At 47.8% G+C, this 102,006-nt stretch overlaps 3 protein-coding genes and 1 long non-coding RNA gene across 8 annotated transcripts; 2 read left to right on the forward strand and 2 right to left on the reverse strand.

The window, feature by feature from the left end:
* Positions 1 to 2,673: 2,673 nt before the first annotated feature.
* On the forward strand, positions 2,674 to 36,040 carry CNTN2 (contactin 2). Its single transcript, XM_003587046.6, has 23 exons — positions 2,674 to 2,976; positions 11,626 to 11,778; positions 17,319 to 17,463; positions 17,543 to 17,718; positions 17,874 to 17,969; positions 18,337 to 18,546; positions 18,823 to 18,922; positions 20,430 to 20,605; positions 20,882 to 21,018; positions 21,466 to 21,595; positions 22,979 to 23,129; positions 23,255 to 23,382; positions 23,853 to 24,028; positions 24,558 to 24,678; positions 25,270 to 25,428; positions 26,089 to 26,238; positions 28,362 to 28,432; positions 28,722 to 28,956; positions 29,306 to 29,418; positions 30,451 to 30,637; positions 30,939 to 31,051; positions 31,524 to 31,692; positions 32,044 to 36,040. The coding sequence occupies exons 2-23, from the start codon at positions 11,709 to 11,711 to the stop codon at positions 32,151 to 32,153; spliced, it is 3,123 nt and encodes a 1,040-aa protein (XP_003587094.2). The 5' UTR covers positions 2,674 to 2,976; positions 11,626 to 11,708; the 3' UTR covers positions 32,154 to 36,040.
* A 2,814-nt stretch (positions 36,041 to 38,854) lies between these two features.
* On the reverse strand, positions 38,855 to 41,006 carry TMEM81 (transmembrane protein 81). The gene has a single exon (NM_001075465.2). The coding sequence runs from the start codon at positions 40,850 to 40,852 to the stop codon at positions 40,022 to 40,024; it is 831 nt and encodes a 276-aa protein (NP_001068933.1). The 5' UTR covers positions 40,853 to 41,006; the 3' UTR covers positions 38,855 to 40,021.
* Positions 41,007 to 42,344: 1,338 nt separating this feature from the next.
* Positions 42,345 to 82,679, reverse strand: RBBP5 (RB binding protein 5, histone lysine methyltransferase complex subunit). 4 transcript variants are annotated; one of them, XM_024976172.2, is made up of 14 exons: positions 82,533 to 82,679; positions 67,109 to 67,134; positions 66,124 to 66,296; positions 59,796 to 59,936; positions 58,418 to 58,580; positions 57,179 to 57,288; positions 55,965 to 56,084; positions 55,724 to 55,877; positions 55,557 to 55,628; positions 54,508 to 54,625; positions 53,236 to 53,305; positions 52,635 to 52,864; positions 51,144 to 51,221; positions 42,345 to 44,367 (listed from the first exon to the last, which is right to left on the reverse strand). In XM_024976172.2, exons 1-14 carry the CDS (start codon positions 82,549 to 82,551, stop codon positions 44,342 to 44,344), a joined length of 1,500 nt encoding a protein of 499 aa, XP_024831940.1. In that variant the 5' UTR covers positions 82,552 to 82,679; the 3' UTR covers positions 42,345 to 44,341.
* Positions 82,680 to 82,895: 216 nt separating this feature from the next.
* Positions 82,896 to 89,976, forward strand: LOC112441810 (uncharacterized). Of its 2 annotated transcripts, none has more exons than XR_003029676.2 (2): positions 82,896 to 83,045; positions 83,163 to 89,976. It is a non-coding gene; the product is annotated as an uncharacterized lncRNA (long non-coding RNA). The 2 variants fall into 2 exon arrangements; XR_003029677.2 differs by having other exon boundaries at positions 82,896 to 83,026.
* The last annotated feature ends 12,030 nt before the right edge of the window (positions 89,977 to 102,006 follow it).

Raw genomic sequence — 102,006 nt, forward strand, 5'->3', positions numbered from 1 at the left:
GGAAAGGCCATGTGAGGCTCGGGACTAACACGGGAGGAGAGCCACACTGTCAGGGGCCTGCGTCCTGGCAGAGAGCTCCTCCCCACTGGTCCCCTGGGGCTGACCCGAGGCCCCTCCTTGACCACGGGAGATCCCCTGGTGGGCAGGGAGCAGGTGGTCTGAGCAGGGTTGAGTGGCCCTCAAGATGCCTCCTGGGAGCCCCAACTTGGGGTCACCACATTGTCCGGCAAACAGTGGCCATTTGATTAGCTGCCTGATCATCTTCAGCTCGCCTTCTCTGCCCGTCTGGAAGTCTGCGGAAACCCAAATTGGAGATGAGGTGTCCCGCTCTAGACAACAGGAAGACACACTGCTTAGCCCCAGAAAAAAGAAGTGCCCCTTGTAATCATCTGTGCTGAGGATTCTGGGATCTGACAGGCACCTGTCCCCTGCTCTGTCCACCCCAGAGGGGCCGGAGGCTGGGGGCTGGAGTACGTGGATACTGGAGTCCGACCAGCATTCTCCACTTCTCTTCTTGTTTACTCTGAGCAGGTTCTTCAATCTCTCTGAGCCTCATCTGTAGAGCGAGCATAATAATAATAACACATACCCCCTTGGGTGGACAATTCAGTTAAAGCACTTAGTACAGTTCCTGGCTCGTTGGAGACACTCAAGTCGTTGTTAATAATTTATACAATAATTAATAATAATATAAAATGCCGTTGCCATTATCAATCTAATGGACCCACAAGCAAAACTCAGCCTAGACCCCCAAAGGCTCAGCCCACTCTTTTGTCAGAAACAGAAGCACCTGAGGCAGTGAGGAGCCCCCAAGCCCCCCATATCCCTCCGAGATGAAACTTTGGGAGATACTGCCCCAAATCCAGTCCTGGGCTCAGTTAGCACCCTTGTTTGCACTTACTGTGGCTTCTGGAGCCCAGGGGCAGGGCAGGCAGGTTGCAGAGGGGTCTGAGAACATCTTAGAGCCCCTAGTCACCGGTATCATTGGGATGGGAACCGTGGCCTCCCCAAGGACCCACCCCCCACCACAAAGGCGGCAGCTGTCCTAAAACAGTCATAAAGACAGCAGTGTCAATCTAAAGCAATCCCTCTGCAAACATTTCCAGACCATTGGCCCCTGAGTCAGCCAATGCCCAGTCCGCCTCTCCCAGGGCAGCAGCTGAGCCAACCCCTCTTGGCAGCCGTTTCTGCTTGGAGAGAACTCGGGGCGCTCTCATCAGAGCCTTGGTTGACATGGGTGGGGTCAGAGGGCGGGGCTAACCTCAGAAGCTTGAGGCCAAGTGCCAGCCTCAGGAAGACAGACAGACAAGGACAGCGTGGGCAGAGGCAGAAGGAAGGACATCCCGGAAGGGACTTGCTCAGCAGCAGTCCAAGTTATCCAGGAGATGTGGCTCACAGAGCCTCCATCAAGAACGAGGAAGACTGTCCCCGAGCTGGGAAAGCTACATGCAGGGGCAGCGGAAGGCCCTGGAGGGGGGAGAGTGGATGGGACCCGGGCAGGCATTCTGGCCTCGGAGGCTGAGCTACAGGCCTCCCTCAGACCACACCTCCTCCTCCCTTTCCAGGTCCCTTCTCTGTCGATCCAGGCCCGTCCCAAGCCTCTGTGTCCCCCTCCACTCAAAAATACATGGAGCCACGCTCCAGGCTTGACAGGTATGTCCCCTGAAAGCTCTGATGGCCATGCTCCAGGCTTGACAGGTATGCCCCTTAAAGCTCTGATGTTGGCCTGCCCCCACCAGCTGCTTCAGCATCTGGACCGCTCACTGGTCCCGTCTGTGCGAGCTAGACAGCAGGTGGACCAGGGTCGGGGCACAGTGACAGCCTGCCGGGCCACGGCCGCCACAGACGGCTCGTCCCTCCTCCTCCAGGCCCCAGCCTCCCGGGGCACGCCTGCCCAGCACAGGAGCAGAGGGGGGGAGACGTGTCACTCACCAAGTGAGCACCTAGAATCTCAGAGCCGGCAGGGACCCTGGCCATCTTTAGCCCCTTCAGGTGATCGATGAGGCTCAGGAAGACAACGCACTCAGCCTAGAACATTCAGTCAAACTAGTTGGAGGGCCCAGACTGCCTGCAAAGACCCAGACTCTTAGCCTAGTGGGCTTTTCATGACAACACACTGCGGGTTGGTTGAAAGTGTGAGAAGTGGCTCAAGGTCTACTATATAATTTTAAAATATTTTGCCAATCAATGATATATGAGGTGATCCATTTGCATAAAATAATACTAATAACCCATGTAATTATTTACATTAAATTAATAAACCCGGAGGCATGTAATTTAAATCTGCTAAGGTACATTCACTATCTATTTTAAAATTTCCTCTAATGTTCGGTTATCTTGACCAAGAGCCCACCTTATTCTCTCATAAACAGGGGAAACAATAAAGACGATCAGAGGCAGCCCTCCACCCCACTCGGCCCGCACCTCGTTTCTAATTTGCAGCCCTTCCTCTAAGGGCTACATGGAGTTTGCTTCCATGGGTCTCAGGGCTTGAGGACTAAGCCACTCTTTCGTGCTTCCTCAGCGCACCCTCTCCAGCCCTTCAGCTCGGCGCTGGGCAGGGAGGGCGGGGGCAGAGGCCAGGCGGCGCAGGAGCTGAGCCGCCCGAGCCTCACGGAAGACGCGCACGGCCCTTAAACACGGGAAGCAAATGAGGTGAAGCTGGGCGGCTGGGGAAGGGAGGGGCCGGGGCGCGTCTCCAGCCTGAGACCGAGCCAGCCAGTGAGTGGCGCCGACGAGAGGGAGGAGCACATCTCGGTGCAGAGATGCTGCAGTGAACCGGCGGCACACACGCGCACACACACGCACACGCGCACACGCGCGCCCTCGCCCGCCGCTGCACCAGGACGGCAGCGAGCGCTGGGGCTGAGGGAGCGGAGCGGAGGAGGGCGGCCCGGGGCCGGCAGACCGGCTGGCTCGGCTCCCCGGCGTGAGCGGCGTCCCCCTTCCCCGGCCAACACCCTCCTTACATCCCAGGTAGGTGCCAGCCGCTTTTGTCTCCTCCAGCCCAGGGGCTTCCCGGGGCACCGCTGTGGGCAGGGGCTGGGCGCTCAGTTCCTTTGCGGGGGGCAGGGCACAGAGGCAGAGCAGAAACCCCAGCCGGCTGGCAGGGGCCCGTCTGACTTCTCGCCCCAGCCCCCCAGGGGCAGCCGGGATCGAGACCCCTTCCGCCCTGTCAACATAGGTGGCACCCCGCAGGGCCCTGGCAGGCCAGGCCTGGCCGGGAAGCTGAACCCCAAGAGTGTGTCCAGGAGCTCAAGCCACAGGCTGGCAGCAGTGACTGCCCCCAGAGTGGGCAGAGGCCACAGCCCTGCCCTGTGCCCCTGGCCCAGGGCTTGACTGTCCGTGAGTGAGGCCAGGCCCCCGTGCCCCGGCCTGCCGTGTCCCTGGATGGGAGCAAACCTGACTGGCCGGACGTGGCCTGCCCGTGCAGGGTGACCTCTTTATGAAGTCCTGCTTCTGTTAGACAGAGGGGAGGCTGCGGGAGGTAAAGGGAGACTGGAGCACAAGTTTAGGCAAAGGCCCGTCCAGGGGCCCGGACTTAGGGAGGAGAACCTGGGTCAAGTCACATCCCTTCCGCCCTGCCCACCCTCCCCGTCTCCTCGGGGCCCCCCATCCTCGCCGGTGGCAGTGAAGGAGGCACAGAAGTTTGACTTTCCAGCGGGGGAGGGGATGGGCCGGAAGGGGGAGGGGTGCCACCTCGGGGGTCTTGAAAGAGAAGGCAGTCCTGTCCCACCATGGGGTTCCCCAAGCCAGAGGCGGGGGGCGCAGCCATCACCTCCTCCAGGAGGGGTCCCCACGTCTGGGGCGCGAGGAAGGAGGGGTAAGCTGAGACAGCGCCTGTGTGGAAGGAGAGCGTTCGCACGGGGACAAAGCCACAGACCGGTGGGGGCTGAGCCTGAGTCCTGAGGGAAAAGCTGTCAGTCAAGGTTGTTTAGAGGTTCTGGAGCTGGGAGTGCCCATGGCCCCTGCCCCGGAGAACCTGGACTTGCTCGCCCCCGGGTTTCCTGCTCCTAACTTCCCCCTGCTTTACATCCAGCCCGCAGCGGGTCAGACTCCTCTCACCCTTGCCTTCCGGCCTGACCCCCAAAGCCCCAGCCTCCTTCCCCAGCCCAGCTGGCATCCTGTCCTTCTGCTCGAAGGGAGGCGGGAGGAGGAAGACCCCACGTTAGCCAGGGTGTCGCTGGTCTCATCAAATTCCCGGCAGCCGTCTGGGACTCATCTCCCAGCCTCCACGTCCCTGCTTCCCAGGGGCCCTCAGAGAGACCCGATGGGACCGAGGGCAGCGAGGGTGGGCCGGAGGTGGGGCGGAGACATGCCCGACCCTGGCCTTGGGAGCAGGGAGGTCCACGCCCCACCCGGGGCCCACCATCTAACCCTCTCCAGCCAGGCTGCAGGTCCCCTCGAGGACAGCTTTCACCCAAGGTCAGAGTTCTCTCTCCTTCCCCATGAGATCTACCAGGAGCCCCCAGCCATCAGGAGGGGGTTGAGGTGAGACAGACATGGAGGGGCCGCTGCGCCCACGGCAGCAAAGTCCCCTACGCCCCCTCTCCTTCTGGGCCCCCCCTGAGCGGCAGGGGACGCAGAAGCACACTGCCTGAGCAGAGGGGCCTCGCTTATTCCCCTCTTACTCCCCACCCAGTGTCTACACCCCCAAGCTCTCTCTGCAGGCTCCCTGCCGGTCAAATGCACCCCACACCGTCCCCCCCACCCAGGATTTCACTCCTTATGCAACTCCGCTCCAGCACCTTCTCTGCCAGCAGTTGTTTAAATAGACACGTGTGGGAAGGGCCTCTGAGGCAGTGCGCTCAGCAGGATGGTCTCTGACTGGCTGACCAGACTCGCTCCTCAGGAGCAGTACTAAGAAAGAGGTGCCCCCAAAGTGTCTATCAGGGAAGCTGCACCCTTTGAGAAGGCACAGTGCTCCCGACCCCCAGAGATGTCCTCAGCCAAATGTTTGTGAGAAAGCTTATCTCAGAAACCTAAGGTCAGAACCACAGGGTTGGATTCACAGGGAAAAAAAGAACTAGAGCAACAGATATGCCAATGAAGCAAGAGGGACTGAAGCTAGACTGCAGGAGCGACTTCCTCACCAGGACGATGAGCCATGAGGAGTTGGGGCAGCCTTCTTTCCCATGACTGTGTGAGGGGCGGGGACGTGGGGTCCGGGCCAAGCTGAGAGGCACTCTTGCCTGGAGTAGAAATTGGGCTGGATGACCCTGTAAATTTCTCCCAGTTCCAGGTCATCCTGCAATAAATACAGGCGGGAGTGACTCAGGAATCCATGGGCAGACAGGCATCCTTTTCTCTCCCTCTTCCATGCTGGCCACCTCTCACCCTTCTCGACCTCTCCAGTCTAGACCAAACCCCCTGGGGTTTTGCTAACTTGGAATATTCATGGAAGTTTTTGTGGGTTCCATGCCCTGATGGTAACCATCCTGGAGTGAAGAAGTCCTTCCATGGGTTTAATGAGTTCTCTTGCTATAAACTGAGCCCACGTTTCCTTGTTTACCCAAAGAGGGTGCAAACCACAGCTAAGGTGTGTGATGGTCTCACCCAAAACCGAGCACACTCCATCGCAGGACATGGGCCGACCCAAGGGCACCTCCGCTTCTTTATCTGATGACTCCCACCCCACACTCAGGGCACCCCACCTGGATGAAACCTGCTGGTCTCTTCCAGCCTGCATCCTCTCCATGTCTGCCCGCCTCTTAGACCAAAGGCTTCTCCACCCTGGGTCTGGCGGAAGGGTGGCCCTCGTGCAGCATAGCCCCACAGGTGTGATTAACCGGGGCCCTGGAGTGGACACTAGCCGAAGGGGAGGAGCAAGTTCAAACCCAGCCCGGCCAGGTTTGGTTCTGAACCAGCCTGTCCAGAAACGGGGAAATCTCCTCTCAGCAGATCCTCTCAGAGAAGAGGGGACATGCAAAATTGCTCCACTGATTTATTCCTGATTTGGATCTTCCAAACCAAGTTGGAACAATTGCTCCCACTCCTGATGTCGCAGAAAGGGGCCCTCCTCCAAAGCCCTCTCCTCTTCTGCCCCCAGACCCCACGCTTAGCAGGCAGGCAGGCAGGAACCATGGAGTCTGGGCGCTGCATGCCCCACCTCCAGGTCCCCTCAGAAGCCCGCAGAACTTGCCCCTTCTGTCCACTCCCCACTTTGCAGGGTCTCTTCAGTGGAGAGGGTGGGCACGGGAGGGAAAGACTCCAGGCCTCAGATCAAGGGCCGACTCCGCCAGACCAGGGCCCAACGCTTAGGCAGATCCGCGAGCCTGGGAGTCTCAGGTCTCCCCAGAGGGCACGGTTGTGCCAGGGCAGGGCCTCAGGGCACCAGCTGCAAATACAAAGAGCTTGCAGAGACCAGTAGGGCCCAGGAGGGAGGGAGCACCGGGAGCAGGCCAGGGCAGGACCGCGGCCAGCCTGCCCTGTCCCCAAGCAGTCCCTGTTCCCATGGGGACTGAGGGGTTTCCCCTCCCACCCAACACACCCGGGGACCTGCTCCAGCTCAGGACATCAGCCGCCCACCACTGAGGCCTCTCAGGCACAGTCCTCTACCTGCCAGCTCCCGCCCCACTGGGCACGCAGCCCCACGAGGCCACTGCAGACCCCATCCTCCCAGGGGCATGGAGATGGTTTAGACCTTTCTGGAAGATGGTGGTCACATCCCAGGACCCCTTCATAGGCAATTCCTTTCATAGCCAGAGTCCCCCTCCCATCTTAGACTCCACAGGCAGGAGGTGGGGTGGCTGATGAGAAGTACCTGCTCGGGGAAGCCCACGTGTGTGTCCGAGCCAGGTGCCCTCCTGCACGCACAGAGTCTGGGTGTGACCGTGTGCCCCTGTGTCCTCGTCTGCAACAGCATGCCTGTGGGTGCTTGCCGAGGCCCCCCACACCCGCAGGGGTGAAGGGGGAAGGCACCCGTCCAGGGAGACGGGGAGGGGGGAGTCTATCAGTGTTCCCGATACATGTGAGTGTGGCCCAAATGTTGTGACCGTGTGGAAGCCAGGCTCACAGCCAGGCGTGGTGTCTGTGGGCACACTTGTGTGTCCCTCGGTGTGCTGGTGCCCGCGCTTGAGACTGGTGAGGGTTCTCAGTGACAAGCTCTGATGTTTCTCAAGCACTTACTATGGGCCAGGAATGCTGCTGACCTCACAGGAGTCCCGGGAGGTGGGTACATCCCCATTCTGCAGACAGAGACTGAGGCTCAGAGTTCAGTAACATACAGTAACTGGGGTTATATCGGTTGGTTATCCTAAGGTTACACTGGCTAGTAAGCATGAGACCTGTCAACACCAGACCCCCCCCCGCCGCCACCGCCTTTAAGCAGTGTGCCGGGTGCGGGGAACCCAGGGTGCCCCTGTAATCCCTAGTGGCTTATAAGAAGTCACTGAGTCTCTGCCCTCAACTGGGCTCCTAACTCCTTTTCCTACCCCCATTCATCCCAAACCTGCTCAGATCTCCGTTGTCAGGGGAAAGGAGAGACAGATTCCAGGGCCGGGAACTCAGTACCCTAGGGGAAGCACTTGGTGGAGGGCATCTTTCATCTGCTGATTGGCCCTGAGCAGGGGTCCTCAGCCCGCAGACCCTGGGAGAGTCCAGCTCCCAGCCTCCCAATCCCCAGTGGTCTCCCAGATCCTTTGTCCCCCAGGCCCAGCAACTCAGCCAGCTCCCCTGAACCTCGAGCAGCTATAAACTCCTACGTTCTCTCAGGACGGGTCCCAAATAGTGGCAGCCTGTGCCCGCCTGTGCCAGCCTGTGCCTGCCCACCCCCGTGCCAGGGCAGCTGCCTGGGGCCAGCTCTGGGCCTGGCATAGCTCCACTCCAGCCCGAGCTCCATCCTGGGTGTTCTAGAGTGTGTCACAGGGCTGGTGTGGGAGATGACTGACCCTTGAGGCTTTCGAGCACATCCTCCGGTTGCATTCAGCTGGGCAGGGGCTCTGCAAGTGTGGTGGTGTTGTTCCTGCCCACCCCTAATGCTTAGCACAGTGCCTGGCACACGGTCTTAAATATACAGTGGGGACGGACACAAGACAAGGCTGCATGCCAGTGCCTCCTATCTCTGACCCAGGCTCTGTAGGGGGAGCGGGCGGAGGGAGGGTGTGTGTGTGGCGGCGGGCGGGGGGGGTGTTCACACAAGGCCTTGGCTCAGTGCACATCTGGTTGAGTTGATCAGTCGCCAGTGATCCCAGAGGACAACCCTAGACACGCCCGGTCCCAGCCCTTCCACACCCACGTCTCCTCTGGGGCCACAGGTCTCAGTCCCCAGGGATGCCCAGGGTGCTTGAACCTAGAGGTGACGGATTGAAGCCCGGATTAAATTGAAGGATGAGTAGAGGGATCGTGTTATTCATGATGTGTGATAATCACTTACAGTAAGAGAGATAACCAGGGCTTCCCTGGTGGCTCAGCGGTAAAGAATCCGCCTGCCAGTGCAAGAGATGCAGGTTCAATCCCTGGGCGAGGAAGATCTCCTGGAGAAGGAAATGGCAACCCACTCCAGTATTCTTGCCTGGAAAGTCCCATGGACAGAGGAGTTTGGCGGGCTATAGTCCTTGGGGTCTCAAAGAGTCAGACATGACTTAGCAACTGAAAGAACAGCAAGCAAAAGAGATGGCAGATACTTCTGACCACTGTCATGTGGAGGGGAATGATCCAGGGTGCAGATCACAGAGAAGCAAGGCAGGGCTGGGTCCTCACACCCTGTGCTGGGCGGAGACGTAAGACACACACACTCACACACACGCGGAGGCATATACACAAAGAACAGATACTCCCCCCATACACAGACACACAGATACATGCATACACACAGAGACAGAAGACCAGACCAGACACATACACAGGGACATACGGAACACACAGATGCACACAGACATCACATGCATGCATACACACGCACACCCATCCACTCTCTCCAGCACTGCTGGTGGGCACAGCAGCCCCCTGCCCAAGTCTGCAGACCGGCCTCCGGTCCCTGTCCATCCATCTCTGCGCCGCTCGGGCAGCTCAGGATAAGGGAACGTCTCCCCGAGCCTGCACCCTCACCCTTGTGAGCTCTCAGGACTGGCAGACAGAGGGCAGGCGGCGAACGATGACTGAGCACCTTCTCTGGGCCAGACTCTGGATGGGGCACACTGCCAAAGAGACGTTTTCAAACCGTTCGGAACCGCGGGTCTCTTTGTGTAGAGGGAACCTGGGAGGAAAGTCCAGTGGATACAGCAAATGTAAGGGAGCTGCTCTGGCTGAAGTGGGAAGGGGTCTGCTGCCCCGTCCTCTCTCCGTGCCCCCGCCCCCACCGTCAGCCAAGGCAAGTCCAAACAGCCCGAGGACTGCCCCTGCGGGACGCTCCATACCTCACTGACCACTCCCAACCGCTCTGGGAAGGAAGTGCTATGGTCTCCACTTGGCAGATGAGGACACTGAGGTCCACCAGGGAGGAAGACTCGGCCAAGCTCACAACACTGTTAGGAGACGAAGCCAAGGTCACCGACTCCTGTCTGTGATTCCAAAGCCTGAGGTGGTTTCCAGTGCCCACTGGCTCCCTGTCATGAGAACAGCTTCCTGCATTTGTGACGCTCCAGGGTCCTGCTTCTAGATTCTCCCATGACTGAGCACCCTGCTGACCCTAGCAACCTGAGAGCCTGTGTGAGACTGTGTGTGTGTGAGGTAGTGTGTGTGAGAGTAGGAGGGTGTGTGTGTGTCTGTCTGCCCTGGGGTAACTCTTAAGCAGGACTGAAGCCTGGTCAGCCCACTGTGTGAGTGTGAGTGTGAGCGTCTGACACGACAGCTGTTCTCAGGCAGGTGAGCCTGTTCTGCACCAAGGGCCCTGGGGGAGTGTCCGACACGCTGGAAGCAACGAAACCTTGGGTCGAGGTCTGGAGCGGAAAGGGACAAGAATGGGGAGGGGCAAGCGGTGAGGTGGGTCTGGGCCTACCTGACGTGGGGAGAGGCACGATGCTGGAGTTGGGGCAGGGGAGGGGGTGCACCAGTGTAAACCCACCCCCCACAGAACACCCAGCTCCTCAGCCCACATCGTCCCTGAGCCCTGCGGCCGCTTCTCCCCCCAACCTTCCCAGCTGCTGGGAGGCTGCTGGGGAGGCAGGAAAAGGGTGGTGCTGGCCCATGCTGAGGCTGAAAGAGGTTTGGGAGCCCCTTCTTTGCGGGGAGTGGAGCCCACAGTGAGGCAGAGAGACCCTGAGCTTGCCTGGTCTGCAGGTCCTGCACGGGCCCCAGGCCTCCACTGCCCACCCCGATTCAAGCCAGCATTCCCAGGCCCTCGGTCACCCTGCACTCGGGGGCACCGCTGTCTCAGAGCTGGAGGACACACCAGAGCACCCGCTTTCCACAGGAGGACGCTGAAGCACAGAGCACGTGGGTTTTGGAGCAAGCTAGCAGCGGAGTCCCCAGCCAGGCTGTCTCCCTCAACCTTTGACCCTCTCCTTCTGCTCTTAGCTTCCTGCAAAGCAGGTGGCGGGGCTGAGAGGTGGGACCTGCAGCCGTGAGACCTCTCCCTGCAGCCTGGGGGCCCCGCAACCCAGGCTCACTCTGACCACCGGAAGGAGGCCCCTGAGACACCACACTCCCCCAAACTGCACGGGTTTGCCTGGAGACGGGAGTAGGCGGCCCCGCTCCTGCTCCAGGTTGAGGCCCCCGCCTCTCAGACTGAGGGAAAGAGGCTCTGATTGCTATTGGTGTCCCCAGGGAGCACGTTTTCCAGGTCTTCAGGATTTAACCAAGTCTCTGTTCATCCCGACTTCCCTGGGTAGCTCGGGCGGTAAAGAATCTGCCTGTAAGGCAGGAGAACCATGTTCGATCCCTGGGTTGATCGAACCTGGTTCAATTGATCCCAGATTGGATCCCTGGGTCAATCCCTGGTTGATCCCTGGGTTAATCGAACCTGGTTGTATTGATACCAGGTTGTATCCCTGGATCGATCCATCTCTGGGTCATGAGGATACCCTGGAGAAGGGCAACTCGTCTTGGCAGGCAGGAAGTTTGTCTAGGAGCTGCGTTATCTCTTGCCCAGAGGCCTGTCAGGACCGCTAGTCCATCTGGTTGGGAGCCTTGCTAAGGGGGCCACAGTTATGGCTCCATCATGCACTGCACATAAGGGCGAGAGGGGAGGGCTGAACCAGTGAAACTCCTCCCCACTGCTAGAAAATAAGGCTGGTTCCTGGAGACTAGAGGCAGCTCACAGAGGCCCTCATTACCCTCCAACCCAGCCACTTGGGGAGCGGGACCGGGGAGAGTGGGCCTGAGAAGATGGAGCTGGTTCCTCACACCCGGGCTCAGGCCCCGGCCCCTCCAGCCCTCCAGGAGAGCTGTTCCTGGTGAACAGGCATCGCCTTCTTGCCTCCCGATTAGTCACTGCCTTCACTTCCCGAGCAGCACCACCCAGCGGGCGGCAGGAGGAGGGGAGGGGGCCCGGGGCAGGGCCAGACCCTCAGGGGGCCAGCAGGAGGCACTCAGCCCGGGAAGCGCTGCTGGGCAATAGCCAGGCTCTTCCCCGGGGCCCTGGGGAGGGTGGGAGCGACTCCAGCCTCTTCTCGGGCTGATTGCAGAAGCGTTGCCGGCTGGTGTGCTGCTCAGCTCCGAGGCCTCCCCATCCCTCTGTCCCCCCAGGTCCCTCTCAGCCTCCAGCCGGATGCTCCCTGTGCTGGGCTGAGGCTCGTCTCCGCTGCCCACCCCAACCTGGAGCGCCCACCATGGGGACGCCCCTCGGGAGGAAAGCACACCTGCTGATGCTGGTAGCTGTGGCCCTAGTCTCCACGCCAGGTAAGAGGGCTTGTCCGGGCTCCGGAGGCAGCAGCGATGTGTCGGGATGTTAGGGATGACTAGAGAGAACTGGCTCTGCACTGCTGTAGCACTTCAGCGTGAGGCCATTTCCTTGCGGAATTTTCGTGTCTGTGGATTTTACTTTTCCTGAGATTAGGAGGAGAGGGGACGAGTCTTTGTCTCATTGTAGATGAAAGAAACATGATCCAGAGAGGGTGAATGGCTTGCCCTGGGTCACACAGCAAGACTACGGCACAGCCAGAGCTCCACATTAGTGCAGGGTTGTAGCCCTTAAGGCTGCAAGATGAAATTAAAAATTAGCTGCTTAACTGTCCTAGCCACACTTCAAGGCCTCGTGGCCGTATTGGACGGCACAGATTATAGAATATTTCCATCCTCACATAATGCTCTGTTGGATAGGACCGCTCTAGGGTCCCCTGACCACAAAACTCTGGGAGGGAGGGCTCCTCAGGGCAATGCTGAGCCCTGGCAGATGGACCAAATGTGGAACAGGGTCTGCGCAGAGATGAGGCAGAGCAGAGGGTGCCCAGGAAGCAGGCAGGAGAGGCCCAAGGCAAGGTTCTCAAGCCGGGGATCCCAGGTGGCGGGGCAGGCAGAAGGGGAAGGGGTGGGGCGGAGCAAGCCGCAGGCTCCGAGGCCGGGCTGGCAGAGCCAGAGCGTCTCCAGCAGCCTCTGCCACTCAAGTGCCTGCTGGGACCGCTGCTCGGTCTCTCCTCCCTGACCCCCCAGCCTAGACCCACAGACATGTCCTTTCCCTTTAAAGATCGCCACGGGAGAAAGCGTGCCCATCGTCTGATGTCCTTCTGGAGCCCTAACCGCTTCGGACTCCACCTCCTCGCCCCGCGGTCCCCTGCAGGGCTGCACACCTTAAATTCCTCGTCTGGGCAGGGAGGGACCCCACTGGTATACTGTCAGATGTCTTCATGTTCTGACCGCCTCCCAGCCCTGCACCCAGTTCAGTGAGGCTGCTAGGAAGTAAGAGAGCCTCCCAGGCGCCCAGCCCTGGCCTAGCTCCTGGTGCCGGGGCTCCCAGGCCTGGAGGTGCTGCTGGGCTAGGTAGCCCAGGCTTCAGGGAGCAGGAGACATCTAGCCCAGAGAGAGCAGAGGAGGGGTGCCTGGGCTCCTCCACATTCCAGACCCTCAGGGGCAGCTCAGTCCTGGGCAAACAGCATGGGCAGCCTCCGGAGTCCTTAGACCCTGAGAGGCAGGAAGGCCTGGGGAGGTGGGACCTGGTCGGCCCCCTGGCGGAGCGGCAGAGGGAAGAGTGGAGTGTCCCACAGCTGTTCGTCCCGGAAGGGGCCTCGGCTCTTAGCTGTCTCTGTGCACCCACCGTGGGGACACAGTGTTGGACTCCTGCGCCCCAGTGCAAAGCCGCGCAGTGCGGCTTCCCCTGCACGCTCCCAGCTCCTTCTCTGCTTCCTCCGTGAGGCCCCGAAGCCTGTGCATTGAGGAGCAGGGTTGTCAGGACAGGGAATCAGGAGAGAATCAGAGAGGTTGTCAAACAAGGAGAGCATGGAGGGGGCGGATTTGCCCGGGAGTCTGTGTGTGTGTGTGTGTGTGTGTATGTGTGTGTGTGTGTGCATGCAGACGTGGGTGGATGTGTGTGGAGCCTCATAGGGAGGCATGGGGTGAGTGAGTGTGTGCCTGTGGATGTTTGGGAGGGTGGAGATGTGAGAGAGTTATTGCACGGAGGACATACTGCATTTGAGGGGATGACAAACGTGTATAGAAGTCCTTACACACAGTGCAGTGGCTCGCAACTCTAACTGCCCTTCAGAACGTCCATGCAGCCCCTTTAAAATCTAGATTCTTTGGCCTCCCTCCTAGAGATGCTGATTCAGTACCTTCAGGACGGATCAGCACCTCTGATGCTGCTGTTGGGAAACAGGTCAAGGATCCTGAGCCCTGTGGCTGAGGACGTGGCTCTGGGGGAGGCTGGCCAGGGGCCACACCCCAGATCTGCTCCTTCTCGCTGTGTGATTTGGGGCCAGTTTTTTAACCTCTAAGTCTCAGTTTTCAGATTAGCCAAACAATAAAATGGGGGTACCTATCTTGTAAAGAGGTTACAAAAAAGAAATGTGGAGCATGATATTTGATAAAGAGTAAGCCCTCAAGAGATAGCATCTATTTTGTGATTATTAATGCCTGGATATTATGAACGCCCATTTTGTATATGTATACACATATACAAGTATATGTGGACATTTGTAGCCGTCTGTGCGTGGAACCTGATGTGTGTATAAACGTATATATCTGACTCCTGGAGTAGCTTAGAGAGTCATGTATGTATATATGTGGATGTCTGTGTACACGTGAGGAAGTGAGCGTACATGACAGGTGTGGAAAGTGTGCATGTGTGGATGTTGGGGTGAGGGTGTGTATATGGCCTAGTGCAGGGGGTCAAGCTTGGGATCAAGTGCAGAAGGAAGCCAGTCTTGAAGCATCAGTGTGCCCCGGGCCCACTCAGCCACCCACCCCCACTGTGCAGACAGACTTCCTGGAAGCTGCGATTATGCAGGGCTGTTCCCAGCAGCCTGGCTGCCTCCCCCGCCCGTCTGCACAGTCCCAGCTGGGGCAGGGGTCCCTCCCCTCCACCACCATCATTAACTCGGGATTAAGCTGGGCCATCTCTGAGGCCCGGGGCAGCCATGAGGGAGAGAGACGGCTGGGGGTGGGGGGAGGCAGGGTGCTGTTTCAGGAAGCCCTGCCTCCCCCTCCATTCTGAGAGCTGCTTAGCAGCTGCCATCATTCCCAGGGGTCTGGAACCGGGCCTCAGCTGTGGCATGGGGTCCATCCCCGCCCCTGGACTAAGGCTGACAGCTGGATGAACCAGGAGAGTAGGCGCTAATTAGTTAATGGGGACCCCACCCCACGACCCTCCAAGGAGGCTAAAATCAGCTTCACTGAGGGACAGGAGCCAACTAGGGGTGGCCTGGCTCCTGCCTGACACCACAAAGGCAAGGCATGCCCGGCCACCCGGTCAGCACATTGAGGCGAGTGTGGGACCCTGCCCTTTGCCTCACATCCCCCCACAGGGAGCCCAGACCCGCGCCTGGAAGAGCAAGGCATCTGCTCTGGGAGGGGCCAGGCAGAGAAACGCCCTTTGCATGCGGGATGCCCATCCGCTCAGCAAACCCAGGAACCCAAGGTCCAGACCTGTGTGTGCCCCAGGCTTGCCCTGTGACGATGGGCAAGCCGATCCCCTTTCTGGGCCTCTCTTTCTTGAATTGTCACACGGAAATTTTATAAAAATGCCCCAAAGCCACCTGTACAGCATCCACCCGCCCCGAGCCTTCCTTCCCCTAGTCCGCGCCCCGTGCCTCACTTGGGTCCAGGAGCAGGCACTGAGCGCACAGCCTGTGCCGGGCTGGCCCTGCTGTGGGCCTCGGGAGGGGCGTTCATCTTTCCATTTCCCAGGTGAGGAAGCTGAGGCCAAGGGCCCTGTGACAGCCCACAGAGGCCCGAGCCCCAGCACATTCCCTGGGGACGCGCCCCAGAAGGAGCACAGGCCCAGGGCCACATGTCCTCTCCCTGCTGCTTGGCCTGTGGCTTCCAGGCGTCTCTCCAGGCCCCTCTCACACCCCACAGGCCAGCTCTCCCGTGAGTCCTCCAGCCACTTCCACTCCAAGGGTCCCTGCACGTGAACCTCAACCCCTTTCGCGGTCCTTGCCTCCTTGCACTGTCAGCTTTCTGCCTTCCTTCCTGGACCTCAGGCTCCGTGTGATGGAAGGAGTCACCGTGCTACTCAGTCCCTAGCCCAGCGCTAAGTATACAGCAGGTACTCAGTACCTGCGAGGGAAGGGTGATTGACTGAACTTGACGAGATGGAGTCTGCCTTGTGGTTTAGTCATTAAGTCATGTCCAACTCTTTGCAACTGCATGGACTGCAGCACGCCAGGCTTCCCTGTCCTCACCATCTCCTGGAGTTTGCTCAAACTCACGTCCATTGAGTTGGTGATGCCATCTCACCATCTCAATCTCTACTGCCTCCTTCTCTTGCCTTCAGTCTTTCCCAGCATCAGGCTCTTTCCCAAAAAGTTGGCTCTTTGCATCAGATGGTCAAGTATTGGAGCTTCCAATGAATATTCAAGGTTGATTTCCTTTAGGATAAACTGGTTTGATCTTGCTGTCCAAAGGATTCTCAAGAGCCTTCTCCAGCTTCACAGTTTGAAAGCATCAATTCTTCGGCACTCAGCCATCTTTACGGTCCAACTCTCACATCCATACATGACTACTGGAAAAACCATAGCTTTGACTACATGGACCTTTGTCAGCAAAGTGACGTCTCTGCTTTTTAATACGCTGTCTAGGTTTGTCATGACTTGTCTTCCAAGGAGCAAGCATCTTTTAATTTCATGGCTGCAGTCCCTGTCTGCAGTGATTTTGGAGCCCAAGAAAATCAAGTCTGTCACTGTTTCCGTTGTTTCCCCATCTATTTGCCATGAAGCAATGGGACCGGATGCCATGATCTTAGTTTTTTGAAAGTTGAGGGTTTTTTTAAATTTAAATTTATTTATTTTAATTAGAGGCTAATTACTTTACAGTATTGTATTGGTTTTGCCATACATCAACATGAATCCGCCACGGGTGTACACGTATTCCCACGTGAGTTTTAAGCCAGCATTTTCACTCTCCTCTTTCACTCTCATCAAGAGGCTCTTTAGTTTCTCTTCACTTTCTGCCATGAGGGTGGTATCACCTGAATATCTGAAGTTGTTGATATTTATTTCTCCTGCCAATCTTTATCCCAGCTTGTGATTCATCTGGTGTTTTGTATGATGTACTCTGCATATGAGTTTAATAAGCAGGGTGACAATATACAGCCTTGACGTACCTTTCCCAATTTTGAACCATTGTTCCATGTCCTGTTCTAACTGTTGCTTCTTGACCTGTATACAAGTTTCTCAGGAGACAGGAAAGGTGGTCTGATATTCCCATCTCTTTAAGAATTTTCCAGTTTATTGTGATTCACACAGTCAAAGGCTTTCTCATAGTCAATGAGGCAGATGTTTTTGGAATTCTCTTGCTTTTTCTATGATCCAACAGATGTTGGCATTTTGATCTCTGGTTCCTCTGCCTTTTCTAAATCCAGCTTTTACATCTGGAAGTTCTCAGTTCACGTACTGTTGAAACCTAGCTTGAAGAATTTTGAGCATTACTTTGCTAGCATATGAAATGAGTGCAATGTATAGTAAGCTGAACATTCTTTGGCACTGTCTTTCTTTGGGATGTGAATGAAAAGTGACCTTTTCCAGTCTTGTGGCCACTGCTGAGTTTTCCAAATTTGTGGTCTGCCTAACCTATTGAAATTGAAATTTTAATTAGTTGTAATTAAATAAAATTAAAAATGTGGTTACTCAGCTGCACCAGCCGTATTTCAGGGGCACAGTGGCCAGTGGCTACTGTACTGGACAGTTCAAAAAATGGAACCTTCCCATCACTGCAGAAAGTTCTATCGGAGACCAGGCTCCAGCTGGCCCCGAGGCCCTGAGACCTTTGGTGATGTCCCCCACCTGCAGCTTGGAGCTCGGCTTGGGGATCCCCAGCTACCTTTGGGCCTGTCTTTGAAGAGCAGCCCCTTGGCCTGCTATTCCCAGAGGAGTCCACAGAGGAGAAGGTGACGCTGGCATGCCGCGCGCGGGCCAGCCCTCCGGCCACCTATAGGTGAGGCCCCGCGGTGGTGCCGGGAGGCCCTGGGTGACGGCAGGCTGTCCTCACATCAGTCCCCCCACCCCCACTGCAGGTGGAAGATGAACGGCACCGAGATGAAGTTGGAGCCAGGCTCCCGCCAGCAGCTGGTTGGAGGCAACCTGGTCATCATGAACCCCAGCAAGGCCCAGGATGCTGGCGTCTACCAGTGCCTGGCCTCCAACCCCGTGGGCACTGTCGTCAGCAGAGAGGCTGTCCTCCGCTTCGGCTGTGAGCCCCACGGGGGGCTGAGATGCTGGAGGGGTGGCAAAGAGGGTGCTGGGAGGTGTCCAGAAAGGGCGAGTGACTCCTGCCCCACGGAGGCTGACGGGGCAGGGCCCACAGGCTAGAAGGCCAGCGCCTGAGGGCCTGGTTTCCACCTCCAGTTCTGCAGGAATTCTCCAAGGAGGAGCGAGACCCAGTGAAGACCCACGAAGGCTGGGGGGTGATGCTGCCCTGTAACCCGCCCGCCCACTACCCAGGTGAGCCAGGCCCCGGGCGATGCGGGAGGGTACAGGAGGCGTCCGGCCACTCACAGAAGAGGGAGGAGTAAGCGGTGGTGAGGGGCCCTGGAGTGCTGATCCCTGGGTGCCCAGCTCCAGATGACTCTGTGCCCCCAGCACCCCAGACTGGGAGTGTCCGCCAACCACTGCAGGCTGTCTCCCCAGCAGACCGCACTCCCTGAGAGTGGGGCTAAAGACGCGACTTCCCTCTGGGTCTCCCCCCAGCCCCAGTTCAGGGCCCCGTGGCTCTCAGGACCAGGTCTACAGGTCCCCAGCACACAGCGGGGTCCCAGCAGAGCTGCTCCATTGACCAGCGGCCCAGGTCCCTCACATGCCCCCTTCACAGGCTTATCCTACCGCTGGCTCCTCAATGAGTTCCCCAACTTTATCCCGACGGACGGGCGGCACTTCGTGTCCCAGACCACAGGGAACCTGTACATCGCCCGGACCAACGCCTCAGACCTGGGCAACTACTCTTGCCTGGCCACCAGCCACATGGACTTCTCCACCAAGAGCGTCTTCAGCAAGTTTGCTCAGCTCAACCTGGCCGCAGAAGGTCAGGGTTGGTGCGCAGGGCCGGGGGGAGGGGGCTGAAGGCTCAAGGTCGGTGGGAATGCAGATTTTCCGTCTAAAGCTGTAAAGAGCAGCTCAGAGGGCACAGGGTCCGGGCCTGGACCCCAGGGCCCTCCTGCGGCCCAGCCTCAGAGCCTTGCCCCAGACGCCAATGGGAAAGGAAATCAAGAAACACAGGCTCTGAGCTGCGCTAAGGTCACAGGCATAGGAGCCCTGACCTAGAACATTTGTCTGATGTGCACACTTCCCCTCTCCGCAGACACCAGGCTTTTTGCTCCCAGCATCAAGGCCCGGTTCCCAGCAGAGACCTACGCGCTGGTGGGACAGCAGGTCACCCTGGAGTGCTTCGCCTTCGGGAAGTGAGTAGTGGGGAGGGAGGGCACAGCCCCTCCGAGCCCCCAGGGAGAGGGCAGGGCCAGCTCTCAGTCATCTTGGTGCCCCCGCAGGGTCTAGCAGAATACTGGGCCCTCAGTGGGCACTGAGTCTGTAAGTGAGGCATCGTACATGCCAGGGCCCCGACACATGTCGGCTCACTTGGTCTTCCCAGCCCATGACCGGCTCAGGCAGCTTATGTAGCACCCCAGGCTGGAGGCAGGTAACGTGGTGTGTGGACCCAAGCTGGCCTGCCTTATTCAAACCCCAGCTCTGTCACTTGCTGACACGGAGACCTTGGGTAAATCACTTAACCTCTCTGAGCCTCAGTTTCCCTATTTGTTCAGTTCAGTCGCTCAGTCATGTCCGACTCTTCGCAACCCCATGAACCGTAGCACGCCAGGCCTCCCTGTCCATCACCAACTCCCGGAGTCCACCCAAACCCATTTCCATTGAGTCAGTTATGCCATCTAGCCATCTCATCCTCTGTCATCCCCTTCTCCTCCTGCCCTCAATCTTTCCCAGCATCAGAGTCTTTTCAAATGAGTCATCTCTTCACATCAGGTGGCCAAAGTATTCAAATTTCAGCTTTACCATCAGTCCTTCCAATGAACACCCAGGACTGATCTCCTTTAGAATGGACTGGTTGGATCTCCTTGCAGTCCAAGGGACTCTCAAGAGTCTTCTCCAACACCACAGTTCAAAAGCATCAATTCTTCGGCGCTCAGCTTTCTTTATAATCCAGCTCTCACATTCCCTACTTGTACCTAGCGTTAATAATAGTACCTACCTCCTGGGGTTGTTATGAGGTTTGCATGAACTAATATACATAGAGTGCTTAGAACGGTATCTGGCATTGAATAAGTATTCTATGGATGCTAACAGTTACCTTTTAAGATAGAAAGTTTATAACAGAAATCTTCCCCTCTGGGGAGAACTCACTGGACCAGTGCTAAGCTGCTAGCAGGTGCTGGATAAATGTCCACAGAATGAAAGAAAGAATGTGACTTGACCATTGGTCCTGTCCTCCCTCCTGTATCTCCTGGATTACCCAGGATGCCCCCTGCTTTGTGGAAGGTGATTGGGCTTCCAGAAAACCCATATTTAAAGCACATAAGAGTCACTGATTCCTCAGTCAATTTAGTACACAGATTACTAACAGCTAAATCCCCTTTGAAAAGTAGAGGCCAGGCCGCGCTGGGGAGAAGGGAGAGGGACCGGTAGAGACTCTGGTCTCAGGCCGCCGCTGAGGAGGTGGGGCCCAGGAGAGGCCGCTGCGGGGTCGGAGGAGGGCAAGCCAGCTTCGGGGTGCAGACCCCCGGCGCTCTGAGCCCCCGGGAGCAGCTTCTCCCTGCCGGTCTCTCCGTCTCTCCTAGACCCCCCTTCCCTTCCCTACCTGCCCAGCGTCCCAGGAGGGCCGGGTCGGGGTGAGGGGCCGGAGGCCCCGGGCGTCTGCCCAGCCCCACCCAGCCCTCTGGCTCTGTCTCCCCGCAGCCCCGTCCCCAGGATCAAATGGCGCAAAGTGGACGGCTCCCTGTCCCCGCAGTGGGCCACGGCCGAGCCCACCCTGCAGATCCCCAGCGTGGGCTTCGAGGACGAGGGCACCTACGAGTGTGAGGCGGAGAACACCAAGGGCCGCGACACCGTCCAGGGTCGCATCATCGTGCAGGGTACGGCCGGCCGGCGCCCGCGGCCCCGCCTTCCCAGTCGGTCCCGAGAGGCAGCCCTTGAGCTGCAGAGCGCACGGAACGCGCTACGAAGATTTAAGTCACTAAAAGTTACTGGCAGAGGCGCCAAGTGCCAGTTTTCATGAACTGCTTCTCCCCACCGCCCGCCACCCCCACCCCCCTCCCGGAACCCTCTGCCCTCTGCCGTCCGACGGTCCGGGGACTTAGCCCCGAGGCCCTGCCCGGCTCCGCTGCAGACGCTCCCTTTGGTCTCCATAGCTCAGCCCGAGTGGCTCCGCGTGATCTCAGATCGGGAGGCTGACATCGGTTCCGATCTCCACTGGGCGTGCGCGGCCGCCGGCAAGCCCCGGCCGGCAGTGCGCTGGCTGCGGAACGGGGAGCCTCTGACCTCCCAGGTAAGGGACCTGGGCCGTCCGTCCCCCTGCCACCCAGCGCACTGCGCTCTGCTCCCTGGTCCCCTCCCCCACACCCCCGGGGGCCCTCTGGGCCAGTTAGGGTGCCGGAGGGTAGTTCTAGGTGCTTCTGTACATCCCAGAGCCACGTCCTCCTGGTCAGCTGGAGAGAATCCTGACTGGAGGGTCCCGGGACTTGGGTCCGGGCACACCTCAGCCACAAACGCACCGGTGGGCCTAAGTGGGTCCCTCAGCCCCCTGGCTTCCATGTGCCCACGTGCGTGAGGGCTGGGGAACCTCTGCAGCCTGGGATCCAGGACTGGGAGAGGACCGCACATGGGGGCTTTGTCCAGGCAGCGCCCTCTCCACTGAGCCCCCCGTGAGCACCCACGCGGGCACTGCAGGGGTCCTGATGCCCCTCCCCTGCCCGGGGCGGGCGTTTCTGCACAGGCCCGGGTAGAAGTGCTGGCCGGGGACTTGCGGTTCTCCAAGCTGAGCCTGGAGGACTCTGGCATGTACCAGTGCGTGGCGGAGAACAAGCACGGTACCATCTATGCCAGCGCCGAGCTGGCGGTGCAAGGTAAAGGGCCCAGGGAGAGAGGATGTCCCCAGGGACACCCGGGGGGGGGGGGCGGGTATCCGGGGTCAGGAATTCTGAGCAGCAGCATGTCTACATTCACACACTCACCTGGCAGTTTTCCAACAGCTTCTAAGTAGAACTCAGGGATTGAAGACAGGAGCTGAGGCACTAGACAGAGAGCTCCCAGAGGACAGGGTCTCCGGCTTGACCCACATCTGAAAGTAAATGTCTACTGCTGTAAAAAAAAAAAGTGGCAAAAGTCACTAGAAACCAAATCAACTAGACTTGGGTTTAATGCAGCCCCTTTGCTTATGTGACCTTTGGCAAGTTATTAACCTCTTTGTGGCTCAGTTTCTTGATTAATAAAATCAAGAAATCATCATCCAGCCCTCATACAGGCTGTGGGGTTAAAGGAGATGATAGAGCTAAAGCACAGAGAACCTGCCCATCACATAACAGGTGCCTACAAATGTCAGCTGGTCCAGCAGCCTTAGTTATGTGACTTGAGCTTGCCGTCTGTGTCCTCATCTGTAAATTGGACAGAATGGTACCTATCTCATCAAGTTGTAGTGAGGCTTAACTAAGACTCACTCATTCATTCAACCAGTATTTCTTCAACACCTCCTAAGAAGTCAGTATGAAAGATAAGGTCTCTGCCTTCAAGTATCTTACAATCCAGTGGAGAGGGACAAATAAACAGAAAATCAAATAATTTAAAAGGATAATTTCAGATAGTCATAAAAAATACAGTATAAAGTTTTCTTTTTCCCTGAATGGTGGGGGTAAGGTGGGCCAGTTAGAGGGAATGGTCAGGGAAGACCTCTCTAAGGAAGTCACATTTGGGATGTGAGTCAATCATGTGAGATCTGGGCATTTTGAAGCAAAATCCATGGTAAGTGCAAAGGTCCTGAGGCAGGAAAAACCATGGCATCTTCACGGGACAGAAAAGAAAAAGGAAAAATGGCCCAGGTGATTGGAGCACAGTGAGTGCAGGAAGGAGCAAAATGCAATCAGAGTGGAGATGGCTGTGTGAGCCCTTGGGAGGTGTTGGGCTTCATTCTAAGTGTCTGACTTGTGTGTTTAAAAAGATGTTCCTGGCAGCTGTGTGGAGAAGAGTGTAGAAAGAAAATGCAAAAACAGGAAGACCAAATAAGGGGCTCTTGGTAGTCCAGCGGAGACTTGGTGGTAGTTGAGGTTGTGGGGGGTGAGGAGAAGGGGCTGGGTCCTGGCTGTTTTACAAGTGGTGCTGCTGGGAGTCACTCAAGGATTGGCTGTAGAGGGCCCATCAGATGTTTAGCGTGTAGCCAGGTGACGTCTTAATCAAGCGCAAAGGGGCACTCTTTTGATTCCCCGGGTGACTGCGGGGCTCTCCCCTTCTTCCAGCGCTTGCCCCCGACTTCAGGCTGAACCCCGTAAGGCGTCTGATCCCTGCAGCCCGAGGAGGAGAGGTCGTGATCCCCTGTCAGCCCCGGGCCGCTCCCAAGGCCGTGGTGCTCTGGAGCAAGGGCACTGAGATTTTGGTCAACAGCAGCAGGTACGAGCCCAGCCCCCTCCGCCCCCAGCGATTCCAGCTCCACTCCCTCTCCTTGGATTCCCACCCCCGTTGCAGGACCACAGGGTGTTCCTGGGTCAGCCGGCTGTGCTCCATCCTTGCTGCAGAGTGACTGTGACTCCGGATGGCACCTTGATCATAAGAAACGTCAGTCGGTCCGATGAAGGCAAATACACCTGCTTTGCTGAGAACTTCATGGGGAAAGCCAACAGCACCGGCACCCTGTCTGTGCGAGGTGAGGGCTGTGGTTTGGCTGCGGTCGGGGGCTCGGGCTCCGCAGGGCGCCCTCCCTCCCCACCATCTGGCTCTCGCGTTCCTGTGTTCCTCCCAGCTTCGTTTTTTTTTTTAATTAACTTATTTTAATTAGAGGCTAATTACTTTACAATATTGTAGTGGCTTTCGAATCAGCCTCGGGTGATGGGATGGGGAGGGAGGGAGGTGGGAGGGGGTTCGGGATGGGGGACACATGTTCACCAGTTCCGTTTCGAGGCTACCCCGGGGTTTGGTCTCAGTGGGGACCACCATCCACGATATGCGCCTCCATCCCTCCCACACATTCAGGGGGCTGCTGGCAGGTCAGGGTACTGTTCTCACGCGGCCTGTTCTCTTTTTTCTGGGGTTCAAGGCAAACTCTCTCTCCCTGGCCTGCTGCCCCACCGCAGCCTGCCTCCTCCTGCTGCACTCAGGGGCCCTTTGTCTTGGCAGATGCAACCAAAATCACGCTAGCCCCCTCCAGCGCCGACATCAACTTAGGTGACAACCTGACCCTGCAGTGCCACGCCTCCCACGACCCCACCATGGACCTCACCTTCGTCTGGACCCTGGACGACTTCCCCATTGACTTTGACAAGCCTGGGGGTCATTACCAAAGGGCCAGCGTGGTAAGGCCTGAGGCCAGAGAACTCAGGGCTTCTCCCTCCTTGGTAGACAGGGGACCGAAGATGTCCTTAATCATCACCACCCCAAAGCCTTCCCCCTTCCCCCAGGAATGCTGGCAAGCCCATCCCTGGGTCCATAAACACCCTCCCTTAGACAGGCAGCTCCCTGGGTTCCACCCAAAGTCTGTGCACGCAGGAAAAGGCTAGGGGCAAGCCTGGATTCCCAGCATCCAGCAAGAATGAATTCCCACTGCTATCCTGCTGCCTTTCCCCCAAGGCAGATGATATCATTAACCTGAACCAACATTGACTGTCTTCTCTAAAAACAAGAACAAAAAAAAACCTGCTGTTTAATCCCCAGTGGTACCAAGTAGAAAGTAGCTGATTCCTCCCACGAAGCAGAGAGGAACAGTGAGGTGACGAGGTCTGTGGGCATATCGGAGCAGAGGACCGTGAGCCACACCTCCTGTCCCCTGGCTCACTGCAGAGGAGGGCCCTCTGACCTACCCCGCGCCCTGTCCCTCGTGTGCAGAAGGAGACGGTTGGGGATCTGACCATCCTGAATGCCCAGCTGCGCCACGGCGGGAAGTACACATGCACGGCCCAGACAGTGGTGGACAGCGCGTCTAAGGAGGCCACGGTCCTGGTCCGAGGTAAGGCCAGGCGGTGGTGGACGGTGCGTCTAGGGAGGTACAGGGTTCCCACCCCACCCCCACTATGATGGGCGTCTGACAAGTCTGTTGAGCTGAACTCATCCCGAAGGCCTTTGCAGGTACTGAATGAATAGAATACTCTTCCTCCAAAACCAAAATTATAAAAATCTACTTCTAAACACATTCCAAGCCTGGAGAAATGTCCTGAGGCTGGAGAACGGGGATGGCAATCCACTCCAGTATTCTTACCTGGGGAATTCCATGGACAGAGGAGCCTGGCGGGCGCATTAGGAGGCCATAAGTTCGCAGAGTCGGACACGACTGAGTGACTGACACTTTCACTGGAGTGTCAGAGGCTCATGCTGGGAAATCTGTTCACGCTTCTGTGACTCCTCCAGCCTGGGACACGTCCTTCCTCCGGGAAAGCCCCTGTCACTCAGCCCGTTCCTTGCCCTCCCACCAAGCGTGTGTTTGCTGCGCCCTCTGCTGCTCCCCCCTGGTACTGCAGCGGCCCACGCAGGCCTGAAGGAGATTGGCTCCCATTGGAAGCTTTGCAATTCTGACCCACTTTGCTCTGACGTCTTGGTGTAGGTCCGCCAGGTGCCCCAGGAGGCGTGGTGGTGAGAGACATCAGCGACACCTCTGTCCAGCTCAGCTGGAGCCGTGGCTTTGACAACCACAGCCCCATTGCCAAGTACACCCTGCAAGCTCGCACTCTGCCTTCAGGGAAGTGGAAGCAGGTTCGGACTAGTAAGTGTGAGGTCCTACCTAGGTCAGTACTGGTTAGCCTGGTGGTTCAGATGGTAAAGAATCCACCTGCAATGTGGGACACCTGGGTTCGATCCTGGGTTGGGAAGATCCCCCGGAGGAAGTCATGACAACCCACTCCAGTACTCTTGCCTAGAGAATCCCATGGACAGAGTAGCCTGGTGGGCTACGGTCCATGGGGTTGCAAAGAGTTGAATATGACTGAGCAACCAGCACACATGCACGAGTGCTGGAGGGGGTGGGGTTTAGGGGCCAAGGCTGAGCCTGGAGCTTCCAAGGGGGACAGGTGTAGGCCCCTCTGCCTGGAGGAGCTCCCAGGCCATTAGGGAAGAGGGCCACACAGGGAGCAGGAGAACAGGGCGAGAGTTGGAGGAGGAGGCTCAGTCCGCACCCTTGAAGCCCTGGCAGGACCGTTACTGGTGCGATGAAAGCATTCCTGGGGTACAGAGCGCTCACAGCATCTTACAAAGCTTCCACGGTGGGGAGGTCTGCCTCCTGCTTCCCAGTCACCGATAGAAGAGGCAGTGACTTTTCGTAAACAGCAGGCACCAGTGTGAGAGCTGGGTGTAAGCACGTGATGCGCACCCAGTCCCTGCCCTTTGCATCCGGACCCGTGAGACACTGACTCCCTGTGCCTTGCAGATCCCACCAACATCGAGGGGAACGCCGAGACTGCCCAGGTGCTGGGCCTTACACCCTGGATGGACTACGAGTTCCGGGTCTTAGCCAGCAACATCCTGGGCACTGGGGAGCCCAGTGGACCCTCCAGCAAAATCCAGACCAAGGAAGCAGGTCAGAGCCCTGGGTGAGAAGTAGTGTCAGGGCACAGACACCAGCTCTCCTTAAAGGGTGCTCCAAGCCAACAGCAGTTACATGGAGCTCAACCCTGCTCACCAGACTTCGGACTCTAACAGAACAAATGCGGAAGGAACCTAAGTCAGGGCAAGGCGGCTACGCTGCACAACGCACTGTGCCTTGGTCCACAGGTAGTCGGGGCTGGAAGCCCTCCAGTCCAAACTGTTAACCCAAAGAAACAGGCCAACCTTACCATTGCATGTGAATCTACAATTATCTAAAAGTTTAATTTTTATTTTATTTTTGAAAAATATTTATTTGGCTGCACAGGGTCTTAGTTGTGGGATGTGGGATCTACTTTCCCAACCGGGCATCAAACCCAGGACCCCAGCACTGAGAGATCAAGAGTCTTAGCCACTGGACCGCCACGGGAGCTCCTAAAAGTTTAATTTTTTTAAAAAAATGGAAAAACCAAAGCTGAAGGAAGGAAGGGTCACACTGTCAGAACAGGGACTCGAACCCAGGACCATGGGGTAATGGGCAGCTCTCTTCCTTGGACAGACACGAGCTGCAGGAATCAGGTAGTGAGGAACGTGTGTGCTGTGCGGGGCACTAGGTGAGCAGCCAGCGTCTCTAAGTCCTTCTTTAGATGGTTTCTTTGGCAGCTGAAGGGATGGACAACCTGCCCACACCCCTCCCTTACAGGCAGGTGGGGAAGGAAGAGGTGAAGGTGAAGCCCAGGACCACAGCCCTGGGCTCTCAAGGCCAGCAGCGCGGAGTTGGGACCTGCCTCCCCTTCCCCACCCACCCAGGGCCGCCCCACCGGCTGTGGGACAAAGGTCTGCCTTTTTGTGTCCCTGAAACATGGTTTCCTATGTACCCCAGGCTGACTCTCCAGGCTCCTTATGGAATCAGTCAACATTTTTTAACTGGTACTTCTCCTGAGTAAGAATTCCAGAAGGAGCATTTTCTTTGACTGAACTTGGAGAGTCAAAGGTTGAGAAGTGGTCTCCACCACCGTAGTATCCAGGAGTTGAGCACAAAGCCATGATGCAGAAGAGAGATGGTGAGCTTTCCAATCAGAAGACCTGAGTTCAAATTCAAACTGTGACATTTATTAGCTGTGTGACTTTAAGCAAGTCACTTAACTGCTCTGGGCCTCAACCTTTCCACTCCGAAAAGGGTAATAGGTGTTTAAGTACCCTTTGCAAATGAGAAGGCCCTCAACTCTCATCAGAACCAAGTGATAAGTCTCCATTTGCTGTGTCATCTGCAGAAACATTTGGACCTTCAGCCAAGTTACTCCCTGCCAAGCTTCACAATCTAATTAAATATATTGTTTTAATAGCAGCCTTTTTGAATACTAGAGAAAATTAGGAAATTAAATCTGCCACACACACACACCAAAAAACACCCTGTAACCCAGAAGAAATGTTTTTTGGATTAACTGCACTTCTGGATTATTTATTCCCCTTAAAGAAAACTGGAGTTGGTCTGTTGTTATTGAGTTTACACCAACTAGAGGAATGAGGCTAACGCTCATTTAAAGAGTGTATGCTCTATGTATATGCCAGCCACTGTCTTGTTTAACTCTGTTTTTCTTACAGCCTTTGAGAGAAACGTTATTATCCTTATCTTATGGAGAGGGGAATCAGAGGCTCGGAGAGGTTAAATAACTTGTCCAGAGAAACACAGCTAGTAAGTGGCAGGGGTGCAATTTGATCTCAGATCTACCTGACTCCTGAGCCCACATCCAGAGGGACCCGGCAGACAAAACCAGGGCTCATTGGAATAGTTTCAGAAGAACAGATGTAAACTCTAATTGTTTGGTAGAATTTACCTGTGAAGCCATCTGATCCTGGACGTCTGTTTCTTGGGAGTTTCAAATTACTGATTCCATGTCAGTACTGGTAATTGGTCTGTTCCTATTTCCTTTTTCTTCCTGGTTCTGGTTTGGTCTCGGGAGACTACACATTTCTAAGAGTTTGTCCATTCCTTCCAGGTGGTCCATTCTGTGGGCGTGTAGCCAGGGCCCACTGGAACGAATCCTGACCCTGCGATGCTTCTCAGCGCAGCCGCAGGCCCGTCTCCACTAACTGTCTGTCCCTTGGCCCCGACAGCCCCCTCGGTAGCCCCGTCGGGTCTCAGCGGAGGTGGTGGAGCGCCGGGAGAGCTCACCGTGACCTGGACGGTAAGCAGCGAGGACAGAGGCAGGAACAGGCCTGCGCTGCTCTGGGAGGGCGGTTCCCCCCGACCTGCGGCCCACCCCGCCCCTGGGACTCATCTCCGGAGGGGCGCAGCGTGCAGAGAGGGCCCGACAGGGCCACTGCGGGGTCCTGACTCCGGAGCGAACGCGGGGCCGTGCCCCCTTGCAGGGGGAAGCCGCAGTCCGGGGGCACCCAGTCCCGGGGAAGCCGGGGGCGGAGAACGGGCAGGGCAGGCGGCCGCCGCCCCTCGCCCACGCGCTCTCTCGCCCGCAGCCCATGTCCCGGGAGTACCAGCACGGAGGCGGCTTCGGCTACCTGGTGTCCTTCCGCAGGCAGGGCGGCACCAGCTGGCAGACCGCGAGGGTGCCTGGCGCCGACGCCCAGTACTTCGTCTACAGCAACGACAGCATCCGGCCGTACACGCCCTTTGAAGTCAAGATCCGCAGCTACAACCGCCGCGGGGACGGGCCCGAGAGCCTGGTGGCCGTCGTGTACTCGGCAGAGGAAGGTGGGCCGCCGGGGCCACCAGGCGCCCCTACCCCTGCGGCTTGTCTGCGGGGTGTAGGGTGGGGGAGGGACCCCTCACCCTGGCTGGGCTCCACAGGCGGGGCAGGGGAGACCCCTGGCTGCCTTTCCAGCCCTGGCAGCCTCCGCCCCGCTCAGGCCTGAAGGAGGAAGGCCCTCTGGGAGAGAAGTGGGCCCCCGGGGGTGGGGGGTGCTCTGGGAACCCCCACCAGGCCCCTACCCTACACCTCGGTCTTTTTAAAATCCTGCGCAAGGGCAGTCCCAGTTGGCGGCCGCTCTGCAGGACACAGGGAGGCCCTGGGAATCCACACCCATTCCGTGTTGGTCTCTAGAGCCCAGGGTAGCCCCTCCCAAGGTCTGGGCCAAAGCGGTCTCTTCCTCGGAGATGAACGTGAGCTGGGAACCCGTGCAGCAAGACATGAACGGTATTCTCCTGGGGTACGAGGTGAGTGCCGGCAGGGACTGGGAGAGGAAGGGAGCTTGGGATCAGGCGCAGGGCCACCTCGCAGTTCAGCAGTCTTCCTCCCAGAAGCTCTGCTGCCCTCACCGGGCACACCACATGCAGTCTCTGCAGCACCGCGTTCGCAGCCTCAGCTCAGCCCTCTGGCTGGTGCCTGTGGACAGCCTTGACGTTACTGCCCGGCTGGCCACCTGGACACTGTGGGAGCCCGGAGGAGGAGATCCAGAAGGGGCATGGCCTGCCATGCCAGAGTCCAGCTGTCCTGGGCATGCTCATGGTGGCAGAGAACAGTACAGCCCCCTCTGTGTACCAGCCGATCATCCTGTTCCGGAGGAACTCTGGCCTAGCGGTTTCTGACCCAAGCCTTGAGCCCACTGGGGTCCATGTGGGGGTTCATGGAGAGTGAGACGGAGCAAGAGGAAGGGAAAGAAGGACCAGCAGAAAATGTTGTTGTCTGAGGGGGAACCATCATACTAGTGGTGCTGTAAATCCTAACCCAGTAGAGTCGGCTCTGGGCTTCAGCAAATACGCTAGGTGAGACCACTGGGGAGAGAGCTTCAAACCCTGCCCTGATTTGGAAGAATATCTAGAAGGTCTTGATGTCATGAGGACTATGCCGATGGGTTTGCATTTACTGGGGAGCCATCATAAGCTTGCTGGCGTGGGGGCTGGGGCACTGCTTTGCAAATATGCGTTCCGTGGCCTTGAAGAGTCCCCACAGGACTCCCGAGTTCATTGATTGGGGCTGGGTTTCAGCAGGCCATCTCTCAGTGGAGTCTGTACCTACCCATCTGCTCCCGCATCCAGCCCAGGTACTAAGCTCTCTCCTTGGACTGGGCCCTCCACTGGGGATCAGGAAGGGAGCAGCAAATCACACCGGCTTGTCTCTTTTGTGGGCCTAATGGTCGAGTGTCTAGTCTCTGAGCCTGAGACGGAGGGGCCAGGCAGAGCCGGGGTGGCGCAGCGCTGAGACCCGGGGCGTGTCCACTGACCCCCGGCTACGCCCGCTCCCTTCAGATCCGCTACTGGAAGGCCGGCGCCAAAGCAGCGGCCGCTGAGCGAGTGAGGACGGCAGGGCTGGACACCAGCGCCCTGGTCACGGGCCTGCACGCCAGCACCAAGTACCACGTGACTGTGCGGGCCTACAACCGGGCCGGCACCGGGCCTGCCAGCCCCTCTGCCAACGCCACGACCATGAAGCCGCGTGAGTCTGGCAGCCTGGGTGCGGGAGGGGCGGGGGGCTCTTGGATCACCTTCCTGGACTGACAGGGCTCCAGCCCCCAAGGCCGCTCGTCTAACGGTAAGAAGGGAGCGGGGCTCACAGCCTCCGCGGCGCCACTCTTGTGCAGTCTCTGTTGGAGCTTGTTTCTCAGGCAGTGATAACAGAACGTTCTGGGCACAGATGTGACGGGCAGATTATCTAGAAGTGGCCGGCTGAAAGCAAGGGGGCGCGTGGTGGGGAAACATCAGGAAGACTCCTCCTGACTCTCTCCTCGCTCTGGCAGCTCCACGGCGACCCCCTGGCAACATCTCCTGGACTTTCTCGAGCTCCAGCCTGAGTATCAAGTGGGACCCTGTAGTCCCGCTGGGTAATGAGTCTGCAGTCACGGGCTACAAGGTAAGGAGGGGTGAGCAGGCACTGAACGCTGAGGGACAGCGCATCTGTGTGCCCCGTAAACAAAAGGAGCTTCAGTTCTTATGTCTGAATCAGATGTAAGCAGAGTGTCTGGGACCGTGAGAGGCATGACTACGGGAGGGATTCTCCGGGGAGCGTGCAGTAGAGACTGCATGGAGGAAAGAGGTGTGACTGCGGAAACGCAGGGTTCACGAGGGCGGTGACAGACTGGGTGATGTTTGGGGCTCTTCTGGTCTGAGGAGCCTACAAGATCAGTTCAGCTGCTGGGAACAGGAAAGTGGCTCCAGGGAGGAGCTTATTCAAGAGGCTGGTCCTGGTCAACGGGCAACGGGAGGGGTGAGGGGGCAGGACCTCAAGGTCACAGAGCCACGTGGGCTCCTCCCGTTCTGGGGCCAGGGAAGGGAAGGATCAGTCCTGCTGTCGGGAAACCCCGCTGGCCAACCCCTTCCCACAGATGCTGTACCAGAACGACCTACACCCGACTCCCACACTGCACCTCACCAGCAAGAACTGGATAGAAATCACAGTTCCCGAGGACATCGGCCACGCCCTGGTGCAGATTCGGACCACAGGGCCAGGAGGCGACGGGGTCCCGGCAGAGGTTCACATCGTGCGGAACGGAGGTGCTGTATCCCCCGTCTCCCCCAGGAAGATCAGGGTCCATCCAGACGCAGGGATCATCCCAGCCCAAGCCAGTCCCCAGGGAGACAAAAGGCGGCGTCAGGAACCTCGTTCAGAGTAGCCCTGGACCCACCCTTGCCTCCTCCCTCCTCCCCAAACATCCCTGAGGGCTGAGTGCGCCCCTTGTGAGGGAATAAGAGCAAAGGTCCTCCAAAACCCTGCCCAAGAAGGGCTGAGAGCGCCTCCCCATCCTGAACACAGCACTCTGTGAGTCTCCTTAGGGAAGGTCTGGACTCTGTCCTGGGGGCGGGGCGGGGATGAGCCCCTCCAGCCCATCCACCTGTTGGTTTCAGGCACCAGCATGATGGTGGAGAACTCTGCGGTCTGTCCAGCCCCACATCCAGACGCCGCCCTCACCCACTCCGTGGCAGCGCTGATCCTCTTAGGCTACCTGCAGCTCTGATCTTGGCGCCCTGCCTCCCCGCCACAGCTGGGCACCCACCTTGATGGACAGCCAGCTGGCCCCAGTCCCTTCCCGATGCCAAGGTGGCCCAGCGCTGTGCCTGAGAACGGCTGGTTTCAAACACTGACTGTATTACAGAGCCCTTTTCGTAGGAGGTAGGATATGTCATATTCTGCCACAGGATAGAACCCATGCAAGGATTTTTTTTTAATCGAGAGGCACCAGGCAGTAACTTCCATGATGATACTGAACCCTAGGCCTGGGCCCTCTAGGGTGCCTGCATGGAAGGCAGGAAGAAGGGGGTTAAACGTGTATCTGTGTATCAGCGGAGTTGGCACTCTGGGATCGCATATGGACTCTGGCCCAGATGGCAGAATCCTAAGCCCGGGAACACTGGACAGGAACGGGCTGAAGTGGGACAAAGCGTCAACCGGAGCGTCGCTGTCTAAGGAGCGTCCCAACCTGAAGACCGGGACTCTTCCTTCTCCTCTGACAGGGCAGCGCGGCTGGATCCTGACATTGTCCCTGAGGACTCCCTGGAGGCCCCCGCCACCCGCCCGGACAGCTGAGAACCAGTGTCCTGGTGTCAGCCCGGCAGCCTGAGCCCCACAGCTCTGGGTGGCCATGCTCCCAGCTGCTGGGTGGGAGCTCCGAAGGGCTGAGAGGCTGGGCCTCCTGCTGGAAAGCTGCACCAGACTTGGCCTGAGGCGCAGTCACACCTTAGGTGTCGTCACCCTCTTAGCCGACACTGCCAACCCGACCCTGTCACCCCGAGTGACAGAAGCCACGACAGGTGGCTGGTGACTAAAGGGCTCGTCTTGGGGAGGTCCCCTACCACACCAAGACCCATCCTGCACGGTCCCGCCAGGGTCTGGGCAGGAGGTGGGACAGCCGTCGTGACCCACTGGCTTCGTCCCACAGAACGAGAGCAGGCATCCTGTGTCTGCAGCCAGGCACCTTCTGAGAAGCCCAGAAGATAAATGCGGCCCTGCCCGCTCCCAGGAACGCTCCGGGCCCCCACGCGGCCTCGGGTGCTGCTCTGCATTTCCCCTGAAGACAAGGGGGCGAGTAAATGGGGCCCCCTGGCCTGCTCTTGGGCTGTGGTGCCAGTCCTGGCACATCGGAGCTGGAAGAGGCTTAGACCTCAGTGTGCCCAGGCCCCTCAGCTTGCCCAGGCCGCTGCTCTACCGGGAGGAAGCAGAGGTTGGGAAGAGCAGGGCCTGCCTCCGGTCACATAGCCTGCCAGGGATGGGGCGCAAATGGCCCTCTTCTCCCACCGGTCCCAGGCCCATCGTCTGCCGAGGAAGGGGGCCATGCTGAACGGCCATGACCTGGTTAAGGTGGTCAAGAAGGGCAGAGGGGGCTGTGAAGATCCTGCTCAGGAGGCTCCGGTGGGTGACGGTGGGGTGATCGGCAGGGCTGGCTTCCGCCCACGGTATGTGCAGAGTGCCAGAGGTCCCGTCTTCCTTTGCCTCCTGAGCTGGCTTCTGCTGGGCCCTCAACACGCAGTGCTAGCTTGGAGCCCCCTGCGCCCCTTACTTACCCTTGCTTCAAGAAGAGAGGCCAAAGCAAGGACAGGGATTCCCCAAATCCAGGCAGCAGTGGAGGCATAACCAGGAGATTCCCAAGCCTATGTTGTGACAGGTGGCCCTTCGCGTACGGGAGCAGCAGGACAGGCATCGCGCGGGGGACAGGCCCCCTGAGCCTGGTTTCTGTAGTTTACAGTCAGAGCTCTATTTTGTTATGGTTTTTAAAATTTTTAAGTCCTGCTCTATTGTACTGGGCAGGTTTATGTTGATGTTTACCCACTACAGTTTTTTAACAATGGAAGCTCACATGCCTTCTCTGTGCCACCACAGTACCCACCGCTCTGTCCCTGGCCCGGGGGACTGCCCCCCTGGGCCATCCGATCAAACCCTCCTCACCTGCCCCTGTCCTTCATCCCCATGCGGTGCTGGGGGCTCAGCTCCGTGACCGCTCTGCCACTGCAGAGACCCAAACCCGCCTAGCGCCCAGCCTGGTCCTGCATCGCTGTGAGGTGGCCTGTACCCTGCTCTTGGAAAGGGGAATCTGAAAGGAGGAAACCTCTTTCCAAGGTCTCGTTCTTTCTTCGTTGCCTTAGCTGCGGCAGAAGCAGGACAGGTGTCCAGATGCCGGCCAAGAGGGCTGAGCTGCTTTGGTGCAGGACCTGTGTGGCTGCAGCCACGGCCCTAGGCTTGCTTGAAGCCAGAGACACAACCAAGAGTCTTAGTTCTGAGGGGGGCAGACCAACCCTCTTGGAAACCCAGGAAGGATTTTTTATTAGTAACTAGGAAAACTCAGCCTCAGGAACACCTGAGCCCTGTGTAGGGAGGACCCAGAACTAGACAAAAACAGATGTTCCTGCAGGCTGAGACTTCAGGCTGAGAGCTGATTCAGACCGAATGAGACAGGTGACCTGAGGGCACGCAGGCGTGTAAAACAGAACAGCCTCTTGGGGCGGTGGCTGCACAGGAGCTTGCGTGGAGGCGGAAGGCGAGATGAGGCAACTTCTGAGTCCCTCCCTGCCCGAGGCCGGCCTGCCACCACCTCTGCTTGGATGGGCCGAGGCTCCCTCCTGCTGTGGTCATGCCGAGCCCCGGGCCGGCAAACAAGGGGGAACAGCCACAAGCCAGCGCTTCCCTCTGCAGCTCAGTGGCCAGTGAGTGCCTGAGGACTGAGGGCAGAGCGTGCCTCACGGCCTGGGAGAACCTCTGCTCTGCACACGCTGGGCTCGGCCTGGGGCCCCTGCCCTGGTCCTGGCCCCGCCGTGCTGTTTGCCGCACAGCCCCGATGTGCGCCTCAGCCGGGAGCGCTCTCTCCAGACGCAGCCTCAGGGCCCAGCAGTGTCAGTACCCCGCTGGGCCTCAGATGGCACAGGCGGTGCCAGAGAACAGGAGGGCTGTGGACCAGGGGCTCTTTTCGATAAAATGACAACAGACGCCAGAGAAGACGTCCGCAAGACCTTTCCTAGGGGGCTCTGAGGAATTCTGATGGCTGTGTCTTGGGGTCTAGGTGAGGTGATGACTGGAGGGGATGCTCTAAGTGTCCCTCAGGACTGGCATTCTTGGAATCAGAATCAGTGCGGGGGCCCCTGCACTGCAGGGGAGTGACTGCAGTCATTTGCGGGGGAGGCGCACCCCAGGCATTCTCTGCCCAGCGCACGCCACTGCCTCTTGGCAGTCCTGGGAGTGGTCTGGTCTCCTCTGGGCAAGAGCCCGGGCTGACTCCAGAGTGCCTCACCCCCTCGCGTCTTCCCCGCTGGAGGACTCTGCTCATCCTGGTCTCAGAGTGTGACTGCCTTCTGGCTCCTCTCTATGGAAGGGCAGCAGGGTGCTCACGCCTGGGTCTGCAGCACAGGGTTGGCGCCCTCTTTCCCTGGCTCAGGTCAGACCAGGCTTCATCCTGGAGACAAGCGAGGTGGCCGGAGAGGCCCCTGGAGTGGCACAAGGGGTAAGATGGGCACTTAAGGAGCTTCACGGAGAGCTCCACAGAAAGAGGTGCCCGGGAGCCAGCTGTATGTATAGGCTTTGGGAAGGCAGGACAATAAAGGAAAATGAAGAGGGAAAAGAGATGGGTCAGATAGCTTCCCCCAGTCCTAGGAAGCCTCATGCCTTCAGATGGGGTCCACCCTGCTCTGACCCCCAGACTCCCACTGACACACCCCCTCCGGGGTCTGCACAGCTTAGAAAAGCTTGCAAGGGCAAGGGCTGGGGCTTCATCGGACCACTGTCAACTCGGCTTTTGTTAAAATGGACCCGCTCCCACTGATCTGTTATTACCTGCCTCTCTCACACTTCTTGTAATGGTAGTTATTTATTGACTCTGGTAGCGGGCAGTTCTTAAATAAAGATGGTTTCTCAACCTGGTGAGGCAGCTGCCACCAGCCGTGGGCGTTTTTATCCTCAGACTAAAGCGTATCTCCTTGTCGTGTTCTCTAACGCCAGGCAACCTTCCGCATAGCCAGCTCTAAGGAGGCGGCCCGTGGTGCATGCGGCTGCACCCCGTGCTGCGAGGGGAGAAAAATCAGGCCAAGCAGCCTTAAGGCAGGCTCCACAGAGCAGAGCAGAGCTCCCTGTCAGGCTGGCTCTCCCTGCCAGGCGGGCAGGAAACCGTGTTCGTGTAACGATGCTGTTCTCCGCTCCCCTGCTTTTTAAGGCATGTGAGGTACAACCTTTCCTGCGGCTCAAACATCAAGTGTTCCTATGAACTCTTAAGCTGAAATGGTGTAAAGCAAAGCAATTACTTTTTTTTTTTTTTTTTTTAAGGGAAAACCCTCTTCAGATATCTTTCAGTTAGTGAGAACAGGTACTAATGTAGGTTTCTCATAACTCCAAAGTGGTGGAAAGTGACCTTTCAAAAAGCAGGAGATACCTGTATCGACTCAACAGTACCAAAGTCGTCTCCCTGCAGAGACGGAGTGACCCCCTTCTGGGAAGTGGGTGCCTCCAGCCTTGGCTCGCAGCAGCCTAAAGGATTTGAATTTCTAGCCAACATTTTCCAACTACAACACTATTCTGCATTCAGCATTCTCCACAACATCTATTACACTTCAGACGCAAGACACACGCAGGTGGCTGTGTAAGTGTTCACTCTTTCAGCGCGAAGCAGGTAGGGCCCTGTGCTGATTGCGCCTGACAGCTTCCATCAGGGAAAACAAGGTGAGCGGAGGCCTGCCCCTGGCCTGCTGGGCACAGGGAAGCCGAGGCTGACAGTGAGCCCCCAAAGGGCCACACAGCTTCATTCCTGCTACTTTGCACCCAAAGGGATGCTGGAAGCACTGGCCACTCCGGAGCCCAAATCTGAGTCAGGCAGCATCTCCTTGATCCTTTAGAAACAGACCACATGCACAGAATTCAAAGAACTAAGTTGGGTTTGAGGCTGCACTAATGCATTTAATTGGGTTTTGTTCTCTTCCCAATTCAGTACCCTCACATCCTCAAACTAATGCAGAATGCTCTAAAGCTAGAGCTGTAAGATATTCCATCTCATGTTTGACTACTGGCTTACAATAGAAAGCTGGAGAAGTTATTTAGCTCTTCTTAGGTCTGTCTTTCCATCTGTAAAATGGGAACGCACTGCACCCCTCAACCCTCCTCATCAATGTAATGTTTATGTTTTACGGTCCTCTTTCAAAGCAGAGCAAGCTCTCTCCTGAATGCTTCAGCAAAGTGTCCAGGACTGAGGTGACTGGCTTCATTAGTGACATTCCCCAACTCTGTGCGTGTCTGAGCTTCACAGCTTAGAGCAGTTTGACTCACAGGATCTCACCTGATCCTCACAGTCATGTGCTTCAAGGATGAGGACTGAGAAGGGTGAGTTAGCTTGCTCCGTTACACAGAAAGAGGACCAACCCAGGTCTTCTGAGTAACATCCCACCAGAGGTATAGAATGGGAGAAAGGGTGTGTGGAAAGTTTAAGGTCTTTTCAAAATAAGAGCAATAGTTAAAGACTCCCTATGCATGCGTGTAGGCCAGTGGTTCTCAACCTTTGCTATATACCAGAATTACCTAGAAAACTGAAAAACAAAAATGCTTTTGAACACATGATTTATATGTACATAGGACACACAAACGGCCTAGAAGCAGTGACCTTCCGGTGGCCATAAGCGCATCTGGCACCCACGCCGTGGTTTCTAAACACTGCTTCCCACACTAAAAGGAACCAGAGCCCCTTGGAAATTCAGGTTTGGAGTGCCTCTGAGGCATCTGGCTGTTGCAAGGACATGCTCCAAGTCAAATGGGGCACACCAAAAGGACAAAAGAGCTGGCTTGAAGGGACTCCTGGCCAAAAGTGGGAATAATTTGAACATCAAAAATATGACAACAGTAATGGGTTATATATAATTCACTGAATAAAAAGGAGAATCCACTGAAATCTCAAAAGAATAAAAACAGCGCTTAAGAGAAAAAATGCAGTGCAATAGATAGAAAAACAAATTAAAAAATCCATCATTTTTCAATCCCTAACATGTAATAAGGCAAAGATCATGGATTCCAAAACACCTGTGAATGTTTTTTAGAACCCAGATAATCACAAGGCGTCACCCCACAGATTACAAAAGGAAAACATATACAGGTACACCGCTGCAGAGATCTGGCAGTCACCGCCTTAACCGAATGATCACGCTCACAGTCAACAGTGGTCACCCCGACACTGGGCCTCCCGAGCTCATGCGATAAGTACATACCATTTTTGCCGGGCTCTTGTCAGAAATGTTTCAGATTCATTCCTCAGGAATCGAATCATGAGGAATTAACTGTGGGACATGTATGCAAGACCAATACCTCTGCAATATGAATGTCATGAAAAAAATGTAGGGGATCTGTTGTAAAATAAGACTTAGGAGAAATAATCAAATGTAATACATGAACCTTCACTTGACCCTGGATCAAACTTTAAAAGCTCCAAGAGTTTATAAGTTGGGAGAAATGAGGTATCAACTACACATAAGATTAGGGAGTTGTTCGTGTGATACAGTCGCTGCAGTTACACAGAGGAATGTCCTTATTGAGAGACATAACTGATTAAGGGTGAAAGGTCACTCTGTCCGTGACTCACTTTCAAGTGTTTTATGTAAAATCAGTATGTATTTAGAGAGGAAGAGAATTGGAGCAAACTGTTTGCAATCGGTGAATCCAGTTAAAGCGTCTATGGGTGCCATCCAAACTTTCAACTGTTTTATGGGCTTGAGGTTTTTATTTAAAACAGAATAACAGAGATCCATTGGTCACAATTTACACTGAGTTAGCATCCTCAGGCTGGGACTCAGGAATCTTATTTTTCAAAAGCTTATCTGGGTGACTCGGACATACGGACAGAGAAGATAACCACTGGTCCCAGTCTTGTTTCTGCTACTTCTTCTGTACTGACAGCAAAGGGAAGAAATGCTAATTCTCTCAAACAGAATCAGCTCAGTTGGTGGCCCAAGAGCCATTTCCCTGAGGGTTCCACAAGCCAAGCCAATTACGTCAGACACAGCCTGAATGACCTCTTAAGACTGGATTTCCCGTTGAGGAAGGGAGGTACTAGTCCTCCCTCGCGGGACCCTGACTGCTCTAAGAAACCAACCTGACCTCTCCAGCAACATAAGCTTCAGGACACTGAAGTTGCTAGAAGGATAGGATCAGGGAGCAAGCCAAGAAACCGTTCAGGGGAAATCTACAAGCAGAAAAATCCAATGTTTCGCCAGGAATTCAGTTTGGCCCTGAGCACGGAGGCTTGGCCTGGGAGGTCTGAGGGTGGCCAATGACTTACTAACCTTCAGTGACCGTCTCTTACACACTCCAGTCTGCAGCCGTCATCACCCTTGGCTCTGCCACAAATGGGCTATGTCGCGAACAAAGCAGTTCGTTCAATGTCTGTTCTAAAAACTCCGGTGTGAGTTTAACCCAAAACCAGACTGATTATGGTCGGACAATTTAAACGACTGACAAGAAATTTTACACTAAAGAGCAGAAAAGGTTAGGTCTCCGTATAGTTATTGTGAATTATTTTAATGAAGAGGAAAAAACTGCTTTCACTAGAAAAGCTGTCATATCCTTCTACATGATTATACTCCTCAGAAGGGAGGTCACGGTAGGAGGCATACGAGCTGTAAAGTGCAGAAAATTAATGCAAACGTGGAAGACACAACTCGTCCCAGGAGCAGGGAGATGCCTGCAGTCGGGGTTCCCGGGTACCTGGTGGGCAGGGAAGAGCTGGAAGGGGTCCACCCAGGACACAGTTAGAGACTTGCCCACAGCTACCATCGTGCTGCCTGTCCCACACACTCCGCTCAGTTCTTTGGTAACGGAAGTCTCCCTCTTAGCCAGCCCACAAGCAGCCAGCCAGAACACCCCCCTGAAAACCTAGTCTGGCTTCCTGAGCATCCCGCCCTTTGGCAGCAAGGCCTGTAAGGTCTCAAGGCTGGCACTGCTGTGGATCACGCTCAGCCTGCCGCACAGCACGATGCTCACCAGCACACCACCAGTCACGCCACCGGCAACTCCTATTCCCACAGCTATGGCCACCTTCTTTTTCCACGGTGGGTGCTGAGGCCTGGAATAGTTGTCCAAATTCACTTCCAGGCCTTCGTCCACTAACTTCTGATCCTCAGTAAGGGACTGATGGAAGTTCAGGTTCACCAAATTAGGAGGAAGGACCCTCAGCCCAAAATAGAGCCTCTTGACAAGTCTCAAGTTTTTTAACAGCTGCACATCACACCGGTAGGTCCCAGAGTCATACTCTTGAATGGACTGAAACTTTATAAAGTAGGAACTGGCTCGGAAGGGTTTGAAGACTTCATCATCAGTTGAGATGATTCCCCGAGCAAGTCTCCAGGTGAATCGGAAAGCTCCTTGCCCGATCTCCAGGATGTCTGGACTCAGACAGCTCAGCTTAAATTCCTTCCCTATGAGAAGGGTGAAATGGAGCATCCCACAGAGCCAGTTGGTCAGACACTCCAGGCGCTGAGACTTACACTTCCTTCTCACTCCATCGGGGCCCACCTCACAGACAGTCTCTTCCTTAAAGCCAAGGCCACAGATGACAGTACAGGTTGTGGCGTTGACAGTAACTTTGCCCACAGCTTCCTGCAGTTTCTCAGGGATGGCCAGCGTTTTAGGTGAAGTCGCCACCACAGGTAGACAGAAGGCCAACACCAGGCTCCCAGGGATGAAACTAGTGGCCGAAGTCTTCATGTCTTAGCAGGCATTTCACTACCCTCAGCCAATACCTGAGGTGTTCCAGCTATATCCACCACGACGTCATAACTCAATTCCTTTGACATAAGATAGCCTTCAAAGTCAAAAGATATGATGCATGCATCGTCAATAAAAAACTACAATTAAGGTCTAGTCCTTATTAACAGGTGAGGCCGCAGGCAGACAAAAGGCACAATACTGCTGCTTTACTGTCTGTTTGCTAACGACCACCTTCCCAAAGTCTTCACTCTTTTCACATCTTTTTAATGAATTTAAATCCGCCTCTTGGGAAGACAGATGAAAAGGCTTCAGAAGCTGAAGTGAATTTCCAAATAACCTCAATGCCCACTGAGGCTATACTGTTCCTCACCCTTCCCAAATTGTGGGATCTGAATTCAAACGTTCCAAAATCCCCGTTAAATCTGACCAAATAAGAAATCAAATACTAACTCTAAAAAGAGAGGATTAATTTGAATTAAGCTATCATCACCTTTAAATGCTCCTAAACCTTCTATTAAAAGGATTAAGGACTCTGGACTAAGATGCAAGTGACTTCCTCTTCCTAAATTTGTTTTCTCCTTTGTAAATTAACAACTGCTTGCCTATTTCAGGAAGGTCACTTTGAGCATCGTATGATAAACTGTACATGAGAACACTTTGTAAAGTGTGAAACACTCTTCATGTGTAAGGAATTTTAAAGAGAAATGAAAATTCATGAAGGCAAGGGCCACGAGGTCTTCTAGAATCAATGCTTAGCAAGATAGGCAATATTAAATACAGTTTCTCACTTTTAGGCACTCTTCCTTCCCAAGGTAACAAAAGATATATTCTGGGGGAGAGAATACCTAAATCTCCCTGCCTCTCAGTCTAGTCCCTCCACCCCACGAAACACGGAAGGAGCTCATAATCCGCTTGGGTCAAGGTTGCTAGGAAACAGCTGTGATGTCAGAAAGATTCTCAGTCACATAACAGGGAAGATTCGTAAACAGACACTCAGATTAGAGATGATTAAAATCAAAGACTTAAATATTCTTATTCTTTAGAGACAGTTAAGTAGTCAGTGGATTTCAAAGCTATTTAATTTAGGCAGAAAAAGTGCTCATGAAGAGGAATTTATCTGTAGTTACACTTTAAGAAAGACCCCTGGGAGGCAGGAGGCTCCTCACAAGTGTTTCTGTAAGCTCTGGGATGTCTCCTAGCGCTGCGGCCTCTGCAGTGTAGTCACACACTTACTGAGCAAAAGAATTTGGAGAGAGGTCACTCCTAAATGATCTAACACAAATTTGCTTTGTTTATTTAATATAATATTTTCCAGAGGCAGATATCTAGACTACCAGGCCACCTCTCAGCCCTTCCAGCTCTGTATTTCGATATAGAGAAGATCTATTAATAACATTAACCAAGTAAGCTGTATTTTCTGTTGCACAGAGTGAAGAGGCTGGTGACTTTCAGAAGTGATCAGTTGTCTACAAGCAAACACCTAGACCTGTTCTTTAATAAACATCCGATTTTATTTACAAAGCATTAAAGCTTCAGCAAGAAGTACCCGAGGCTAAGTCTCCTCTCATACAAAACTACAGGACATTAAAAAACGCCGAGGGGAGGGGAGGGTGACAGAAGGGAAAAAAGAATATGCATATATTGTACAAATCGAGAGAATCAAACTGAAACGGACACAAGGTTTCAGGAGCTGCAAACAATTCCAGAAGCATAAATAATTATTAGGAGCTGCTACCAGACACCCTGGCAGGGCTGACGTTGATTTTCTCAGGAGCCAGTTTAGGAGGCGGACAGAGGCTGAACACCCAAATGCTCAGGCAGAGGACACCCGGCTACTTTGCAGAAATAAGGCAGAGGCCGCCTGTATCACACAGTTTGCATACTGCTGCAGTGTACAGTAGAGAGAGAAATGAAATGGAAATAATGTCCGCAAAACAAAAACATGCCTAGTGACCCACCTACCAATCTCAACCGCTGGTCTGATATGAAATAGGAAATGAAATTCACAAAAGGAGCATCTGAGGAAAAGACAGTGGCATCTAAAAATATAGACATTTGGCCACTGGTTCAGGGAGAGCTCTTCAACTACTGAACATTTTGGTTCTAGAGACGGAATGGAAGAGACTCTTGCTGATGTGTTCTACTTTGATTTCTATGCTAAAATCCAAAAAGCAATCAACTTGTTTGGCTACCTATTGAAGCAACCACCAACCAACAGAGATTTCCCAATAAGCACAGTGTTTAACTCTCCTTTGAAAATACCGTGAAAATGATGATCCAGACTGAGCACTTCCAGTTAGCTCAAGCTCTACTCAGAGGGGCTAGAGAGCCTTCTGCACACCTCGTTTCTTCACTCTGGATTTTCAGAGAATTTCAAACACCTGGGGGACACAGCCATCCAATCTGCTAGTTTTTATACAAAGAACAGCAAAAGCAAAAATTAAAAAATTTTAAAAGCTAAGCAACCTTTCACAGAAAGGAAGTGACTGGGAACACGTAGGAAGGAAAAGGAGCGTGGGGAAACACGATGACTGATGGGAAGGACAGATGTCCACAAGCAATGATAAAAAAAAAAGGTTCCTTGATTTTTTATTTGAATTGTGTTGTTGCTGCTTTGATTATGGACGGTTTTATTTAGTCCTTGCATAGATTCCCCCACCCCAGTATAAAATAAGCTTGTTCAGAGACACCCCGGTTTGTTTTTGTCTCTGGAAGCCCGTACAGGTAAAGCAATATAAACTACTAATGATTCTTTGCTGGAGACCAAATGAAACTAGCTATCTTCATAAACCATGATTGAATGAACCAATACTGGAGAGAAACATGCAATGAGAAGAAAACCAAGAAAAACCCTGACCGTCTTACAGCCCAGCTTGAGCAAAATGTTACAGAATGTTAAAAAGAGGGGGCCTTTCCTATCTCTCTCTCAGAAAATCTGAAATCTCCAAGCACTTTCTTTTCTGCCCGTCCTTTGTAACAGACTATGGAAATATAGGAGGCATCTGGTGAGTAGGTAACTTTAAAATGGAAGAAAGAATGTGCAAACCGAAGTTTTTTCTAGGATACAGGCAGCAAAATTTCAGGTAAAAGTAAGTCACTCAAGGACATGCACTGAGGAGCGAAGGCAAGTAGGAGATAGGAAGTGAGAAGCCGAAACGGTGCTGGGTACAGGGAAGACAGACGAGCAGACCAGCAATCTCCTCCAGCAACATAACGAGCATTTTTAAAGAGTCAAAACTCCTGTTTGATGTCTTCACAAATCCTCATTCCTGAGAGTCTATTTGGACTTATGCTTGAAAGGGAAGGGACATATACTCTTCTTCCATAATTCACTTCTTCATTCAAACATAAAATTCACTCCTTCCACCTCCTGGGTGGAAGACAGAGGCCTTTGTTTTAAATTAAAGTCAATCTCAGATGACTGACCACAGTGTCCAGAGGCCACATGATGGCAAAGTAGGGAAGAATGAAGAACTTCAAGGGTCTTCATAACAGTTCTGAGATTGCTCCTCCTGCTAAAGAGATTAGAAATAAAAAGATTTATTTAGTATCAACTTAGACCAGTTACTTTCAAGAACAGAAATACTGAAAGATGCTAAAAGAGGCATTCTAAGCAAACATGAGCTAAGAACTCCCCACCCCTCCACTTTAAGTTGAAACCAACTCCAACTCCCAAGTACCCTTTACCGAAGCAACAAATAATTCAAATCCCAAACCATGCCCCCAGGACTTTTCTCAGTGTTGCCCCCAAAGGGAGAAAAAGGGCAAAATGATCAGACTTCTACACATTTCCAGCTGCTAACTATTCTCCCAGGTGTGAATAATGCTTCATATTTCAAAAAGAGAAGCAAGCAAAGGATAGGAAATTCTAGGGTACTGCATCTTTCAATCTTTCATACATTAGACTAATTCACCACTAAATGATTAACGATGAGCAAAACACCCTTGTTCAAACACCCCTGTTCCCTAAGTGATACCCTCAACTCCTCAGAATGCAGAATATGGTGAAATGCGAATGAAAACCACTGCTGGCATTTCTGTGCACCAGCAACTGATTAATAATAGAACCCTAAATAGTGACATGAACACTTCCCTGGTCACTCCACAGAAGCTGTTCAATCTCTGAAGGACACCCTGAAACGGGCTGCTGTGGAACACTGACTAAGAAGTGGAAAAAGAGGACACGGTGAAGAGAGGCCCTCCCAGTGCTGTCTGCAATGGAGAAGGACGTGCTACTTGAAGGGGAAATGGTTTAAAATAATTGCCCAAGCTATTAAAAAAAAAAAGAGTACCCACTTATAATTTGCTTTTAACCCGATTCTTAAAGTGCAAGCACATATGAAAACTGGCAATAAAAATAAATTCCAATTTGCCTGAGAACAGACTGAAACTCTCCTGGGTGCTACATGTTAAAAATATTTCCAGGCAGGAATACTGGAGTAGGTCGCCATTTCCTTCTCCAAGGGATCTTTCCACATCTGGGATCGAACCCATGTCTTCTGCATTGGCAAGTCGATTGTTAGCATTGAGCCACCTGGGAAGCCCCAGAAGTGTACTTAAGCTTTTCAGATATTTCAACATAAAATGTAATGATTAACCTCTTGATTTGTAAAATAATCTGAGATAAAAGAATCTACTCTACAGGACTTTAAATACTTTAAGGTAGCTTTCATGATCATTCCCACAAGGACTCTGACCAATCTAAGTTTAAAAAGAAGACACAACACTGACATTTTAAGCCTAAATCATGAGAGGAAAAGTGGTGTGCATTTTATAACGGCACTCAAGATGATTAATAAGCTACATTATACGGCTCATCTGAGGTCAGTTAGTGTTTTTTCTTATTGCCCTCTTCCTGTGAACAGACCAGAAACAAAGCTTGTTGAGGCGGCAGGCAACAAACCAGCACCAGAGCAGCACATCTTCGAGGAGGACAAGACACACAGAGCAGCGAAAAGCAGATCTCCAGGTGAGTTAAAATCTGCCCCGAATGTTATTCAGCTGCAACATAATAACAGAAACCTCCAGCGATAGAAAATTAAGAAAAATTCAGCTCATAGTGAACAGCTGCTATTGTTACCTCTCCAAAGCAGCTAAGCCAGGGTAGCCTAGAAAACACTGGATATTAATTTTCAAGCATTACCTTAGTCAGATAGTAAGACCACACAGAATGACAATACCCAACTAGCCATCTAAAAACCTGATCTTAGCAGGAATTCATAGATTAGTCTTTGAGAGACTGATCATGTTTTTAAAGGAAAGGGGCTGGGGGAAAGCCCCTACCAATCATTTAAAACCATCAGACTCACTAAATGAACAGGAAATGGTTCAGAGGCCCAAGGTGCGGGGCCAGAACCAGGAGCGCGGTGGCGCAGGGGAGCCTGAGGGGGCCTGTGGGCCTGAGGTGACAACTCCACTCAGCCTGGCCTCTGCCGCCCTCGAGAAGGAGCACCATCCCACGCCCTTCAGGCCCACCGTCCCACAAGGCCTTTAGACCCCATACGTGACAGACCACAGCTTGTCACCCTTCCTACTGACAGTGCTCACTGTCAAGGAGCCCTACTTCTTGGGCAATCCTTGAGTGGTCACGGGGCAACAGGGACTCTGGTGGTTCTGCTCACATCTCAGTTTTGATCCTGAAGACTGTCCTCTGGAAAGTGTAAGGTAACTAGGGGGAATCTGACAGATGGAGCAATGCTGATACAGACTTTCTGAGCAGTCCCCAGTTCAGAGATTCCCCCGAGCTTCACTGACGGGCCCTACCACAGAAAGTGCGTCGTCATGGATGTGGGCCCACTGGTCCTATCCAATACTGATGAGCTGTTTGACAGGGAAGAATTTTCGAGCCCCAGATTCCAGATGGCTAGATTACTTTTATTGGTGCTCTATTAGTCTTCCAAGTGTCCCCTGAAATGCATAATCTCCTGTTGCAACATGCAACAGACTATAGCAGCTTTGTCAGGACTAATCGGCGCTTACTGAACAGTTTCTTCAGTTAACTGATCAATTATACATAGTAACAAACAGCTGCCATTTATCAACTTGAGCAGTAGCCTACACCTATAATCCTGCCTTCAAACAATTTGGCTCTAGTGCAAAACTAGGGCATTTGTGGGGAAGGAAAGTCCACAAAGCACTGAACATGCAAATACTGTACACCCGTCAGACTGATCTTTGAGGATGGTTCCTCCTCAGCCACTGAGGATCAAGCTTCATTTCTTAATATCTGGTGGAAAACCCACAATGACAGCAGCTGCTGCTTCACTGAAAACCTCCAAGATGTGGAAGAATGTGAGACATGAGTGTTTATTACCTCAAAGGCCCTGGGAAGCCAAGCGAAAATCAACAGCATGTGTTAGCCAGCCTCTGGGCCCTCCAAAATGGTACTGGATGAAGCCCCACCCAAAGAAATCCACACAAAAGACACGATAGGTTGTCTTGAAACGGAGACCTCTGACGGCCCACTACGATACTCAGTGTCAGCACTCTCCCCAAGAGTCACAGTTTTCATGAAGATCCCACACGGCAGCTAGTGGCTAAGGCCCTCTAAGGAAGGGCTGGCACTCAACCACATCACCCCTTTGGGGCTTTTTGACAATCCTGCTCCTCAGCACACTTTGGGGTTTCATCTGGCCATTTCGGAGATCCATATAGGAAAAGGGCAAGGAACCAAGGCAAGAGAACAAGATGGGAAGAAGGAAGTACAGATTATACAGGCAAATATGCAATGTACACAACCATGTCGTTCTTCAGTTGCTTAGTCCTGTCCGACTCTTTACAACCCCACGGACTGCAGCACGCCAGGCTTCCTGTCCTTCACTATCTCCCAGAGTTTGCTCTTGTCCATTGAGTCAATGATGCCATCCTACCATCGCATCCTGTCGTCCCCTTTTTCTCTCGCCCTCAACTGTTCGCGCATCCGGTTCTTTTCCAATGAGTTGGCTCTTCACACCAGGTGGCGAAAGTACTGGAGCTTCAGCTTCAGTCCTTCCAATGAATATTCAGGACTGATTTCCTTCAGCATTGACTGGTTTGATCTCCTTGCCATCCAAGGGACTCTCGAGAGTCTTCTCCAGTACCACAGTTTGAAAGCATCAATTCTTTGGCATGCAGCCTTCTTTATGGTTCAAATCTATATATGATTACTGGAAAAACCATAGCTTTGACTATACACACCTTTGTCTGCAAAGTGATGTCTCTGCTTTTTAATACACTGCCTAGGTTTGTCACAGTTTTTCTTCCAAGGACCAAGTGTCTTAATTTCATGGCTGCATTCACTGTCTGCAGTGCTTCTGGAGCCAAAAAATATAAAGTCTGTCACTGTTTCCATTGTTTCCCATCTGTTTGCTGTGAAGTGACGGCACCAGATGCCATGATCTTAGTTTTTTGAATGTTGAGTTTTAAAAGCCAGTTATTTCACTCTCAAGTGCCCACCAGAGCAAGAAGCAGTTTCCCCCACAGTCAGTCCCTCCCATCAGGTTTCCTGCACAAGTCTCTTAACCTCATTCATCAGAGGGCAGACAGAAGAAACAAGAACTTTAATACCATGGCCCACAGAGAACCACCATCACAGAAAACTAACCAAAATGATCACATGGACCACAGCCTTGTGTAACTCAGTGAAGCTATGAGCCATGCCGTGCAGGGCCACCCAAGACAGGTGGGTCAGGGTGGAGAGTTCTGACAAAACCTGGTCCACTGGAGAAGGGAATGGCAAACCACTTCAGCATTCTTCCCTTGCGAACCCCAAACAGTATGATCATGAAAAGCTGGTAAAATGTTTGCAGTAAAGGCAGTTCTTTTGTCTGTGTTATAAGAAAGCACGTCCTCACTCTGGCCTTGTTATGTACAAGTCTCCCCTAGTCCTTTTAAAGGATGAAGTCATTAAAATAACTGCCTCTATTTAAGGCTGACCAACTGAAGTGCCTAATAACAATAATGTAGAAAATAAAAATCCAGTCTGAAGCACCCTGCTATTTCAAGACACAAGTTTTAGCCTTTAAGGAGGTTTTAACCCTCTTTTAAACTTGTCAGCTGAGTGAGTGGGAATAAACTCCTAACAGGCCTTGATAATGATAACCACTCTGCTAGAAGGAGCTCTGAAATGCTGACATGTACAAACACCATGTATTTTACACCTGCCTCAACATTTCAATGCAGTAGTTTGAGAACTTAAGGGAATAAAAGAACCTGTTCATTTAGGGCTAAGTAAACTTTGCAACATTCTGATTTTCAGTGTTATTTAGATGTTTTTGAAGCATAGCTAAAAAACACCACTGCTCTTATACACTGAGCCATAAAACATAGAGTACTTCATGGGACCTTTGACAAAAGCCCAATTTGGAAAGTGCCAAAAATATTTAGTTACTATTAATGGCCATAAGAAAAATCTGGTTTTTAAAAACTTTAAATGGTTTATTTACCATATACTTAGTATTAAAAGAGCAAATGGTTAATTACATAGATTCTGAAGATGCTGGGAAACTGTGTCAGAGTACTTAAATTAATTCAACATGTTTGCCAACATTTTAAATCATCCTGAAGCAATTTAGCATTTGAGGTCAGGGAAATTGGTTTGAAATTTAAATAGTTTCTTCTGTAGTAACATCAGCTTATGCAAGAAATGGGTTATGGAAGGATCATTTTTTATTTACATTAGTCAATTACTGACCTGAAGTCTTTGTTAGCAATACCCATATAACTTGTTCTAGGGCCTTTTTTAAAATATATAGACATGGCCCTAAATGAACTGAATGCGGAGGTGATAAATCAGCGGAGTAACATAAATACTGTTATTGGGGAAAAAATGCTAGTGCCCTAGTGGTACGGTTTAAGACTGTGAAAATCCAGTGAATTTGAGGGGGAATACTCAGACCGATGAGTCACTGAGCCCGCTCCAGCTTCTTGTAGGAGAGAACTGATGTTCACAATGTGAACTGGCTTAAGGAGCTCTGGTTTGCATTCTAGTGCATATCCTCACATTTGGATGAACACAATTAAAATTTTTAATATGGTGGAAAAATCCCCTCAAATATAATCACTGATACATTGTTAGTCCTGCCTCCGAATTTATAGACCTGGCCACAGAAAACTGAGACTACTATGCTAACTAAAGCAGTGCCTGAAAGAAAAGTTTCCAAAACCCAACAATGTTTCAGTAGAATTAAGTGCTAAATTGATTACTGTTTTCCAAACAAAAGACCCTTTAGCCTAGATTCACAAGTATTTGATAGGAAACTGAAACTGTTCTCCATCCTCCAATAAAAATCCCTCAAACCTAGAAAACTGCGAAAACTTCGCTAAGTATCAAGAAGCTTAGGTATTAAGAAGCTACAAAGTTTGTCTTTTGGATAATCTCTTGTGTTGTTTTAAAAAAATAAAATAAAATAAACCTCATCTTCTTCCTTAACATGACAGTACTACTAACAACTCCATCATTGTTTCTAGAATACTGAGAGAGAGAAAAACACCACCTCTGGGATTTGAACAATTTGAAGAGAGAGAAAAAAGATGATACAGTTAAACAGTCAGGGGCTGTATAAAGAAGCTCATATTTTTGGTTATCTGCCTGGATCTTTGAGACAAAACAAAAAACACAGAGGCAAATATAGATGAAAATATTAATTAAACGAGGGGTTCTTACCCTTTTTGGGGTCATGGATTCTTAAAGGAATCCTGTGAAATGTATAAGCATCTCCCCCACAAAAATATTCACACAAAGTTTTGCACATAAGATCAAGGGAATGGAGAGCCCCTGAAATATAGTTGCAGACCCAAGGTTAAGAGCCACTGAATTAAGCCAAATCTGGTTGGGAAGTAGTTAGGCACAGTAGGACTTTGGGATTAAGAGACAGCTAGACCAGGCATCAACATTTAGAAATTATTCAAGTGTAGCAGGTAGTTAATGCTGTTAAAAAGAATTTTTGAGGGGGAAAAAAAAAGACCAAGGGAATGCAGATCCCTGAAACCTAGTTATGGACCCAAGGTTAACAGCCACTGAATAACGCCAAATCTGGTTGAGCTGCCCTTGGGAGCAGCTTAAAACTCAGAGAATTATCTGCCACTGGGGAAAAGGAGGGAAGGAAGGAAAAAAATGTTGCAGTTAAATGGAGTCAGGGGCTGTACAAAGCAAGGCCACGAAGAAAGCCAGACAGTGCTCCCAATGTGTCCTTACCTGTCAAGGGCTGGCTGAGCTCCGCCTGCACTTTACCCTTCGCTGATCCTTCCAGAGGTAAACCTCTGTCCCCTTTGTAGAGTTTCGGTTTAAATGGAGAATCTTTCTCTTTACCTTTTGATCCTTTAGGCCGGCCTGCTTGCTTCTTCTTGGATTTGCCATCCCCCTTCACACCCAGTAGTGGATGGACTTCTGTAAAAGGACAGATAGGCTTGGAAAGGAATCCACACGTCACCCCAAGCAAGCACACGCATGCCGCCTACCCATGAGCAAAGAGTTTTGCTTGTGTCCCAAGTCCACTAACACAAGAAGAAAAGTTTGTTTTTGTTTATTAATTGTAATACTACAAAAGAGCAGCCATTACATGAGAAATAGTTGCTTGGGCAAAAGGCACACATAGCCTATATGGTTCACACCAAGCTATAGCAGCTCTCTTAAAGCTCAACATTCAGAAAACTAAGATCATGGCATCCGGTCCCATCATTTCATGGGAAATAGATGGGGAAACAGTGTCAGACTTTATTTTTTGGGGCTCCAAAATCACTGCAGATGGTGACTGCAGCCATGAAATTAAAAGATGCTTACTCCTTGGAAAAAAGTTATGACCAGCCTAGATAGCATATTGAAAACCAGAGACATTACTTTGCCAACAAAGGTCCATCTAGTCAAGGATATGGTTTTTCCAGTGGTCATGTATGGATGTGAGAGTTAGACTGTGAAGAAAGCTGAGTGCCGCTTTTGAACTGTGGTGTTGCAGAAGACTCTTGAGAGTCCCTTGGACTGTAAGGAGATCCAACCAGTCCATTCTGAAGGAGATCAGTCCTGGGTGTTCATTGGAAGGAATGATGCTAAAGCTGAAACTCCAATACTTTGGCCACCTCACGCAAAGAGTTGACTCATTGGAAAACACTCTGATGCTGGGAGGGATTGGGGGCAGGAGGAGAAGGGGACGACAGAGGATGAGATGGCCGGATGGCATCGCCGACTCGACGCACATGAGTTTGGGTGAACTCCGGGAGTTGGTGATGGACAGGGAGGCCTGGCATGCTGTGATTCATGGGGTCACAAAGAGTCGGACACAACTGAGCGATTGAACTGACTGACAGCAGCTCTAAATAGAAAAGGGAGATCAAAGACCCACTGATACTTTATCACACAAGTCAGAACAGGAGTGCACATGCACACACTGGCACGTAAAAGCAGAAAGTGAATGGGCTCTGGAACTCAGCAGACCAGGGTAAGAATCCAGGCTCTACCATGTGACTAACAAGGCTTCTAGAATTAAGACTGCCCAGATCTGACCAGTATTATACTTTATCACCTAATGAGAATGTGGGAGGAGAGGTAGAGGAAGCCTGGTACTTAAACAAACTGATCCAGACGTCAGAAGACTTAAAGCGTGTTATCGTAGGAAAAGTACTGAGGGCAGAATCTCCCCCATTTTAAAAGAGAAGTGAAAGCAGATAAAATTGTTACAAAGCTGTAAAACACTACAAAAAAGACTCATGGAAAACTTCCTTTAAGGGAATATCAGCCAGAAAGGATATTACAGGTTGTGCTGGAGAGTGGGTCTATCAGGTGAGAGAGAGGAAATGCGGCCCTTACCATCATTTGGTACTCCTTGCAGTTCAATATTGGTTGTTTTGGGTTTCTTCTTAGGTGGCTGGGACCCGTCTGCTGAAGACTGCCTCTTCTTCTCTGAGCTAGCCCCTTCGTCCATCAGGGAGGTTTGGACTGCATCCGGTGGGGGGCCATAAGGATTTTCTTCTGGGTCTTCTACCTCAGGGGCAATGGGTAAATATAATAGAGCCTTTGAATCTTCCAGTTCTTCATCACTATTTGGAACAGGATCAGAAAAGGGATAGGAAAAAAGAGGAGAAAGTTGCTTAAACCATGAACCCTTCCTCTAGGGCAGAATCATCTAACCATAAGCAACAGGTACGGACCTAAAATTTCACAAAAGCCAAGATGGATAAAAGAAAATCAGACAATATGATAAAATGAGTAGTAAAAATAAATGGCATAAAATTAATTACTTCACTTCCTTAAGATTTTCTATCAAGGGAGAATGGAAGGGACCTCTTGCACATCACAGGAGTTAACTCTTTGAGCCTAAAGGCAGACGGGACTGAGGAACAGTGGGGACTGAGCAGCACACCCAGAGACTGAAGAGGAGGCGCACCCTGAGGCCTGGCCTCCAGCTCACCTGCTACAGAAGGCCGCGATAGGGTCCACGCTGGTGACATCTACTTCCTCGTCCTCTGCGGCATCAGCCCCTGCAGGGCAGAAACACAGTAGGGCTGTGAGAAGAAGTGGAAGACTGCTGCTTACATGCAGCTTAGGATGTTCATAAACTGAAATCCAGGAGAAACAAAGGAGGCAAATCAGGCACACATTTAACTTAGTCGTCTGGCAAATTCGTGCTGAACTTCCACCATATGCTAGACACTGGGGATACAGCACTGCCCCAGAAAGTTGGGAACAGTTTTTTTGTAAAAGCCCCAGTAGTCTAACTGGGGAGACATAGAAACGGATAATTTCAGTTCCACAACGTGAGTGCTACAATAAAGGCATGTGCAATGTGCCAAGGAGATGGGAAGAAGAAACAACTTATGCACAAGTTTGAGAAGCTTTCCATGCAACACAATCCAATAACACCAATACAATCCAAAATATCCTATAGTCCCGACAGTCTTCCTAAGATTCCTGAAGCATACAAGATATCTTATGTCACAGAAGTGAGGACCGGCACCTTCAGGCTGGAGAGAACTAACCTCAACGCCAATTCCTTGATTCCTGGCACCATCAAGAAGCCCAGCAGTCAGTGACAGTGCCAGCAGGGCACATTACGCATTCATACACACAAACCCCGCCAGACGCAAAGCCCTGTGCCCTGTGCTTATACACTAGGGGGCTATAAAGTGAGGTATTTATTCTCAAGGTGTTTCCTATTTAGAAGTTCAGAAGCCAAGAGATGGAAATAACAACGATCATGATCTATTAGAAGAGAACATCTGAATGCTCATTATAACCTAGCCACTATTGTGAGCCCTCTACACGAACTGTTTCATTTATTTCCCACAACCCTAAAAGGCAGAGTTTTTACAGATGAGGAAGTTCAGGTTTAAAGAATAAGTATTCTGTCTAAGGCAGTCTGACTCGAGTCCATGCTATTTACCTCCTGTTACTGACAAAGGAATGACAACACCCAACAGCAGCTCAGCACCCAGCATGTGTGGGTGGCTTTGCTAGGTGCTGTATGCAAATCCTCATTAGAGAGCTGCTCAAGCCCTAGTAATGCCCATATAAGCTCTGAGTCAATGCCTTACAAATAAAGATTCTATTAAAAGTGCAAGCTTAGAGGAAAAAAATTAGACTAAGTGCTGAAATGAATTTTCAGCACAAATTAACAATGAGTACTGAGTTAAAACAATCATTTTTCCTTTGGGAAATACTATCTGCAATTGAGAAATATTACCTGTCTGTTCAGGCTCACTCTTATCTTCATCTTCAATATCAAACTCTGATTCCCTTTCTTCATATTCTACATTTTCATCCAATTCTTTGAAGTCTGGCGCAAATGCACTCCAGTTTTCCTATGCCACAAACAAAATACACTACTTAACCATAGGAGAAAGCAACAGTCTGTAATCTAGACATTAAGGACATAAATGAAAGGCTTGGGCATAAGAGACTCAAAATTCTGAGACCAAATTTTGCAGATAATAAAAATTAGATATCTATAGGTTTTACTATCTTAAGACATTTCCTATCTTAAACATGCCATATTATTAACTGCAATTCTTTCATGAACAACTGTCTTCTTTAAAACATTTTAAGGATTTAAAAAATGATTTTACTTCTTTATTTGGCTGTGCTGGATCCTCACTGCAGCACATGGGCTTTCTCTAGTTGTGGCAAGTGGGGCTACTCTTCACCGCTGTGCATGGCCTTCTCAACGTCCTGGCTTCTCCTGTTGCGGAGCACTGGCTCTAGAGCTCGGGCTCAGAGTTGCGGCACAGGGGCTTAGCTGTCCCACAGCGTGGGGGATCTTCCTGGACCAGGGATCGAACCAGTGGCCCCTGCACTAGCAGGTGGATTCTTAATCACTGGACCACCAGGCACGTCCTTCATCTTTTTAAGATGTAATTCTGAGGTAAAATGTTAAGTTTTCTTATGACTACATGGATTAAAAATATAATTAAAGTTTTCAAAATAAAACCAAATGCAAAACAGAATCTAACTGAGCTGAAAATAGGAAAAGCACAAGAAAGCTCTATCTCAATAAGCAACAGAAAAATATACCAGGAAGTACCCTAGACTTTCTCCCTGAAAGCAGAGCTAGTAAACTGGCTTTGGACCAAGACCCTCCTCGTAAAGCAAAACTAGATGCAGAGAACCACGTGATCAGGTTAGAAGAATCTGTGGAAAAGAAAGTCAATAAAGGAACTTCTGTCTTACTACTTGCAAGGGTCACTGATACAGAAAGAGTATCTAGTTTCAAAGCATAACTAGAAAAGTACTTACTACTTGATTTTGTGCCCAGATAGATACCACTCCACTAGAAATGGACGCTATGATGGGTCGAACAGGATGCCACTAAATTTTAAAGAAGCAAAGAAAAGTCAGTTCTAAGAGTGAATCCAGTTTTCTGTGTTACGTAAGTAACAGCAGCAACCTCTCATCCTACTTACAGCTACATCCAGGAGGAGCTCTCCTCTGGTCCCATGGAGAATCTTTACCAGGTTGCCAATGCTCTTCTCCCAGATGTACAGGGCATGCTGCCGGGCTGACCCTGCCACTATGTACTCCCCATCCCCAGAGAAACAGCATTTCTTCCACGGGGTCCTAAGGACAAAGAAAGTACCCAAGGAGAACCAGAACCGGACCCCAGGTAATGAATGAGCACACATTCATCCGGGTTATGGCACGTACCTGTTCACCAAGTCCTGCAATTTCTGCATGGGTTCAGGCTCTCCATCTCTTCCACAGGTTAAGATTTCTCTACCGTCATAAACTCTGATTATTCGATCCGCTGTGTTAATTAAAAAGCAACTACAGAAACGATAAAAATATCAACACCAGAGGTCAGAAATCTGTTCCTGTTAACACTTTCCATGACTACCAGTTACTAAGAATACCACAAGACAACTAACAAATAAGGAAGAGAATGAGTAAAAATCTAAAATAATGGACCAGACTACTTATATATCTACTTGTCACCTTTCAAGCTAAAATATAATGTGAAGTGAGAAAATGCTTTATATCAGTACTTCCTGTGTAATCCCTGAACCCTATATGTACCAGTATTTGACTAAAATCCAAAACCTATATATTGAAACCAGTTTCCCAAATTTACAAGCTTACAGTTACATATATATAAACACTTCATTCCTCTGGCTTATTTTAGTTACAGTACAATATATTCTTCTTAATGAGTTAATATATCATTTGGATTGCCCAAATTTTTAACACTGGAAGTGTTGGAAATCTGTCTAAAATACAACTTATTTTACCACTTTCTTACAGACTTCACTTTTTCTGAATTCAAGAGAAATTGAACATGAATGTCTTCTAAGTGTGAACAGTGATTTCTATACAAACTAAAGTGACCATCACTTCTCTTACTGACAATTTCTCTTATTGACAACCTATTTTCTTCTTGTTTCTGTTGATATCTACTTCTAGTTGGGTAACCAAACTTACTAGGAAAACATCTGAAAGTAAGAGGATAAATAAGTTTCACGTAAGTAAACTGCATATTCAATTACTATGTGAATTCTGCGGTATCAATTCTGATTACAATATAATAAATAGCTCATCTCTGCCCAGTGCTTACCATGTGCCAGGCATTTTGGTTCTAAGCACAGACCACTCAGACATCTTTTCTGTAAAGCAACTGCCTGTGAAACTCCGGTAAGATGTGTCTGCTGGCTCAATGCAGTAAATTTTACAAACTTAAGAACCAGACAGTAACCGTTTCTACAAATATTTTTTAAATAAACTCTTAAAAAGTTTAAGTATAATACACACAAAAACTATGACTCTCAATGTATTCTGCGTTCTGCTCACTTTTAAGACTGTCTCTAAAGAGACAGGCCACATTCACCTCCCCTTCCGGGCACTCACCTCCCCTTCCGGGTACTCACCTCCCCTTCCGGGCAAACTCTATTGACTTAATGGCTGTGGTATTGCTTGTTCCAGTTGTTACTCTGAAGGAAGCAACAAGATCCTGAGAATCGGTTTTTAGGACCAAAATCTAAAGTTTAACAGAGAAAAAAAGTAAGTAAATATTCTGATAATTTACAGTAATTAGATACGGGTTCTGTTTTTAAAACTGGGCAAAGACTGGGTGAAAACCTAAGTGTCTCTATTCAACTTGCTTTTACCCCTTCAATTAAAGACAATGTCTTAACCTATGTTTAAAAGACAGTGTTTAACATTATCCACAAGAGACAGAAAGTGGAAGCAACCCAAGTATCCATCAACAGATAAACAGAATGTGACATATACATACAATGGAATATTACTTGGATATGAAAAGGAAAGAAATTTTGAAGACATGTGCTACAACATGAATGAATCTTTAAGGACATTATGCTAAGTGAAATAAGCCAGTCACACACAAAAAATACTGGATGAGTTCCAACTTCATAGAAACAGAAAGGAGAATGATGGTTTCCAGGGGCTGAAAGGGAGTAAGGAACAGCAAGTCATTTAATAAGTACAAGGTAAGTGTGAGATGAAAAGAGCTCTGGAGATAAACGACATTGATGACTGCACAATATCGATGTACTTTATACTACTGAGCTGCACGCTTAAGAATGGTTAAGACAGTACGCTGTAAGTGCATTTTACCACAAAAATACCCACAACACTGCCACTCTCTTAAGTAGCCATACTAACTGATATGACCCAGTCAAAAAGGAAAAAAAAAAAATGCAATGGAACTCAAACTCTAAAAAGTTTGAAAAGGATCCTAAAACTTACTTAACCTCTTTTTTTAACCTAACTTCTTACTACACAAAACAGATTAAAGTGGCCTAAATTATACAATATTTTCAGACCAAGATATCAGACATCTTGTTAGCAATATTCCATTGATGATTTTTAAATTTTATAATTTAGTAATGGCCCTTTATTGCTAGCACCCAGTAAAGGCCCTCCATCCTCTTCTAGATCGAATACTCTCTGACCACTCTAAATCCAAAGAACAGAAATTATTAAGGCATGTCAGAACAGGCTGTATTTGCCACAGGCAGGAAGCACACTCAGTCCAAGGACAGAAGAAATTTCAAAGAAAAGAGAACAAGTAAACACGAAATGAGCCAACATGCAGGATGACTGATGCTTACTTATTTCATCAGCTCCTAAGCTTCCAGGCTTACCTTGCCTTTTGCATTTCCTGTATAGATATATTCTCCTCGCCTATCAAAAGATGCAACCACGTTCAAATCGGAGTCATCGTCTACGGGCAGAACGACATGTTTGGAATCTGAAAGGGTCAACATGACAGGAGCAGATTTCATGGGACACACGAGAACCTTGTTCCTGTTTAAAAATATGAATAGCACATTGGCAGTTGCTATGGTATCAGAAAGCTGACTCTCTGCCCTTTTTCCCTAATTCCTATCCACTACCCTCATCAACCTATCCAGCCCAAGGATATTTAAAATAGTTGAAAAAGACTAAACTCTAAATTTCTAATAATAGGGAAATGACTGAGTAAAGTTATGGGATCCTACCTTGACAAAACAAAATGTAATCATTAAAAATAAATATGAAGATGTAGCAAACTGGTAAAATATGCATGAAAATGAAAAAGCAAAACATCAGTTAAAACTATGTAAAAATACATATTTGTGTACAGCTAACACAGACAAATGCTTTGTGAGCTAGTAAGTGCTTTGTGAGCTATGAAGCACTATATAATAAGCTTTAAACTTAATGAGAACTTAACTAAAAGAGAACCTAGAGAAATGAAAATAGTTGTATCTCAGTAACTGAATGGTGGGTAACTCTATATAAACAGGAGAAGGCGATGACACCCCACTCTTGCCTGGAAAATCCCATGGACAGAGGGGCCTGGTAGGCTTCAGTCCATGGGGTCGCGAAGAGTCGGACACAAGTGAGTGACTTCACTTTCATGCACTGGAGAAGGCAATGGCAACCCACTCCAGTGTTCTTGCCTGGAGAATCCCAGGGATGGCAGAGCCTGGTAGGCTGCTGTCTATGGGGTTGCACAGAGTCGGACACAACTAAAGCGACTTAGCAGCAGCAGCTACATAAATATAATTTTTAAAAATATTTTATTTATTTGGCTGTGCTAGGTCTTAGCTGCTGCATGTGGGATCCAGCTTCCCGAACCCAGGACCCCTGGCATTGGGAGGGACACAGTACTAGCCACTGGATTTCCAGGGAAGTTCCTTAAATGTAGTTTTCATAATGAACTATTTCCGGTACCAAAGAAATTCAAATAATTGGGGGAAAACCCCAGGTCAAGAACAGTTATTATACTTATTTCTATCTTTGCCCATTTCAAAGTTTTAATTATTATAGGCCAGTTTTTAATTGTAAACTACCACAACAGTATCTTTGAAATCTATTCAGAACCAACCAAGACAGAGAAATTCATTCATGTAGAAGGGTTTCAAGAGATGTGTGCTTTTGCCTCCTAACACCTTAAACTGAAATTACCATGAGCTTAGAGATAATTTAGACAGAATCAGACCCACCCCAGGAAAGAATAGCTCAAATTAAACATACTGATCTCGTGGATGATACTGGACTTTTAAGATGGGTGAAGGGAATCGAAACCTCTGGTCGCAGTCGCCTGACAGGACATCCCACTGTGACACTATGTTATCAGTGGACGCGCTCACGAGCTTATGACCATCTCGACTCCAGCTGAGAAGGAAAAAAGGGTAACTTAGCACATATTCTAAGTTAAAAATACCATATCACCTTACAGATAAAAATGCATGAGTCACACTTATCGCCCTAACTGTATGGGTCACCAATGTTTCTTCTTCTTCATTTTTTAAACATATACTCAAATCTATAAGCTTTCCTAACACTAAGCAATAAATGTTTTCATGACAAGATATCTTCATATCTAGCAACAGAAGCTCTTAACAGTTCAAGATAACAATTTAGATGGCTCAGTGAAAAAAGAGACTCAAACATTTTAGAAGAGTGTAAAAATCAGCAGGCCCTTAAGTGTTGATTTAACAAAAGCAAGTTTTCTTCCCCTTGAAGGCAGAAGAAGGAGTAGTTGAATTTTCGGAATTTGGCCCTACAGTAGCACCATCAAAGTATAAGCTAAACAATAGAGATAGGTATCTGTTATTTAAAAGAATTAAGAAAGAAATTAATTCCTCCTGCTAAGTATAGTTAAACATCCTGGACATTATACAGAAAACAAAGGTAAAGAAGAGCCAGACTGGCTGGGTACGGTAGGATCTGAGGAACAACACAGCCGTGAGATCCTTAGGTTTTCTCTTTGCCTCATATGTCCTGGGCCAGGTGATGGAGATGTCAGCAACCGAGCAGCGTCAATGGGCACACACACTGAGCACACGCCCTCCCAGAGAGTCAGAGGACAACCAACAGACACTGCCATAGAGATAACACAGGTATTCGAACCTAACAAACATTTCAATGCAGCCATCATTAAAATGCTTCATCACGCAATTACAAACATGCTTGGAACAAATGGGGGAAAAAAGAAATCTCAGCAAAGAAACAGAAGATGACCAAATGGGAATCTAAGAACTGAAAAATATAAAAACTGAAATTAAAAAAAAAAATTCAAAAGACGGGTTCAGCAGCCAGTGGAAAAGAGGAAAAAATCAGTAAACTGGAAGACAGAATATAAAATTCCCAATCTTAACAAAACAGAAAAAAATGCCATGAAAAAAATGAACTGAGCCTCTGGGACCTGTGGGACTATAACAAAAGATCTAATATCTAATATCCATGGCATCAGAGTTCTAAGGAGAAAATAAAGAGAGTAAGGCTTAAAAGTATTTGAAGAAATAATGACTGAAATTTTTTCAAATTTGACAAAAGATATAAAACATACAGATTCAAGAAGCTAAGCAAACCTCAAAGAAGATGAATTCAAAGAAATCCACTCCAAGACACAAATTTCTGAAAACTAATGGCAAAGAAAACAGACCTTGAAAGCAGCAAGAGGAATGACATCTTATTTGTCGGAACAACAATTTACATGACAGCAAATTTTGCATCAGAAACCATGGAGACCCAAAGGCAGTGACATGTTGTCAAGTGCTAGAAGAAAAGACTTGCCGTCCCCAATTCTACATCCAGACAGCAACCTTCAGAAACCAAGAGGTAAATCAAGACCTCTGTCACCGGCAGACCTACCCTAAAAGAATGGCTCATGGAGGTTCTCTAAGCAAAGAAGAAATCTCACATCATCAGGAAAGAAGGAATCTTAGAACATCAGGAAGAAAGAATAATGAAAAGTGTTTAAAAAATTAAATACTTTTTCTCAAGGTCTGATGTTTGAAACAAATATCCTAACGCTGTCTTAGGTAGATATCAATATACATAGAGGAAATGTTTAAGACAATTATATTATAAACAAGGAAGGGAAAGAGAGGTAAAGTTTCTATGCTGCTCTTAAACTAGGGAAACGTCAACGTGAGTAGACTGTGATAAGTTATGTACATATTATGTAATATCTAGCAACCATTAAAAAGCTATACAAGCTAGACAAAGAAAGAAACTCAAAAATAATATAGATAAGTCAAGATGAAACTCTAAAAATAGGTCAGTAACCTACAGAAAGCCAAAAAAAAAAAAAGAAAGAAAACAGAGAAACAAAGAACAAACAAACAGAAAAAGAAACCCTAAATGAGTCTTAATTCAAATTTTGCAATGAATAGGATTTGCTACTTAGGAACTTATAGGAGGTAACACAGTTCCATGGTTAAGAACACAGGCTCAAGTCAGATTTATACTCAAGCCTAGACATTATGACCTTCTAGCTGTGTGGTCTTGGGCAAGTTATATAATCTTTCTGAACTTCAACTTTCTCATTTATAACATGGAAATAATAACAGTATCTGCAGACGAGAGAATTAAAATTAACGCACATAAAACTCTTAGCACTTACTGTGCTCAAAAACCATTATTTATATCAGAGACAAGATAAATGTATTCCCAGACTTGACACTCAACGCAGAGAAAGGCAGGCGTGAGCTGAGGAAGTGCGTGTGGCGGGACTGAGCTCACGTCTGCACACAAAGGACTCAGGCGCCTCTCCCACCACCTCTGGAACACTCCCAGTCCACAAGAGGACCTTTCTGGGAATGCCAACCGAAAAAGGAAGGTGCCTACAAACACTGTAACTTGAGGGTTGATAACAAAGAGGTCAATGGTCCACCCAATTTCAGTGGGTAAAGAGAGGGTAAGAGGGTGAGCCAAGACCCACATACACTGTAGTAAGAAGTCACGAGTAAGTTCTTGAAATTAAACTAACAGGAATATGCGTAAGTACTTTAGAAATGTTAAGACAAATATCAAGAGAAACCAGCCAAAAGAACGGAAGTACTGGGAATGGGAGAAGCTGGGGAACTGGGAGGGAGAAACGAGGGCCTTCTGCAGCACTCCTAGCACTGCAGGGCCTCTCACGACACGGCAGAACGTAGCTGTGACGCCACTGTTCCTTTAGACCCTCCGCACCTGAGTAACTTTTTGTTTTACAGCAGGCTTGTGTTTCTGTTATAGTAGAGGGAATTAACAGTACATTCTTCAGTTCCAAATTCCTTAAGTTCAAGAACGAGGGATTCTCGTACATTCTCACATCTGATAATACTGTTTCTTTCCAAAAGACAGACAGGTCTTGGAGTCTTAAATATCATTTTTTCTACCTATCCCGTGGCCCCCATCCAGTGCTTGAATATCTTCTGCAGCAACTGTAAGAGACAGCAAGACCACGAAGGGCCCGTCCCACTGGTAAGTTCTTCCCTGGGCAGTCCACCCCATCCACAGGCACTCTGCTTGGGAGCTCTTCTCTATTCTAAGCTAACATTTGTTTCCCCATAAATTCCACTCACTATCTACGAGTCCTGCTGCTTCTCCTTAGGTCAATTTCTGTGTGGCATATGTCAGTTCTGTAATAGCTGAAGACAACTATTATACCTATCCGAAACTCCTCTTGGTGAAATGTTCTTAGTCCTTAATATGTACAAATATTATACAACAATTAATACATAAAGTCATACTCTAAGTGAGGCTGGATCAAAGAAAAATGCAAAATGTGTGTAATTACTGACCTTAACTCTCATGTATAAATATATTTAACAAAAATCAGGAACAGTTACGATGCACACATACCAAGTAATACTATACCTATGTACACACACACATATATATCAATACAGAAAAACATCTCCCATATATTAAGTGGAAGACGAAGCTATAAAACAATGTTTCCATTTAAAAAAAATACACATTTACTTGTGTATGTATATTTTTATATATGTGAGAGATACAGATAGATCTTACAGATAAAAGATATATTTCATTCTCTAATTTGGGCTTCCCTGGTGGCTCAGATGGCAAAGAATCTGCCTGCAATGCGGGAAACCTGGGTTCGATTCCTGGGTTGGGAAGATGCCCTGGAGGAGAGCATGGCGACCCACTCCAGTATTCTTGCCTGGGGATACCTCAAGGAGTAGACAAGGGGCTCTCATTTTCTACTCTATATACTCATATATTGTTTGCATGTTTTAAAGTTCTTAATAATCAAGTTCTGTGACAAAAACTCTTCATTAAGATACCCCACTCACCAAACAAGTGCGCGCGTGTCTACTGTACACCAGGTATAACGCTAGAAGCTGGGAACACGGCAGTAAAGTGGCAGCCAAGGTCCACGTGTCCACACCCTTACCATATGCCAGGGCAGACACTCACAAAACAGCTGCGTGCAACAACGCACAGCAGGAGACACACACTGCGATTCACTGCATCTCCCTCAGATCTTACATTAACATCTTCATCCAAGTGGGAGACCTAAGGGCCGTCATCGCGACTTCTCTACTTCACTCACACCCCTTACCTCATCAACGCCTATGCCCTCTAATTTCCACCGTCTCTCACATCTGCACCATCCAGCTGCCCTCCTATCGCATCCGTCCTCACCCTCTCTAACCCAGACCTCTGCACTCCTGTCCTCATTTGCCGTCCTCTTTCCCACACGCTGCTCTAGAGGCCTTCTAAAACGAAAGGCGAGCGTGTCACCTTTCTTCCCACAGAGCTTTAACGGCCGCACGGTACCACCCGGATGAGACTTCAGTGTACAGGGCAGCACCTACCGTGCTCCTCGGAGCGCGGTTTACCTCGGCTGCTGCCCTACCACATCGTCCACAGCACAGTCCAGCGAATCTGAACCGCTGCGGTTCCTCCTGTTCCCATGCTTGTACCAAGCTGACCTGCTTTTGTCTCTGCAGAGCTGCCTGGGATACAACTGGGAAACACCCACTCATCTTACAAGTCTGAGGTTAGAAATCACCCTATCTTTGAAACTTTTTCTGACCGCTATTCTTCTCCAATACAGTTCATCATTTCCTCCTTTGCCTCCACTAAATTTCAAATGTAGTTCTTATGTAGGACCTACAAACCTTTAGTACTCGTTTTTGTCTCCCCCAAACCCTAACTTTTACCCTAAATGCTTAAAACAATATCTGGCACATAATTCACGTTCAATGTTTGCTGAAGAAATGATTGTATGAGAGAAAAACTTTTATGTGCAAAGAGACTGACTAAACACTACATAGCAGAGAAACAAAAAATAATCAAGCAAATTATGGTTTATCTACCAGAAGATACATAGCCATTAAAAAAAGCTTTTAAAGGCTACACAAGCAGGAAAATGTCTGGTGTTAACGAGGAAAAAAGCAAAATATAAAACACGGCACACAAACTTTGCTTTTAAAAAATATATAGTAACAAATCAAAATATTTATAGTAGTTATATCTATGTGGTAAGACTATGGAAGATAGTCTTTCTCCTTTTTATTGCATTTGTATTTTCTTTAATTTTCTAAATATTATTATTTTATAATAAAAAATATGAATAATTTAAGTGGCAGCACTTCTAAAATTAGATTGTGATAATAGCTGCACAACTCTGAAAATATAAAAAAGTGAAATGTGCACTTTAGTTGGGTGGACGTTACAACATGTGAACTATACATATCTTAATAAAGCTGATAAAAATGTATGTATCTACTTAAATCTTTATTGCAAAAGCATAATAATAAAAAAGAAATAAAATGCAAAAGAACTAGAAAGGGCCTAAGAAATTATATAGGCCAGTTCTCTCATTTTACATTTTAGAGAAAAGTTCTGGCCAAAGCTGCTGGTTCATTAGTGGCCAATCCTAGACTGGGATTCAGGCCTCCTCGCAAACAAGTGCTTTATAATACCACAGCTGCTTATATTTAGGCCAAAGGAAGTATGTTAGCTTAATAAATCTAGACCGGATAAGGGGTTTTTGATCCCAAGCTCATTTAAAAGAAGTGTTGCCCCAAAATAAAATGTTCGGAAAGAAACAGTCCCTGAGAGTAAGAATAAAATCAAAGGGAATTTATTTAATATCAGATTTCAGGTCAATATTTTTGATAAAAAGCCTTAATAACTACAATTCAATGAAGGAACAGGCATGTTTGTGATCACTACAACTGCTGTAATTTAGGAACAGGACAAGGCTGGACACCTGAACTTTCAAGCTTCCCTCCTAACCAAGATTTCTTTATTCTAATGAAAAGGTCAGTATCACAAATAAGACCTGCAATCTGCTGCAATCTGCAAATGTCTCATTTCAGTACTGCGGGATTCTCAGACAGCCTGACACTGATCCATATTGCAATGAATTTCTCCCCACAAGTGTTCAACATCAGCATGAGCAACCTTTCTACAAGCTATGAGAAATTATGTTACTAATGGCCAAAGACTCAGAACTTTAAATATTAAAATTTATCTAGTTAGACTGGCAATTATACAGTTACAATTCATCCCAATTTAATTCATATTTAATACATTAAACTTTAAAACGCCTTACCATAAAGAACAGACCGGATGAATGTGTGCACTAATTATTTTAGCAATGCCTCTCGTCAAGAAATCCCAGATGACGATTCGACCGTCATTGCAGCCGACTGCAAGCAGCGTGCCCCACCTGTTAAAGGTGCAAGTCAGGGCCATGCTGATACAATCCAAAGTTCCATCAGCTTCCTAAAAATTGAAATGAAGGTGAGAAACAGACAGTAATACCCAGAGATCCAAATCATTTCTTTAAAGTTTCTCTAACATCTATGATACTTCTTTTGAATTTAAACTATGATACACACCAAAATAATCTATGTGTGTTCTTTTATTAAACTAACCAAAATAGAGAAATATTTATAAAAACTAAAAGAGAATTTTTACAAACAGATGTGACCAATCCTTTGTATTACTACTGCGACTTTATACAAATTCTCAACAAGGCAATTAGGCAAAATAAACCAGGATTCACTAAGAGTCATCTTATTGATCAAGTAATCATAGTTCTTGAAATTTATTCCAAGAAAGATAATCTATTAATAAAACAAAACCCCTAGGAAAATCAAATAAATTTATATTAATATCAAGCCATGTAAACGCTCCAAGTATTACAAAATATTTCTACATTTTAAAAAGTAAAGCACACTTACAGTATACATATTATTATGTAAAAACACTAATCAAAACTATAAAAATACACAAAAAAACACATTTTCATACAGGTGATAGTATGGTTTGTGAAAAATGCTTTAATCAAAGTCTTTTTAAATTTAAAGGGAAATGAACTATAAGATTTACAACATTGAGATTTCCAACCAATATGGACTGTCTACTTTCCACCCAGTTCAAAATTAAATTTTAGTTATTTTTATAGCAAAAGATCATCACACTTAATGCTTCTATTATCAAAGAAAAAAAGATGAAAATGTAGTTTTCACTCTACTCAAACATAAAAGCTAGCGAGTTATCATGTTTCTAAAATCACAATATTACACTCTTACCTCTGGATAATTCTGCCCAAAGGACTCTGCAACAAAACAAAGAAAGAGTTGATGGAACATGTGCAACATACCAAGAATCCTCCAGCGCACTGTGTACAGAGTGGCCTGCAAAGTGCGGGTGGGAACTGGGGCTTGTGCAGGGACTCCATGAGGTCACACTGACTTTCATTATCATACCAACATGGCACTTGACTTTACTCTCATTATCTCTTAAGTTTACAAATAAGTTCTACTGATGCTATTCAGGCTGTGAAACACTGTGAATACAGAATCCAGCCAACTTCTATTTGGGCAAACATTAAACAGGTTTGTAAAAATGCAAAACAATACCTCTCTTCTCACTGAATATTTTTTCTTTTGCAAATAGTTATTTTTCATTAAAATGTTTTTAATGTAAACATGTAGCGGTGTGTTTTACAGTTACTTTTACATAACAAACTTTAAAAGCTCAAATCAGTCAAGTTATCTTAAATCCCAACTACTCTCTTAAACCCTTCACTAACAGCAGTCAACCAACAGGATTCATCTCCAGTCCAAACAATAGCACTTAGGCTATAACACAATTTGGTAGTTGGTTAAACACATAATTCTCTATATTAATTTCTTCAGCAAATAACATTTTGATACACACATCTCTGAATGTCTTCTTTCCTATATTAAATTTGGCATTTACACATTAGTGTAAATTTTCTCTTAAAAATGTTTATTACTAATGTGTAAATGCCAAAATTACATTTGCTATGGTTTTTCCAGTAGTCATGAATGGATGTGAGAGTGGCACTATAAAGAAAGCTGAGTGTCAAAGAACTGATGCTTTTGAACTGTCCTTGTTGGAGAAGACTCTTCAGAGTCCCTTGGACTGAAATGAGATCAAACCAGTCAATCCTAAAGGAAATCAACCTTGAATATTCATTGGAAGGACTGATGCTGAAGCTGAAACTCCAATACTTTGGACACCTGATGCGAAGAACTGACTCATTTGAAAAGACCCTGATGCTGGGAAAGATTGAAGGTGCGAGGAGAAGGGGACAACAGAGGATGGTTGGGTGGCATCACAGACTCAATGGACTTAAGTCTGAGTAAACTCTGGGAGTTGGTGATGGACAGGGAGGCCTGGCGTGCTGCAGTCCATGGGGTCGCAAAGGGCCGGACGCGACTGAGCGACTGGACTGAACTGAATAAACATCTGAGCTACAGTATGGTGATACTGCCTGCTTGTCAGAAGTTTGTTTAATGCAGCAACAACTTTATCAATATTTACTTATGTTATTACCTAAATATTTTATTACAGTGATACTTAAACTATACTCTCAGAACTACAGCTCCAAGAAAGCTGTTTACATTTAGGATATCCAAATAAGATTCCATTTAAAAAAATAAGACTACTATTTTTAGTTTTTGACCATATGATCCAGCAATTTCACTCCTGAGTATATATTTGAAGAAAATGAAAACACTAACTCAAAAAGATTCATGCAACCTAATGTTCATAGCAGCATTATTTACAATAGCCAAGATAACAGAAGCAACCTAAGTGCCCATCAACAGATGAATGTGTAAAGAAGCTATGGGAAGTGTGCACATGTATATGTATGTGTGTGTGTGTATATACATGTATATTTATATAAGAAATAATATATTTCTCAGTCATAAAAAAGAATAAAATGCTGCCATTTGTTACAGGTGGAGAGAGGGACAGAGGACAGGGAGAGAGGTACAAACTATTATGCATAAATAAACTCTAAGGAGATATTGTACAGCAGGGGAAAACAACCAATACTTCATAATAACTTTAAATGGAGAATAATCTATAAAAATATTGAATCACTATGTCGTATACCTGAAACTAACTAAAGTTGTAAATCAACTGTACTTCAATTTTTTCAAAAAGCTGATTTTTAAATATCTGAAAATAAATTTTATTACATTTTATCCTTTATAAAAATTAATAGAAATCTAAACAGTGAAAACATTAAAACTAGTCAAAACAAATCAGGCCTTAAAATTAAGAAAACTAAAAGACGAGTACAAAGCTGAACAACTGCCCCCCGCCAAGAAAGGCCATCATTTTGATTTATCTAACGTGTACCAAACTTTAGTGTGATTGCATTCAAATATTAAAGACAACAATGAAATGAAAAGCTGAAACCAGATCAAGATAGGCTTTTTTGAAAGAACTTTTTAAAAATTACTTAAGTAATACATATAAGTACTACAAATATGTGTAATTAAAAAATGATGGTTTCCCCCCTGCAACCCCCCAATTCAATTCCTGGGTCAGGAAGATCGGCTGGAGAAGGAATAGGCTACCCACTCCAGTATTCTTGGGCTTCCCTTGTGGCTCAGCTGGTAAAGAATCCGCCTGCAATGAGGGAGACCTGGGTTCGATCTCTGGGTTGGGAAGATCCCCTGGAGAAGGGAACGGGTACCCACTCCAGTACTCTGGCCTGGAGAATTCCATGGACTGTATAGTCCATGGGGTCACAAAGAGTTGGACACGACTGAGCAACTTTCACTCCCACTCTTTATGCTTATAGAAACATTAACATATTTAAGGTTTGTTTCCTAAATAAAATACTATTAGGTTGGTGCAAAAGTAACTGCAGTTTAGAATTGCTGAACTTTGCATTCGATACTGGAATACATTCTTAAATATGGTTATGTTATACATCATTTTAATGCACATTTGTTTTGTTTGTTGCTAATGACTTATTACCTGCTGTTTATTTTATATTTTTTTAAACCTGGGAAATGATGCTAGACAAAAAGTAAATTCTAGCAATTTTCTCATTCAAGTTCATAAAGCAGTAAAGACAACTCATAACATCAACAGTCCATTTGGCCCAGGAACTACCAGTGGACATACAATGCCAGCGGTGGTTCAAGAAGTTTTGCAAAGGAAGATGAGAGCCTTGAAGAAGAGGAGCACAGTGGCAGGCCATCGGAAGCTGACAAGCACCAATTTAGAGGATCATCGAAGCTGAAGTTTGCTAAACAGCTTGACAATGACAGTTGTCCAGCATTTGAAGCGAATAGGAAAAATAAAACAGCTTGACAAGCTTTTTGCAGCCTCATAAGAGGACTGCAAATAAAAAACAATTGTTTTGAACTGTCTTCTCTTACTCTACACAACAACAAACCATTTCTCGAAGTGTGATGTGCGATAAAAAGTGGATTTCATAGGACAATGGGCAATGATCAGCTCAGTGCAGTGACTGGACTGAGAAGAAGCTCCAAAGCACTTCCCAAAGCCAACTTGCACCTAAAAAAGGTCATGGTCACTGTTTGGTTGTCTCCTGCCCATCTGATCCACTACAGCTTTCTGAATCCTGGTGAAACCATTACATCTGAGAAGTACGCTCAGCAAATCCACGAGATGCACCAAAAACTCCAAACCTGCAGCTGGCACTGGTCAACACAAAGGGCCCAATTCTTCTCCGTGACAACGCCTGATCGCACATCACACAACCAACGCTTCAAACGCTGAATGAACTGGGCTACAGAGCTTTGCCTCATCAGTCATATTCATCTTACCTCCCACCAACCCACTACCACCTCTTCAAGTATCTCAACGTTTTGCAGGGAAAACACTTCCACAACCAGCAGGAGGCAGAAACAGCTTCCCAAGAGTCCATCAAACACTAACGCGTGGGTTTTTACGCTACAGGAATAAACAAACTTACTTCTTTCTCATTGGCAAAACTGTGTGTTTGCAATGGTTCCTATTTTGATTAATAAAGATGTATTTGAGCCTAGTTTTAATGATTTAAAATTCATGGTCTGAAATCGCAATTACATTTAGGTACCAACCTAACACACATAACATACGTATTGTATTAATATGCAGTATGAACAAGAGAAGACTCTACACATGGACATCACCAGATGGCCAACACTGAAATCAGACTGATAATATTCTTTGCAGCCAAAGATGGAGAAGTTCTATACATTCAGCAAAAAGAAGACCAGGAGCTGACTGTGGCTCAGATCATGAACTCCTTATTGCCAAATTCAGACTTAAATTGAAGAAAGTGGGGAAAACCACTAACCCATTCAGGTTTGACCTAAATCAAATCCCTTATGATTATACAGTGGAAGTGAAAAATAGATTTAAGGGACTAGATCTGACAGACAGAGTGCCTGATGAACTATGGACAGAGGTTCATGACATTGTATAGGAGACAGGGATCAAGGCCAACCCCAGGAAAAAGAAATGCAAAAAAGCAAAATGGCTGTCTTGAGAGGTCTTACAAATAGCTGTGAAAAGAAGAGAAGTGAAAAGCAAAGGAGAAAAGGAAAGATATACCAATTTGAATGCAGAGTTCCAAAGAATAGCAAAGAGAGATAAGGAAGCCCTCCTCAGCGATCAATGCAAAGAAATAGAGGAAAACAATAGAATGGGAAAGACTAGAGACCAAGGGAACATTTCATGCAAAGGTGGGCTCGATAAAGGCCAGAAATGGTATGGACCTGACAGAAGCAGAAGATATTAAGAAGTGGCAAGGATACACAGAACTGTACAAAAAAGATCTTCACGACCCAGATAACCACGATGGTGTGATCACTCACCTAGAGCCAGACATCCTGGAATGTGAAGTTAAGTGGGCTTTAGGAAGCATCACTACAAACAAAGCTAGTGGAGGTGATGGAATTCCAGTTGAGCTATTTCAAATCCTAAAAGATGCTGCTGTGAAAATTCCTGCACTCAATATGCCAGCAAATCTGGAAAACTCAGCAGTGGCCACAGGACTGGAAAAAGTCAGTTTTCATTTCAATCCCAAAGAAAGGCAATGACAAAGAATGCTCAAACTACAGCACAATGGCACTCATCTCACACGCTAGTAAAGGAATGCTCAAAAGTCTCCAACCCAGGTCTCAGCAATATGTGAACCGTGAACTTCCAGATGTTCAAGCTGGTTTTAGAAAAGGCAGAGGAACCAGAGAGCAAATTGCCAACATCCACTGGATCATTGAAAAAGCAGGAGAGTTCCAGAAAAACATCTATTTCTGCTTTATTGACTATGCCAAAGCCTTTGACTGCATGGATCACAATAAACCATGGAAAATTCTCAAAGAGAAGGGAATACCAGATCACCTGACCTGCCTCTTGAAAAACCTGTATACAGGTCAGGAAGCAACAGTTAGAACTAGACATGGAACAACAGACTGGTTCCAAATAGAAAAAGGAGTATGTCAAGGCTGTATATTGTCACCCTACTTATTTAACTTATATGCAGAGTACATCATGAGAAATGCAGCGCTGGAAGAAGCACAAGCTGGAATCAAGATTGCCGGGAGAAATATCAATAACCTCAGATACACAGATGACACCACCCTTATGGCACAAAGTGAAGAGGAACTAAAGAGCCTCTTGATGAAAGTGAAAGAGGAGAGTGAAAAAGTTGGCTTAAAGTTCAACATTCAGAAAATGAAGATCATGGCATCTGGTCCCATCACTTCATGGGAAATAGATGGGGAAACAGTGGAAACAGTGACAGAGTTATTTTTTGGGCTCCAAAATCACTGCAGATGGTGACTGCAGCCATGAAATTCAAAGACGCTTACTCCTTGGAAGGAAAGTTATGACCAACCTAGACAGCATATTAAAAAGCAGAGACATTACTTTGCAGACAAAGGTCCGTCTAGTCAAGGCTATGGTTTTTCCAGTGGTCATGTACGGATGTGAGAGTTGGACTACAAAGAAAGCTGAGCACTGAAGAATTGATGCTTTTGAACTGTGGTGTTGGAGAAGACTCTTGAGAGTCACTTGGACTACAAGGAGATCCAACCAGTCCATCTTAAAGGAGATCAGTCCTGGGTGTTCATTGGAAGGTCTGATGTTGAAGCTGAAACTCCAATACTTTGGTCACCTGATGCTAAGAGGTGACTCACTGGAAAAGACCTTGATGCTGGGAAAGACTGAGGGCAGGAGGAGAAGGGGATGACAGAGGATGAGATGGTTGGATGGCAAAACCGACTCGATGCACATGAATTTGAACAAGCTCCGGGAGCTGGTGATGGACAGGGAGGCCTGGCATGCTGCAGCTCATGGAGTTGCAAAGAGTCTGACACAACTGAGCGACTGGACTGAACTGATGAACAAAATATCCTATATATCTTTCCAAAGCAATAGAGATCTATATTCACATGATTAAGAGAAAAAAGGAATATTCATTTAAAAAGTAAAAACAAAACAAAAAAACCACAATCTTAAACTACAAAGTCCTCAGGAAGGAGCAGAGCATGACTTGCTGTGTTCAGAGAAAGGAAAGCCATATTTAAGATTCTGAAAGGACTTCGCTTGGGGCCCCAGTGATTCTGACCCAGCGCTTCCACTGCAGGGGGCATAGGTTCCATCCCCTGGTCCGGGAACTGACATCCTGAAAGCCATGCAGCATGGTCAAAAACAACAACAAAAAAGATTCTGAGGGAATCCAGAATCCTTGGGCCACTTTAATGTATGATTATGCTTCAACACAGACTACTCCTGATTTTGTACTTTTGTTTTATGCACTGGATGGGTTTTTTCCCCTTTTTTTGAAGGTCTGTGTGCTGTGCACTAAGTCACTTCAGTCACTTCCAACTCTCTGCAACCCTATGGACCGCAGCCCACGATGCTCTCTCGTCCATGGGATTCTCCAGGCAAGAAGACTGGATCCTTCTCCAGGGGATCTTCCCAGCCCAGGGATAAAACTGCATTGGCAGGCAAGTTCTTTATTATCTTTACTACTACCTGGGAAGCCTTTTTGAAGGTCATCCTAGTTAATAGGACGATAACAAGGAATCTAAAGGAACACAAAGAGAAAGTGATATAGGATTATGGTAGCACAAAGCCACTTCCCCCAGAGGTTTAAGGCCATTTTTACATCCTCCATCTCCCACCATCTAACATTTAACATTCTGTTACAATTAGATTCCTGGGCTTGGTTTTAAAGACCATGGAGTGGAGGAAAAAAGATCCCCAAATACAGCTGCCAAGGAGAAATAAACCCTAGCTGGATTTAACTTCACAATACACTTGATAATTCAAAAAACATGAATGACTCTTACAACAAAAGACGTATTTCCAAAACTGATTACAGAAGAAAAATTCTTGACTGGATCAAAGAGGAAAGAACACACCTAAATGTTGTTAAAGACCTGTCATTAAAATAAAAATGTTTTAATGTTTAATATTAAAAAAAGGACAGCAGGCCCATATGGTTTTATGAGCCATATGGTTTTTTTTAATGGTTTATTCCTCCTAAATCTCAAGGCACAAATAATTATAATGTTACTCAAGCTATTTCTAAGCAGAAAAAATATAGTGTCTTATAAAACCAACACAACTAATAACAAAACCTGATACAGATGGGTGAAAAAGAAAACAAGTCTCTTTCACTTAAGAACATAAATGGTACAAGGTTTATGAATCACCTATAAATTCTACAGAAAAGTAGTTTCTAGCAACGTAAATAACTATAATCAAATTATAAACACAAAAAATCTAAAGTTTATTATTCTGCCATATAAGAAGGCATATAAGAAGGTATACAGCAAGGGGAGTGGGGAAGGGAGGAACAAGCCCACTCCGAACTCGTTCCAAAGGACAATGCATTCGAATGTATATCCCTGGTCAAGAATGTTTAAGTCATACAATCCTATGAGTAGATACTGAAAAAAAATTTGCTAAAACTCAATAGCTCATTCTAATAATAGCCAATGGAATAAGAAAATGAAACAATTGGTTTAAACATTAATATAGGAAATAACACTATTTCTCTTTTCTGGTATCAATATCTAGAAAACAGAAGAAATGTTAATTTAAAAAACCACTACCAAATTAGTAAGAAAATAAGGTAAGGTGGTTTTATATCAGGAAAACATTCAAACATTAATAGCTTTTCTCTACATTGGCTATTAATATCCAGAAATGAAAATGAAGGGGAAAATTCCACTCACAGTAGTTACAAACATCAATATTTAAGGGAAAATGTAATAAGACATGCCAAGTATAGAGAAGAAAACTATAAAATCTTAGTTAAGACTGTAAAATATGAATAAGTGAAAAGGCAATCTACAATGCATTCCGGGATAGAAAAGCTTAATGGCTTTCTCCAAAAACTAATAAATTTTATGCAATTCCAAGTGGATTAAAGACAAATGTAGAAGCAATTCTAAATGAACTACAAGGCTGCTGATATATGATAAAAATGACATTTCAATTTAGCAGAGAATTTATTTTATATGGATGGACAACTATCCATCTGAAAGAAAAAATAGCTCCGATTCCTCTCTCATATCACATATAAAAATAAATTTCAGGTAAATTAGTGATTTTTAAAGTCAAAAATCTTAGAAAAAAATTTGAGAGATTCCATGTATAATATAGGGTGGGGAAGACCTTAACAAAATTAGAAAACCAAAAGAAAGAGAGAAATACATCTGATTATATAAAAACTGGAACATTTTGCATGGCACAAGTTCCCATAAACAAAAGACTTACAAAAACTGGCAATGCAGACGACGGATGAGAGTTGGTATCTATACTATAAAGCAAGTCTATACAACAATAAGGAAAAACAATCAAAAAGAAAGGCTAAAGAATATGAATAAACAAGAAGAAATAAGATGGCCTCTAAACAAAGGAAAACATCAAATTCAGAGAAATGTAAATCAAATGAAAAATGAGATGCCACTCTCATCCATCAGACAGGAAAATTCAGACAGCGCACTTGCTGGGGGCGGAATGTGAATAAAGGAATATTTTCAGTCACTGTCTATAAAAATGGGAATTGTTATAGCAGTTTGGAAAAGGAATCTGACAGCATCTATTAGAAGCAAAAATATCCCTCATCTCAATAATCCTACAAGCGGAAACCTAAACACAACAATGTACGTAAGGACAAGGGTTTTTAAAGTATTGCTCTTGATTGCAAAAAAAACCCCCAAAAACCAACTCCTGCCGCCAACTGGAAACAAGGTAAACGCCTGTTATTATTAGTGGAATGAACGAACTGCTGTACGCAAACGTGGACTGTTGTCGTGTCGTCACTAAGTCGTGTCCAACTCTTTTGTGACCCGCCAGGCTCCTCGGTCCATGGGACTTCCCAGGCAAATATGGATAAATTACACTAATTCTCTTGAAAATTTTTATTTGTGCTACTTAAGTGAAAAAAGACACAAAGTATATATAACCCAATCTCATTTTTTTGTTAACATGTGTATATACACACATATGAATACGCAGAGAGAAAAATACAGAAGGAGATACATGGGATTATCAACAAAGAAAGGAGGCAGGGGGAAAAAAGATCACTTCAAAAAAATAAACATTTATAGTGAATTCTCTGGTGGCTCAGCAGTTAGGACTCCACACTTCACGCAGAGGACACAAGCTCAATCCCTGGTCGGGAATGAAGATCCCGCGTGCCATGGCAAATAAAGACATAAGCAAATAAATAAGCACTTACAGTTATAATTTTATACCATGAGTGTGTATCTAACACGAGTGCATTAAAAGTCATTAGCTCTGTCACCTCCTGTTGTGTAGAATAGGCCTCCCAGGCGGGTCAGTGTTCAAGAGTCTGCCTGCAAATGCAGGACACGTGCGTTTGATCCCTGGGCTGGCAAGATGCCCCAGAGAAGGCAATGGCAACCCCTTCTAGTATTCTGGCCTGCAGAATTCCATGGACAGAGGAGCCTGGTGGGCTACAGTCCATGGGGTCGCAGAGGCAGACATGCTTTAGCAACTAAACACTTGCATTGTTTGCACTGTTGTGATAAATATTTATTGTATCTGTTAATTTGAAATGCATAAAGAAATTTAATGAGTTTTCTAGACTTGAACTCATGCTGGCTTATTATTGCTTTCAAGTGCTCAAACTTGCATTTATCATGAGCAGCTACCCTTACTAAATGCTTGTGTGTCAAACTCTGTACTGAGATTTTCTGTGCGCTGTCTCAGTCAGTCCTCTCCATTCACTGTTAAGTGAGCACTACTGTAATCCATTTCACACTTAGATTAAAAGTCATTTCCCAAACTGACAGTGAAAAACTGGCAAAACTGGAACCTGGCCAAGCAACCGTACTTAACTGTAAGTGCACTAAAGTCTATAAACTTGCCCAGATTTGACCTCAAGGTTACTAGTCTATGATTTACAAAACTCACCTGTCCTTTACTAAAAAGTCAAAATTTTGCCCATCTCCTTTATTTCTGCATGTCTTTTCTCTCCCCAAGACACAAAGATCCTCAACACTATTCCACATGCAAGTTCCTTCAAGCCCATGGAAAATAATTCAACCAAGAGGAGTGAGCTAAGTGACCTACCTACTCTCTCCCTATGAAGGACTTTCCTTCGCAATGTCCAGTGACCACTTCATTTGCCCCGCTGCCTGCCATCCTCCTTGCCTTCACACTCCACATAATGAAGCCGCCTCATTTCTACAGTATTGGCCTTTGATCACATTAGCTTTCCTGAAACTTTTTTCTAAATTATTACCTACAATTCTTTCTTTTTTTGATGTGGACCATTGTTCCTGCTTGGTTTTCGGGTGAGAGGCGTGTGGAATCTCAGCTCCCTGACCAGGGATTGAACCTGTAACCCCTGCACTGGAAGGTTAAGTCTTAACCACTGGATCACCAGGAAGTCCCTCCTGGCATGCTTCTTAAAAGTGGTGCCAAGCAACTATATGCCAATAACTTAAAAATAAATAAAGCTGGTGCCACCCTCACACACTCACTTTCAGCAACACACCCTTCTCTTTTTGAGAATCTGACTTTAGACTGCTTTCAGTGTGAGCACACCAGTTCCTGCAGGGGCCTCCTGTCTTTTTTCTAGTTATAATCCTTTCTCCAAACTGCCGTTTTGCTTTCTGGGCCTTTAGAGACTTCCTCCTCCCAGTCTGATGACATGGAATAACACCTATTCCCTGAATTGCTGCACGCCTTCCTCTTTAAAAATCCTGGTATCAGGAACTCTAAAAGTTCATGGTCCTTTTCTCCCACTGCAAGTATTTTGGACTTGCCAACTAATTCTTCCCTACTGTAACAGTTAGGTCCAGAGTAGCAGTTTCCATTCCACTTCCTCAATCTAACAGGTGATGACAAGAGTCAGCACCATTTCTTTTTAGAGAAATGCAACTTGCAGGTGGCTAAATAACTGATCTTACCGCAACCTAATCTGACACCATGGCTGCTGCAATTACTACATTTCCCTGGCTCCAGTCTGGCCTCCATTATCAATCCTTAACAAAGCTGCTACCTTTACAAATCCTTAAGAAAGCTGCCTGTTTTCTAAGCCCCAAATCTCACCACATCACTTACCTGCTCAAAAATCTAAACAATTTATGATTGTTAGAATCAATCAAAAATAAACAATATACTAAAATCCTAAGCATAATTTTAGAAAGCAATAATCTGGCCCCTACCAGTATTACCATTTTACCTTTAACTCCCCATTAGCACCTGGGACAGAATCTGGCATAATCCACCTTAAGCACCAGCAGTAAGCTACCAGCATGTGAGTATTCATCACATGTCCATGCCTCAAGCTTGGCCCACTGTTCTCTGCACTGGTAATCACCTTCATCATCTTTTCCCTTTGGAAAAATCCTACTCCATCTTTACTGTCTGACTTAAACAACGCTTCTGCTATAAAATCATCCCCAAATTCTACTGCGGCCGCAACAACGCAGAATTAACTGCTCTTTCAGCTGGATTCCCATAATGGATTCCTACCATTTATTTTGGTTCGATATCATACAGTCATTCGTTTACACCCCTCTCCTCCTGTGTGCGCGTCAGTCGCTCAGTCGTGTCCAACTGTTTCCGATCCCATGCCCTGTAGCCCACCAGGCTTCTCTGTCCATGGACTTCTCCAGGCAAGAATACTGAAGTGGACTGCCATTCCCTTCTCCATAGGATCTTCCTAACTCAGGGACTGAACCCTGGTCTCCTGCATCACAGGCTGATTCTTTACCATTTGAGCTACAAGGAAGTCCTCTCCTCCTAGTTCTGCGTATCTATCCAGGGCAGAAACTGTATCTTATTTCAGGGTTTATCAAACATTAGGACCCAATCCACCACAAATGGATAAACCATTCAGTGAGCCACACAAGTTCTTTAATAGATTAGAACAGAAGATACCAGAGGCCACTGAGCAAAACAACAATCAGTATCATTGTGGGAAACTTAGTTACATGTATATATAATGGGTTATGACAAAATATATTTCTTATTGTGAATTGACTTAAGTTTGAAAAACTCTTACTTAAATTTTATCTCTAGCGCATACTGCCTAATACACTGCAAGGCCTCAGTGGCTAAGACTCAGTGCGCCCAATGCAGGGGGCCTGGGTTTGAACCCTGGCCAGGGGACTAGATCCCACACGCTGCAACTAAGACCCAGCAGAGCCCAATAAATAAATACATTCCTTTTAAAGAAAGAAAGTGGTTGCAGAGGTAGAAGTATTTGAAAGTCCATATTAAGAACACATTATCATTCCTTTATCTGGCCAGATATGCTTTAGCATGCTCCCACAATCACTTCTGTTCCTTCCTCCTTTTTATCTGCAATAATTAACTTTCTCACTGTAAAAAATTCAGTCATTCCCATAGAGAATTATATCCTGAGTCCAGTCAGTCTTCTACACTGTCTAACCTTCCAATGCTACTGTTCCTTCCTAAGTTTTCCTGCATGAGACCTCTGTCCCATACATGAAACTCCGTCCTACGACTCTGCTCTTCAAGGTATGCGCCTACTACCTCTCCTCCATCCCCAAGTTTCTAAAAATAAGAATCAACTCTGCATCCAGTCCATCTCCCACATCTTCCTAAATTGTAATTAGTTTCTGTTCAAGTTGCTAACGAGTCCCAAGTTGCCCAAAAAGTGAGCAGCGCTTTCTCAGCTCTGAGCCTCAACTGCTCCACAATTGCTTCTGTGGAAGCTGCCACACTACCCCCTATTCTCTTTTACCTTTAATGAATACATATATGAAAAGCACTTGAGATGAGGCCGAGCTCACAGTAAGCAGTACGTAACTGTTAGCAGATAGATTATCATCTATTCCTCCTCTTCTCCTTGAGACATAGATTACCATCCAAGAATCTGTCCTCCGCAGTTTCCTTTTCTTCCCCTCCCACTTTCTCCCTGGGTCTTATCATCTACCCACAAGGTTTTGATTAGCTTACTCGTAGGAGTATTATTGGAGAAGGCAATGGCAACCCTCTCCAGTACTCTTGCCTGGAAAATCCCATGGACAGAGGAGTCTGGTGGGCTGCAGTCCATGGGGTCGCTAGGAATCAGACACGACTGACTTCCCTTTCACTTTTCACTTTCATGCATTGGAGAAGGAAATGGCAACCCACTCCAGTGTTCTTCAGGCCCTGGAGAATCCCAGGGACGGGGGAGCCTATGGGAGTCTATGGGGCCACACAGAGTCGGACACGACTGAAGCGACTTAGCAGCAGCAGCAGCAGGAGTATTATAAATCTCTCTCTTAAGTACAAACCTCTCTCCTAAATCCCACGTCAACACTTGACATACCCAATGTTAATTGTCTTTTCCAGATGTTCTTAAATGTTTAGGAACAGCACCATTATCGATTCCCATTATTTTTCACTTCACTCTCTTCCTCACCACCAGCACCACCATCACCATGATATGCAATCAATTTTCAAACTGTCAACTCTACTTTCTCTGTGTCTTTTCTTCCCATTTTCTAGTTCAGATCTTCTGTATCCCTCATCTACTCTAGCCCTCCAAGCTGGTTTCACAACTTCCAAGACTTCCACCCCACACTGCTGTCAGATAAATCTTTTTTTAAAGATAGGTCTGACTGAGTTACTTAGCAGGTCAAAACCCTTTAATGCATCTGCTCTACTTTCCTTAAAAAGCAACACTTCTCAGCTGGGCATTCAAGAGCCTCCAAAGACCAGAAAGCAACAACCCGGTCTCTTCACCTTCTCACGTTATTCACAGCATCCACAACCTGGCCAAGCAGGAAAATATCTTCGGGATTCATTTCACTGACACCTTAGCTCAAACATATTCCTAAGAAGCATTCCTCCCAATATTTTCAACATTTTGCCAGTCTTAAATATCCACTCAAAACTCCAAATCCTCCACAGGTTTTGTTTTTCTTTCTAGATTTCCTTTCTTGCTACTGCTAAGTCGCTTCAGTCATGTCCGACTCTGTGCGACCCCATAGACAGCAGCCCACCAGGCCCCCCCCCCCCCCCCCCCCACCCCGTTCCTGGGATTCTCCAGGCAAGAACACTGGAGGGGGTTGCCATTTCCTTCTCCAATACATGAAAGTGAAAAGTGAAAGTGAAGCCGCTCAGCCGTGTCCGACTCTTAGCGACCCCGTGGATTGCAGCGCACCAGGCTCCTCTGTCCATGGGACTTTCAGGCAAGAGTACTGGAGTGGGGTGCCATTGCCTTCTCTGACCTATCTTGCTCTGCCCCAAAGATATTCACTCCCCTCTTTCAGATGTTCTTAGCCCTCTGCTGTTGTTGTTTAGTGGCCAGTCGTGTCTGACTCTTTCGTGATCCCATGGATTGGCACTTCCCAGGCAAGAATACTTAAGTGAGTTGCCATTTCCTTCTCCAGGGCATCTTCCCTACCCAGGGATCAAACCTGAGTCTTCTGCATTGCAGGCGGATTCTTTACCGCTCAGACACCAGGGAAGCCCTTAAAAGCAAAAACCATTCCTTAAAACGCTTTAGGGCTGTCAGCGTATCTTCTGAATTTAATTTTTTTAAAAACAGAAACAAACATAGCAAGTCACTGAGAAGTTCTTGAAAACCTGACATCCTTGGGCTATGATGCTTAACGTTACCTGATGAAAACCCAATGAATCAGAGAGAGTGACAAAAGAAAACGTCCTTCCAGCTCACTGCTCAGTGTTTTACACAACGTCCCTGGTAAGTAACATAAACAGAAAGTCAAGACAGCTGGACTCCAGTGCCAACTGTGCCACTTACTTGCTTAGCGCCTTCAGGTCAGCAGCCTCTGAGAGTTTTTCATTTACTCAGTGAGGCACTGCTACTAGAAGACACACAAGTTCCCCTCCTTAAGCACCCATGTTTCACCAAACCCTGACAAGTGCTCAGAGCCTCGCCTCCCTTCCTAGGTTCCCGCCCCAACGTAACTCTGGTCCTGCTCTGGGCTCCTGCAGCACCTGGGATCCCTGTATTCGAAAGTAACTCGCAAACTACCTGTCCCTGTCTTTCCACAACTGAACTGCAAAGCGCGCTCTAGGAGAACGACGCACTCCGCTCGGGCAGAAGCCCGGCTTCCCGCTCCAGTCGCCGCTCCTGACCGAGGCGCCCACAGATCCGTCCAGAGCCGGGTCCCGGAGGCTGCAGGCGCGTCCCCTCCGCCTGGGCCCCTCCTTTCCAGGACCGAAGCTTCCCCAGGACCCAGCCACAGCCCTCCTCACCCAGCAACTCGAGGTTCATGCCTGAGGACTCCGGCCGCCCGGCCTCGGCTCAGCGACGACACCCGCGCCCGCGCCCGCCCGCGAAGCCCGCGTCCGAGTTGGGGGCGCCGCAGAGCGCCGGCGCAGGCCCCGGAGACTCCCTGCCTCAGAGGACCCCGCGGCTTCCGCCGCCTGCCCTCGCTTCCGCCTTCGTTTCCGGCGGGCTATCCACGAATATGCCTAACCAAAAAGAAGACGGACCGCCTTCGGAACCACTTGACTGTGGTATTTTTTTAAGGAACGAAAATGCTGTTGTCACTCGGCTTTTTCCACGTGCCAGAGTTTTGGGCTGTCCCTCCGAGGCTCGAGGTAAGTGAGTTAGAGGGTTCAGGCACAAACTTAGAGGACTCACCCGCCCTCGCTGTGTGCTCCGCGCGCCGTTCCGGCGGGGTGCCTCTGCCGCGGCTGAAAGGTTCCGGCTGGGCGCCGTTGAAGTAAAGGAGCCCGCGGGACAGGTCGGTCCCCGAGATTGCGGTGGGTCTCACGGCGGTCAGGGCGGTACTCAGTCCCTGCGCGCGCTGCTTGTCGGGTACCTGTCTCAGTCTGGGAAAGTTATTTCACGTTTGTAAAGGTATGTCGTCGATCCCACAGAAACGTCCAATGGCATTTATCCAAGGATCTACAGTGTACCCAGCGTTCGCCAGGACGCCGAAAGTGAGGGGGAATGAGAGGTGACTGCGTTCCCTGGAGCTCAACCAGGCAAGGCTGTAATGAGATACCCGAAGCAACGACAGAAGAACGGTTGATGTAACTAGCGAACGGGCAAATTCTATATAAACGAACTTTGTGGATGTTGTGGGCAATCATAAAAAAAAAAAGCAAAGATGGGCATAAGTTGGCAGCAAAAAAAAAAAAAAAAAGGACTGAAGCTAGATCCTCTTAAGTAGATTTAAAACCAGTCATCTCAGCTTCACTCTTAGTCCTGACTTTACCCTTTGGGCAGTATTTTGTCCTCTGTGCCTCAGTTTTGTTATATGTAAAATGGGGGTGGTGCTTACAGGATTATTGTTAAGATTAAATGAGTTAACACATATGAAATACTTAGAACAGCAAATGCTTACTAAATGTTAACTATTACTACTTTCCCCTAAATTATCTCACTTCCTTGAGCCCGTTAAGGTAGCTAGTGATCCCATTTGACCAAGTGCAGTAATTGAGGCAAGAAATTAGACATGTTAAAGAAAAAACCACGAACCCAAAAACGTCACTAGAGCCGCAGATAACCAAATCTAGATCTAATACCTGACCTGAGTGCTGTCTCTGCCTTCCCCATAAAGTCTTTATCGGCTTATCTGAAGTTTTCTGGTTAGCACCAACCAAGTTATTCTCTCCTGGGCCCTCTCCACTCCTGTCTCCACCCTAAACTCCCCCTGAAGGAGCAATCTGCATGATAAAACCCCTGCCACTTCCTTCCTCCCTGAAAGAAGGTTTCTTGGCCTAAAAATAATCTTTTCTTTTCTTCTGCTAATAGCTCCCTTACCCCACCCTTCTTCCTATAAGAAGCTTCTGAAATGGCAACCCACTCCAGTACTCTTGTCTGGAAAATCTCAGTGATGGAGGAGCCTGATGGGCTACAGTGCATGGGGTTGCGAAGAGTAGGACACGACTGAGCGACTTCCCTTTCTTTCTGTTCTGTACCGTCTTCCGGAGTGCCCTTCTGTTTACTAGATGGGATGTTACCCATCTAGTTTAATAATGCCAATTAGATCTTCAAATTTAGTGGGTTGGATTTTGGTTTTTAACAGGCAGCTTGCATTCCTTCACATATCCAAAACAAATGTCATCCAAAATATTTTACTATTAACAATGACTGTAGGAGTATTTCTGCACACCCTTGTGATCATTTGTTATTAACCTGTCCTCTGAAACTGCCAATTGGGGATAGGTGAAAAAATGTCATGGTTACATTTATTTCTTAATGAGGATGATCATCAGTTTTTCACATGTACAGATGTGTATTTTCCTCTTCTGTGAGGTGACCTGTGCATATCCTTCACCTATTTTTTGGATGGAGTATTCATTTTGTAGGATTTTTAGGCAAGGAATAATCTGATCAGATTGATGTTTAAGAAAGAAAATAAGGACAGTGTGGAGTAGGGATTGATTAGAGGGGTGGAGAGTAGTCAGGAGATTACTGTAGTAATTTTGTAGAAATGAGGAAGACTTAGAGTCACAGTGGAGGAAAGAGAAGGCAATGCATTCAAGAGTAAGGTACCAGACAGAACTGACCAAATGGGAAGGACATCTTGCATGTGGAAAGTAATAGGAGGTCAGTAGGCTGGTGTTGCTGTAGGAGATGGATGGGCTCCAGGTTAGGCATTTACAACTGGCCTGCTGCTTACATTTCATGGGGGCATGAAGAAGTAGGCTCCAGGCTGGATACTTAAAACTGTTAGCATTTCTTGGGCTGAAAGATAGGTGGGCTCCAGTTAAGGCATATTTACAGTCAGCTTCCTGTTTACCCTCCGAAATGGAAGTAACAACAGAAGCAGGGTAAACAGCCAGTGTTTGAATCTTGTAAATACCTAAGGTGATAGTCACGGCAAGGACCCAGGGGCGAAACCCTGTTAGAGTAAAGAATTAAGGGGTCTCCACTCCCCGCTCCTTTTGGACAAGGGAGACACTATACTTTAGCAGAAAGGCTCCTTGTGGGTCCACAGTCAAGAGATTCTGCCAGGCCATAATGAACCTTGCTCCTCTCAGAAACCTGCACTTCGAGATCCATATTGGCTGAGGGGTACGTGTGTACCCAGGGGAGGGTCCCAGGTAGGTCAGGTGTGGGAAGAGAAACCAGATGATTGCCCAGAAGGAAGACAAAGACCCAACAGAACTGCCCTTTGTAAAGACCTAACTGCCTCTTTACCGTGCCCCTCCTCACTAGTGGAGATGCCCACACCCTTTCTCTCTGGGTGTGCGTCTCTGCTTTGCTTCTGTCTTAACTGTCGTGGCCTGGGCTCGGGTTGGAAAAGAATTTCCAGACATGAGACAGAATGAGAGGGAAATAAAGTTTATTAGAGTGGGAGACGCTGTTAGAATAGCGGGCCAGCTCAAGGGAGAACCGACGTTGAACAGGGTCCTTAGTCCACTTTTATAGCCAGGGTACAGGGAGTGGGATAGGGGTCTTTCGGGGCATTAGGGGATGGGATGAGGCTTGTATACTGGGTGGGGGTCGAGTAAGGCAGATACCTCCTCCCTGTGGGGTGGCAGGTAGACAGGTTATACTGCTCAGGAGGACCTGAAATCCATTAATAGTCACAGCATGGGGGAGGGAAAGATGATAAGGGTCTGGTTTTTCCCATCCTGCATTCCAAGACCCTCCTCGGTTTCATCTGCTCCTTTGTCCTTGGGTCACCACGTTAAAACATCTCTCTGAGTGCTGTCCCACTTGTGTGATGTCTCGAATGATAAATTTGTACCTGCATTTACAGTTTCGGCCTCCATAATAAATGCATTTTTCACTGGTGGCTAGGATTCCTGATCTAGCTTCATGCCCCGGCTCGGCGCTGCCTTGCCAAGATCAGTATGAATTACATGTTTCTAATTTGGTGGTTTGCTTTGCCAAAATAGAGAATGTAGGGAAAGGAATAGCTTTGGTAATGTAGGTGAAGAGTACCCCAGTGGGCCACGTTAGGCTTGAGGAGCCTGTGAGAAATTCAAATGACCCTATAGACATGAAGTTCAGAGAAGTCTAAGCTAAAGATCTGTATTTCACGAATTCTAATGTGTATACTTTCCCACATTTAAATATCTCTGAAATAGAGATGTTTCTTACATTTGATTGTATCTCATCCCTGGTGGCTCAGATGGTAAAGCGTCTGGCTACAATGCGGGAGACCTGGGTTCGATCCCTGGGTCGGGAAGATTCCCTGGAGAAGGAAATGGCAACCCACTCCAGTACTCTTGTCTAGAAAATCCCATGGACAGAGGAGCCTGGTGCAGGCTACTGTCCATGGGGTGGCAAAGAGTCGGACACGACTGAGCGACTTCACTTTCACTTTCATAATTATTTAGCAGTGGGTTTGTTTCTTAACACTAAGAATAACTAAGATAGGATAATCAGGTGTATTATACTTGTAGTATCTTTGCTTTGATGAAAGTGTTACTGATAGACTTTTGCTTTACAAAATCTTTTTTTTTTCCCCCAGACAAGTTGTATAGCATGCGAAATCCTAATTCCTTAACCAGAAATCACACCTTTGCCCCCCTGCAGTGTAAGTGTAAAGTCCCAACCACTAGACTGCCAGGAAATTCCCTACAAAGTGGTATTAATACTACCAACTGCAAAGGAAGGTACCCAGATTTGTGTGTTGAAGGAGAGAGAGGGAAATTTAATATTCTTCCTTCTCACCCTGAAGCAACTTGTACCAGTCATTCAGATTGTATGTAAGAAAGAATTTTTTTTTAGCTAGGCCCTCATTAAAGGCTTTGACAGATCCTCCTGAAGTTAAGCCAGCAGGTGTTTAACTCTTTTCCAGGTAAAAATCAGGAAATCTCTGAGTGGAGCACCTCTTGATCAGCCAGAGTATGTTCTGCAGCTGGCTCAAATCACAGGGAGTATGGTGAGGGTCAGGAGAATATTGTAACATTTCAAGGATATAACCAGTGGTTCTCAACTTTAGCCACACACTGGAATTTCTTGGGCACTTCAAAATAATATAGGTGCCTGAGTCCCACTCCAGAGATCTTGCATTCATTACAGAACCTACCTAGAACACTCCTAGGCATGTTATATTAAAAAACTCCTAGGTGATTTTAATGTTCAGACAAAGTTGAGAACCACTACTGTAGTACAAGGCTCAGCCAAATTATTGGCTGAGACAAAGAGTGAAGACTTTCTCAGAAAGGCTCAGAAAGTACTCCTGTTCACAATCTATGCTTACTGTCAGAGATTACAGACTTCAAAGGGAGAGCTAAGAAAGAAAACATTTTATGGACAGTAACATTAGCACAGCGCCCAGTTCCTAAAGAAAGGAAGGATTGGAAGAGGAGAGTGATCTGTGACGATCCTCTGACAATGGAAAAATACACATACACATACTGTGTGTAATTGCAAAATATTGGAAACCACCCAAGTCTTCATGGGCTTCCCTGATAACTCAGGTGGCAAAGAATCCACCTGCAATACAGGAGACCTGGGTTCAATCCCCGGGTTGGGAAGATCCCCTGGAGAAGGGAATGGCAGCCCACTCCAGTATTCTTACCTGGAGAATCCCATGGACAGAGGAGCCTGGCGGGCTACAGTCCATAAGTTGCAAAGAACTGGACACGATTGAGTCACTAAGCACATAAGTGCTCCTACATTCGTGGCATACTATGCAATGGCATACTCAGCAGCTACTTTTAAAAATGAGGAAGGGGACTTCCTGGCGGTCCAGTGGCTAAGACTGCACTTCCAGGGGGCACAGTTTCAATCCTTGGTTGGGGAACTAAGATTCTACATACTTCATGGTGTGGATAAAATAAAAAAAATAAATGAGGCTCCCCTGGTGACTCAGTGGTGAAGAATCCGCCTGCCAATACAGGAGACACGGGTTCAATCCCTGATCTAGGAAGATCCCGCATGCCATGGAGCCACTGATCCTGTGCCTCGCAGCTGCTGAGCCCACACGCACTACTGAGGCCCCAGCGCCTGCAGAGGGTACTCAGCAACAAGAGGAGCTGGCACGGGGGAGCCCCCAGTTGCCAACCAGAGAAAAGCCCACACAGTGGTGAAGACCCAGCACAGACAAAAACAAGTAGATAACACTTCAATTTTTAAAAATGAGAAAGAACTCTGTGAACTGATACAAAATAGTTGCCAAAATGGGCTACCCTGGTAGCTCAGCTGGTAAAGAATCTGCCTGCTATGCAGGAAACCTGGGTTCTATCCCTGGGCTGGGAAGATCCCCTGGAGGAGGGCATGGCAACCCACTCCAGTGTTCTTGCCTGGCGAATCCCCTTGGACAGAGGAGCCTGGCGAGCTACAGTCCATGGGGTCTCAAAGAGCCGGACACAACTGAGCAACTAACACACACACACACACACACAAAACACAGTTGCCAAAACATACTGCTAAAAGAAAAACGCAAAGCACAAAAGGTTTATCTTTAGGATGCTGCCCTAAGAAAGAAAGGAATTCGAGAGAACATTCTACATTTGCCCATCTGTGTGTAAAAGAAATACAGAAAAGATAAATCAGAATCTAAGGGGACTGGTTACCTATGGGGAGCAGGTGTGAAGAGAATGGAAGAAGTTGGGGGGAGGTAAACGTGAATGAGTAACGCACGTGAGGAAGTAGTGATAGTGTATTTTTGTATGACTCTGACCCTTAGAACCACAGTGGTATATCACATACCCCCAAATAAACTAAAGCCAACTAGGAGGTGGAGAGAACCCAAGTGGAGTAAAAGTACTAACAACGACCCTACCATAAAGCAGTAACAGCCACGCTAAAAAGGGTGGGAAGAAAAGAACTAACATGAATTCTGGGAAACAGCATCTTGATTGGATACCAGAAGCCTGAAGACAAAAAGAACTATAGAACTTTCCTGGTGATCCAGTGGTTAAGAATCCACCTTAATGCAGGGGACATGGGTTCGATCCCTGGTCCTGGCCCGGGAAGGTTCCACGTGCCTGGGGGCAACTCAGCCCATGATGGAAATTACTGAGGGCTGGCTCCTCAACCAGAGAAGCCGCCCAAGTAAGAGGCCTGAGCACCACAGCTGGAGAGTGGCCCCTGCTCCCCACACCTAGGGAAAGCCCACGAAGCAACAAAGACCCAGTGCAGCCAATAAATAAATACAGTCTTAAAAAGAAGTAAAGAAACTATCACCATTAGGTAGACACTGGTAGTTGGTGCAGACTAGTTCCTTTAATGAGTGATACGCGCAGACGTTTGAGAAGAAACAGCATTTGCATACTCTCAAAATGTCTACCTTAAGATGCTTATTAACAATGAAGGAGTGATTTTACAGTGAGAAGCTCAGTAGAAATCACCTTAAGTGATAAATGTTAACATCACCAGTAATAAGCTGCATAACATCAGGAACCTGTGATATAATTCACTGAGGGTGCCCATCATACCTGTAATATTCAGTCTACTTATGCTAAAACATCAAATTGAGGCACCTTTGACAACAGAACTAACTAGTACTCTTGAAAACAGTCAACGATGAGAAATCAGGAAAGACTAGGAGCTTTTACAGACTGCACTAGACTGCACAGGGAGAAAGAAGCAAGTACAATGTGGGGTCCTGGACAGGATCCTAAAATAAGAAAAAGACTTAGGGATGGAGCATCATACCGAGTGAAGTGAGTCAGACAGAGAAGGAAAAATATATGACATCCTTTATATGTGGAACCTAAAAAGAAATGATACAAATGAACTTTCTTAACAAAACAGAAAAATACAGACTTAGAAAACAAACTCATGGCTGCAGGGTGTGTGTGGGGTAGGGATAGTTAAGGACTTGGGGAAGGTCATGTACACACTGCTATATTTAAAATGGATAACCTACAGAAACCTATTGTATAGCACATGGAACTCTGCTGAAAGTTAGGTTCCAGCCTGGATGGGAGGCAGGGGTCTGGGGGAGAATGGATACAGTATATGTATGGCTGAGCGCCTTCACTGTTCACTGTCAGGTCTTTAGTTAGTAGTCTTGCAACAATGTTAATTTTGGGGGTTCTGATAATTGTCCTGGAGTTATGGTACAGATGGTAACATTAGGGGAAAATGGAAGGGGGATATATGGAAACTGGTAAGCCTATCTTTGCAACTTTTCTGTAAGTCTAAAATTAATCCAAGTTAAAAAGAAAAAGGACAGAGGCTCCCCTGGTGGTTCAGTGATCAAGAATCAGCCTTCCAGGGCAGGGGACATGGGTTCCATCCCTGGTCCAGGAACTAAGATCCCACATGCCATGGGGCAACTAAACCCAAGCGCCACAACTAGAGAGAAGCCCGTGCACCTTAAAGAAGATCCCATGTGCCACAATGAAAAATTGATGCAGCCAAAAATAAATACTGCGTGCTGCCACTGCAGGGGACCTGGGTTCCATCCCTGGGGGGGCAACTACAGTCCTGCATGGGGCTCGATGCCACCAAAACAGAAAGAGACGTTATCTTCAGCTCTTCTCATGAGAGTGGTTCATGCAAATCGATTTTGCCTAACAATAAAATGAAGGCACAAAACTTTTAAAAATAAATGGGTGGTCCAGTGATAATTAATGTAAATAATTCAAGCAATTCCTCATAAATTACTGGGTCTGATAAGAAAGTCCGATAATGGTGGAAAACATGTCAATCTAAAGTTATAAATTAAAAAAAAAAAAACAGGAAACACTGGTTCCAATTCCAACACACAGAATCTAGAAACTCCTTTTGGAGGCTCTTCATCCAGGTCCACAGAGTGAAGCAGCTTCAGGGCATGAGACCTGTGTGGTCACATAAGACCCCACACTTGGAAGGGCCACACGTTTGGTTTAATGTTCTGCTGTTGCATCTTGAAAGTCTTAATTTTTGAACAAGGAAGCCCTGCATTTTCATTTTGTACAGTCAGTCAGTTCAGTCGCTCAGTCGTGTCTGACTCTCTGCGTCCCCATGAATCTCAGGACGCCAGGCCTCCCTGTCCATCACCAACTCCCGGAGTTCACCCAAACCCATGTGCATCGAGTCGGTGATGCCATCCAGCCATCTCATCCTCTGTCATCCCCTTCTCCTCCTGCCCCCAATCCCTCCCAGCATCAGAGTCTTTTCCAATGAGTCAACTCTTTGCATGAGGTGGCCAAAGTATTGGAGTTTCAGCTTTAGCATCAGTCCTTCCAATGAACATCCAGGACTGATCTCCTTTAGAATGGACTGGTTGGATCTCCTTGCAGTCCAAGGGACTCTCAAGAGTCTTCTCCAACACCACAGTTCAAAAGCATCAATTCTTCAGTGCTCAGCTTTCTTCACAGTCCAACTCTCACATCCATACATGACCAGTGGAAAAACCATAGCCTTGACTAGATGGACCTTTGTTGGCAAAGTAATGTCTGCTTTTTAATATGCTATCTAGGTTGGCCATAACTTTCCTTCCAAGGAGTAAGCGTCTTTTAATTTCATGGCTGCAATCACCATCTGTAGTGATTTTGGAGCCCCCAAAAGTAAAGTCTGACACTGTTTCCACTGTTTCCCCATCCATTTCCCATGAAGTGATGGGACCGGATGCCATGATCTTACTTTTCTGAATGTTGAGTTTTAAGCCAACTTTTTCACTCTCCTCTTTCACTTTCATCAAGAGGCTTTTTAGTTCCTCTTCACTTTCTGCCATAAGGGTGGTGTCATCTGCATATCTGAAGTTACTGATATTTCTCCCGGCAATCTTGATTCCAGCTTGTGCTTCTTCCAGCGCAGCATTTCTCATGATGTACTCTGCATAGAAGTTAAATAAGCAGGATGACAATATACAGCCTTGACGTACTCCTTTTCCTATTTGGAACCAGTCTGTTGTTCCATGTCTAGTTCTAACTGTTGCTTCCTGACCTGCATATAGGTTTCTCAAGAGGCAGGTCAGGTGGTCTGGTATTCCCATCTCTTTCAGAATTTTGCACAGGGCCCTGCAAATTACATAGCTTGTCCAGTCTGTCTCCGTTTGTTAACCGCAAGTGTGCAGAAAGAGGACCTCGGGCACATGGTGCACAGTATCCCCCGCCCCGGTTGACTGCTCTGTGGGTAGGACCCTAATTCAAACTGTACTCAAGGAGACTTCTTACCCCAGAATTTGAAGTAGGAACTAATTGGCCTCCAGGCTTCCCTGGTGGTTCAGTGGGTTAGTCTGCTTGCCACATGGGAGACTGGGTTTGATCCTCAGGTGGGGAAGTTCCCCTGGAGAAGGAAATGGCAACCCACTCCAGAACTCCAGGAAAATTCCATGGATGGAGGAGTCTGGTAAGCTACAGTCTATGGGATTACAAAGAGTCGCACACAACTGAGCAACTTCACTTCTCACTTCTAATTGGCCTCCATAGTCTGACACATCTAGTGAAGAGAATAGACGTATTAGAGGGCCATTTGCTCCTAAACCATGATGGTTGGCCGCAGATTGAATAATAAAGAGCTTCAGAAACAAGTCAAAGATGATACTTTCTGCCCCCAATTTGTCTCCAAGAACATACTGTGTTAATTTCCTCTCATTCTGTTAGATATCCTTGGACTTTTGTAAAAGATAACCTTTTGGTGTTTTTTTGGGGGGGTGGGGAGCGGGTGTGCCACATGGCATTCAGGATCTTATTTCCCCAACCAGGCCCCCTGTATTTGGAAGGTATGAGTCTTAACCATTAAACTGCCAGAGAAGTCCCAAAGACAGCCTTTTGGTTTGCGCTATCCCAAAATATTTTTACTGATTACAGGAGTCCTAACTAATTCCACTCCTCAGCAATGGAGAGTGTTCAAACCCCCTGTTGTGTTGGAAAGGTTTTAAGGTAGGAAGTATCATTTCAAACAAAACTATCTCTAAAACCAAACCCAGACATTCAAAAAATCACTTTACTAGAGAAAATCCACAGTTGCTCCTCTTTAAAGACAAGAAAACATTGCATAAAGGAAAAAGCAACACTTAAAACCTTGGTTAGTTCCTGCTCAGTTCTCTGACCCCCCAGTTCACTGTGATTATTTCCGTCATCTCTTGTGGACTGGATGCTAATATACTTGAAGTTCAAATTAAAGCCCTTCAAGAACATTAGACAAACCTGATGGGATTTTCAATGCAGTTTTCCCCCGTATACCTTTGTACCCCTTAGTCTAATAGGGCCTTTTTTTTTTTCAAGGAAACTTATGTAACTTGTTATAGAAGTCAGAGTTCAAGCTATGCGTGCTCCAAAAAATAGAAAAATTGCTCTGTTTGGCAATAATCTTTATAGAAGGAAAAAGAAACTTATTTTCCAGTATCTTCACCCTCAATTCTCTGTAAATGGAATCTGAAGTCCACCTCATGCCAGAACCTAGTCTCTTTTTAAGTTAGAAGTGAATATCTTTATTAATTTTTAATACACTTTTTAAAAAGCAGTTTTAGGTTCACAGCAATATTGAACAAAAGGTACAGAAATTTCCCATATACCCCTTGCCTCCACGCATATATCGCCTCCCCCATTATCAGCATCCCTACCCGAGTGGTAATTTTTTTACAACTGGTACATCATTATCACTCAGAGTCCGTAGTTTGCCTAGGGTTCACTCCTCGATTATACATCCTGTGGGTTTTGACAAATCTATAATGTCATGTACCCGTCGTTATGGTATCAGAGTAGTTTTATTGCTTTAAAAACCCTCTGTGCTCCTTTCATCTTGCCTTCCCCATAACTCCGGGCAAACACTGATCTTTGAACTGTCTCCATAGTTGTGCCTCTTCCAGAATGTCATAAAGTTGGAGTTGTACACTGCGTAGTCTTTTCACACTGGCTTCTTTTATTTAGTAATATGTGTTTAGGTTCCTTCCATGTCTTTTCATGGCTTGATCGCTGATTTCATTTTAGTGCTAAATAATGTTCCATTGTCTGAACATATCAGGCAGTGTTTATTTGTCCACTTACCTGCTGAAGGACACCTTGGTTGCTTTCATGTTTTGGCAGTGAGTCGTCTATAAACATTTGTGTGCAGGTTTCTGTGTGAACATAAGTTCTCAGTTCCTTTGGATAAACACTAAGGGCATGTTACTGGTCTGTATGTAAGAATATGTTTAGTTTTGTAAGAAACCACCAAGCTGCTTTCCCAGTTGACTACCGTTTTCATTCCCGCCAGCAATGAATGAGTTCTTGTTGCTCCATAGCCTCATTAGCATTTAGCATCCTCTGGTGCGCAGCGGTATCTCATTGTTTTAATTTGCACTTCCCTGATGACATGTGATGTGGTGCATCATTTCATATGGTTATTTGCTATCTGTATATCTTCTTCGGTGAGGTCTATTCAGAACTTTGCCCATTTTTAAAACAGATTGAGTTTTAAGAGTTCTTTTCCTTTTTCTTTTGGTATTATATCTAAAAGCCATCACCATACACAAAGTCATCTAAATTTTCTCCTGCCATTGTTTAGTCACTAAGTCGTGTCTGACTCTGTGACCCCATGGACTGAAGCGCTCCAGGCTTCCCTATCCTTCGCTATCCCCCGGAGTTTGTTCAGATACATGTCCATTGAGTCAGTGGTGCTGTACAACCATCTCATCCTCTGTCACCCCCTTCACCTTTGGCCTTTAATGTTTCCCAGCATCAAGGTCTTTTCCAACGAGTTGGCTCTTCACATCATATGGCCAAAGTACTAGAGTTTCAGCTTCAGCATCAGTCCTTCCAATGAATATTCAGAACAGATTTCCTTTAGGATGGACTGGTTGGGTCTCCTGGGTTGATTTCCTTTAGGATTGACTAGTTTGATCTCCTTCCTATCCAAGGAACTCTCAAGAATCTTATCCAGCACCTCAATTCAAAAACATCAATTCTTCAGTCCCAGCCTTCTTTATGGTCCAACTCTCACATCCATACATGACTACTGGAAAAACCATAGCTTTGACTATAACCTTTGTCAGCAAAGTGATGTCTTTGCTTTTTAATATTCTGTCTAGATTTATCATAGCTTTCCTTCCAAGTAGCAAGCGTCTTTTAATTTCATGGCTGCAGTCACTGTCCACAGTGGTTTTGGAGCCCAAGAAAATAAAGTCTCTCACTGTTTCCATTGTTTCCCCATCTATTTGCCATGAAGTGATGGGACCAGATACCATGATCTTCGTTTTTTGAATGTTGAGTTTTAAGCCAGCTTTTTCTCCTAGGAAATTGTTATATTCCAGGAATTTTATAATTTTGCATTTTACAGTTAGTTCCGTGATCCATTTTGAGTTAAATTTTATGAAGGTATAATGTCTAAATCTAAGTTCATTTCTCTGCATGTGGATATCTAGCTGTTCCAGTACCATTTGTTGAAAAGACTATCTTTTCTCCATTGTATTGCCTTTACTCCTGTTCAAAGGTCAGGTGACTATATTCATATGGTTCTATTTATCTATTCTTTCACTAATATTGAAACGGAGCAGGGTCCTATGGTCCTTGCCCTGCTCTGTCTGTGGAAAACCTTTAGCCAAACAATAAATTTAATCAGAGAAGTGAGAAAATGCAGAAACAAAGGAAAAGTCAAATGAGACCAAGTAATAATGATGTACACATTAAGCATAGTCAAGGACCTTCAGTTCCTTCCTAAGGGTTATAGATAATATTCCGAGCCATATCCTGTGAGTTGTCTCATAGATACTGAAACGCCCACCAGGTAGAAGTTAACTACTGATGACCAGACTGTACCCATGACTTAAGCGGCCACAATTCCGAGAATTGGCCTCAAAGCAATGGAAACAAACTGCCCCTGGAACTGAAGACTAACTGTATTTAAAGTAACCAAGATGACGCTGGTCAGATCCCTGATGACCGATCTGAGGATGACTGTCAGAGCTGACTGTTTCTGCGTGTAGCCCTCTCCCTTTGTCTATAAAAGCTATTATCCCCTGATTGTCAGCAGGGGGAGTCGGCCTTTGACAGAAGTCCACTTCTATCCGTCTCCCTTGCCGACCCCCACCCCAACCCCTGGCATTGTTGGCATCCAAAATAATGCAAACTTTCCTTTCCATCAGCCTGGACTCTTTAATGACTTTGAGCAACGAGCAGCTGGACCCCGCTTTGGGTAACAGTATCACACTGTCTTGATTAGTGTACCCTTACAGTATGTCTTGAAATCAGTTAGTGTCAGTCCTCTGAGTTGGTTCTTTTCCTTCAGTATTGTGTTGGCTGTTCTGGGCTTTTGCTTCTCCATATAAACTTTAGAATCAGTTGGTCCATATCTACAAAATAAGTTGCTGGGATTTTAATTGGAAATGCACTGACTTTGTAGAATTATGTTGGGAAGAACTGATACCTTGATAATATTGAGTCTTCCTACTGGGCTTCCCTGGTGGCTCAGACGGTAAAGAATCCACCTGCAAAGCAGGAGACCTGCGTTCGATCCCTGGGTTGGGAAGATCCCCTGGAGGAGGTCATGGCAACCCACTCCAGTATTCTTGCCTAGAGAATCCCTGTAGACAGAGAGGCCTGGTGGGCTACAGTCCATGGGGTTGCACAGAGTCTGACACAACTGAGTGACTAAGCACAGCACTGCACCCAACAATATGGAGTATCTTTCCATTTATTTAGTTCTGCTTTGATTTCTTTCATCAGAGTTTAGTAGTTTTTCTCATATAGAATTTATACATATTTTGTTGGATATATATATTTTATTTTCCACTTGTTCATTGCCAATGTTTAGGAAAGCATTTGATTTTTGTGTATTAACCTTGTAGCTTGCAAACTTGCTACAATCACTTACCAGTTCCAGGAGGTCTTTGGAAAGTTTTATTTCTTCCTTCCCATTCTTCTATTACTGCATTAGCTAGGACTTCCAGTATGATGTTGAAAAGGAATGATGAGAGGGCACTTCCTTGCCTTGTTCCTGATCTTAATGAGAAAGCTTCTATTTTATCACCATTAAGGATGATGTTGAATGTAGAATTTTTGTAGATATTCTGTATCAAGTTGAGGAAGTTCCTCTCTATTTTCAGTCTCAGAGTTTTTATCAGAAATGGATGTTGGGTTTTGTCAAATGTTTTTCCTATATCTGTTGATATGATCATGTGATTTTTCTTCATTAGCCTGTTGATGTAATAGATTGCAGTTGACCCCTGAACAACCTGGGTTCAAACTGCCTGGGTCCACTTGTATGTGGATTTTTTTCAATAAATATGTAGTTGGCCCTTGATATCTGTGGGTTCTGCATTTGAGGCAGATCAAAAACTTAATACAACCATGTGTGGTTGATGGATTCCACAGATGCGAACCCGTGGATACAGAGGGTTGATTATGGGATTTGAGCAACCAAGGGTTTTTGTGCCAGTGGAGGTCCTAGCACCAATACCCGATGGATTCTAAGGGATGACTGTACAATAATTGATTTTTGAATGTTGAACCAGCCTTGAATATCTGGGATGTGCTGTGTGTTCAGTCGTGCCCAACTCTTTCCAATCCCACGGACCGTAGCCCACCAGTCTCCACTGTCCATGAAATTCTCCAAGGCAAGAATACTGGAGGAATATCTGGGATAAATCCCACTAAATCATGGTATAATTCTATAATTCTTCATAGACGTTGTTGGTGCTAATATTTTATTGACAATTTTTTGCATCTTTGTTCATGAGAAATACTGATCTGTAGTCTCATATTCTTGTATTATCTTTGTCTGGTTTTAGTATCAGGGAAATGCCCTGGTAGAATGAGTTGAGAAGCACTCCGTCTGCTTCTGTCTCTTGGAAAAGATTGTAGAAAACTGATACAATATCTTCCTTAAATGTTTAGCAGAATTCATCAGGGAATGATGTAAATGGCATCATCACAGACCTAGTTACCTAAGCCAAAACCTGGGGATCCTTCTCAGTGCTCCCTTCCTCAGCAGATCCATATCCAAATTACAAGCAAACTGTGTGAGCTCAATCTCTGCAATCTAACCAGAATCCATTTACTCTGCTCCACCTCTATTGTATCACTACCAACCTTCAGTACATCTCTCTGCTGCTTCTATGGCTCCTCTGTGACCCACTGTCTACCCAGCAGACACCGCTTCCGTGTTTCCTCGCTGCACTAACAATCTACAATCCTTAACCCTGGCCGTCACAGCAGATTGTAAATTAGTCCTGACTGCCTCTCCTACCTAACCCCGACCTCTCTCCCTTGCTTTCTGGGCTTCTCCCACCTTGATTGTCTTATTTCATAGACACACCAAGTTTGTTACCATTCAGAGCTTTTTCTGCTCCTACTGCCTAGGACATCCAATCTCCCTTGCCTTCCCTCTAGCCCTCCAACTTTGTATATAGCTTATAAATCTGTATTATTCATTTTTCTTCTCAAATGTCATTGAGTTATTCTTCATAGAGTTATTTCCTGACCACCTAAATTAAAATGCCACCTCCCATTTATTGTCTTCTATCTTGTTTTTCATGCACTTACCTCTTTCTGGCATTAAGTTATGCTCTTAGGTTTTTATATGTTATTTTATATCCAGTGCCATTGGAAAATCAGTTCCAAGGGAGACTTTCTTATTCACCATTGTATCCCCCAGCATCAAGAACAAGGCCTGACAGTAGCAGCAACTCACTAATATAGGAGAAAAGGAAGAAGGAAGGAAGGAAGGGAAGAAGAGAGGTGGGGTGGGATGGAGAGAGGGAGAGAAGAGGGAGGGGAGGCAGAGAGTGGGAGGGAGCAGAGGAACGAACAGTAAGACTTCAACTGTGAAGATGCTATAGAAACCTGGAAATCTGTTATTATGGTGATATGAAGAAAACAAAAGCCACAAGACATAAATAAAATAAATGAAAAAGAATCCAAATTACAAATGAGCCCAGGGTGGGCACAAATACTGCAAGTTGCCACAGATATCGGAGAAGGCAATGGCACCCCACTCCAGTACTCTTGCCTGGAAAATCCCATGGACGGAGGAGCCTGGTAGGTTGCAGTCCATGGGGTCACTAAGAGTTGGGCACGACTGAGTGACTTCACTTTCACTTTTCACTTTCATGCATTCGAGAAGGAAATGGCAACCCACTCCAGTGTTCTTGCCTGGAGAATCCCAGGGACGGGGGAGCCTGGTGGGCTGCCGTCTATGGGGTCACACAGAGTCGGACACAACTGAAGCGACTTAGCAGAGCAGCAGCCACAGATATACTTTTTTTGGTACCTTCTTTCTTTTCCCGTTCTATATAGTTGTTGTTCACTCACTAAGTCGTGTCCAACTCTTGTGGCCCCATGGACTGTAGCCTGCCAGGCTCCTCTGTCCATGGGATTTCCCAGGCAAGGACCCTGGAGTGGGCTGCCATTTCCTTCCTCAGGGACCCTTCCCCAGCCCGGGATCGATCCCACGCCTCCTGCACTGGCAGGAGGATTCTTTACCACTGGGCCCCCAGGGAAGCCTGTGCTATGCAGTACGTTCTCACTGGTCGTCTGTTATATGTGGTAGTGTATATGTATCAGGCCCAGTCTCCCAGCGTATCCTGCCCCGATGCCCTCTTGGTATCTTTACATTTGCCCTCTGCATCTGTGTCTCTATTTCTGCTTTGCAAAGAGGTTCATCAGCACCATTTTTCTAGACTCCATGTGTTAACATGCGATGTTTGTCTTTCTCTTTCTGACTCATCCTCACCATGTCTGACAGTTTCTAGGCCCATCCACGCCTCTGCAAATGGCACAGTGCTGAGTAGGAGTCCACTGTATGAACCGCATCTTCCTTATCCATTCGCCTGTCGACGGACATCTAGGTTGCTTCCACGGCCTGGGTATTGTATGTACTGCTGCAATGAACACTGGGGTACATGTATTTTTTGGAGTAACGGTTTTCTCTTGGTATATGTCCAAGAGTAGGATTGCTGGATTATATAGTAGTTCTATTTTTAGTTTTTTAAGGAACCTCCATACTGTTCTCCAAAGTGGCTGTACCAATTTACATTCTCTCCAACAATGTAAGAGGGTTCTCTTTTTTCCATACCCTCTCTAGCACTTATTATTTGTGGATTTTTTGATGGTGGCCATTCTGACTGGTGTGAGGTAGTACCTTATTGTAGTTTTGATTTGCATTTCTCTAATAATTAGTGATGTTGAGCATCTTTTCATGTGCCTCCTGGCCATCTGTATGTCTTCTTTGAAGAAATGTCTATTTAGATCTTCTGCCCACTTTTTGATTGGGTTGCTTTTTTTTTTGAGCTACATGAACTGTTTGTATATTGTAGAGATTGCAGGTACAAAGCTTCTAGCCAACGGTGTTCCAACCCATGTCCAGCGCAGTATCCAGCCATTGTCTTTGAGTGGCAGCAGCTGCTGTAGCCTGCAGGCCTTTCCCAACAGTCCCTGCAGCCCTGACTCCTCTTCAGCTAGTAGGAAGATTTGCTCCAGGGCTGCACACAGGGCTGCCTGTTAACACCCCTCCTGTACTCTCTGCTCTCAGCTCCCTCCTCCCATCTCTTCAGCTGCCCTCACTGGTTTCCTCCAGCCCTGCTCCCCATTTTCAGATGCTCATGGTCTCTGTGAAGCAAACTTCTGATGGGAGGAAGACAAGCTGAGGAGGAGGCTCCTTTTCTCCCTCATGGGAACTTCTCTTTAGCCCAAAGAACTCACTGACGTCCCCAGCCTCAGGGTGAGGGACAGAGACCTCCCCAGGAAACCTGCCACCCCTCAACAGATATGGTCCTCAAATCTGCCTGAATGGGGCCTGACAAAGATTCTTTGCTTTACCAAATAGTCAGGCTCCTGAACCTTTTCCTAGGCTCATCTGTGCACTTCCTTGTAAAATCTAGTTTTAACAAGAACCCTGCTGAGTTAGTTGAACCAGAATCCCCATTCTCGATACCTGATCACCCTTGATTTCTGATCAGGTTCATCACCCCCCAGGTGATGTCTGATCACCCTGGCCTTGTCTTTAGCAAGAACCCTGTTAGGTCAGTTTAGCCAGGATTCCTCTTACCTCCTCGTTTCCTGTCGGTAATTTTCCACCTACTGACGCCCTCTTTGTTCCCACTTGGCCATGCTGTATTTGGAGCTGAACCCGACCTCTCTCCCCTACTGTAAAGATTCCACTGCAGCGGTTCCTGGGCCTGTCACAGCGGTCCAGAATAAGATCTTTAGCAAGTGTCACTGAATAGTTTTTTCTGTAACAGGCCCGCTTTCATCACAGTGGCTTCTGCTCCTCGGAGCCAGCCCCTCCTTGACTGTAGTCATCAAAATGCAGCAGGTTGTCAGTCTAGATCACCTCTCCTTCTCCTGGTGATTTTTATTTTCCTACTTTGGCTTCTTGAAGGATCACTTGAAATAGAAGGAGAGAAGAGAAAAGAGTGAAGAAAGAAAAGCTGAGGAGGGTAAAAAAGGTGAGCAGGGCCGGCTACAGGTTTGCTTAATCTCTCTCTGGCTTTTTCTCTATCTATTTATATAAATATATTCCCTACACACACACACTAAGCAACTCTTCATGTATTATATCACCAGTCCTCACAACTTTACAATAACTCTGCAAACATGATGAAAATAACTGACATCACTGTTTTCACATGAGCTGCTAAGGCTCTAACAAGAAAAATGACCAGATACATGGACTGGCTAAGGGGCAGAGTCTGAATTTGGCGTGTCCAGCCCCAAGGACATGCTCTTCCTGTAAACTAGAGACTAACGGGCTGCAGCTGACTCCACTGTGCCCCCAGCACTGTGGCAATACTGGGCCTCTTTCAGCTGAATAGCACTTCACCCTGAGATGGGTGCGTGCGTGCATGCTAAGTCGCTTCAGTCGTGTCCGACTCCATGCGGCCCTATGGACTGTAGCCTGCTAGGCTCCTCTGTCCATGGGATTTTCCAGGCAAGAATACTGGAGTGGGTTGCCATGCCC

The sequence above is a fragment of the Bos taurus genome, chromosome 16 (assembly GCF_002263795.3).
Source record: "Bos taurus isolate L1 Dominette 01449 registration number 42190680 breed Hereford chromosome 16, ARS-UCD2.0, whole genome shotgun sequence".
NCBI classification, from domain to species: domain Eukaryota; kingdom Metazoa; phylum Chordata; class Mammalia; order Artiodactyla; family Bovidae; genus Bos; species Bos taurus.

What these genes read in the sequence shown, in the direction of transcription:
- RBBP5 (XM_024976171.2), bottom strand. An exon ending in CAGGAAATGCAAAAGGCAAG is followed by an intron (nt 57,289 to 58,417) that starts GTAAGCCTGGAA and finishes GTTAAACTTTAG; the next exon opens with ATTTTGGTCCTAAAAACCGA. An exon ending in GCAAGGAGTACCAAATGATG is followed by an intron (nt 51,222 to 52,634) that starts GTAAGGGCCGCA and finishes GTCCTTTTACAG; the next exon opens with AAGTCCATCCACTACTGGGT.
- TMEM81 (NM_001075465.2), bottom strand. Translation starts at nt 40,852, where the DNA reads ATGAAGACTTCGGCCACTAGTTTCATCCCTGGGAGCCTGGTGTTGGCC.
- CNTN2 (XM_003587046.6), top strand. Translation starts at nt 11,709, where the DNA reads ATGGGGACGCCCCTCGGGAGGAAAGCACACCTGCTGATGCTGGTAGCT. An exon ending in CCCGCCCGCCCACTACCCAG is followed by an intron (nt 17,970 to 18,336) that starts GTGAGCCAGGCC and finishes CCCCCTTCACAG; the next exon opens with GCTTATCCTACCGCTGGCTC. An exon ending in GTATTCTCCTGGGGTACGAG is followed by an intron (nt 29,419 to 30,450) that starts GTGAGTGCCGGC and finishes CGCTCCCTTCAG; the next exon opens with ATCCGCTACTGGAAGGCCGG.